Raw genomic sequence first — 118,511 nt, forward strand, 5'->3', positions numbered from 1 at the left:
AAATTACCTAATGATATAATTTAATATATACAATAATATTAGCATATAAACATCAAATTGCTATTTGGTCTCTATATCCTGCATTGGCAAAGGAGTGGACTTCAGCCCGAAACCTGCAACTGGCACCAAGTAAGACCCCTGCGCCCACACTGAGGCCCCCTGAAGTCAGTGGGACTCTGCATAGGCACAGGTGTCCACCACAAGGCCTCAGCGGCAATATCAGGACCTACTGTTTGTTCCATTTTCAGCTGTTTTGGTTTACAATCTTGGGCATCCTAAAAGATTGAAACAGGAAATATAAATTCAAATGACAACACTAGCTAAATACAATACCAGCTAGACTTCAGCTGACGAGAACTGTTCAGTACACATGCTGCATTTGGTCTTCAGGGGGTACAATATACTACAATAATTATAATCAGAAAGAGTGAAGAATCAAGTCTGATACTTATAAGACTTTGCACTAACCTCAGAGTCATAAATCGAAACAAATTATTTACACAAGGAGTAAAAAAAACATTAGAAACACACTTCACATAAATGGTAATTATGTAAAATTACTTACTGGAAAGCACTTCTGAATTAAGAGGCATCCATGAGTTGTTTATGAGAGCAATGAAATTGGTTCCAATTAATATTATGTTAATATTAATCATATTAATTTTTGCTTCCTTTGTATTGCTGGTTTTAGCATAATTAGGTAAATGGACTTTGTGCCGCCCAATACCTTTTTAATTGCAAAATAAGTAACATGCACAATAAAGCTTAACAATCTTATTTAAGAGAAACCACATGTTCAACAGTTAAAATTGTAGTCTTTAAATTTTGTTTTCCAACACATTGTCTAATGTTATAAAAAGACTCAAAGCCAACATTCATAACCTCTAGATACTGTATTCTTTCTTGAATTTGTATTATTAAATATAATTATAGAAACACATCTAATTGTTATGGGCAATTAAGCACTATACAGAGCTATTCCCAGAAGAACAGGGGTTGTCTCATTAGCTAATTCATCATTTTGCTGTACAATTCCTCTTGCCAGTAGAGCACTTTTTAAAGCAGCATAACTTTTATTTATATTACCATTCAAATATACTTTCAGTGCAATGTCCATGGCATTGAGCTATCTCAGTAGCTAGTCTTGCGCACAGCACTGTAGTAAAAGCTTTTGGGCTATAAAGAACTAACTGGGGGGAGGGTATTTTTCTTTTGCAAAACCATCAACTTTATAGTAATAATAAGGTGATGTGTAACTAGAGGGCTCATGCCTGAGAATATCTGTAGCCTAATACTGCAGTGCCCAATAACTGTAGCTAGCTATTACTTCACAAGCCTGAAATGAACAGAAGGAGCACACGCCCATAGGCTCTGCCTTGGGAAACAATGGGAGAGACCAGCCTTATCTTGCTAGCCATCATCCCTGTATAAGGAACGTCAGACAGCCCAGGATTATTGTATAGCCACAGACATACCCCCACCCACTCTGCTTTCTCCTGGGAGCAGGATGAGCCAGTCGGAGCCCTACGTGTAAAGACGGGTTTTACTTACCAAACAAGGTTAGGGCCATTGTAAAGGTGCGCCAAGTCGCAGGATCAAGTCAAGGCTGGTCAGACAGCACGGAATGGGCATTGGCCCAGGAGCTCTCCCATCAGCTGGGCGCAGAGGGGCAGGCAGAAAACCCTGCAATAAAAGTTAGACACAGTGTTGTCAGAAGCCCAGCAGGGAAAGCCACTTGCGGCTGCGATGCGCACAGGAGACAGTGGGGAGTTACAACCCAAGGGGGGCTGCTGAGCTAGTTCTCCCTGGCTCAGAAGCCAGCAGTGCAGCGCAGAGAAAGGGGCAGCGAGCAGCAGCAGCAGCAGCTGTTGCCTCAGTGATGAATGCATGGCTATGATAGACAGTGCCAGCCCGTACTCACTCTCCGCCCCCCCACCCACTCACTCACACTGCAGCCTTCAGGCTCCGGGAGCCATCTTGCTTCACCACATGACCGGCTTCTCCTTCTCCTGCCTCCCAGACCAGTCTGCGGATGACTGCGTGAGTTCCCATAGCAACAGGGAATTCATGTGCCACCCCATCCCCAGCCTCCAAGCAGGCCCTGCTAGCCTGAGCTCAGGGACGGGGGGCATACAGCACCGACCCAGTTGTGGCTGGGCCCTGGGGAGGGAGGCAGGCAGGCACTGATTGATTTTGGGGGGCAGGAAACAAACCTGGAAAATCTCCCCTCTCCCAAACTCTGCCCTTTGGCTCTGAGCATGCAGCAGCTGCAGGCAGGGAATACATCTCTCACCTCCCCCAGCTGTGCATCGCTCAGCTCCCTGTGGCTCCAAAGCTTGTCTCTCTCGCCAACGGAAGTTGGTCCAATAAAAGGGATTCTCTCACCCACCTTTTCTTTCTCAACTTTGCAGTGTCAAACAGAGCTAGGGCGACTAAACTGCCAGTATGAAAACAGGGGACAACTGAGGCACCAGCAGGGGCAGGGAGCAGCAGAGGATGGTTACTGTGTTAGGGAGGTATGCACAGGGTGTGAGCAGCTGTGGGGGAAGAGGAAGACTCAGGCTAGGGGCCTGGGAAGGGCAGGGGGGTGACAAGTCCCAGGGTCTGGTTCAGGGTGGTTTTTAAGGTGCATATATATACTCAGCCAGCCTGTTTCAGTTTTACTGGCTCAAGTGGACAGAGGCTGCAGGTTTCTAGAAACCCTGGGAGAAAACACCTGTTTGGGTAATATTGAAAGGCACACTAGATCAGGTCTCAAAACCTGGGATATTCCTAGCTCTCTGGGATATTGCAGCCCTGATATAATGCAATTTACCTCAGCCCCTTTCACGCCACAAAATTTTTGCAACAAAATCTGTGAGGAAGGAAAACAATTAGATAATAGCCATATTCCATTTTAACTTGGTTTTATTTTAATTTTAAGAGTAAAGGAGAAAAAACCGCCATGTGGAATGACAGTGAGTTTGCCTCCCATGAAGTACTGGCACAAAAGTGATCAAGTGTAAATAAAGTGACCTAGGATCCAGCTAGGGAGACTGGTAAGAGCATACAGGGTGTAGGACTATGGGGGTTTGCAGAGAACATGCTGCTCTGGTCATTTTGGATTGCTGTTCTGGTAAGTATGGGAGTCCTTGTGAACTACAGAAGTGCTTGATCCAGAGGGATAGCTTAGTGGTTTGAGCATTGGCCTACTAAACCCAGTCATGGAGAGAGCCATTTAGGGAACTAGGGTAAAAATCTGTCTGGGGATTGGTCTTGCTTTGAGCAGGGGGTTGGACTAGATGACCTCCTGAGGTCCCTTCCAACCCTGATATTCTATGATTCCAGCCTTAGGCCTGATCCTGATCCTGCAGGGAGTTACACCTGAAGCATTCACTTATTTCAGCAGGAGTTACACAGACTTCAGAATCATTCACCTGTGCATAACACTTTACAGAACTGGAGTCTGGGAACAGCAGCATCACATTTACCCTATAATTAAATTTATTCTTTCTTGATATAGTTACAATAATATAGTAATATGCTATTGATATACACATACATTAATGTCCTGAAAGAGCAGCTTTGCACTGGAGTAAATCTTAGGGGAAAAACAGATCATTTATACCCAAGGAAATGTAGTTATTTACTACTTCATGTACCCTCCTTACAGTTACATCACAGATTCATGCTCGGAGGCCTTTGGTAACTTCTCAGTCTCCATCTGTAAAATGGGGTTAATCCTTCCTTGCCTCACAGTGATATTGTATGAGGATTAGTTAATTAATGCTAGTACAATGTTCTGAGACTGTAAGGAACTATGGGCCAAATTTTCTAACGCATCTATATGATTTAGGAGCCTAAATCCCATTTTCAACAGTGAGGTATTTATGAGTCTAAATCTCACTGAAAGTCATAATTCATTGGCACATAGTTCAGCCCTTACAGTGCCACATAAAGCTGGTAGAAGAAACAGGGAACACGCAAGATTAAAAAAAAATTACTTAAAAATTGAAATTATTGAAATTTATCATTAAAATTTCAACCAGCCCTATAGTTAGATGAAAAATGAAGGGAAAAATGGATTTTTAATCAAAATTTAGAAATATGAAATGTTAGAAATATATGGTCCTATTGCCACATGTTTAGACATTTCAGGGCCACACTTTTAAAAGTGAAACCAAGGCTATATATAAGGCAGCAAATGGCTGACATATCAGAAGAATAATATATTCTGCTTACATATAGAAACAAGAAAATTTGAAATGCACTATTACCCTGAAAAGCAGGTACATAAAAATGGCAACTTCTTCTTAAGTAGATTTCCCCTCCCCCCGCCTCGCACCATGTGCATTGAGACAGATTTGCTTATTAGTGACAGAAATAACTTTCTGTTGCTTTTTATTTTTGTTAGCCGCGCTGAGCCAACTCAGCTGAAATTGAATGAGTGGAGAATTCCAATCCATCCTGAATATCAACCCAATTGTTTATAATTATAATAGGTTACACCTTTGCAAAAGCACTGAAGGCAATGGGGGCTGCAGAGGCACCACTGAAGACAATGAAATTGCACAGGTGTCACTGTGTACCTAATGTAGCCTGCAAGACCTTTATTTGTAACAATATGTAAGATGAAAAGAACCCAAGCTTGACTCTCAGAGTTTCCAGGAGAAACCCTTCACTTTTACCTATGAATTGAGCACATTTGATACAGATATCACTGAAACTATAAATAGAGGCCCACAATGCCATTTTTCAGCCTAGAACTGCACTTTAAGTGTTGTAAAGCTCAAAGAAGGCATATAGGCAATGTGATGGTCTGACGGGTTCAGTCACAGAGACTCCCCTTGATACTGTCACTCGATGAGCTGGGATACCACTGAGCACAACCCTCCTGCCAGAACAAGCACCCCTCCACTCCTGTCTTGCTGAGTTAGACACTCCAGTCAGCTCCAGCACAGACCCAGAGATTGGGCCATGCCTCTCTGCAGTTCACTGAAAGATTCATTCAGCCCAGGGGCTTCTCGGTTAACAGGGACTTTTCCAGCACCCAGTGTTTAGCCTTTCTGGGAGCCTGAACCCCAAATAAATCCATTTTACTCTGTATTAAGCTTATAAAGGGTAAATTCATAAATTGTCTGCCCTCTAAAACACTGACAGAGAGATATATACAGCTGTTTGCTCTGGATTTACTGATAAACAGAAGTGATTTTATTAAGTATAAAAAGTAGGATTGAAGTGGTTTCAAGTAATAACAGACAGAACAAAGTAAGTCACCAAACACAATAAAGCAAACACACACAAGTCTAAGCCTAATACCTAAGAAACTGATTACAGGTAATATCTCACCCTCAGAGATTTTCCAATAAGCTTCTTTCACAGACTAGACTCCTTCCTAGTCAGGGCCCAATCCTTTCTCCGATACAATCCTTGTTAGTTCCAGCAGACATCTCAGGTGGTAAGCAGGGGTTTTCTCATTACTGGCAGCCTCCTTTGTCCTGCTGTATCCCCTTTTATAGCTTTGGCACAAAGCAGGAATCTTTTGTCTCCCTGGGTCCCCACTCTTCCTTCTAAATGAAAAAGTACCAGATTTAAGATGGATTTAATCGTCAGGTGACATGGTCACATGTCACTGTAAGACCCCTAGTCTCCATTCCCCATGGGCTGGCCCACATGTATGCAGGAAAGCTTTCAAGTAAATAAGGCGATTTACAACTGGTTGTTTCTGGGGCACCCTTAATGGCCTCCAATTCGTATGTTTATAGCAGTGATACAAGTTTATATCTTATTCTCCTAACTCCAAATATAGAAGTAATACATGCAAACAAATATGATGAACACACTTAGTAGATTACAAGCGTTCTAATGACATTATATAAGGGGTATTTAGCATAAAGCATATTCCAGTTATGTCATATTCATAAGCATATTTCCATAAAGCATATGGATTGCATCATCACAGATTTTTTTTTCCTGTTTATCAACTAGAGCTGTCCAGAGAACAACAATTCTGTTTTGAAAAAACTTTCAAAATTTGAGTTTGTTACAAAAACAGAACTGTGGCTGAAGGTTTTTTGGGGTCAAGGGCTCTCTGCGGTGGAACAGGAAAGAAAGAAAGATTGCAAAGTGTGGTGGCTAGGGCACTATCTTGTGATGTGCATTCCTGTTCTGCCTGATTCAGAGCAGAGTTTTTTCATTCCACATCACTATAAATTAAGTGGTGCAGGGACTTGAATCTGTGTCTACAACTAATCTCACTGCAATGAATGGAGCCAACTTTTGTGCATAAAGACTGTTCACATGGCCAAAGGTTGCAGTATTAGGCCCAACAGGTGTATAAAAGTAGTGCAATCTTTCAGCAAAGCAGTTACAAACTTAGGTCCGCAGCATTCACTTCCTCCATCAAAATTTGAACTTTTTTACCCAGTGAATTCACTTGCTTGCACATAACAGTTCAGACTATCATATTATTTAGCTAACTTCTGTTCCTTAAAATATCCCCCACACATGCAATTTTGCAGTCAGTTTTCAAACCAGTGCCCCTACTCCAACACGCTAATGAGTAGAGCTGTGTAGAGGATGGAAGTTCCATTTTGTGAAAGATTTTGAGATTTCAAAATCTGGTTTTGTTCAGAATAGGAACAAAAAACTGAAATTTTTGAAGGAAAATTGAAAAAAAATATTTGTTGTGTATCAAAACATTTTGTTTAGACAAAAATGAAACACTTCAATTTTGACTTATTTTGTATTATACAATACAAATTTTTAAAAATTGAAATGAAAAGTCCTTTCAAAACAAAAAGTCAAAACATTTCATTCCAAAACTATTGAAATGGGATGTTTTGACATTATCGGAACTTTTTCTTCCCTATTTTTTTCTGAAATGAAAATCTAGTAAAACTGACCCAATTTTGCAAAGCATTTTTATATCAATGGAATATGGTTCCATCATAGCTTCTCTGACCAGCTCTGCTAGTGAGAAATGATGCTTTCTTTGGAGAAGAAAAAAGGGATAGCGAAATAGAAAACTAAGATTTGTGAAGACAATGTACAACACAAAACTGCCTTTTCCACTCTGCTTAAAGAATGCGTAAATTTTCTCTCCCCTCCCCCCCTTTTTTTTTTTAAAAAGGTGTTGGATCTTTAAACTGTTTTTCTTATATTTCCTGGAATTAAACAGCCAGCTTTTACTCCAATTTCCTTGAATTAAATAACCAACTTTTACTTTTCTGCTAAATGAAAGTGTTTCCTGTTATTTAATGAACTTCTTGTTTACACCAGCAATATGCTTCCTATTCAGAGAAAGTAACACTTTTGTTATAAGTATTATCAATGCTAGAATTGTTAGGATCAGTGAGATTAATCTGATCACTTCTTTTCACTCAGTCTGATGTTATCTCTACTGCTATTTCTATTACAGCTTAAGTCTAAGGAAGCGTATCAGTCATTTCACAATTACTTATGATGATGATGTCTTTGCCAAAAAGTATTCGGAGACTGACCTGAGTTTTCAAATCAATATGACATGCTTAAACAATAACTCAGATGACTTATTGGTGCAGACCATTATTCTGGCTCCTATCCTAGCAGCCTGCAGAAAACAAAGGAACCACAACAGCCCCTGGAAAAATTTGCTCAGTGTAGGGCTAACATTCACAGCCTGGTGCTGCCCATCTCCCCTGCTTCCCCTGGCAGAGTGACTTGCTGAGGATGCAAGGGGGAGTGGCCATAGTCATGCCAGCCTTAAGTCAGTGCTTTGCCCAGAAGCTGCTCTAATTTACCCAAAGGGCATAGCAGCCCCTGGAGCAGGCAAAAGTGTGAAGGTGATGTAAATCTATCTCAACCCCCTGTCCTCTTGGGGGAGGTGCAGCTCAGAAAGACTAACCCCAACGTTAACAAAACAAACATTGTTCCTTCCCCCACACCCAGTGGTTTGAATGAAACTGAAATTAACATGGCTCTTTGTTTAACAATAACATTATCTTAAAATTACATAACACCTTATCATGCCAATACATCTTAGTACACCAACAATAACAATGATTTAAGCACAACTCGGTGAAGTATACTCCCAGCTAACTCCTAAAAAGTACTAAGCAACCACAATTCCCACTGGACACAGTGGGCACCTAAGATCCTCAGCAGCAATTGGGATCAGGCCCTTTTGGGCGCAGACCAGGTTGTAAATTTGCTCTTTATAACAGAGAACACTAAACCTGGGGCCCAATCTAAGGCAGTGGGAATTTTGATTTTTAAATTGATTCAAATCTGGACCCCCATCCCTTTTTAAAGTTTTACAAAATGATTTGCTTTCTTATACATTTATTTCTTATAAAAAAACAAAACCGGGTGCTAAATATTTATAATCTTGAGAATTTTATTCCACTGGTAACAATTTGAAGAAAGGGAACATTGAGTCTAAAACATACCTTGAAATATTTGTTTGTGACTAATATTTAACACTTTATTTGCTACTGAGAGCAACTAGTAAAGGTTAATAATTAATATACTCTGTGTGTGGGGTCAATCTGCTTTGGAAGGGGAATGGATTAGCAGTAGTTCTCAAACTTTTTTTTTCCCTGCAGACCACTTGAAAATTACTGCGGGTCTCGGCGGACCACTTAGTGATCTTTCCAAATGTTGTTTGTACCGTTAGCTAACTCTTGCAAAGCGCTTTGGATAAAAGCACTCTATAAAAAAAAAAAACCCTTAATAATAAACAACTTTTTTTGTTCTACAAACAAAAGCACACACCTCTGCTCCACCTCCGCCCTCTACACCAGGTTCCAGCCCAGGGCTCTGTAGATTGCAACTGTCTACAACATCTCCTGTATCAGCTGCGTGACAGCTACAACTCCCTGGGCTACTTCCCCATGGCCTCCCTCCAACACCTTCTTTATCATCACCACAGGCCCTTCCTCCTGAAGCCTGATAACACTTGTACTCCTCAGTCCTCCAGCAGCACGCCTTCTCACTCCCTGCTCCTTGCGCGTCCAGGGCCGGTGCTACCATTAAGGCAAACTAGGCAGTTGCCTAGGGCGCCAAGATTTGGGGGCGCCAAAAAGTGGTGCCCCCAATTTGTTTTTTACAGTGTTCCTGGGCTGGGCTGCCGGTGGCACGCTGACTCCCTCTCCCAGTGCAGCGGCCGCTCCACTTCTCCCACCTCTCAGGCTTGTGGTGCCAATCAGCTGTGGTGCCAATCAGCTGGGAGGGGAGGAGAATTAGAGTGGGGGCGGCGTGCTCGGGGAGGAGGTGGAGCAGAGGTGAGCTGGGGTGGGGAGCTGCCACATGGCTCCCTGGGGAGGGGGGACACCTCAGAGCAGAGGGAGGGGGTGGGGAGCTGTCGCAGGGCTGCAGGGGGGGGGGGTGTGTGCGCAAGGTGGAAGTTTCGCCTAGGGCGCAAAACTTCCTTGCACCGGCCCGGTGCGCGCCCCACACTAACTGATGGGAGGTCCTTTTAAACCAGGTATCCTGATTAGCCTGCCATAATTGATTCTAGTAAGTTCTTAATTGGCTCCAGGTGTCTTAATTAGCTTGCCTGTCTTAATTGGTTCTAGCAGGTTCCTGATTGCTTGAGGGCAGCCCCTCCTCTGGTCACTCAGAGAACAGAAAGCTATTCATCCAGTGGCCAGTATATTTGCCTTCTACCAGACTCCTTCACTCAACTGGTCTGAGTCTTTCACATTCACATTCAAGCTCACCATTTTCTGTAACTCAACTGCTAATGTACTTGAACTGGTTAGCCTGGTTTAGTCTTACTCCATTAACATACATGTCCAATTTCCCTGTGGCACCTCTACTGGTCCACAGGACCTCGGCCTTAATCATGCTCATTTTACATAAGAAAATAAGAATGGCCATACTGGGTCAGACCAATGGACCATCTGGCTCAGTATCCTGTCTTCCAACAGTGGCCAATGGCAGATGCTTCAGAGGGAACAAACAGAACAGGGCAATTATTGCATGATTCATTCCCTGTCGTCCAGTCCCAGCATCTGGCAGTCAGAGGCTTAGGTACACCCAGAGCACGGGGTTGCATCCCTGACCATCTTGGCTAATAAGTTAATTGAGGATAGGTCAATCAATGGCTATCTAATTTTTTTCATCCCATGTCACCTTAGCTGGGCATACCACTGGTTTACTATTTCTTCTAAGTCTTCTTTTGAGGATACCTTTTGAAGATGTCATCTGCATATAGCTGCTTCTCACCTTTTGCTATTGGATCTTCCTGCTAACATAGTCCATCAATATGACAAACAGCAGGGGACTAAAAGCTGACCCCAATGCAGTCTGACTTTCACTTCAAAGGGGCTTGTTATTCCAAAACATTCAGATCACTGTATTCACCAGAGTTATTAAATCCTGAGACACTCCATGTATTGTCAGCACTGGTGTGAACATCCTTTTGTCCAATACCTTACAATACTCCTTCCCTTTGCATCTAGTTTACGAAATGCTATAAATCTTTTTGCTAGCCTGCTATGGGTCATTTTCAAGCTCAGTATACAAACTCTCTTTGGCCTTCTTCACTGCCCACTTGGCAGCTTGCTTTGCTTCTCTGTATTTGTTTTTGTTTACGCTCAATGGATTCATCTCTTTTTATTTACGCACCATTTTCTTGTTTCCACTCACTACTTGCACTTTGTTAGTCCACCTCCCTTTCCTTTGGTTTTCTCTTTCTGCATCATTCACAAACCTAGCTTGTAAATGTAATATTGTTTGAAGAAAACAAACAGATAAATTAAAGCTGTCCAGTATTAATGGGAAATAGTATAAATAAGGATATTGTGAAATGTTACCTGATGAATAGCTTTGGCATCTTACCATAGATACAGCTCCTATATGACAAGATCTCTTAACAGCAGGAAAACAGCTCTGTAGATACCTTGTCATGTGTAGAATTTAATTTAGCTTCCAATGTGTAATCTCTGAGAGTCTACTGCAGCAGGGAGAGGGAACAAACAACAACAAAGGCTGCATCATCAAATATGTTCAGGGTTCACGTTATCTGTAATGGAACATTCATTTGCTGGAAAACAATTTGGCAGTTTTCATACCACTTGTTCAGTGCATTATCTTTGAGATTATATAGCACAATTGAATTTGTTTAAAAATCATAAATAAAAGTTAGATGATTATACCAATCATGCTTTCTATTTAAATAAATGTTTACATAAATTATATTTTAGTGATTTCAGTGCAACATCAGGCCCACTGTCCTACAGATTTATGAATGTACGTAACATTTTGACCAATCTTTCAATGACAGGGACAGCAGACCTCCTGCCAGAATCAGTGTTGAATTTGTATGGATTTTGTACTCATCACAATAATCATCAATTACATGCAGTAGCATCATAAGTTTACAAGGCACTTTACAAACATAGTTGCAGAGATGTTCCCCACCTCAAAGAGCATGCTTGGACCTGGACTGTAAGCGGAATTTTCATGACAAACATTGCCAGTGTTTTACCGAGATCTGTGCCAATTTGTAGTTTTCTACAGTAATCAAATCTATTTTAGCTACCAGGCTTTCCAACTGGTTTTTGCAAGGGGTGGACTAGCAAACTATGACTGGGCAGAACAAAGTTGACTAAAATAACAGCTTAATGAATAGAGTAAATTTTCAATTAATGCAATATATGCATAATATATTGTCCCCATTCCTCATGTTCTAAGTTATAACTATCAGTCTCACTGAAAGCACATACAACATAACATCTGATCAATGTGAATTGCAATATTTCACATGATGAGCTGAAGCAGTTCAAGATGCAATCAGTGGCATGTGGGTCTACCAGACAATGGGTCTACCAGCCCAGATTTTGGGCTCTATCATAGAAAGTAAAAAAACACTATGTTTATGAATCAGCACAACAGATTCACTTAAGTCACCAACCCGTATACTATCCTTTAGGGCTAGATTTTTGCACTTTTAACTACCCTTGGTGGAATTCTCTTCCTAAAGTAAACAAAGTCAGACTCAATCTTCACTTTTAAACCTAAATTAAAGCTGTTTACTTAATGTTTGTAACTTTTTGCTGTATTTGTTTGTTTTAATTTTATTAACCACTATTGCTTTTGAATTGCACCATGTCAAGTTAACCAATTGGGGGGGGAGGGGGAAGCTCCCTTTTGGTTACACTTTTGAAGAAAGTTCTTCCTTCCTTAGTAGTTTGTCATTTATGCTTACTAGGAGACTTATATTGTCTCCTATCCATGGTGGCATTCCATGGAGTCCATTGAGAACTGAATCATGAATTTCTATTACAGAGGAAAGGCAATATATGACCCCCAATTCAGGGGAATAATGTATGAACTCAGTGGAGACTCCCCTGGATTGAAGGACACACCTGGGCCTGAATTTCTTCCATAGCCCCCTTTTTTGTCCCCACACAACAGAGTTAAAACCACCTCAGAATTTTCCAAAACCACTTTCGGCCATCTTTCAACTGTCCCATCACAAATATGGAGAATGTATCTGGAGATCTACACTTTTGAGGTCGGCAGAACAATGACCAACTGAAACTGTACCATAATAATTCCCTCGTTGTGTGCACGCAACTGCTGTTGCCATGTGTGGAAGCTACATCCATGGATTCAAGGCAGGATGTAGCCCTTTGCATGGAGGCTGCTATCTCATCACACAGATTCAGAGGTCAGCTATGATGACAGAAAGGAGACTTAAGGGGGAGAACAAGGAGACAGGAAGTACGCTTGCTTATACAGTCTTTGCTTAACAACATATTTAAGCAGTTTTATTTGGGTCTCCTCTTTAAATGTAAGGGCCTGATCCTAGAAACCCTTACTTATACCAATAAAGCTTATTGGAGATGGTTAAAATGTTTCAAACTCAACGCAGTGCACAAAGGAGAGGGGGGGAAAGGGGATGTTTGAAAAATGGCCTCCCCCACAAAATGAATTGTTTCACATTTTTTGACTTTTTAATCAACTTTTTTATTGCAAACATTCTCAAAATGGTTACCAGAAATTTTCATTTACTGGAAACTGGGCTTTCTGGTGTACAAAAACTTATTGATAAAAATTTTAGGGGGGAAATGTGGAAATGGGCGCATCTAGAACCCTGTGAAATGGAAACTTCACAAATTTTCACAATTTTTTTTTCTCGTTTTCACCCAACTCTAATCCTTATACATGGGAAGCCCCATCCATTCGATAGGAGTGCTCATGAGAACGAAAACAATTACCCTAAAAGTTTATAAAATTGGCCCATAAGATTTCAGAAATAATGTTAGACCTAGTTACTTGACACACATGGTTTAATCTGAGATCCTATAATTTACTGAAACAAGTTCCCTTCAATCACGCCAGTTACAAAGGAAAAATATTGTTCTTTTCCCTGCTTCTCTTGCTCCTATTGTTTAAGGATGGAAGCTGGAAAAGGATAACCACCTGACAGAATGAAACTGGGTGCTAGACTTAAAAATTCTCAAGCCATTCACTTTCATTATAGTCATTAACATGCAGCTAGATAGTCATAGGAGACAAAAGAATCGAGTGAGAAAAGTATCAAATGGAAAGCAGTCACCACCATGACATGGTGGCAGCCCTACAGAGTGCTATAGGCTTGATCCTGCAAAGTGATAATCACCCTCAATAATCACTGATATCAATCTGAGTTGAGGGTGCTCAGTTCCTCATTGGTTTGAGTCCTGAATCAGCAACATTTTCTAAGTGTTACTTTCTCATAGAAACGGGTTCCAGGCTTTACCCAATGCAAGCGCCATCAAAATGGGCTCTTCACAGCAAATGATAGGAGGATATGCAATATAGTATGATTAAGGATACTAGATTAATTATAGCTGCAGAACAAGGGTTTTATTTATGACTGGGCTGTGCACTTAACAACATGGACTACCACGAGCATGTCAGACCTGTCGTCGGCTCACTAAACTGGTTTCCCATAGAATACGGAGTCAAGTTCAAGGTCTGGATGTCCTGATCTTCAAAGCACTCCATGACCTGGGCCCCGCATACCTAAAAAGATCTCCTAAAACCCCAGGATGAGGACTGTAGTTGACAGCTGTGCTCCTCAGGCACAATGGAACATACATTGTAAGTATACATTGTAAGTAGTCAAGTGTGCACATGCCTGAGCAATATACGGACGTTGGCAGTTGTATGCCAACATAACTTGCATCTACCAATGCTTGTAGTGTAGACATGACCTAAGTGGGTCTAAAAACAGATGTCATTAAATTGATGGAAGCTGGGTTTTGTGTCTAGACAAGACTTTAGAAAGTGATCATTTTTCCATGTGTTGCAACTCATGTCTGTAAATTATCTTAACAAACAATTTAAGTAAGTTTCCTTCTTTAATTAGTGCCTTTCATAGGGACGTTTCTCAGTAAAAGAAAACATGAGTTGCTGTAAAATGTGGTAGAATATCTGAAATATATATATAACGTCATGAAACTTAGTACAGAGAAATGTTCTAAATATTTTTCATTTACCACTAGATGGCATTTTTTCCATGGAAATCAATGGTAGAAATCCTTGGTTTGGATTTACATGTAATAATAGGGAGCAGGAAATAATGGGAAATGAAAATACTTAGCTGATTCAGTTAGTAATTTAGTCTTGATTTTCTTTTGCAAGTAAGAGGCCATTAATGAAAGCGCAATTGAACTAGCAAATTTATGAGGTCTTCCTTCCATTCCATTCTGTTTCTCTTTGGATTGTGAGCTCTCTCATGGGAAAGCATATTTATTTTTCAGAGTAGCAGCCATGTTAGTCTGTATCCGCAAAAAGAACAGGAGTACTTGTGGCACCTTAGAGACTAACAAATTTATTTGAGCATAAGCTTTCGTGGGCTACAGCCCACTTCATCGGATGCATAGAATGGAACATACAGCAAGAAGATATTTATATATACAGAGAACATGAAAAGGTGGAAGTAGCCATACCAACTGTAAGAGGCCAATCAATTGAGATGAGCTATCAGTAGGAGAAAAAAAGCATTTGAAGTGATAACCCCGATATATGTGGACAGAGTTGGCAACGGGCTTTGTTGCAAGGATAGGTTCCTGGGTTAGTGTTTATGTTGTATGGTGTGCAGTTGCTGGTGAGTATTTGCTTCAGGTTGGGGGACTGTCTGTAAGCGAGGACTGGTCTGTCTCTCAAGATCTGTGAGAGTGAGGGATCATCTTTCAGGATAGATTGTAGATCTTTGATGACGACTTCTGGGTATTCTTCTGGCTCTGTCAATCTCAAAAACAGATCGACAGAGCCAGAAGAGTACCCAGAAGTCACCTACTACAGGACAGGCCCAACAAAGAAAATTACAGAACGCCACTAGCCGTCACCTTCAGCCCCCAACTAAAACCTCTCCAGCACATCATCAAAGATCTACAACCTATCCTGAAAGATGATCCCTCACTCTTACTTCCACCTTTTCATGTTCTCTGTATGTATAAATATCTTCTTGCTGTATGTTCCATTCTATGCATCCGATGAAGTGGGCTGTAGCCCACGAAAGCTTATGCTCAAATAAATGTGTTAGTCTCTAAGGTGCCACAAGTACTCCTCATCTTCATTTTATGTCATGTACAGTGATGAACACATTGTCAGTGCTTAATAATCCACTGCTGGGGGGAAGCTCCTTATTTTTAAATGAAAGACAATTCTAAGCCCTTTCCTGGCTACTGAATATACCCAGAATATTTGGCAAATATACACTGCTCCAGAGATTGTTACATTTCCTGAGGTTACCTTAATGTCAGTTAAACATTCAATGCAAAGAGCAGCATAGAAGAGGCATTTCTATCCAGCAGCAAAGGAGTTAAATGTTCTGCTTGTAATTTATTATACCTTATATTGGAACATTTTAAATTGTAACTCTCACTGATTTGTGAAATGGTGACATGAAAATTATTCACATGCGGAGCCAGATTTTGAACAGAAGTGGAGCTGGAGGGTGCCCACGGTGATAAGGCATTCGTGGTGGCACCTTCAGTTACCCTTATTGGCTTGAAAAGGCCCCACTGATATACTTAAAACAAGGTGATGCCTGAGAGAGGTAAGAAGGGTCACATGCCCCTCCCCAGATACCTGGGGGGGCACTTTCAGCAGGGAACCGCAGCAGCAAAAGGAGCAGAACATGGGGCCGGACAGCCCCACGCTGGCAGCTCCTCCGGCACGGCTCTACCACCCCCAGCCCTTCCATGCACCTGTGTCTCTGGGGTCTGTACAGCCCTGACGGAGGATGGGGCTGGGGACAATACGGGAAGAGTGGCCAGTGTGTGGCCGCCCAGCGGCCCCACGTTCTGTTTCTTTCACCACTGCAGTTCCCAGGAGAATCCTGAGGTTCAGAACTCTCAGGGTTCTCCTAGAAACCGCAGCAGTGAAAGAAGCAGAACGTGGGGCCGCTGCTCCCAGGAGTTAGCACCCCACACCGGCAGCTCGTCCGGTGCAGCTGTACTGGTACTGCCCCCAGCCCTGTCCTCCGGCGGGGCTGCACAGACCCCCACCCCAGACAGGAGACGCAGCTGTGTGGAAGGGCTGGGGGCGGTACAGCCGCGCCTCCCTTTGTGTCCTTCCCATGAGTCGCCCTCTCCGCCCCATTAGCTCCACACCACTGCATGCAACTCCCAAATCTTTACATGGTGCTGTAAGTTCTAATAGATCCCCACGTTGGGGGCAGGGAGTATTACAGGTCTCCTTTGCACACCTCAAAATCATGTGCATTTCAACCACCTTGCCAGCAGGAAGCTTGCCCTTGCCTGGAAACTCCAAATGGCCAGTAACCGATGCTTCAGTGCCTCTTGGTATAATCAAATATTAATCAAAACAAGAATTTCCCCAACTCTGAGGGGAACTGGGAGAAGGAGGAGTGAACTATAAGGAGAAGGAGAATTACATGCAGGTAGTTTTAGTCACTGAAGAGTCACTAAAAGCCTCCAGGGATGTGTCTGCACACAATTTTATAGCAATGTGGATAAATTAAATTGTTAAATAAGAACCAGCCTCAGCAAAATTCACCAAGTAATCAGAGCATCAATACACCATCCAAGGAAACAGTAACAAGAAAGTGTGTAATAAGCAGTCACTTACCACAGACAAGTGTCCATTAACACATTTGCTACCACTGCCCTTTGTAAATAGGATTGCATGGCAGGAGAGACGGGGCTTCCACACTATTGCTGAGATGAGCACTAGCATGTTTGCAAGGAGGATCAGGGCCTGTGCTACTTGTTCCCCAAAACACTACAAATTATGGGCTTGTCTACGTTGGAAAGCTTTGCTAATACACGTTTTTCTTCTATAATTACACAGGTACAACTATACTGAAACAGTGCATCCACACCACTTTGTTTAAGCTACATAAGTCATCGTGTCCATGTGTGCTTTTTTGAAATAGCCACACAGCATTCTGGGCAGATGGCCCATGGTGCAATGTTCCAGTGATAGACTCAATGCATTCTGGGATTTTTCTTGCAGCACATTGTGAGATACCTACTGGAATTCCAGAACTTGATGACAAACTCCCATGATTCCTTTCCTGGTATCCCATAATTTGTCTGGTTTTAGGAGGCCAGCACCATTTTCAAACTGCTGTCATGTAGCATTGAGGAAGCACGGCTGAGCACTGATATCCTGAAAGTCGTTAATACAAACAGGGTGCTCTAGATGTACTGGGAATAATGAAAATGGGTGGCTTTGGATGAGCAGTTAGCCAACCACCAGCATACCACTAAGCAGATACTGCAAAAGGACGAAGAAACTAGCTAGTGACCCTTAACAGAGACACTCATGCAGACATAAAGCAGTGCATAAAAACGTCCATACTGGGTCAGACCAAAGGTCCACCTAGCCCAGTATCCTGTCTTCCAATAAGTGGCCACTGCCAGGTGCCCCAGAGGGAATGAACAGAACAGGTAATCATCATGTGATCCACCTTTTGTTGCCCATTCCCACCTTCTGGTAAACAGGCTAGGGACACCATCCCTACCTATCCTGGCTAGTAGCCATTGATGAACCTATCCTCCCATCCCTACCTATCCTGGCTAGTAGCCATTGATGAACCTATCCTCCATGAACGTATCTAGTTCTTTTTTGAACCCTGTTATGGCCTTCACAACATAGAGTTCCACACATTGACAGTGCGTTCTGTTTTAAACCTGCTGCCTATTAATTTCATTTAGTTCTTGTGTTATGAGTAAATAACACTTCCTTATTTACTTTCTCAACACCAGTCATGATTTTATAGACCTCTATCATATCCCCCCTTAATTGCCTCTTTTCCAAGCTGAAAAGTCCCAGTCTTATTAATCTCTCCTCATATGGAAGCCATTCCATTCCCCTAATAATTTTTGTTGCCCTTTTCTGAACTTTCCAATTCCAATACATCTTTTTTGAGATGAGGTGACCACATCTGCATGCAGTGTTCAAGATGTGGGCGTACCATGGCTTTATATAGAGGCAATATGGTATTTTCTGTCTTATATCTATCCCTTTCTTAATGATTCCCAACATTGTTAGCTTTTTTGATTGCCTCTGCACATTGAGTGGATGTTTTCAGATAACTATCCACAATGACTCCAAGATCTCTTTCCTGAGTGGAAACAGCTAATTTAGACCCCATCATTTTTTATGTATAGTTGGGATTATGTTTTTCACTGTGCATTACATTGCATTTATCAACATTGAATTTCAACTGCCATTTTGTTGCCCAGTAACCCAGTTTTGAGAGATCTTTTTGTAGCTCTTCGCAGTCTGCCTGGGACTTAACTATCTTGAGTAGTTTTGTATCATCTGCAAATTTTGCCACCTCACTGTTTACCCCTTTTTCCAGATCATTTATGAATATATTGAATAGGACTGGTCCCAGTACAGATCCCTGGGGGACACCGCTATTTACCTCTCTCCATTCTGAAAACAGACCGTTTATTCCTACACTTTGTTTCCAATCTTTTAATCAGTTACCAATCCATGAGAGGACCTTCCCTCTTATCCCGACAGGTTACTTTGCTTCAGAGCTTTTGATGAGGGACCTTGTCAAAGGCTTTCTGAAAATCTAAGTACACTATACCCACTGTATCCCCCTTGTCCACATGCTTTTTGACCCCCCACCTCCAAGAATTCTAGTAGATTGGTGAGGCATGATTTCCCTTTCCAAATCCATGTTGACTTTTCCCCAATGCAGTATAGCATAGCAGCAGGAAGACTGCCTGAAGTGTTACAGTTAGTAAAACTAGTGAAAAATCTTGTCTCACATTATGGTTTAAGATTTTTTTTTCCTTTTCAGTTTAGCTTAACCCTGTACCCAATTGACATGATGATTGCCCTGTTCTGTTCATTCTCTTTGAAGCACCTAACATTGGCCACTGTCAGAAGACAGGATACTTGGCTAGATGGACCATTGGTCTGACCTAGGATGGTTGTTCTTATGTTCTTTACTCAGAGCCAAATTACAGCAGCAGGTAAAGATAACAGTGTATCTTGCTGTTGCTCAGGGCACAAACAAGGAAGGGGGTCACAATTTATAGCAACTTGCTGCAAAAAATGGCTGCCCAGTCAGCTAAAAGGGGGAAGCAATGGGGAAGCATCCACTGCATAAAACATGTTTCCCTCTCAGTGCACTGTAATCTATGCTGCAGTATGCAGGATAGGACAAAACTACATGGGTGCAGCCAGGGTGACACCACAGCAATAGAACTAGCAGCTGTGATGATTGGCCTGGGGGAATGGTAACAGTTTTGCAGACCAATGGATGCTTCTTGCTTACTGTTTATGCTGTCTCCAAGCACTTTACAGAAGAAATTAAAAAAACAAGGTCCCTGTCTAGTGGCCAGAGATCTAAAATGTTTGGATTCATTGTTAGGAATATTATAAGGAAATATTTTATATACTCACACATATGTGACAGTCACAGAAGTTGTAAATCTGCCCGTTTAAAATTCATTACACGCGCAACAAAATGATCAACAGAATTAACAAATGTTTCTATCATACAATGACAGATATACAGCATCTGTTCTTAATTTACCCGGATTATCTATGTTTTCAGCAAAAATCATTAGTCCTTTAATACAATTCTGCTGAAAGGCTTTATTTGTCTGAATGCAGAAGACAAAGCTATTACAAGAAAATTAAAATATTAGTCTCTTTTCTTATGAAATCATAAACATGTAGAATATAAAGTTTATACTTCATAAATATAAGATTTATACTTTATACTGGTATTTTACAGAGTAGGAAATGTAGAAGGACTAAAGCCCGGTCTACACTACAGAGTTAGGTCAATGCAAGGCAGTTTATGTCCACCTAACTCCATAAGTGTCTACACTAAAATGTTGTTCCCGCCACTGTAACTTGCTCGCTACGCCGACTTAATAACTCTACCTCTGCAAGAGGTGTAACATTTAGGTCAATGTAGTTAGGGCAACATACATCCACTTTAGTGGCCTCCAATAGGTGTTCCACAATGCCCCATCATGACTGCTCTGGTCACTGTTTTGAACTCCACTGCCCGGCAGCCAGGTACATAGGTACATGCCCCTCCCCTTTTAAAGCTCTGTGAATTTTTGAAATTTAATTTCCTGTTTGCTCAGGGTGGAGAGCTCACCTAGCAACTCTCGAGCAAGTCTAGCAACTGCCCAGCTGACCACGCCAGCTCCACGATGCAGACATGCTCCTGCCTGAAGTACACAGAAGGTGGTGGATCTCCTGGGTCTGAGAGGAGAAGAGGCTGTGCAGGTATAACTCCAATCCAGCTATAGAAACACTGACATCTATGAGCAGATCGCTCGTGGCATGGAAGAGAAGGGCTACAAGAGGGACACGCAGCAGTGCCACTTGAAAGTCAAGGAGCTGCGGCAGGCGCACCAGAAGGTAACAGAAGCTAACAGTCACTCTGGTATGGAGCCGCAGACATGTTGCTTTTAAAAAGAGCTGCATGCCATCCTTGGCGGAGACCCCATGACCACCACCAACAGTTGCATGAATGCTCTGGGGGAGCTGGAGTCACAGGCCCCCAAAGTGAACAATGAGGAGGTGGTGGTGAATGAGGAGGAGGAGGAGTATGCAGGACAAGCAACTGGGGGATCCAGTGGCGAAGCGAGCCAGGATCTGTTCTTGACTCCAGAGCAGTCGAACCAGTTCCTACTCTCCAGCATGGGCAAGCCTGATGCAGGGGAAGGAACCTCTGGTAGATGTGCAGGTTACTTTGATATTGCAGGGACATCTGTTCATTTACTCTTTTTTAATCATTTCGTCTTTTTAATCGTGATGAGGTAGTAAAATAACCAAGCGAGGTAGAGTCGCTATCTGCATCTCATTCCCATGTACAGTTAGGCAGAGGGGGCCCTGCAGAACAGTTTGTTTATGTGCACCAGTATGTCCCGTGAATCCTCCATAGAGATCTCAAGAAAAGTTTCATGAAGGTTGTCTACAATCTTCTCCTGAAGGTTTCTGGGGAAGACTGCCTTAGGACACTTTCCCACATCACTGAGCAATTACTTCAGCAAGCACTATTGCAGCATACAAGCTAGCAGCATATGGACCCGGTCTGCAGCCGTATGAATGTAGGAGCTGGTCCCTTTCAGCCTGTTATCCTCAGAAGTGAGATATCACCTAAAATCACACTGCCTGTGGAAAACGGTGCCAGTATTTAGTTCAATGGCTCTATCCACATGTACTTATGCCCATGAGCTATCTCCCTCCCCCCCCCATTATTGTCCCAACTTGCCACCTCCCCCCAGGTCATATTCACCTGCTGTGCTCACTCAAGGAATCCCAAGGAGAAGTGAGAATGTACTGCTTGCAACTTGTGTTGATCAAGGAGAGTGAGTTTAGTATACCAAGTTTCCATTTATCCTGTGAAGACACTCTCAATACTACCTCTGTTCATTGTATCTTTTGCAGCTGAAAATATGGCCTTGAGAGTCTCTCCATCCACACCAGCAGAGCAGTTCAGCCAAATGAGGAGTAGAAGGAAGAAAATGGGGGATGACATGTTCCAAGAGACCCTGCAAGCCTCTGGCTCTTCAGATACTAAACACAGGGCTTGGAGGATCACCATCTCGGATGCAATGGACAGATCGGAGAGGAGAAAAGCTCAGGACAAGGAGCGAAACAGGCAGCAGGACATGCTAGTGCTTCTCAAGAGAGAAACAAATGCTGGAGACTCTTGTTGACCTTCAGGTTCAACAGACCCATGCTCAACTCCCTCTGCGGCCCATAGAGAACTGTACCTCTCTACGCTCCCCCCTCCCATTCCACGTGGTGTCCAGGACTCCTGCACTATCCCTACCAATTTACCCTGGAGAACAGTACAGATAATCACAGCTGCACATACAGTAATCATGTCTCTCACAGATCAGTGTATGTGTTGGTGAAATGAAAATGACTGTTCTTTCCCCTTCAAGTTTCTTTTCCTTGTATTTGTAACATTTCATTCAGTTATAAATATATCTGTTTGCATGGGTTTGGAATAGAAGTCTAGTTAGGGAAACTTATTTCTTTATTAGTTCACAGCATATGCTGGCTGGGTCTCATCATTCAGAGATAATAGCAATAGGTGCTTGTGAAATTTTATGTTACCACACACATACACACACACACCAACCATTCATTACAAGATTCACATCAGGGTTCAAAAAACCCCACACCAAACCAAAAAAAGGCCAGGAAGAGCACAGGATGGCAATTCACATTATTGTGGCTATTAAAATGGTCTTTCAAAGCCTCCCTGAGCCATTTAGCTCCCTATTGAGCTCTTCTTATAGCCTTGGTATCTATCTGCTCAAAATCAGCAGACAGCTATTCCACCTCTGCCCTCCACCCCAGAAGAAACTTTCTCTCAGTTGCTTCACAGATATTATGAAGCACATTGACAGCTATAAACCATTGGAATATTTTTTTCACTGAAGTCTAATCTCATGAGTAGACCATAGCAGTGGCTTTTCAAATGGCCAAAGGCACATTCAACTGTCATTCTGCACCGGCTCAGCCGGTAATTGAAATGCTCCTTGCTGCTGTTGAGGTGCCCAGTGTATGGCTTCATGAGCCATAGGAGTAAGGGGTAGGCTGGGTCTCTCAGGATCACTATTGGCATTTTAACATCCCCAGTGACGATCCTCTGGTCTGGAAGAAAGTCCCTGCTTACAGCTTTCTGAACAGGCCTGTGTTCTTAACCATGCATGAGGTGTGCATCTTTTTGTTGGTAAAATGTCTCCAGTGACCCACCAGCACTTGCAAACCATAGAAAAGCAGTCCTTTCTTTTGATGTACTCTGTGGCAATGTGGACTGGTGCCAAAATGGGGATATGCGTGCCACCTATCGCCCCCCCTGCAGTTTAGTAACCCCATTGCTGCAAAACTATCCATGTCCCGCACATTGCCCAGAGTCACAGTCCTTCGTAGCAGAACGTGATTAATGGCCCTGCACACTTGCATCAGAGCAACCCCCACAGTGAATTTCCCAGCTCTAAATTGATTCCCAATCGACGGTAGCAATCTGGCATTGCAAGCTTCCACACGGTGATCACCACTGGCAGTGGAGCTCTCATGTTGGTGTCGCTGCGCCGGAAGGCTGGGGCGAGCTCCGCATGCTCTTCCAGGAATGTGGCCTTCCATATCTGAAAGTTCTGCTCGCCATCCCAAGGCTGCATAATAATGTGATTCCACCAGTCAGTGCTTGTTTCTCTGGCCCAGAACCAGTGCTCCACCATTTGCAGCTTCTCTGTGAAAGCCAACAACCATGAATTGTTTTTATGTCCAACAGCAAGGTAGCCTCCAAGGAATCATCATGTTCCCCGCGGCTCCTCTGGCGGTTCTGCAAATACTGCAGGATCAGGTGCATTGTACTTGCAGCGCTCATCACAATAGTGCATGGATCCTGCACAGCTCTGCTTCTCACAGAGATGGCGGATGCATGGGTTTGCAGGGCTTTTGAAAAGAGGCACAAAACATTATGGGATGCAGATAAAATTATGGGATGGAGAAAACTGCATCATAGGATGTTTAAACCATGCTCCCAGTCACCCCTGCATGACTCATTTGTCCCCATGAGGCACTGCAAGCCCTTCCCAAAACACCCTGCACTAGATGGTCATGAGTTGCACTGTGGGATAGCCACCCACGGGGCACTGCTCTCTCCATCACTACAAGTGCTGGTAGTGAGGACACACGCCGCGAACACAAGGAATGTAGCGTGGACATGGAAAAGCGATTTAATTACTGAGGGAGCGGTATGTTGCATAACTTAGGTTGACTTAATTTTGTAGTGTTGACTTGCCCTAACATGCATTTAAAATTCCTTAAGCATATCCTTCACAATACAAAATATGTATCCATGGCTATTTTATAATACTTACCCGAAGTGTGATCAAAACAATTTTATAACTTTTGATTATAAATACTATATATTGAAGAAATTTAAATTCATTATTATTGTCCCTAGGATACATTTGACTGTCTAATATGGTATCAGTAATAACTACATCTACCTTAAGTCTTTTTCTGCTGTTTAAATTTCCTATATATACACACACATATATCTATCTATATCTATATATATACACACACACACACACACGTATATATACCCCACACACACACACACATTATTTAGCTGTAATTTTTCATTTTATTTAAAATATCATGGAAGCCAAAAATAAGCTGCTTTTTTAAACAATTCAATTTTCAATTGATCAGACCAGTTTATCTAGGGTAGTATTTTGTCTCCAGTAGTGACCTAATACTAGTAATTCAGAAAGAGTCAGACCTTAATGTCTCTTATACTCCTAGCCAATATAGCTGCTGGAAACAGGTGGAAGAATTCCTTCCTTGACTATTGACAGACCAGTTTATTCTGTAAAATTTAAGATTTAAATGCTGTCATTCAAATTTGTTCAACAAGATTTAGGGCTCTATTTCCTGAAAACATACATGCATATAAGGGAAAATTTGCCTGCAATTCTGCTCCCCTGAAGATCTCTTTCTGACAGGATTCCCCCTCTTGGAGCTCATCTTCCAGGGTGAGACTAACAGAACTCCCAAAGCTGTAAAAACTTTGACCCTAAAGGACAATAGTGGCCAGGCTGAATGTCACCCACATTTTTAGGCCACCACTTGCCACCACCTATAGATTATAAATACCATTGCGCCTCTCCCCCTGCAGCCACTTTCCTCCTGTTCGCAATTGGTGAAGGCATTCTGGGAATCATGACTTTCTTTCATTGCTTCATGCTTTTCTGTATCCTTTGTATTTATTACTCCATTTTCAGTCAGCCTGTATGTTGTCTAAATTACTGGCACTTTGTTTAGGCATGCTATAACAATGACTGCTCTTGCATACTCATTTCACTGCATTTTTCCGATTAAATCTTCATTCTGAGATAAAAATTAACTATGTCGCTTTATTGAGTAACTGAAGAATGTATAAACCTCTCCTTCCCCTACCCCACCTCCTCCCCAAAAAAAGTTAACAGAAAAGAATTATGTGCAGGTACAGCAAATAAAATATGGAATGCCATTACAAAAATGGCAAAAGATGATGGGGAGATGTTTTACAGCAAATGAAATAAATTAAAAACTATCAAGTCGTTAATATATAAACTGTAATTCTATTAAGTGATCGACCTATACTAGCCGTACACTTGGGAGATTAACAAGCCTCTCAAAGGCACAGTCATGCTTTATTTTTTTATAACTTGGAGGCAGGGCCCTGTGTGGTGCACACAAGCCAAATTCAGTTGCAAAGGCTCCTGGATTTCTGCATCACTGCTAAATTTCATGCCACACTGAAAATTCTGTAATAGTGTGATGTATTTGCAAAGTAATTCCAGAACATATTTTAATTAAATCTAAAAATGCAGTACGTAATCCATATGTGACAAGTTTGTTCTAGGGATATATAAAGCTTATACTTTCATAAACTTTTTGGTTTGCATTGTGATGCGGAGTATCTTGCAGCATATATAGGCTTCAAAAAGCTGACACGTCAAATCAGACTCCAGGTATACAGGCTGCAGAAAAAGCTCCATTTGACTGCTCATTGCTGTAACTAACCAGAGACAGTTATTTTGGTGAAGTGAAGACAGCCTCTGACTGGCAATTTTTTGGGGGCAAATAGTAAATTTGCCAATAAATTGGGGGAAACTATTCACAAACTCAGATCAAATTCAGCAAACAGCTTAACAGATTTATAGACTCCAAGACTAGAAGGGACCATTGTGATCATCTAGTCTCCTGTGTAATACAGCCCAAAGAAATTTCCCCAATGTAATTCCGACAGTATATCTTTTAGAAAATATCCCATCTTGATTCAAAAATGCTAGTGATAGTGAATTCACCATGACCCTTGGTAAACTGTTCCAATGGTTAATTATTCTCAGTTAAAAATTTACACCATATTTCCAGTCTGAATTTTTCTAGCTTCAACTTCCAGCCATTGGCTTGTGTTATACCTTTCTCTGCTAGATTTAAGAGACCATTATTAAATATTGGTTCCCCATGTAAGTACTTATAGACTGTACTCAAGTACTTCCTTTATCTTCTCTCTGTTAAACTGAATAGATTGAACTCTCTGATTCTATCATTGTAAGGTAGGTTTTCTAATCCTTTAATCATTCTTGTGGCTCTTCTCTGAACCCTCTCCAATTGATCCACACCCTTCTGGAATTGTGGACACAAAACTGGACACAGTATTTCAGCAGCAGTTGCACCAGTGCAAAATACAGAGATAAAATTACCTCTCCACTCCTAGAGATTAACATTTATCCATCCAGGGACTGCATTAGCTCCTTTGAACACAGCATTGCACTGGAAGGGAATGTTCAGCTCATTATTGATTATGACCCCCAAATCTTTTTCAGACTAACTGCTTCTCAGGATAGTCTCCTATCCTGTAAGTATGGCCTATGTTCTTTGTTCCTAGAAGTATAATTTATAGTTAGCCATATATCCAGCGACCCAGATCTCTCTGTGTATTGGTGACCTGTCCTCTTCATTATTTACCACTCCTAAATGCAAACTTTATCAATGGTCTGGAAGAAAACAATGTTAAATAGCATAGAACCACAAACTGATCCCTGTGGGACCTCACGGGAAACAACCATTCGATAATTCTCCATTTACAATTACATTTCAAAAGCTATCAGTTAGCCAACTTTTAATCTATTTAACATGTGCCATGTTAATTTTATATTATTCTCATCAGTGCCTTACAGAAATCTAAGTATATTACATCAACACTATTCCCTTGTCAGCCAAACTTGTAATCTCATTAAAAAAAATATATCAAGTTAGTTTGACATAAACCCATGTATATTGGCATTAATTATATTACCCTTTTTTAATTCTTTATCAATCAAGTCTTGTATCAGCTGCTCCATCATCTTGCATGGGACTGATATCAGGCTGACAGGCCTATAATTACCTGGGTTCATCCTGCTCACCCTTTTTAAATATTGGCACATTAACTTTCTTCCTGTCTTCTAGAGCTTCCCTGGGGTACCAAGACTTACTGAAAATCAACAGCTGAAAAAGAAACGGAAAATAATTTTTAAAATATCTAAACTCTTTCAGCCATTTTAACACAATGTTAAAACTGTGTTTGAACCATTTTGAAATGAAACATTTTAAAATCCATTTTGTAAAGAAATTTAGCTAATTACAAAACGATTTTGGGTTGAAGGTAATGTTTTCAAGTTTTTTGTTCCTGCAAGAAAAAACAAATCCAGTTTCAGTTCAAACCAAACTGTTTTTTTCCCTCCCCACAGTTTGTCCCCAGAACAAAAAAAAAACAAAAAAAAAAAAATCAATTATTTACTTAGGTCTGACCCTACACTCAATATCTGAACAATGGGGGTGACGTGATTTGTCACATAAAAGTGATGGTATTGTTTCTCTTTCCTGAGGTGGTGAACGTAATTCATATAATCAGGAAGGGAGTTTGATGAAGCAAAAGGGTATCTGAATGTCTCCAGGAGAAAAGCAAGAATAGAAAAATGTTACATTTCTCTTTCTTTATCATGAAGGCCTCGTTTGAAGCAATTTTCCTATATTAAACTTCTGTAAGAATGAATGACTACGTGAAGAATTTCAATTGAATTTTCTCATCACATTTAAACAAAATAATTGCGTGTGCAAATCTAGCTGCAAAGGATGCATGCAGTCAGGTTCTTGTCGGTCTTGTTTTACTGCCTCTGTATCAGAACTCTGTGGAGAGATTTTGGGAATCATATCTCTATACTTTAAGGGGTGACCCATACAGAATGCACCACTTTCAGGGTGAGCATGTAAACTTGTAATATGCTTTCCACAAACATTTATGAGAATAAAAGTTAACCAACCCAAATGTTCTGAAAAAGCAAAAAAAGAGGAACATTTTATTTTTAAGTTTGATTGAATGCCCATAATTTTTGTAGTATTTGCCCACCTCTATTTTCTACATAGCTACTGTGTTTATTAAGGGATTATAAGAGTTAGTTGTAGATTTATTTTACTTTTGTAACTTTACATATTATTAGCTGAGACACAAAAGAAGAAAAATAAAAAAACATTAAACTCTGCACTGCAACTCACTGCCAACAGAAACCAGTTGAATCACATCAGTGACCTATGGGCCATCTTGGACTCCTTTCTGATGCCCATCTTCTGCTCCTGGAACTAATGATTTAAGAATAATTCCTCTAAACAAAGTGGTTTCAATCCAAGGGTAGAGGAATGGAATTTGACTCCTTCTCTAGAAGACAGGGATGTTCTTCTACATTTATCTAATGTTACATTGACATTCAGGTAATGAATTCCACATAAATGCTAACAACCATTGGAGAAAAAAACCCGTAGAGAAAGAAGTCTGAGTACACCACTACCTTTTTAGAACAGTTGTAATTTCATTAAAATAGGAACATAATTTAAAGATTATTCTCTGATGATTTACTCATGCAAACTGCACATAAAGAAAACAGTACAGTTTGTGAAACATGTTCAAATGTAAAGACTCGAAATGATAAGTACAGAAGTAGTGCGACATATGTCTCAAAACGGAATTCATGGTTGTACAACTAATAACTGTTTTCTCTATTTGATGAACACAGACATGTTTATTATGGTTCTTTTCCCAACCCCATTCGTTAAATGCTTACATGTCTCCTCACACTTATGTAGACTTATTTTACAGGCACAACAGTTTTATTAAAAAAATTCACTTGCATAAATAAGATAAAAAATGCCTAGTGTTTAGGAGAGAGAATGAAAATGTAACCAATGAGGTTTTACCTAGTTCACCAAAATTACAATGAAAAGTAGTAACTGTATAGCTTTCCTGCATAATTCACATTTTGTGCCTTTGAGATAAATTCCTTTCTCACAAGACTTATGGTATATTTTACCATTGTGGAATTTTTCAGTAACTAACTTTTCCCCCCATGAAACTGGTAAAAGTATTTAAACATATGGGTTTATCAACTCAAAAATTACTTCCTTGTTTTTAAAATACAAAATATTTAGAATTCCTATTATTTTCACACTTACAGCACTGAAATGATATACACACAATTCAGATATGTCTTTGTCCAGTTTTGATTATAGTATGGTTGTATATTATACAAATTATGTTCTTCCTCTGTATTACCAATTACATTTCATAGATTTAAAAATGAATCTCATAAGGAATTTGATAGCACTGAGATTTAAAACAGTGTAGCATGGAGAAGGAAGGGAAAATGAACTACACAACCCATTATAAATGCATTAAATCTTTGTTATATACATAATGAAATCCTGACTGACTGCCAAAATTTGCTACTCTTTAGCTATTGTACAAAGTTTTCTGACCTGAAAGCACACATTTACTTTTTCCCCCAACGTAATCTATTGTAAAATATTGTACTGTATTTTGAACATGAGTACAGAATCCAAATAGGTAATGGCACATTTAAAAAACTCAATATCCTACAGATGATTGGATAATGAGAAAAAGTGTACCTACAATCATCTCATCAGAAACAAACGTACATCATGGAATGTTAGTTATCCAAGTTCGCACAGTAAATAACATTTTTAAACTGCAATCTATCAGCCAGCATCACATTGAAGGCATCTTTAAACATTCAAGCAAAGATTGCTGGCATAAACTACTGAACCATTCTCACACACATACACGCACATACACACCACATTATAATTACATTGTTTCCAAGATATGGTAGATACTGATTTTTCCACAAGAAAGGTATCAAAATTTTGCTACTAAAAGATGACAGTGCTTACACAAGAATTAAGTACAAGTTAGCTTGCAAATACAAGACAATGACAAAGAAGAAGGGAAAAAGTGTTGTTTAACAAAGGTTTTTTAGGCTTTTCTGGCATCCATACTTGTGTATGAGTAAACTCCTTAGTCTGTGATTCAAAAATCCACAAAGTATCAAGCTAGCTATGAAAATTATTCCATATTTGATAACCCTGTATTGTACGATATCTTTTTACTGTTTTGTACTAGCCTAGCCACAAAGGGTATTTGCAGACCATTGTTTTGACAGCAGAAATAAAGCTCCCCTTTTAAAATTAAAGTGTTGAAAAAATTGGCATTAGTTTTTAAAGAAAGTCTAGTTAGGAATGACCCTCATCTAGTTTAGGTATGTGCATAAAGGTACTGTATGTCCCTACACCATACTGGCCCTGTTAAACAATTTAAAAAACAACCAACCAAAACAGCTAATAAGCCAAACAAAATGCTACACATGATATAAAGCAAACATTTTCTCCCAATGTTCTTTCTCTCATAATGTGCAAAACAATAAAAAGGCAAAAAGACTAAAAGCAAATGTACTGTTACTGTCTTTTTCTCTTGCCTAGTGCTTTATGACCTTGCTAACAATTACAAAGTCAATAGGGACTATGCAGAACTTTGGTATAAAATGTCACATAATATTACTATCACAATCTTGGGGATGCACATTAATAATTCACCCCAATGTTGATTGAAATAATACCAAATTAAAAGTGAAAAAAACCACATTGTACTTTACACACACTTTACACATTGAGCACAGAAAATAACTAGTAAATCAACTTTAAAAAAAAATCCATCTTCTGCAAGGAGACTAGAAACTGCTGTTCAGTCTCCTCTTCATCTGCCCATCTGACAATCTTTAAAGCCAAATTTAAATTTGAATTTTAAAAATGAATAATTTTAAGCTACATATCTTTTTAGATGGAGACTGGTCTTGATTTCCCTTTAAAGTCACAAATGTATATCTAAGAAACTGTTGCAATGCAAGTTTTTAATCAACTTCCTGAAGGCTGTGACTGGGAAGGTGGAGCCATAACAATCTGTGAAAGCACTGGCTCTGTACTCTGGTCCGCCATCTGGGTGAGAACTGACGTAGCTACGGCTTCTGCCTTGGAGGTTGAACTTACTCCATTGGAAGTGCTGACAGAACTATGCTGAATAGCTTCTGTATGTGGACTATTTGGCACTGAAATGTCTTCAGAACTGTCATCTTTATCTGCAGCTAAAGAAAAAAAATTCACTTGCTTTTTTTTTTTCTAAAATATGCATAAAAAATTTTCAGATAACAATAAGAGTCCTATAAATAATCACAATTAATAGCACATAGAAAAAGACATTTGTCAAACATTTATTTTTAGTAGAATTGCTTTATATATATAAAGATGAACAGGTAACTTGTTTGTATTTTTCTATAAACAAAAACCAGGATAGAATGTTAGAATATTTATGGACACAGGTACATTTTCAAATGATTATTCCCATTTAAAACCACAGTTAATTTTGGTTGATTTTCCATCTAGTGCAGCAACTGATGACTACAACACCTGATTCTAATGATGCACGTATATGAGAATAACAATAGTCTACAGTTTATAGTCTAAATGCCACCAGCTGTTCTATAGTTATGTAAATTAATTAGATTCAGATTTTTTAAAAACCACAAGATATTGCATTTGACTAGTAATTCAGCCAGAGAATCATTCTCAGTTTGATAATTAATAATGTTTATGAAAATCACTCTCTGTAATACAGTAAATTACTATTGCTCAGTTGGACAATAAAGTTTTCAATATGCAAAATCTTCATTCTTTCAACAGGGTGAAATTCAATTAGTTTTGTTTAGCACTTAAATATCTGCCAGTAAGAGTTAATTAATGCATGACATAAGTCTTTAAAAATCAGAAGACATCCAAGAACTTCTTCTGTTTGACTTGCTCTGAATCAATTACTCATAATTTTTTATGATCACAAAACCCAAGTATTGAAAAAACAAAACTTCTTGCTGTGCAAATTTAGTGTGTAGTTTTTTGTTTTTTTTAAAATACAGAGGCACGATTTAACAGGAATTATTCTTTCACTAAATGCATCAGTTATATTTTACAACACACACCTTTCATTTAAAGCAGAGAAAGTTCATATATACAAGGCATTTTAGGAGAAAAGGAAGCCAATATGAGAAGTGAAATCCACTTAATAGATTATCTGATAAACATATATATTTAGATGAGAACATTGTTTAGACATGAAACTTATTTTATTTTTACAGGTGATAATTGGTAAATTAATTAGTATATTAATTAAATCTCTTCTCTATTTTTGATTAGTCAGATTGTTGAACAGACATTATCAAATGATAAGAAATTGTGGAAGTCAAATTTTTACCTGTAAGTGGTATCTTTCAGATAAAATAATCTCCGTTCACAACAGGTTTTTGCTCATATAAAAATGGAAGGTGTGAATGATAAATTTAACTGCAAGATTTTTTGGTACCATCCTAAGCTTCCTAGAATGTTGCTTGAGTCTTCCATGGCAACTCCCAAAGCATTTACTTTTGCACTTAACTAAAATGGAGACAGTTACCTGGCTAGAAGTTACGGAGGAAAAGAGCTCCATTCTAAAATGGTGCAATCAAAATAAAGATTTTTACTGAATAGGGTATGCATAGAAAAAACTGAATCCAAAACTAAAAAGGATGACAAAGACACAAAGTGTCCAAGGAAGGATACACCAAAGTTTATAATAACAACTAAGAATGAACACTGAGCACGGATAACAAAAATACCTTGAAGGTAAATTATTGTGGGCTGAGGTTTTTTCAGTGCAGGAATACCAGTTGCAAGAATGAAAATTCACTGATGAGCAAGTTAATTCCACAATATAATGAGATCTTTATTGCAGTCCTTTATTCATACTAAGAAGAGATTATGTTCAGAGACAGAAAGTAACCCTTTACATAGTATTGTTTGAATAGAAGCAAAGTCATACAAACATGCAAGTAAGCAGCCTTGCAAATGTATTCCAAAGAAATGTTAACTAGTATAACAGCATAAGAATGGCCATACTGGGCTCACCAATGGTCTATCTAGCCCAATATCTTGTCTCTGACATCAGCCAGTGCCAAATGCTTCAGAGGGAATGAACAGAACAGGGCAATTTTGAGTGACCCATCTCTGTCATCCAGTCCCAGCTTCTGGGAGGTGGAGGTTTAGATACACTCAGAGAATAGGCCTGGCTTATAGCCATTGATGGACCAATCCTCAATGAATTTAGCTAATTTTTAACCTTGTTATCCTTTTGGCCTTCACAACATCTCCTGGCAATGAGTTTCAGAGATTGATTGTACATTGTGTGCAGAAGTACTTCCTTTTGTTTTAGTTTTAAACCTGTTGCCTATATGACCCATAGTTCTTGTGTTATGTGTACAGCTAAATAATACTTCCCTATTCACATTCTCCATATCACTCATGATTTTTTAGACCTTTGTCATATCCCCCGGTAGTCGTCTCTTTTCTAGGATGAACAGCCCTAGTCTTCTTAATTTTTTCTTGCATGGAAGCTGTACCATGTACCCCTAATAATTTTTGTTGTCCTTCTCTGCATCTTTTCAAATTCTAATACATCTTTTTGAGATGGGCCAAATGGAACTGCATGCAGTAATTCAAGGTGTGGGCATACCATGGATTTTTAAAGTGGCATTATAATATTTTCTGTTTTATCATCATTTTGCTAATGGTTCCTAACATTGTTAGTTTTGGGGTTTTTTTGTTGCTACTGTACAGATGTTTTTAGGAAACTATCCACAATGACTCCTAGATAGCTTTCTTGAGTAATTAAAGCTTGTGTAGACCCCATCAATTTGAATGTACAATTGGGATTATTTTTTCCAAAGTGCATTACTTTGAATTTAATCTGCCATTTTCTCGCCCAGTCACCCAGTTTAGTGAGATCCTTCTAACTCTTCATAGTCAGCTTTGGAGTTCTATTATTATTTGTATTATTTGCAAATGTTGCCACCTCATGTTCACCCCTTTTTCCAGATCATTTATGAAAATGTTGAACAGCACAGGTCCCAGTACAGATCCATGGGGGACACCACTATTAACCTTTCTCCATCGAGAAAGCTGACTGTTCATTTCTAACCCTTTCTCCCTATCTCCCTACTGACCCATGATGGGGCCTACCCGGGACCCCAACCCCTATCCAATCCCCCCTGTTCCCCATCCCCGAACCCCTGCCCCATCCAACCGCCTCCTGATCCCTGTCCCCTGACTGCCCCCCAGGACCCCTTTCCCCATATCCAAGGCCTCAGCTCCCTTAGCATGCCGCTCAGAGCAGCATGTCTGGAGCTGCGCCTCCTGGCTGGAGCCACACACACTGCCACGCTGCCCTGTGTGAGCATGCAGCCCTGCCGCCCAGTGCTGCCTGTGTGGCGGTGTGGCTGCAGGGGAGGGGGAACAGCAGGGGAGGATCTGGGGGCTAGCTGCCCGGCCAGGAGCTCAGGGGCCGGGGAGGATAGTCTCGTTGCCGGATGTGGCCCGAGGGCCATAGTTTGCCCACCTCTGCACTAGTCAGTCATCCAAATGGGAAAAAATTGCAAACATTTTCTTCCAAAGGTGTGGTATGACTAGAGCTGGTTGAAGTTTATTGACCAAAACTGAAAATTTGGGTCAATCAAAATATTTAGAGAATGTGTGAATTTTGCTATACTGTTTTAGTTGAAAAATTCTATTAAAAAAACCCAAACAAACACAACCCTGAAAAAATAAAACAACATTTTCATATTTTCTAAATGAAAATTGGGATTTTTCTATTTGAAATGACTTTGTATTAGATTTCCTTCAATTTTATTTTAACAAGATAAAGCTCAAAAGTGAAATGACATGTTTGGGTCAAATGAAACATTTCACTCTTTCCAATTCCCCCCCCCCAAATTTTTCATTTGCTGTTCTTTTTTCTCTTCTGAAAATGCCCGCAAACCGAAAAAGTCAGTTATTCATACAGTTGTGACAGCTTGTATAAAGTTGGTGCAAATGCACAGAACGGACAGATACTTCAGACAATACTGGAGATGAAGTCTCCAGAGATAAAACCAGATACTGCTGGCGCATGGGGACTATGGGAATGTTTAGGTCAACATCTAGACAAGTCTACGGTAGCCAGAAAATTCTCTAGAGTGGTGGCTAAATCACTGAAGGGGTTGACTTATCCTGAATAATTTGTAGGCAAAGGATTGACATAATTATTATAATGGCTAGACCCCAATTGTTTCTTTACAATTAACTAGAGCAGGAATCAAAAATTTTTGATTCAATCGTTAATGGATTATAGCCCCTATTTTTATTAAGCTTTACTCAAATGGAATCATCTAGTGTTCGGGAAGCTTCCTGAATCTTTGCAAACAAACAGAAGTAATATCCTCACACCTACAACTCTCCAACTACCCTCTGCCCCTTCACGACTATTCATCCTTCCTCATTTCTCCCCATCCTCCACACTAAGAGGAGACTATATAGGCTTATATAAGAGAGACTATATAGGCTTTGCAGCAGCGTATTCCTGAAACTGCGTCTCAGATGGGACTATGGATAGAAAACGTAGGGTTTAGGTTTCTCTTGTAGATTACACATACAATTTTAAAATTTTGTTTAAGTCCTTAAGGGCTTGTTCAAGAAATTTCCCAAACAATTGACCAGTAGCATATCTGCTTGGGAAGGCCATAAATTTATACTTGGCTGACAACTCTTGCATTGCACCAAGGTTTCCTCCAAACAGCCTCATGAAATGTAATCACTTCTCTTTTTGTCTTTTCTGGTTTCTCAGTCATCACCACCTCTTGGAAGCAGGTGAAAGGTACTTAAAGTAACTGAAAATGCTAGCAAGAAAGAGGGACCTTAGTACTTGTGCTTTTCACTCTATGTGAAGCAGAAGTTGTTCAAAAGATCTTTTAAAGATACCTAAATAAGTGTCAAAAAATTCTGCAATGCCATTGTTTGCTTGTGCCTGTTGAAGTGCATTTTAAGTGAAATCCCATTAAATTGTGTATCGAATTGTTAAAGCCACGTCCACAGGGTATAAATTAACTGTGTCTCAGCAGCACATGATACCTTGCACGGCAGGAGCATTCTAATTCTGCCTCTTTGCCTCTTCTATACCACACATGATAAGAAACTATTTAACACTTTTTAAAAAGTAACATGGTCATGCTGCTGATGTAGATAGGGCATATCTTTTTAAATTTGTTTTTTAAAGATTTGAAGTTATTTTCTATTCACGCCACAACCACAAACATTAACTAAAACCATTTTAATTGATTCTTTCTATGATTCATCATATAGTCTTGCACAAGTCACTTTATCTATGTGTGTGTTGCCCCAATATCTGTAAAATTAAGATATTATTTAATTCTCTCAGAGCTACTGTGAAGTGCTTTGGACATAACACTTATACACAGTGAGACAAGAGTTCAGTGTTTATGCGCATTCTTTATCCACTTACATACCTAGCTCATCCCCATGCCATATTACTCATGACACTAATCCTGTAGATCATTATTTTGTGTGGCACTGTGCCAAAGGCTTTACAAAAATATTAAATGAACTATGCCTGCACGTTCCCTTCTGAACATCTTTTGATACTTCTTTTAAAATGTAGTTCCTTTTTTCAAATGATAGATATTTTAGCAACTTTACATTCTCTGTTCTGGTTAGTAGTGAGTTAGTTTTACTTTGACTTTTATAATGAAGACAACCCTAAGAACTTCAAAATCTGCAGCGACTTATAAATACTATAGCATTTTTTCAACAATATTACTAAACATTTAGTTTTTAGTATTTTAATGAAAAAATCCTTAATTTGTAATTATCTGCCAGTCTATTTCAAAAATGCATACGTTTAATAATTGTTCATGTAAATCTAGAGAAATACATGTATCTTCAAGCTATCAAAATTCAAGAAACCTAGCTTGTTTAGGAAAACCATGCATGCATAATGGTATCCCCTAGTAGCTTCTATATGAAATTATGTTGTTCTGTCAGATGGGAGCCATAATGGCCTCATCCCTGCAGCAATCATTGTTAATATAAATCCCGAACATATTTCTATATGGTTCCAATTTACTCCAAGATGCTATTTTCCATCCTGTCAAAATGACTGGAGATCAAAGGACTAAGATTTATAAGCTCAAAACTGACAAAATCAGTGTTCTAAATATATATATGGCAACAGAGAGTTGCTAAAATCTCCTGAATCTTTTAAATTAAAAAATATTGCCCATTCTGATGAAACTGCTTACAATGACTACAAGTAAAGATGGTGGCCATTAAGTTTTATCGCAAGCACCTGAGGAACTGTTTGCATGCAATACAAAATGTTCCTTTATTCTCTCGAATTACTGACACTGGCAAATTAAAATGAAGTGGCTACATATGGCAGAAACAATCTTCACATTTACAAATATCCTGAAATACCACTAAATCATAAAAACGAAAGCTGTGGGTTATATATTATGAATGTTGCCTAATGCATTCCCCGCTCAGTTATTTGTTACGAATTTGTGTACAATGGACAAAATTGGCCATTTATTCTACAGCAGCAGCTGGTTCTAGCTCTGTGCATCATATCCAAAAAAAGAAGTTAGAAGAAAAGCACAATTAACCTTTAAAATGCCTAAAAAGTGAAAAATTAAGTGAACAAATTTCATTTCCTTAAAATTTAACAGTTTTACTGATTTCAGTTTAACTTGAGAATTCTAAGTCCTTCACTATTAGAATCCTATTTTAAAAATTCAAACATTTTAAATTCTTATGACTAACAGTTATTTTAAGTCAAAACAATCTCAGGGACAGCATACAGTAAGAGCCAGGAACCTGCATCTGATTATTTTAATGGGCTGACTGATCCTGGATGTGCTAGTAAATAAGGACAGCTGTTACCCTCCCCTCCATGGAAATCTCATTATGAAATGGAAGAAACAAGGACCTTTCATCTTATTTAAGATAATGCATTACAGAGATTGTTCACCATGTACTGTCAATACTTTAATTGTATATACTAGAAGCAGGTATTGCAGCTTACAGTCCTTTAGTAGTAATTATGGGTATACACTTAGTTTTGGTTGGTTTTTCTATAATGTCTTTAAACTTCAGATAATCTACAACATTTTTTAAACTGAAAGCATTTAGAAAAATAGCTTCAAAATATCATACATTCATTCCTGTCTTGTAATAAGCTTGCAGAATTTTATATATTTATTGTTAAATATTATAACTGCACTTCTCATTTTTAATGGTTGCTCAGTTCACTTTGGCTGTATTTCACTGATGCAGCCTAAGGCTATAGGTAATGGAACATTACTCACTCTGATAGCCAGATTTCTTCTGCATGGCAGTTACAGGGCAATCTTTATGAGCCAGAAGAAGCTGTTTCAGCTGTGCCACTTCATTTCTCAGCAGGGTGACTTCATTCTAAAGGAGAAGAAAGTTATGCACTTTACCAGGCTCAGACTACATGCATTTTAGAGGTAAGTTTTAACAGTCTTAAATTTTACAAGATCTTTGGATGTTCATTTAGGGGTAAACAAAACACAGTACACATTTCCATGACTTTAGAACACTTTAATATTAAACTATAGATATAACTTGTAAAAAGATTTTTTTTATATAATAAATGCCAATACATTTATTGTATTACATTTTGTAGTTGGTAGACTGCAGGTTCTACACACAGTCCAATTCACACGATCAGACTGTTGTAAGTCTCTTCTGGATGATTTTGTAGGTTCTTTCAAGCAAGTAAACCTAATTTTAACCACCCACATTATAACATACGTTATAACCCCAAATATGCTCAGTGAGTGTGGAATGAATTTTTTTATAAACAAATTTAGACTCTATAAAAGAGAACCTCCCTACAAAATGTAACAGGAATGATAATAAGACAGTGATCTATCAATTTTCAGATTTTATTTTTCATAGCCATTAACAGGAAACAATCAGTATGCAAGAATCAAGTAATGGGAATGAGAACAAAACCATTGTAGGAGAGAAGAATTAATAATGATACACTTAGATGCAGTGTAACCCAGTACAGCACTAGACTGGGACTCAGAATAACTGGATTCTATTCCTGGCACTGTTACTAGCCTGCTGGGTGACCTTGGGCAAGTCATTTCACCTCTTCATGCCTACATTTCCCTATCTGTAAAAAAGGGATAATGACACTGGCCCTTCTTTGTAAAGCACCTTGAACTCTACTGATGAAGAGCCTGATAAGAGCTGGTATTATTATATTAGACAAGAATCAAAATTAAGAACAGCATGACATTTTAGATGTAACCATTTTTATTTAAAAATAGTTACAAACTGTCTTAAGCAACATTAAGTTGTCTACAAAACATTAAGTTACCTGTCAATATTTACTGCTCCCGTATCTTTTCAAAATGTATCTTCAATGCAAGTTTTGATGGGTTAATTTTTGCATCAAACAAAAATCCTTCATAGAAATATGCATATTAAAGAGGAGTATGTTCTCACAGTAGCTTACGAAACTTGACATAGCACAAAATTGTTCAATTTATCAATGTGTTACTATATTCAGTAAAAGAGGGAATAAAGGAAAGAACAGAAAAAATTAGGTCTGAAAGAGGTCCTTGAAAATAAAACTATGTCAAATATGTTATATATTAGCTTGGAGGTTAGAAATAAAACACTATGGATTTGAAAAAATTGAAAAGAACAAAAGCTAAAGAAATAAAATTTATTTGAGAACAGACTTTGATAGTTTACTTTACCTTGCACTAAACAAATGCAATTCTACAAATGAACATTATTATTATTAAAAACGTGCTCTTATTTCAAAGGATAATGTTTTCCTTTAAAACTCCCAAGCTCCTACATTCTCATACTTGCAATCCTTATATATATATATATATAACTTAGCAGGTATTTCTTTTCTATTTGGTCCGCAAACCTTGCTTGAACAGATACACTGCAAGTAAACACAGCTAGGCAGAGAATGATCATTCTGTTTCACAGAGGATTTCAAGATTTCTAAATTGTGTTTTGTTCCGATTTGTGAAAATCCCCCAAAATTTCCAATATTTAGGGAAACAGAATTACTATTTTCTGCCCAGATCTATAAAGGTCCTGCCTCCTGCAGGTTGCCCTGGAACCCGGGGCCCTGGAAGCTGAGACTCAGGTTCTCTGCCAGCCAGCCAGGCTGCTGAGCAAGCAAGTTGGTAGGAAACAAGGCAAGTTTTGAAACTTGTTTAGCTCACAGAGTTTCATCAGAAACCTACCTAGTTTTCAGTGGAATTTCATCAAAATTGATATTGTCCTGTGGAATGCTCCAATTTCAATACATGTAGTCAGAAATTCAGACAAAAAATGTTCATGAAATTTTTCTTGACTAGCTCTAGTAAATAGGTTTTTGTCTACTGAATTGGCACAAAAGATACCTGAATAGTTCTGAGAATAGGGTACACCTCTACCCCGATATAACGCTGTCCTCGGGAGCCAAAAAATCTTACCGTGTTATAGGTGAAACCGCATTATATCGAACTTGTTTTGATCTGTCAGCGTGCGCAGCCCCACTCCCCCGGAGCGCTGCTTTACCGTGTTATATCCAAATTAGTGTTATATCGGGGTCGCATTATATTGAGGTAGAGGTGTATGTGAATGTTAATGTTGCTGCAGAAGGAGCAGAGAGAGCTCAAGATTGTAAACTTACTTTCACTCCTCAGGGTACATCCTATGTAAATAGTAGGGTTTGTTTGCTTTTAAACTTATCTTTATATCTTAATAGTTTGGTCTCCTTTTAGGAGAGGGACATTTTGACTCCAGAGAATATTCTCAACAAGATGTAGCAATTTTAAAGGGGTGTTGACTTTTCAGCCTACATTAGATTGAGTCCTTTTGCTTTTTTCCTGTCCGTGCATCTAATTTTTGTGAAAATTAAATCTGAACAATTCCATACACTAATGGCAGACAGAAGATGAGGTAGGTAATTATCAGCATAACTCCGGAATGCTTTTAAAAGATAATGGTTGAAAAAGTATTTTATAGCCCAATCCCACATAGTTTTTAAACATTTTTATTTTTTCTAATAAAAATATGGAAAGTAACTCAAATTCTTTATACTTAAGCAGACTTGAATGTGAAAGATGAAATATCAGATTCTTACATATAAAATGTAAAAAGCTGTGGCGGTATCTAACTCAAACTAACATCATCATTAACAAGTGAGATGACGCAAAAACAGCACCAGCTAATGGCATATACTATATATTTATCAGTGTTTAGTGCTAGCAGATACCACGCATTTGAAGTTGGTCTTACATGATTTTGATGAAAGTATGAAATTAATCATTCTTAAGTGTACCATAGTGTATACGTAAGTACTTACACTGTATACAGCATGAGGAAAAATGACACACAAGTTCAAGTAAGGGTAGTCATCTGAATACTAATATTAGAAAGCAGTTTTGGAAGGTAATGAAATCAGAATTGAGTGTACTAAGGCTAGACCCAACCTCTATATTCCCTAGTATAGTTTTGCTCTGTACATGACAGTTTGAGGTTTCTTCCCCTAAGTGTTCATATATAGTATTCTTTACAGAAAACAGGAAAATGGAAGGAAAACAAAGGAGGAAAACTTAAACTGATGTAATAAAAAAATGAAAATTTAGATTCATGGCTCTGGGCTAGTGAGCTGTCACTAATTACTAATGTATTCAGATACCATGACAAGTACATGAACAAATATTTGGGTAGATGAAAATAAATATGAAATACATCTTGAGCAAAGTAACAGCGAGAAAATACAAATTTTCTAAATTCAGAGATTTCAAAATATACTATCAGAAAGAAAATTTGTGCAGAAAAACCTGGAGTCTCTATTAGATTCCTCATAGCTTGTTTCAACATATCTGTATTCCCCCAGCCAAAAAATACTCTCTTTCTGCCTCCAATCCTCATGAGATTCAGCGTGAGAAGTTCTCTGGCCTGGTGTGTGTTGGAGCCAAAGGTAACAGGTCCAGACTACATGTATTTGTATATAGTCTATGGAATGGATTAAGCATTTTTGTTGCACAAGGGATTGGGGGGGTTGTGTGGATAGGCAGCACCTGTGATGTGTCTGCCCAAGTCACCATAAAGAGGGAGCCATTCAGAAGAGACTACATTATAGGGAAAGTGGATGGATTATCCTAAAGGAAACCCCATACAAAAAATGGGTAAGTGAGCGTAGCAAGCTCTTCACAGGCCACGCCCCCCCTCCCGCAGGAGCAGCAGCATCTGCAGGACCCTGGGCCGCCTCCCACCCCCAAGGAGCAGCAGCCTCCACTGGAGCACAAACCCCCAACACCTAAGGCTTAGTTAGGAGTATTTTTAGTAAAAGTCATTGACAGATCACTGGCCAGGACTTTTTAGTTATTGCCCGGGACCTGTCCGAGACTTTTACTAAAAATACCCATGACTAAATCATAGCCTTACCTATAGTAAAAAAGACAACATGGTATGTTTTATTGTTACAGGAATACAGTATTCTTCAATATGTCTGTAAGGCACAGAGGCAATACTTAAAATTATATATAGTGTTTGAGATCTTTTACCAAGGAAACATATTGGCTGAGAAAGCCATCCAGAAAAGCAAATAGAATACAGATTTTAAAAGATTGTACGTGTGGGGCAACTGATTTAGAAGAGCTTGTAGTAAAGAGAAGACTTTGCCCGTCTAACTGAAAATACTGAATGTTATTGAGGTGATGCAATTAATAGACATTTGCACTACATATATAATAAAATAGAATAGTATCATTTAAAACCAAGAAAATGAAGGATAGCAATGGGAATTATACACAACCATTTAACTTAAGAAGCAGGTAGAATACTGGACTGTACCAAGAAAAGGTTAAAGTAGACCTTATTTGTATAGAAATGTGTTTATTGGAAGCTAACAGAGAACATGCAGTAAAATATATATCATGTAGAAATTACATCAGAAAGAATATCCTCATCTTCCTATTTCTATATGTATTGTTTAGTGTCTTCATTCTAAAAACCCTGTTAAATTTACATAACACAAACTGTATGATACTTAAATTTAGGACATCTACTTATTAACATTGGTGAAAGACCATTGTTTTTGTTCAATAGCTCAACCACAACTTTCAGTCTTTATGAAATCAGTCTATTTTTAGAAATACTGTAGCTTAATGATGTCAACAGTAAAATTCAGCTGAGCAGGGCATTTAGGTATTAAACAAAATATGAACTATTAAACCCTAGCATGCAGTCTGTAAAACTACGCTAAGGCAAAGCTCCAAACTTATTACATTTACTATTAAATAGAACATAAGTAATCATGGGTCATTACTGCCCACTATGCTGATCAGCTGTGCCAGGCTGTCAAGTGAAGAACTATTATGGAAATGCAGGATTGATTAATGTTTTCACATAAAGTACAGTTTAATTATTTCTTTGACATTCAATTTTCTTTACAAGTCATTCTGTTCTTCACAGTTAACGGTTTTGGTATTGGCAGACGGAAAGAAATTTCTTTCCCCTGAATTCACTATTACTGGGTTAACTCTTGACAATCTGGAAGCCAAAAGCTTCCTTGTATTTTTTTTTTTTTTAAATGAAGAAAATCTGTTTGTGTAGCTATGGGCTTAACAATGCTAACAGATAAAAGTTAGAGAACTCATGGACTTGCTGACTGCAAAATAGCTCGATGGAATCAGGCATTGTCCCTAGACTGCTGAGTGATGGTGTAATGAGCAAAGAACGTAAGCACTGACAACCAAGTTGCTGCTTTGCAAATGTCCTGAATAGGGAACTGTGCTAGGAATACCGCTGATGACGCTTGCAGTCTCATGGAGTAGGCAGTCAGGATAGCTAGTGGCAGAATACTCACCTGCTTGTAACACGTGCGAATACACAAAGTGATCCATGACCAAATGAGCCTCCTTGAAGTCGCTGGCACAAACACTCCCAGGGACGTAAGGGTCGCCCTGGAGTCCTTCAGTCCATGAAGCTTCACACCACTCTGCCCCGAAAAGAGTGAAGCTTCCTTGAAGGGGAGATCTTGAGGGTTTGCTGAACTCCTACGCATGGCCACTACAGAAGCCATGGACCTGGCTGCTGAAACTGCTGCATCCAGGGCAGCTTGCACAGAAACCATCGCTAAGGATTTCTCCTTATCCATGAACGAGGAGAACTCGAGCCTCGGCTCTTGCGATACCAAGTCTTTGAACTTCAACATGGAGTCCCACATGTTCAACAAGTCATATCAGCTGAGCAGCACCTGCTGGTTAGCAATCTTGAGCTGCAGACACCTGGTAGAGTAGACCTTTATACTGAATAAGTCCAGCTTTTCTGAGTCCTTTGCTTTAGGTACCACACTTTGCAGACCCTGCCTTTCCCTTTCATTGGCAGCAGAAAACACTTGGGATTCCGGGGAGGGGTGAATATACAGAAACTCATAATCCTGGGCAGGAACAAAGTATTTCCTCTTGGCTCTCTTTGAAGTGTGGGGAAGGGAAGTGGGGATTTGCCAGAAGGTTTTCACAGGGTCTATGATGGCCTCATTGAGAGGCAGGGCTACTTTTGATGGGCTTGTCATGGCCAGAATGTCGCCCAGACTATGGGAGGACTCTCTTACTACTTCCACCTGCGTGCCCAAATTTTGGGACACTCTATTCAGCAACTCCTGGTGGCCCTTATACTCATCTATGGGAGGTAACACACCTGCTCCTGACCAGCCTAATCAGCACTTGAGGGTACTTCTCTTCCCTTTCTGTGCCAACTGGATCCCGTGGAGTTGGTTCCTTGGAGTTGGTATCAGGCTGGGTACTGGAGTGTGTTGCCTGATGGGGAGGTGGAGCCCTTCTCTTAGGGGCCACCGAACAGGAGTGCCTCAAGTGGGGCCCTGAGATTGGTAGAAACCCCCACAGGCTCCAAAAGGGCCATTGCATCAGCATAGGCGCTTCAGTGACCACTAGGCCAAGCACTTAATGGCACTCCTGTGCCCCAATCCAGGGCAGGGTAGGGATGACTGGAGGAGTGGCGGGGTTGACTCCTTGGATGAGAGGAGTATGACCCAACCTCCAACTCCAAAGACGAGGAGTCTCCATCTGGTGATCGGTGCTGAGGCAGGGAAGGCTGCGTTGGGGTCAGGATAGTCGGTTTTTCCTTGGACAGTACCACAGGGACCGGTACCGGATGGTAACTGGGCCCACATGCTCTCTCCTGCCTACCGGCACCAATACCACCAACGCCTGTACTGCCAGTGACACCAGTACTGACAGCAATAGCAGATCCCTGGCAGCTGCAAACAACTTCAGCGTGGACAGCGCCACAATAGCGCTGGTACCACACTGTCCCTTGAATGCCGATGCTTCATCCAGAACCAGATGCAATGGTGCTGACTGCTGCAATGCTGAGGCAGAGGAGTGGCTTGACTCTGCTCTGCTCCGCTCCTCATGCCTGGCTTTCTTTGTTGTTGGGGAATGTCTCCTCACAGCCGGTTGCTTTTTATGCCTCTTCTTTGGCACCAAGGATGGCAAACAGTGCTGGGACTCTCACAAGGTTGGAGGAGCCCTCCTCATGGATGCCGAGATGCTCTGAGCTGAGTCCAACTGGCTTGGCTGGGAGGAAGGTCTCAGCGTTGCCTCCATAAGTAGGAACTTGAACCTGGCCTCCTACTCCTTCTTCATATGGCATTTAACATCCCTGCAAAACTGACAGCAATCCCTGATGTGAGCCTCACCCAGGCACTTCAAGCAACTGGAGTGCAGCTTGCTCAGGGGCAGAGCTTTGTTCCAGGAGGCACAGGGCTCGAAGCCCGGTGACTGAGATATGCCTTGGCACTGAGTACAGACAAAATTCTGCTAACAGAAGAGAAAAACAAACTAACTATTAATTATACACAACCATCAGAAAAATAAAGACCATCGAGAAAGCTTACCGTAGCAAAGAAAACAGTTTCAGAGACCATTTCAGGTGGTAAGAAGGAATTGAGGAGTCAACTGGGCCCTTTATACTGACGCTATGACTGTGCAGCACCAGAAAGCACCTGAGCCTCCCAGACAGGTACCACTGAGGGAAAAATGGCCAGTGACTGATCAAGGCGAGCACATACCTACAGTGGAATGGACATGTGCAAGCGCTCGAAGAAGAAAAGACGGTTACTCACCGTTGTAACTGTTGTTCTTCGAGATGTGTTGCTCATATCCATTCCATTAGGGGTGTGTGCGCGCCGCGTGCACGATCGTCGGAAGATTTTCTACCCTAGCAACACCGGCGGGTCGGCTGTGGAGCCCCCTAGAGTGGCGCCTTCATGGCGCTGAATATATACCCCAGCCGACCCGGCGCCCCCTCAGTTCCTTCTTGCCGGCTACTCCGACAGTGGGGACGGGGGGCGGGTTTGGAATGGATATGAGCAACACATCTCGAAGAACAACAGTTACAACGGTGAGTAACCGTCTTTTCTTCTTCGAGTGCTTGCTCATATCCATTCCATTAGGTGACTCCCAAGCCCAACTTAGGTGGTGGGGTCGGAGTGAGACATTGCTGTGTGCAAAACCGCTGACCCGAATGCAGCATCGTCCCTGGACTGCTGCACTAGTGCATAGTGAGCTGTAAACGTGTGGACTGATGACCAAACCGCCGCTCTACAGATGTCCTGTATCGGAACATGTGCCAGGAAAGCAGTCGAGGAAGCTTGGGCCCTCGTGGAGTGAGCGGTGAGGTGCGGTGCTGAGACACCTGCCAGGTCATAGCAAGTCCGGATGCAAGACGTAATCCAGGAGGATAGGCGTTGTGAGGAGACCGGTGAGCCTTTCATTCGGTCGGCTACTGCAACGAAGAGTTGCGTCGTCTTTCTAAAGTGCTTTGTGCGGTCAATATAGAAGGCCAGGGCCCTTCGTACGTCCAGGGAATGCAAACGTTGATCCTGGCGAGTGGCATGTGGTTTGGGGTAAAAGACCGGGAGAAAGATGTCCTGGTTAATATGAAATGTAGAAACCACCTTAGGGAGAAAGGCAGGATGTGGGCGAAGCTGCACTTTATCCTTATGGAAGACTGTGTAAGGGGGCTCAGATGTAAGCGCCCTGAGCTCAGAAACGCGCCTTGCTGAGGTGATGGCTACGAGGAAGGCTGTCTTCCAGGATAGGTACAAAAGTGAGCAGGTGGCTAGTGGTTCGAATGGAGGACCTGTGAGTTTGGAGAGAACCAGATTGAGATCCCACGTCGGGACGGGATGACGCTGTTGCGGGTACGTCCGGTCTAAGCCCTTGAGGAATCTAACAACCATCGGGTTAGAGAATACCGAGGACGCGAGTTCCCCTGGGTGAAAGGCCGATATAGCGGCCAGGTGAACTCTAATTGAAGATATCGCCAACCCTTGTTGTTTTAGGGAGAGGAGATATTCCAATATGAGAGGAATGGGTGCCTGCAACGGGGACGTGGCTCGTTGTTCGCACCAACAGGAGAACCGTTTCCACTTGGCCAGGTACGTGGTCCGTGTTGAGGGTTTCCTACTGCTCAGCAGGATCTGTTGGACAGAGTGTGAGCATTGCTGCTCTGCCTGGGTAAACCATGGAGCAGCCACGCCGTGAGGTGGAGTGATTGCAGGTCGGGGTGACGCAGCCGACCGTGGTCCTGAGATATGAGATCCGGACATAATGGAAGTGTGATCGGTGTCTGAACCGAGAGCTCCAACAGTGTGGTGTACCAATGTTGTCTCGGCCACGCTGGAGCGATCAGAATTACCTGTGCCTGGTCTCTGCGTAATTTGAGCAGTACCTTGTGGACCAGAGGAAACGGAGGGAAGGCATAAAACAGGTGATCTTTCCAGGGAAGGAGAAACGCATCCGAGAGGGAGCCCGGAGCTCGACCTTGTAGGGAGCAGAACATGTGGCACTTCCTGTTGTCTCGGGATGCAAACAGGTCTATCTGGGGAAACCCCCACTTCTGGAAGACGGAATGTATGATGTCCGGACGGATAGACCACTCGTGCGTTTGGAAGGACCTGCTGAGTCGGTCCGCTAGAGTGTTCTGGACTCCAGGGAGGAACGATGCCGTGAGATGGATCGAGTGGGCGATGCAGAAGTCCCACAGGCGAATGGCCTCTTGGCATAGAATTGACGAACGTGCTCCTCCTTGCTTGTTGATGTAAAACATGGCCGTGGTGTTGTCGATGAGAACCAGCACACAGCGGCCACGTAGGAGATTGAGGAATGCCTGGCACGCCAGGCGTACCGCCATCAGTTCCCGAACATTGATATGCAGGGCTAGCTGGGGTGTAGTCCACAGGCCCTGGGTATGGTGTTCGTTGAGATGGGCGCCCCAACCCAGAGATGACGCGTCTGTGACCAGGTGCAGAGAGGGTTGTGGGGCGTGAAATGGCATCCCCTCGCAGACCACATTGTGATCTAGCCACCAGGTGAGGGAGGCCAGGACCGAGTTCGGGACCGTGACTACCATGTTCAGGCTGTCCCGATGTGGACGGTATATTGATGACACCCAGGTTTGAAGTGGGCGAAGCCGAAGTCTGGCATGCCTGGTTACGTACGTGCAGGAAGCCATGTGACCCAGCAGGGTAAGGCACGACCTCACCGTGGTAGTTGGGAAGGCCTTGAGCCCTTGAATGAGGTTCGTGATGGTGCCAAAGCGGTTGTCTGGCAGGATGGCTTGTGCACGTCTGGAGTCTAGAACTGCGCCGATGAATTCTATTCTCTGGGTAGGTTCTAGAGTGGATTTGTCCTTGTTGAGTAGGATGCCCAACTCGTGGAATGTGTGCACTATTCTGTGGACGTGAGCTTGAACTTGCTCCTTGGTGCGACCGCGCACCAGCCAGTCGTCTAGGTACGGGAACACCTGTATCCCTTGCCGACGAAGGTACGCTGCCACGACCGCCATACATTTCGTGAACACCCTTGGGGCCGAGGATAGGCCGAAGGGAAGGACTGCAAATTGGTAGTGCACCGTGTTTACCACGAATCGCAGGAAGCGTCTGTGAGGCGGGTAGATTGCAACGTGAAAGTATGCGTCTTTCATGTCGAGGGCGGCGAACCAGTCTCCAGGATCGAGGGAAGGGATAATGGCCCCCAAAGAGACCATGCGGAACTTCAACTTTACTACGAATTTGTTGAGTCCGCGCAAGTCCAAGATGGGTCGCAGACCTCCTTTGGACTTGGGGATCAGGAAGTAACGGGAATAAAATCCCCTGCCCCTTAACTCTATCGGAACCTCCTCTATGGCCCCCATGGCCAGGAGCGTAGAAACCTCCTGTATAAGAAGTTGCTCGTGAGAAGGGTCCCTGAAGAGGGACGGGGAAGGGGGGGAGGAGGGGGGGATAGAAGAAAACTGGATAGCGTATCCCCTCCCCACCGTGCGGAGGGCCCAACGGTCCGAAGTTATAAGGGACCAAGCACGGTGGAAGTGGGAGAGACGATCCCGAAAGGAGGGGGTTGGATCCTGGGGAATGACTGGGGCGCCGTCCTCGACCGCACCTTCAAAAGTTCTGTCTAGGACCTGAAGGTGGTCTTGGTGGCCCTTGGTTCTGACCAGGTTGAGGGCCGGTCCACCTTCTCCTACCACCTCGTCCTCGCCTCCGGGCCGAGTCTTGTCTCTGTCGAGGCGGGGGGGGGTAGAAGCGCTGAGGCTGCGGCCTAAATGGCCTGCGCTGAGGGCCCACAACATGCATCCCGAGGGAGCGCATGATTGTTCTCGAGTCCTTGAGGCTCTGTAGGCGAGAGTCCGTCTTGTCCGAGAACAATCCATGCCCTTCGAAGGGGAGATCCTGTAGGGTTTGCTGCAGCTCCGGAGGCAAACCCGAAACCTGAAGCCAGGAGATCCTCCGCATAGCGATACCCGAGGCCATGGTCCTCGCAGCCGAGTCCGCTATGTCCAAGGAGGCCTGTAGGGAGGTCCGAGCCACCTTCTTACCCTCCTCTACCATGGCCCCAAACTCTTCCCTGGACTCTTGGGGAATCAACTCCTTGAACTTCCCCATAGAGTTCCAGGAGTTAAAATTGTAACGGCTCAGGAGCGCCTGTTGATTTGCCGCTCTGAGTTGCAGCCCACCGGCTGAGTAAATCTTACGGCCAAACAAATCAAGGCGCTTGGCCTCTTTTGATTTAGGCGCTGCCGCCTGCTGTCCGTGGCGCTCCCGTGCGTTCACCGATGCTACCACCAGTGAACACGGTTGTGGGTGGGTGTACAAGTACCCGTAGTCCTTTGACGGGACAAAGTACTTTCTTTCCACCCCTCTCGCTGTGGGTGGAATAGAGGCAGGGGTTTGCCATATCGTATCCGCATTTGATTGTATCGTGCGGATCAGGGGTAACGCTACCCTCGATGGGGCATCCGCTCCAAGGATGTTCACGATCGGGTCGTGTACCTCCACTACCTCCTCCGCTTGCAGGTCCATATTACGGGCCATCCTGCGCAGAAGATCCTGGTGAGCCCGAAGATCTATCGGAGGAGGGCCTGTGCAGGATGTGCCCGCCACTGCCTCGTCTGGCGAAGAAGAGGAAGATGCCTCCGGTGGAACCGGATCCAAGGGCCGGTCCTGGTCTCCCTGTTCCCGGGCTGGAGCATCACCCGCGTCTGGGTCCAGGGCGTCAGGTGCGACGGACACGGAAGCCTCCGTGTCCCCTGGCGGAGGCCGAGAGATGGTGGACTCCGGGGCCCTTCTCACGGAGTGACCCGAGCGAGAGGTCGAGGGAATTGGAGCCCCTTGCTCCTGGTGGTACGCCCACGGGGTCCAAAACGACCAGTGAGATGGGCCATGGGAATGGTCCTCCGGCATCCCCTGCCAATGGCCCAAGTCCTGTTCCTCGGCTTGCCCCTGAGGAGGGTATGCCGATCTCGACAGGTCCTCTGATGAGCGAGACACCGATCTCGATGGCCATGGCGGTGCCGAGAGAGTCGGGACCAATCCCGTGGGCTGCGGTGCCGCACGGTGCCGGTCCGGAGATCTTCTATCTCCACGCGGTGCCGGCGACCGGTGCCGGGACCGTGACCGGTGCCGATGACCTCGTCGGTGCCGGGAGTCGGATCTGGACCTCGACGAGGACCTGGAGTATGCCCGGTGCCGGGAGCGGCCTCTCGACGTCGAACGTCGACCGTAGCGGTGCCGAGAACTGCGTCTCGACGTTGATCGGTGCCGACGATCATACCGGTGCCGAGACGTCGAGCGGTGCCGCGAAGATGATCTTGGCCGCGAGTACGACCGGTGCCGAGGTGATATTCGGCGCCGGGACTGCGAGCGGCGTGGGGACCTGCTTCGGGACCTGGATCGGTGCCGAGGTTCCAGCCCTTGCGATGGAGGGCGCAACAAGGCAGGTTTCCCCCTCGACTGGATCGGGCAGGTCAACGGTGCCGTCGGTGCCGTCGGTGCCGGTGGTTGGGGCGGTGCCGGCTCCGTGAGAGCTATCAAGTCTCTCGCCGCCTCGAAGGCCTCAGGAGTCGACGGGAGGCACTGAATCACCGCCGGTCTCGGTGGAGACGTTGTCCGTACCGGACTCAACGGCTTCGGCGCCGGAGTCGACGGTGCTGGAGGCACCTGTTTCCGGTGCTCCACCGGCGGACGCGGCTCTACCCCCGGCACTGGGGGAGCCGGCGTCTTCGGCACGGTGGTCCCCGTTTTATGGGCTTTTTTATGCCCTGGGGATAACGAACGGCGCCGAGGCACTTGCTGTACCTGCGGTGCCGACGAGGTCCGGTGCCGGGGAGGCTTGTCCGACGCCTCTCGCGTGGTCGTCGCTGCCGGCGCCGCCGGGGCACTGCGCACCGAGGCGCTAGGTGCCGGGGCCTGAGTAGTGGATGGACTCAGTGCCGCCTCCATTAAGAGTTGCCGGAGCCGAAAGTCCCGCTCCTTCTTGGTCCTAGGTCTGAAGGCCTTACAGATCTTACACTTATCTGTTTGATGGGACTCTCCCAGGCACTTCAGACAGGAGTCGTGCGGGTCACTCGTGGGCATAGGCTTTGCGCAGGAGGCGCACTGCTTGAAGCCGGGAGCGTTGGGCATGAGCCCGGTCCCGGTGCCGGGGGAGAAAAAGGGGGGAGAGACCCCCTTAATCCCCTGAACTAATATAACAACTTTACAACTATTAACTATTTAACTATTAACTATTTAACTATAAACACTAAAACTATCTAACTGCTATAACAAATGAAGCTAGGGAGAGTGGAGATCAGCTATGCCGCGCTCCACAGTTCCAACGACCGTCAGGGGCGGTAAGAAGGAACTGAGGGGGCGCCGGGTCGGCTGGGGTATATATTCAGCGCCATGAAGGCGCCACTCTAGGGGGCTCCACAGCCGACCCGCCGGTGTTGCTAGGGTAGAAAATCTTCCGACGATCGTGCACGCGGCGCGCACACACCCCTAATGGAATGGATATGAGCAAGCACTCGAAGAAGAAATTGAATTTTGGCCAGTAATTATAGCATACATTCTGATTTCTTCAGTAATCTTCAAAAAGTTTCATTTAGTATGTCTGATAATTGGTGGGATATGCACAACTTATTTGCACAACTCCTTTCAATGTTAATACAATCATGGTTGCAGACAATAGATGGCACTGAAGCTTATGTATTTTTAAAATCTATCATTACCACCATTTATAAGCCCACCCCCATCTATTTTTAGGTTAATTAACTTTGGTGCTGTACATGTTCCTCGCATCATTGTATTAGAATACTCTGAAGTCAGAACTGTTACTCCACTATTAGAAAAACATTTACTGAGCAGTGATAGAGTTTGGGGAGACACTATGTATTGTATTTGAAAGTAATTCCACCAATATTGAGGTATAATGCACCTTTTCTTGAATTTGGGTGATAGCTTTGTGTCCTTTACGCAGATTTAAGTCTCATTTGCATAATGGGACAGGATCCTTGGACATGCTGAAGAGACCTGCAGATGAGGAGCTAAGGGTGTTCAACATGCTGCAGCATTATGCTCAACATGCCTGCCCACTCCTCAGGACAAATAATAAAGAATGGATGTTTGAAAATGTATTCTTTCCTGCTCTTTGTTATTCTTCCTCTCATTTTGCATTCAACTGTTTTTAGGACAAAATGGAAGGACAGTATGGCATAAGTAATTTATGCCATATACATCTTACTATATATTGCTTCTAAGTTTCATTTAAAAATGGGGATGTCAAGAGATTTAGAACCAGATCCTCTGTTGATGTAAGTCATGGAAGCTCCACTGACTTCAGTCAACCCACACTGATTTATACCAGCGAGGATCTGACAACCCAAAGTTTTTTGTATATTCATATTTTGGTTCCTAAATATTAATGTTATTGTGTTTCTTTGCTTTATTCTCTATCCTATTATATTTCTGATAATCTTCAATAAAAATAAAAAAGATTGCTTTTTTTTTTTTTTTTAATTTACCTTAGTATCTTACAAGGAGACATTGTCTATTGTGTTAATTCTTATACACGTCTAAGTGGGTGTTTGTTTTTTGTTTTGTTTTTGTTTAATTGCCTATTAAAGAGGCCTAGCTGGCTCAAGTTGACTGATACAGACCTTAGGCCCAGACTGGTAGCAAAATACCAGTACCACCAGTTGCCTGCTTTATTGTCTAAATGAAATGAATTGGACATTTCAGTTCACTGGACTTGGGTGGGGGTCAACATCACAACTTGGCATTAATTGGCACATTCTTGGCAGTCTCAGCAAAGGCACCAAAGGCTGACTTGGAATAGATACTGGACAACCCTCATATACTATATGGTCCCACAAAAATAGGGTTGAGGCACACTGGTAGGGCAGTGTGGTGAAATGTGCACTGCCACTGCCTGTGCAGTACCTGTTCTGTGGACAAATAGAGGCCTTCAGTTTCCAGTGCTGTCAATCTGGCACCTTTCACGAGCACTATATTCACTTTAAAGAAAAAAAACTATGGTTAAAAAATACAAAGGAAATTAAAACAAAAATTTGAATTTAAGTAACTCAGGCAGTGACACAAATTGATATAAACAAGGCATTTCTAAATTAAGGCTAACATTTTGCCAATGAGACTTGACTTCAAAATCGACTTGCTCTTGTTGGTTTGTGTCACAACCCCAAAGTTACTTAAAATGGAACAAAGGCCAAGTAGGCGAGATCCCAGATTTCACATATCTTTGAAGCTGCATAGTCTCGTTCTCATTATACCTATGATACGGGCATTTTAATACGGATTATGTCTGTTCTGAATTCAACTGAATTTTAGAAAGCTATTCATATTGTAGCTCCCATACCAAGTTTGCGCTCCATGACCCCAGGATTGCTAACTGAAAATTCAGATAACTCTTTACTTCTTGCTCGTAATCAAAAAAAGAAAATACCTGTAATTGACCATTTAATGAGCTCAAGTCTTCTGCTTTCTTCTCCAATGACTGCACCCACACTTTTCTTTTTTGTCGACATCTTGAAGCAGCAGCACGGTTTCGCTCTAGAAACTTTCTTCTTTTCTCATCAGGGTCTTCATTTGCTGCTCTTCTTCGACGACCTCCTGTATTTTGGGTTTGTGGTGTGGGCTGAGCTGGGGAAGCCTGAAGGAAACAGGAACATCATAGTTCAGTGTAACTCAACATGTAAGGATTTGACTTACATGTATAAATGTCACACATTTAAATAGGAAAAAATCAATGATATTTCTGTTCTAATATTTAAAATATAATTTTTGACTAAAGGAAACATTAAATAAACATCTTAATTCTAGGAATACTGTCTAGTGGTTTTCGTTGTGGTTTTGCTCACTAGTGAACTACATTTAATGTTCTGTCAGTATTTTAATCATGACCCACTGGTTTCCAGATTTGTAATCTTGCTGCAAAAATTCACTCCATTCTGATACTTGGCATACAAGTAAACCTGAAAGAAATAACTTTTTAGAATTTTTTTTTTAACATTCTTTTACCCATTTTAAAGTTACAGGAAGACAAAATATTTACAGGTTTTAACTTTTAAAAAACGCTTTAACTAAAAATGACTTTGTAAAATGAAATTTATCAGGCAATAACTTCATATAGTTTCTGTTTCTGGTGTTTTCCAAACACCTATCATCCTAAAACTTAGCTATACTTTGGTGGTGGTGATGTAATATTTGCCCAATATATAACAACTGCTCGTCACAAGGATCTGGACAAAGCATTGGTATTTACTAATCCCTAGAAGAGTAATTTCTTACCTGTTACTTCTGGCTTTTCCAAGTCCCTCTATGCCAGCCCAGACATGGATAGGATCAAAGTAGTTAGAAATGAAAATATCCTATTAGATCATACAGTCCACCCTCTACATGGGCAGAATATAGTCCTCAATAAAAGGACTGTTGCGTTACAGCTATACAACCTTGGATCTTCAAGTCTTATCAGCTGATAAAGAGGATAAAACTGTACCTTGAATTAACTCTCCTCATAAAGGGACCTGGCTGACTCTGCATGCTTAATACTTGTTATCCAATAAATAATAATAAACTATTAAATAAAAACAGAAATCAAAGTACCAATCCTAACTTCCACAGCTCATAATATGAAATCTAGACTGGTATAAAGGGACTTTGAGAAGTTAAATTAACAGTTAAGAATTGACCATTTGCAAATATTTCTTACTGATTAGATACTGTGAACTTTCACACTAGTTCTCATTAACCAGATTATACACAGAGTATGTATACCTAGAAGAAAAATTGGGACCGACTTTAAATAAAATCAATCAATCAATCTACCTTCTCAGGGCAGCATCTGCAGAGATTGTCACATCCAGATTAACAACATAAAAAGTACAGAAGGACACTGAGGTGACGACATTACACAGTCTCAATCCAAGAGTAGACATTGCTCTTGTGGATGGATTCAGTAAGAAGAGCCTCTATATCCTGGGTAGCATACACTTGCTTAACCTAGCCTCAAAACCAGAAGGGGACAAGATTTTTTAAAAGGGACGCCTGATGTTCGGTGTTTGAATGGCCTGATTTTCAAATATGCTGAGCACCCAGGCCCTCCCATTGCCTTTAATGGATGCTCAGCACTTTTGAAAATCAGACTACATCTTTAGGTACCTAAATATCATAGAATATCAGGGTTGGAAGGGACCTCAGGAGGTCATCTAGTCCAACCCCCTGCTCAAAGCAGGACCAATCTTCAACTAAATTACCCCAGCCAGGGCTTTGTCAAGCCTGACCTTAAAAACCTCTAAAGAAGGAGATTCCACCACCTCCCTAGGTAACCCATTCCATTGCTTCACCACCCTCCTAGTGAAAAAGTTTTTCCTAATATCCAACCTAAACCTCCCCCACTGCAACTTGAAACCATTACTCCTTTTTCAGTCATCTGCTACCACTGAGAACAGGGTAGATCCATCCTCTTTGGAATCCCCTTTCAGGTAGCTGAAAGCAGCTATCAAATCCCCCCTCATTCTTCTCTTCTGCAGACTAAACAATCCCAGTTCCCTCAGTCTTTCCTCATAAGTCATGTGCTCCAGCCCTCTAATCATTTTTCAGAGGGGTAGCCGTGTTAGTCTGAATCTGTAAAAAGCAACAGAGGGTCCTGTGGCACCTTTAAGACTAACAGAAGTATTGGAGCATAAGCTTTCATGGGTGAATGCCCAGTTCATCAGATGAAGTGGGCATTCACCCACGAAAGCTTATGCTCCAATACTTCTGTTAGTCTTAAAGGTGCCACAGGACCCTCTGTTNCCTGTGGCACCTTTAAGACTAACAGAAGTATTGGAGCATAAGCTTTCATGGGTGAATGCCCAGTTCATCAGATGAAGTGGGCATTCACCCACGAAAGCTTATGCTCCAATACTTCTGTTAGTCTTAAAGGTGCCACAGGACCCTCTGTTGCTAATCATTTTTGTTGCCCTCCACTAGACTCTTTCCAACTTTTCCACATCGTTCTTATAGTGTGGGGCCCAAAACCGGACAGTACTCCAGATGAGGCCTCACCAATGTTGAATAAAGGGGAATGATCATGTCCCTCGATCTGCTGGCAATGCCCCTACTTATACAGCCCAAAATGCCATTAGCCTTCTTGGCAACAAGGGCACTCATATCCAGCTTCGGTCACCCTGCTTGATACTGTGAACATACACATCCATTTTTGAAGTCTTGGCCAAGATACCTAAACTTTAAACGCTGTTTTGCCTTTTTTGGTACTTCACAAAAGAACAAACAGGGGATCTGTTTTTCTAATTTTCAAAATTCTCTTCAGATAGGAAATGCAAAGCTTGTTATATAGTATGTATGAAAGTATGTTCCTTACTCAGTTTCACCAGGCCTGACAGAACAAGGGAAGAACAACTTCCTGACCAAACACACAAATTATTTTAAACTGTCTCCTTTTGCACCAAACAATTGTGACCAAAAATTGTAACATTCAGATCTTACTGCTTGATTGCATTGACAGCATTTACACCTCCTATTAAGGAGCCGGCTACTGGTTATAGAGAAGGTTAAGAATCCTTCACAATTTTGACCCTTCGTTACTATCTTGTTCTGATGAAAAAACTGGTAAGGCTAGAGGGAGCTTCATCCTCAATTTTCTGGACAAGCAGATGACCATTATTAATACAACCTTATGGTCAGAAATCTTCCTAAAGCACTCCACAGAAGCTCTTTTCAAATCCCTGAAAAGATTTTCATGATAAAGTTGAAATCCCATGCAACTATGACAAAGTCTTTGCTTTTGTTTTTCAGCTGCCCTAAAAACCGAACATCACCTCACCTCTAAAAGGAAAACCCCAGATAAACTGCCTTGATTCTTAAGGCCCTACCAATTGCTTTATAAATCCTGAAGGGAGTTGATCTTCGGGTCTTTATTTTGAACATCCTTATAAAGACTAGCATGTGATGTTACTGTTCAAGAGATCCACTACCATGTGAGAGGATTCCAGCCTGGTACTACAGATCCAACGTAGTATCCCCAGGTAACAGAGAAGAGACACGCTATACATCTTTTCTTTGAAGGTCTAACTCTAAAAACTAGAGCTTATCAACACAGGAGCAATGATATTTGAGAATAGGTATTTCATACCAGCTTTTTCACTGGCAGAAATTCTACAGCTGGAAAAACAGACAGGAGAGAGATACAGGTCATCTGATTTTGAGGACACTGGCTAGGGGAAAGAAAACTCCTGAACAGACACAGTGACCAATTGCTGACAACCTCGGTCTATAAAATGTCATTTTCCTAGTGTACATTAATCTACAAAAGGAAGTTACCATCTGAAATACACTCAATATAGCGATGCTTCCTTCATGTTTGTGTCTTTCTCCCCCACAAAAGGGATGTGTGGTTCTGTTTTCACTGTGCTACTTAGTAAGCCTGAATTTTCTTGAGAAAGCTTTCCAGACAGGCTTCTCTGACCAGATGAAATTAGGTCAACAGCACACCTCTGAGGTAAAAACTGTAGCTTCTGAACCCTTCTCCTAGAATCAAGGGGACCAGACCTCTCCCCAACTCCCAATTGCATACCTATACCCCCTTCTCCAACTTGGCTCATTGTTCCCACCCATTTTCATCCTATTCCTAGTCATCATCTAGAATAGCTCTCCCAACATCACCATTTTCACAACACCCAAGAGAGCACAGTAAACTAACTAAATTATGCAGCTGAGTCCCTCATTTTTATATCAGTCAATAACGGCTCTTTCAAGCAAATGGTACCTTAAGCAGGAACCTGAAATGATTGGAAAAATATTTTAAAAGGTGCTTATGATCTTTAAGATTAAACTAATACAATACCATGGTAACACTTGTTTTGTTGATATTTTCCAGATGTATCTTAACTTGCTGCACAATTTTCAGTTTACCCCAGAATTCAATGCCAGTATGCTACAGAAATCAGGAGGCCTTAGCTTTCTTACCAAGTAGGTAAGACAACCTCCATTTTTTCCAGTATTGGTTCATAAACATACCTCAATCTTATTCTCAATATATAAAATAAATGAATGAGGATCAGAGATTTTTGCATAACAGTAAAAAGAGTTAGAAGTACATCTTGGCTTTGTTGTCATACCGGTGTTTCTGTAGTTGATGTAGCAGGCTGTTGTAATGACTGTGGTCGGGCTTCCTCTGACTGAGTCCTAATCAATCCACTAGCATGCCCCTTGGCAGTATCTCCATTTGTGACCTGAGGATGCTGCTGGGTCAAAGCAGCTTTCAATCTCTGAAAGTTGAGTAAGAAAATATTCTGTCACATTTTTCATAATGGAAGATACTGTGATAACGTACATTAAATAATAGCTATTTATATAGCAGTAGCACCCATATACTGCCAGCTACTTTCCAAACATACACAATGAGCTCACATTTTAAGATAAGAAACACACAAAGGGTGCAGGAGGATGAAACATAAAAAAAAAAAATTGTTTTAACAGTCTAATTGGCCTTCTACTAGTTGAAAATTGCTTGCAACCATCACTGTAGAAGTGAGTATTGAAGAGGATGAAGCAGAAGTTAAAAGGGTAACAGTGTTATGAACAAGTTAAGGAAGGGCATTCCTTCCACACAGCATAACATGGAAGAAAATGCACAGAACAGTGTCGGAGAAGTGAACTAATACCATTGATGGAGTGGAGTGGACAGTGTACTGTACAATGCGATAGAAAGACAAGAATGGATAAATACACAGACAGTAAACCCAGACACAGGAAATTTCTTTCAAAACCGAATTAAAAAACTTCTGGTGGGTTTATAGTTTGTTTTAAATCATATTCTTTGTTCTAAGATGATATCTTGATAATGCATTAAATAATTGACATCTTTTAACTCAGATGTGGGAATTAACTAATGTTTACATAGTGCACGGGCTAAATATTTTCAACAATGGTTTACAAAAGCTTTTATGAGCTGATTTATTAAGCAACACAATTACAAAAAAATAGTCATTACAAACTGTATCTGTATACAATATATTTCAAGAGCCACATTATATATTAACCATGTGCTATATTCTAAAGCAGATCTTATTGACTGTACTAGTCTATTTGAAATTAAGTTTCAACCGCTTGAAAATAAAAGTTATGCTTTCACTATAAATGTGAATTAGAATTACTGCAAATTTTCAACAAAAGGTAATGTATTCTGTTTACAAGAAGCTTATATGCCTGTGGTATAATGACATAAGAACGGCCATACCGGGTCTGACCAAAGGTCCATCTAGCCCAGTATCCTGTCTTCTGACAGTGGCCAATACCAGGTGCCCCCAAGGGAATGAACATAACAGGTAGTTATCAAGTGATCCATTCCCTGTTGCTCATTCCCAGCTTCTAGCAAATGGATGCTAGGAACACCTTCCATGCCCATCCTGGCTAATAGCCATTGATGGACCTATCTTCCATGAATTTATCTAGTTCTTTTTTGAACCATGTTATAGTCTTGGCCTTTACAACCTCCTCAGGCAAAGAGTTCCACAGGTTGACTGTGCGTTGTGTGAAAAAAATACTTCTGTTTGTTTTAAACCTGCTGCCTATTAATTTCATTTGGTGACCCCTAGTTCTTGTGTGATGAGGAGTAAATAACACTTCCTTATTTACTTTCTCCACACCAGTCATGATTTTATAGACCTCAATCATATCCCTCCTTAGTCATCTCTTTTCCAAGCTGAAAAGTCCCAGTCTTATTAATCTCTCCTCGTATGGAAGCCGTTCCATACCTCTAATAATTTTTGTTGCCCTTTTCTGAACCTTTTCCAATTCCAATACATCTTTTTTGAGATGGGGCGACCACATCTGCGCGTACCATGGATTTATATAGAGGCAATAGGATATTTTCTGTCTTATTATCTATCTCTTTCTTAATAAAAGACAGACTTAGGTATCCTCAATGGCTATATTAATAGGTTTGTTTTTATTTTCAAATTTTGCACTCTCACAGTAAGAGTTTATTCAGTGTTATTAAACAATTCCCTGCAAGATAAACTGTGTATGAGGATGCATCTTTCCAGTGAGCAGTTCTGTACTTAAAACCATCAACTTCATTAAAAACTACATTATACTTCTTCAACAAATTAACAAAGATTTTTAATTATATGACAGTCTAAAATACATAAAAATGCACAACTCTCTCGAATAATCTTTATTATTGCAGATTGAGACCTTCTGCACAAACATAAGAAAAAACATCAATATTTATCATCCTCTTTTGAATGCCACCAGGCTTACAGTGTAAATTCACCTCTCCAGTGTACCGTAGACAAAAGTGCACAAGAAAGGAGGTCATTAATTCAATAAAGGCAAAAAGGGGATATATTGATGAGTAAGGCAGAAGCATTCCCTGCTCCTCACCCTGAGAAGCCCCTGAAGATACCAGATACCATAGGGGAAAATAGGCCTGCCACCTTTCTCTGAATACAAGACTCCCCACTACCCACAGGAGGATGACCACAGCTTGATTCCCAGCAGGGCTTTACCTAAGGGAAGCTGTGGGGACAGATGGGGACTCATATGGATGCCTCCACAGGTTTGGAGAAGCATCCGAACTTGTAGATGCTCAGCTAAAATCCAAATCTTACAAGGTGCTGAATTGAGATATTTGTGTTTAAATAGCCTAAAATTCACATTCAGCCCTACACCACCTTGAGACTACTTGGAGTATGATAATATATTACAAGCATAACTGGTTGCAATGCCCATTGTTAAGGTTACTTAGCACCTTCCATTATACGTTCCTGCTTTCAGTTGCTTATAAATTTTGTCTAACTTTAATCATTTGGACTGGAATTTTCCATGCTCTCTTTCTTCATCTCAGACTGAAGTTTTTTGGAAAGTTTTATCAAGAGGCTCTGCTAAATCTGAGACTGAAGAGTGACAAACTATTTTTTTCCGATGATAAATTTCTCTTTCCAGGAATTTCTTTGAAGAGCTCTAGCACCTCCATACATTGGAGCATAAACTTGAAATTTAGCAAAGGGGATAGTCCTGATATCAAAGAGGTGCCTTTTGCTGTTTTCATAAAAGTCCATCCAGATCTACACATGCTCAGCAGAGGTTGTTGGAGGCTTATTACTAAAAAGTCTCCAAATACTCCATTCTGAACTGATATGTCCCAGAGCAACAGAACTCACTATATACCAACTGCATTAAGCATGCCCTCAGAACTGACAGAGTCTGCTACACAGTAGGCACAGAGCTAGATATATGAAGACAGGAGGCAATGGAAGGCATCCAAACTCTTGACCCGTGAGAAGGTGTACTGGGGGCTGGAAGTCAAGAGGAGATGAAGTTCCAGTCTCAGCTCTTCAGCTGACCAGTGTTAATTCTGTGAACTTCCAAGCCATTATTGTTAAGCAAGGACTCATACCCTCCCCTACTTTAGGAGGCAGGAAAGGATCTTAATCCATTTTACAATTAAAGTAACAGCTTGAACAAAACCAATTCTGTCAGAGCTGAGAATAGAACCCAAAGCTTTAAAATGGCAAGTCACATAAGTGCTTTTCACAACAAATTACATCAAATCTATGTGCTTAGCTGTGGTGCTTGGGTAGTTACACTCGCCTTCAGAATTAGGAATAGAATCCAGAACTCCTAACTCCCAACATTCCTCTGCTGTTCTGCAAGTAGTTGTGCAAGCCACTGACATTGTATCTGTAGTATCTTCAGTGACTGGTTGACAGACAATATGAGCTTACTATCACAATTAGTTATTGCTTTAATTCAAGTGTATTCTTACATAAAATGTCAGGGGCACCTAGAATATTGTATTGGTACTCTTATTACAGTGTGCATAAATCTTAACTAAGTGGTCGAAGTCTAGGCTATCCCTCTAGAAGTCTTGGGTTCCTGGTGATAACCCATGCAGTGGATCAATAAGGGTTCACCTGATAGAATTTTTTTCCAGTTGGTTTTTTAAAGAAGCTATGACACTTCTCACCAGAATGTTAAGAGTTCAAAAGTCACTCACTCATAATTTAAGAAATTATGGAGAAAGTGAATAAGGAAAAGTTATTTACTTGTTCCCATAATATAAGAACTAGGGGTCACCAAATGAAATTAATGGGCAGCAGGTTTAAAACAAATAAAAGGAAGTTCTTCTTCACACAGCGCACAGTCAACTTGTGGAACTCCTTGCCTGAGGAGGTTGTGAAGGCTAGGACTATAACAGGGTTTAAAAGAGAACGGGATAAATTCATGGAGGTTAAGTCCATTAATGGCTATTAGGTACGGAATGGTGTCCTTAGCCTCTGTTTGTCAGAGAGTGGAGATGGATGGCAGGAGAGAGATCACTTGATCATTATCTGTAAGGTTCACTCCCTCTGGGGCACCTGGCATTGGCCACGGTCGGTAGACAGGATAACTGGGCTGGATGGCCCTTTGGTCTGACCCAATACAGCCATTCTTATGTTCTTAGAATACAACCTTAATGCACCCCCCTTGTGAATGTTTTATTAGAGTTGGCCAGGAATTTTGGAAGCAGGCTTTTGCTGGAAAATGCCAAATCATCTAATCTGAAATGTTTTGCAGAAACATGTTCTATGAACTTCTGACAACCACATGCTGGGTTCCCTCGGAGCTGTAACTTCTGGCTCTAGCTGCGGTTCAGCTCCTGATTCAGGACTTCCAGCTTCCCTGCTGTGGAGCTGGGAGCCTTGCAACTTGGGTTCAACTTTTCCCAAATGAAAATTTAGATTATTCTGGAACAAGTTTTGGGGAAATTTTCCCTTTTGCGGGACATTTCAGATTCGAATTTTCCCTCCAGAATTTTGGAATTTTCCACAAAACAGAAATTCTGACTTTTGACTAGTTGTGTGTGTTATGGTTACAGAGAGCCGGAAGGATGTTCTCTTGTGTTTATGGTACTAGACGAAGACTCCAGTGAGTTCAAGTTTGCCCCTGGCTCTGTTAGGACCTTATGTAAGGCTAGCCAAGCTCATAATGAATACATATAAGAGGATCAAATTAAGGTTGCATGGGGAACCTTTATCATAGCATTTCCTAACTTTTGAGTGTTTGACTTTGCAAAATTAACATTATTTTAATTTTGTTTTTTGTACATAATAGTTAAAAAGCGGTGCCAGTGAAGCTTTGCACATTTTTTTTTTTTTTTTAAACACTGCACATTTTCCCAGCTTTGCCTGACCAATCAGGCTGGGACACAGGAGGTTGCTGGAACAATTTGCCTGAGGAAGAAAGGGAGTAACTTGCCCCAACCGCCTACAAAACTAAAAAGTCAATTCTAATACCAAACACAGAGGAAAAATGCAGTCCTGTTCCGGCAATTTTTACTTAATTCTATATTTTGCAAATTCTAAACTCTCATTGAAGTTCATTTTCTTACTACTGTAAACACAGCTTTGAAAAAAAACTCCAAGCCCTGCCACCAACTGTCTCCAGTCAAACAAGAGCAAAGGTTCATCCTTTGTTCACTCAATTCTCCTTACTAAAATGTAATGTCCAATTAGAACCATTCCCTCCTCCCCCCCTCATTCTGAGAGTACAGCTGGAGTACTAGTAGTTTAATGGTATAGTTTCCAAAACTGTCAGGGCAATGGACGGGATAATCTAACAAGTCTTTTCTATTTCTAGAGCTGGGCAAATATTTAATAGTTATATGACAAATTTCAGCTCATTTTCTCTTCACAAATTTTCTGCAAAGACTGATTTTTCTCAAATGTATTATTTTCAATTATCAGCTGAATAACTTCAAATATTTCTTTAACTACAGCTTGTTGATAAGCAGTTCATTGCAAGTACTAAATAGTTACAATTGGAACTGTATTAATTAAATACAAGTTAGATGTTATGTTTCTATTCCAGTTTTTAAATCAGGTTTCTGATGCAAATGCTAACCATTACAAAATAAAAATTAATTCTGTGCAAATATGCTGTAATATTTGGTTAAAGTTGGTAGGTTCAATGAACCTGCTAACACAGCCATTTGCTAGAACAGTAACAAAGAAAATGCAAAGGGATGAGAAGATAGGCAAAGTCTTTTTAAAATATTAATATTTGCAGGAAAACTTTTTGCAGTATACACCCAGCTCCATTTTTTTAAAACTCCTAACTGCCATGATTCTATTGAACTGAACACAAAAATCTCTCATACTAAGTTTGCAAAGTTAAAATCAAAGGAAATTCAAATGTAAGGTTCCAATAACAACGTTAACTCTGCCAGAGTGCACATGCATATTGCCTACTGAAATTTTTCCAATTAAATGTGTAACATAATATTACTGTCTATGCTGTGAAATGTATACCATCAGACACACACGACTTGCAAATGGCCACACTAATATTGTTTTGGAAACTTGACTTTTGTATATAATGCTAAGGTTACACAGTTAAAAATACATTTTTTGCATTTAAAAGTAAATAAATCCCATTTGAAAATTTGTTATATAGTTTAAACAAAATAGATATTTACCACAGAAATAGGAATACAAAACAATTCCCTGTTTTAGGCACAGCAGAGATTGAGGGATGTATATAAGAAACCCCAATACCTGATAAGTATTCTTGCATGTGGCATATGGGTCGACATTGTATTTCAACTGAACAGTGGGGTAGTCACCCAAAATATTATGAATTTTAGTTTTAAAAATCTGATACATTTCCACATATATTAAAGATTTATTCTTTATATAGTTATAGTATTATATGTGAAGAAATAATAATGGCTAATCATAATCTAGATGCTTATTCAAGTGAGGTTAAATTATCACAGAATAAAAATCTGATTTTAAAATATTTTAACATTTAAATCTTTACTAGTGAAATTTTAATGTGCATGTGTACCCTTGAAAACAAATCCTTTTCACATCTGTCAAAATTTGGTAGGAATAGATCACTCCATCAACAGCTCACAGAAACTAGATAATATTCTCTAGAAACAATTTATGAAAAAGTCAGATCCATATTTCATATCTGCCACAAAAGCTCATCAGAGTAATAACCCTCCTTCTCCTGGGTGTTATCCTACCATCTGCTGCTCTATTACTTATCTTTATTTTGCAACTAATTAACAGCATAATCTTCTAAATTCAGCAAGTTAATTATCATTATTGTGGTCTTTGCAGCATCATCAGTCCTCATGAAGTCTTGTCTCTCCACCCCCAGAGAACGTATGAAAATGAACTAGGTTGGGAGAGGGTCTGTTTCTTTAGAGTAGGCTCATTAGGTGTTTGCTGATTAGCTCGGCATGCAGAGAGGCAGGTCAGAAGAATTCTGCTGAACACAAGGTCCCATGCCGGGCTCAACCAAGCTAATATAGGTTTCTGAACATTTGCCAAGCTGCCCTCTGTCAACTCTCAGTAGAAACCCCCTGCAGAAAGCCTACTGGCTACCCACTGTGTTCAAGATATTTCTCATTTTGTCAAAGAAGGCTTTGTATGAAGGGTTCTCCAGAGTAGAACTTTGTTTAAACAAAGATTTTTAATTTACTTTCTTAGGAAACTTCATGATTCACTCAGAATGTTTTCCCCAATGTTTTTTTGTCTGCATCCTCAAACTGCATGTTAATGACAAACATGCTACACAGCTTGAAGTAAACCATCCTTTTTTTTTATATACACTGATATCTGGAATTTCAGATTTTCCTCTCAAACAGATCAAAGACCCAATTCTGAAATAACTTAGCCCTCCCTTACAATACAGTAGAATATATTTTTCCACATCGCCTGCTGTACCTGCATGTGTTCTGGGCACCTCAAAAACACCACCCAAAAAAAAAAAAAAAAATCAACCTGCATGTGTGGTTTTACTTTTGTGTGTGATCTTAAGAGAGTTCTGTATAACAATGTACACTGAGCCTGTGTGTGTGAAAATCCACAATTTGTGCATATGGCACACTTCATACATGATCTGTAAAGCTGATCTTCATACAAGACTCCTAGAATCAGCTGCACATGAGCTCCCAATGTGATGCTGTGACAAAAAGAGTGAATATGATGCTGGGATGCATAAACAAAAATCTCAAGTAGGATAGAGATTTTATTTTACCTCTATATTTGGCACTTGTGCAATCGCTGATGAAATACTGTGTCCAATTCTGGTACCCACAATTCAAGAAGGATGCAGATAAGTTGGAGAGGGTTCAGAGAAGAGCCACAAGGAAAATTAAAGGATGAGCAAACATGCCTTCTAGTGACAGAATTAAGGAGTTCAATCTATTTAGCTTAACAGATGGAATGTGAAGGGGTGACTTGATTACAGTGTGTAAGTATCTACATTGGAACAAATATTTAATAATGGATTCTTCAATATAGCAGAGAAAGGTATAACATGAACCAGTGGCTGGATCACTGGAAGTTGAACCATTGGAATAATTTACCAAGGGTCATGGTGGATTCACCATCACCGACAATTTTTAAATCAAGATGGGATGTTTTTCTAAAATATATGCTCCAGGAATTACATTAGGGAAGTTCTATGGGCTGTGTTACACAGGAGATCAGACTAGATTATCACCATGGTCCCTTCTGGCCTTGGAATCTATGAATCATCATTCCTATTAAAAGCGAATACAAAATATTTTCAAAGGAATAAGAGCAACTGACACCTCGTGCCTGACAACACTAGCATAGAGTAATTCAAGCTAACACTGTGTACGTGAACATCTAACTCAAAAGAACTACATTAGAATGCCTGTTTCACCTACCTAAATTTAATATTGTATGCAGGTGCTTAAATGCAATACATCTTACTGTCTAACTTCATATCATTATGCTTCAGCATTTAAGCATACACTCAATTGTTCCTTAAACGGTATATTTTTAACACAGTCTTACTGGAGAGTGCATCGCAACAAAACGATCAGAGCTAGGTAACCATTTTGCTATTTTCTGTCTCTCCGGGAATCTTTTATCCCTGTTCTTTTTTCTTCTATATATATTTTTTCTGGTTTATTTTCATTCTTTATCTTATTTTCTTGCTCCTGTGTTTTTTCTTTCTCCCCACCCAAGGCAATTGTGTTCATAGTGTACTGTCCCCCTACAGGCTGCTTACAGCCTATAAGGTGACAGGCAGTGATAGCACAGATTAGAGGAGAGAAAACAGCAGCAAAGGAGACTGAACAGGGCACTGGCAGTAACAGCCTTACAGCTCCCTTCACATGAGAAGCCAAGACTGTGCCACCCTGAAGGAGTCTAACATTCCCAGGTTGGGATTCCATCAAAACAACAGCCATATCAAATAAAAAACAAAACAAAAATCCAACTATTTAAATTATGTATTTACAAAGTTAATATGCAGTTGTGCTTGCACATTTGTTTTGTCAAATTTATACTGGTATGAAATTTGATTGCACAGGGGAAAAACATCAGAAGAAAACTATCCTGTAAGGTTAAACTTTTTTCCAGAATGTTAGCACCAGACATCTCAATGATACATCTTCAAAGACCAGATACACATTCTTTCAAGTCAAATCAAAAGAAGGCTGTAACTAAGAAAATATTTACAGATGTGCAATCCAGGCACTGAAGGGAGACTCAAACACTTGTGTGGAAGTGGAATACAGCTCAACCAACCAAATGACAGGCAAACCTGAATATTAAATTGGGCAACTTCAGGCTGGTAAGACTTTGAAATGTCACTAGAGAGCAGATTTAGAAATTGAACTGAGACTTCAGGAGCTACTCATACTTAAAAGGTAAAGAATGGGCAGAAGGACATTCTTTAGATGAATGCATGACTGAAGGCTATATTTGGCATATGAGACAGATTAGGTGCCCTATCTCCAACAACTGTGGGATTTTTGTCTTCTAGGAAAGCGAAGATGAAATTTTAACCATGACTTATATCTATTATTGAAGAGCATCTTTGCTGACACATTATTTTTAACAACTGAAGTTTAAAACAAAATTTCCATTTATTTCAGTAAAGCTCACTCTTACGATTACCACAACAAATGGTGCTATATATGATTTTGAGCGTGAAGCTTTGCTACATACAAGCCATAAGGAAATAAATAGTTATTTATCAAAATATGCAGTGGTTCTATATGCTCTGGCTCACTTCAAAAAAATATGCCAAACTAGAGTCAAATGGTAATAAATTATGCGTCCAACACCCATCTAAGGTTCTATTTCCCCCCTGTACAGATGGGAAAACAGAGTAAGGGTGGGATTTTCAGAAGCATCTGAGAGAGTTAGGTGCCTAACACACATTGAAAGTTGACTCCAACTCTAACTTAGCCACGTCGTCCTTCCCCATGAAGGATATTAGGAAAGTCAAGGGAGCTTGTAACAAATGGATGTAATTTCTGTTAACCACAGAAATGTAGAGCTGGAAGGGACCTCAAAAGGTCATCTAGTCACAAATGTGTGTTAGAAATTACGAATAATTGGTGGACAAAATAAGGAGATTGGCTATTCTGCCCATCACTCCCTTTCGGAGTCCTCAAAGAGACTTGTGGAGGGAAAAAGCTGGCTAATGTGACAATGGCTGACTGAAAGATCAGAGACTGGGAAGGAGCGAGCTTCACCATCATGAATGCCACTCTTACTATCTCCTGGCACTGCAGGATCTACTGTACCATCATTGGACCTTTGTCAACCTGATTCCAAGATGTCCTGACCAGACCTGGGCAACAGAGGGACTTAGATGACATTGCCACCTCTTCCAACTCCAGCTGAATCCCAAATACCACCTGGAATTTGAGACTATCACACCACCCACCACTCCCTTTCCTATCTCTCATCTTTTGCCTTCTGTTTAAAGAGAATCTGGCTTAGCTGGCCAAGACTGTATACTCTACAACACTTCTGTAAGTCTGTAACTGAAAAGAGGCAGCTAAAAGCAATGCCCTAAACAGCCCAACGCTGCTACAAGTTTGCCATGCCTTAGAGTGACTAATAAAACAGTTTGCTGTTCCTTTGTTTTTCCAGCAGTGAGGATGCAAGTGAAAGTCAACACTAGAGACAGAAGCTGCATTTTCCATCTGCTGTTCTTTTCGTTCCCCTTCTGTGAGAGTGTTTTGTTTTGTCTTTTAAGAAATGGGATTGGACTTTCACAGCAATGAGAACTCTAGCCCTTCTCAACTAACTTCTCTTTTCCCCATAGATGGGTTATTACCATCTTTAATACCATCTAATAGACTGTCAAGTAAGTGGGTTTTCTTTCTAAAAACTCGCTCTCCAGCTAAAGGGAAAAGAACAAGGGATGTTAAAATAAAAGCCTTCCCCAATACTTTACATTTCAAATGCTTTACCAGTTTTTCCTTCCTTCTCTCTCTCTGTATCTTTAATAAAAGGTGAAAATGATTTTTTAAGAGTGTGTTTGCCATGGCACTAAGTAGGCTGTGGTATCTGTATACCAGACCCCAAACCTTCTTTAACACTCTTTAATGTTGGATACTGTCATATTAACATCATTGACTCTTTGGGCCCATTTATTCCATCTAAATCCATAAAAAAGACACCACTAGATACATCTTCCCAGTTTGATAGCGAACCATTGATAACTACTCTGAGTATGGTCTTTCTACTGGTTGTGCACTAACCTTATAGCAATTTCACGTAGGCCACATCCCTAGTTTGCTTATGAGAATATCATATGCAACTGTGTCAAAAATCTTACTAAAAATCACAATATCTCACATCTACTGCTTCTCCCCATCCACTAGGCCAGTAACCCCATCAAAGAAGGAAATTATGTTGGTCTAGGATGATTTGTTCTTGGCAAATCCATGTTGGCTATTCGTATCACCCTATTATCTGCTAAGGGCTTTACAAAAAGATTAATAATTTGTTCCAGTATTTTTCCAGGTATCAAAGTTGGGCTGACTGGTCTACAATTTCCCAGACCCTCTTTGTTCCCTTTTTTAAAGGTATGTACTATGCTTGCCCTTCTCTAGTCCTCTGGAACCTCACCCATCTTCCATGAGTTCTCAAAGATGACTGCTAATAGTTCTGAGATTGCTTCAGTTAGGCCTTGTCTACACTACTGCAGCAAGTCTATCTAAGTTATGGTACTCCAGCTACATGAATAATGTAGCTGGGGTTGACATAGCTTAGGTCGACTTACTGCGATATGTACACTGCACTGCATCGATGGGAGATGCACTCCTGTCGATTTACCTTAATGTTCTCATTCCAGTGGAGTACTGGAGTTGACTGGAGAGTGCTATGTGGTCGATTTAGCGGGTCTTCATTAGACCCGCTAAATCGACCTCCGTTGCATCGATCACAGCAATGTTGATCCCTAGTAAGTATAGACATGACCTTAGTTTCTTAAGTACGCTAGGGTGAATTTCATCAGGCCCTGCAGACTTGAAAACATACAGCTTACCTAAATATTTTTTAAACTGTTCTTTCCCTATTCTGGTTTGTGACCCTTCCCATTTCTTGTAAATATTAATTGTGTTGAGTATCTGGTCACAATTCACCTTTTTAGGTAAAACTGAAGCAAAATAGGCATTAAATGTTTCAGAATTCCTTGATGTTACCATCTGTCCCTCACTAAATAGTGGATTTACACTTTCCTTCATCATTCTCTTGCTCTTAATGTATTTATAAAACCTCCTTTTATTGCCTTTTATGTCTCTTGCTAGGTGCCACTCATTTTGAGCCTTTGCTTCATTTTGTCCCTACATGCTTATGCTATTCTTTTATACTCATCCTTAGCAATCTGTCCACGTTGCCACTTTTTGTAGGATTCCTTTTAGTTCCGGATCACTAAAGAACTCCTGATGCAACCGTATTGGCCACTCACTAATCTTTCCTTCACATCAGGGTAGTTTGCTGTTGTGTCATAAATGTTACAATGTTCATTATGCTCCCTGGTCTACTGAGGATGGCAGATGTTGTTTCTCTGGTCGGAATGATAGTACTAATTTTGCCCAGGGGCAAAAAGTTAGGTCATCCCTGCAGGAACCTATAAACATGGTTGCCTCCTCTTGGGCAAGTTGTCATGTGTCTTTTCAAAGAAGAGGTTAGGGCCTCACCACCACATCACTTCATCCTGAATTTCTGGAATAGTCAGAATGTCTCAACTGAGAGTACCTTACAATAATATTTTTTTCTATATAACTTACAGTAAAAGATGCAAGATACTGTATTAGAGATTAGAAATTTCAGTTTTTGCATTACAGAAGACAAAAAAGTTTAACCAATGACAGCTAAAGGCAAACAATAGGTAACAGCCCTCCAAGACATTTACCAACTTTCAAGGCATCATCCCTAGTTCAACAGCCTATTTATTGTCACACTGAATGTCATGTATTCAGCAGACTGTTTTGACGTTAGGTAGCCAGTTGTTTTAGCAAGTTGGGCAACCAGTTGTCTTAGCAATTACATATAGTATATATTTATGTTACATTCCCCTAGTGTAATATGAGAAAAATCCACAGCAATGAAATATGTCTACACATGACTAAGCTGTCGCTTACAATATCAATAAGGAAGTTCCAAATGAATTCAAAAATTCTGCTTCCTTGTCTTCTAGCTAGTAACCATAGTGATATACTAAGAGAAATATGTAATAAGCCTAGAAATAGTATTTAACCGATATTAATAATATCTAGCTAATCCTGCTTATTAAGTTTTATTGACAACCGGAGCATAGCATTTTTTAAAAAGGTATTTTCATCAACTTTGTTTATCAAGGAAATATTAATCAAATATAATTAAATATTCTAAGCCCTCTGTTGGTTTAACAGAGACCACCACCAATGATAGAAGTAAATTTAATTACTCTGACATTTGCAGAATTTCAAATGTATTGCAGGTTACATTGCAGCAGTTTCATGTTTAACATATTTTTACATGCAAGAAATATACCAGAAAGACACAGAATTTGGTATTGCAAATAAAGATTTACATTCTGAAAATCAAATGGGAATTTTAAAAATTGGTAACCCATGTTGCCTGTTCATAATACTTTATATCGTTCTTAGCAATTAGCCTATGTAATTTTTTGTTGGAGAAATTTTTCTGTGAATATTAGGTTTCTTCTTTACACTTTAAAAAAAATATTATTTCTATTATTTTTGTGAATATACACTATATAGAGTGCAACTAATATACACAATTCTGATATATTCTGCCCATTCCTTATTCACAGAGACAAGAAAGAAAAGAAGAAATATGGTGAGTATGCTTTTACCATCCCATTTAAAGAAGATAAGCAAACACTGAAGTGCAAATATTAGCTACATTCTAATGAGACAATGAGACTTAAATTTTAAGTCTCACAATCTTTGTTTTTCTTTATGCTATTTTTGTGCCTTCTCTATAAGTGATTGCTTTTTCCTATGTGAAATCAAAAGCTTTTACCACTTGTATTTTTTCATAAATAAAGCTTCATAAAGCATATTACTGCATGATTTACTCTTACTCTTAAGAATTTAATTTCTTGCCCAACTAAACAAAAATAATTTGGACCTCTAGTTTTGAAGTTCTAATAGATTCCACATAGTGAAATTCTGTCAATAGGAGTCTTGATCCTATGGAATACGTCAGGTGAGGAAATAGAATTCTTGTTCTTATCTGATCCCCATTTTTTATATTAATCTTTTCCCAGAATTAAGATAAATATATTTTCTCAGAAGGCAGTTACAATTATTTTTTTCCTGACTCTGAAAATGAAGGACTCCTTTTTCAATCCCTCTGAACGATGAGTGGGGACTGAGGAGAAAAAGCCCTTAGTACTGTCCTCCCATCTCCTGCAGCACTTCAAAAGCCAACTCACCAAAGGGAGCAGAGATGGGAGAGTAGGTCTGACTGTAGCACGCAGCTCTACTCAGAGTTCACTGGTGGCCAATGCACTCCTGAGAGCGGTTGTATCATTTTGGGAAAAGGGTTTCTATGTGTCCAACAGCCTCACCTCACACAGACAGATATTTGATGTGGAAAGGGTCCTTGCCCATCTCTGGGGAACGCCTGCACCCTTCCTCACTACTGAATACACTAGGGTTTGGAGCGGAGGCCAAAAAGGAAGTTCACTGACTGAACTTCCCAGCCTTCTCCCCACATTAATAAAGGATTTTAAGGGCTTCATCCCTCTATACGGTCCATCATCCCCCCCTGCCAGCTATATATACAGTCTCAAAGTGGCTTCTGCAGCTATAGCAACTGGGCTGCCTGCTCCTGCTGCTGCCATGAAAGTGCCCTAGCAGGGTGCTATTGTCCCTAAACCCCCCTACTGCTTCACATTTAAAACTAATATTTTTATCTACTTACTGCTCCTGATTCTCCTCTTAATTTTTTAAATACAAGTAAATGAGTGTCAGGGATAATGTAATACTATTCTAAGTTAAATGCACGTAATCTACAAGACAGATTCAGTCTGTGGAGCTCTTCTATGGATGCACACGGGGGGACATTTATTTAATTTTTCTTTCACATATTTCCCATTCCATTTTACAAAAACAGATGGAATGAAGAAAAGTTAGATAAAAAAGCATTGAAGCAACTAGCTAACAAATTGGAGAAGATACACATTTTTATTGGAAGTGATTAATTAAAGTTTAAACTATAATTATTATGATCCTGCTAATGTACATTTATAGAACTGATTCTTTTCTTTACCCTTTTTGGTTATCTTAACAAACCAGCTTTTTATTTACATCATACCAATGTCTCTTTAGTGACATTGGTCACTAAACCCTATCAGGTTACATGCCTGGAAGAAGAGACCATAAGCAGCTGGGAATATTAAGACGTGTGTTGTTAGGTAAAGCCTGGTTTTTATTCCTATAGTCTTTTCTGCTAAGAAGCTTCACACCATTTTGGTATGGGCTTACCTCTGCAGTTCTTCAATTTTGCTTCTATTAGCAGGCAAGGTTCACTGCTGAAGTGATATTAAGCTTGTGTCTCCTCCCTCTCCTAAAGCCACATATACGCCTCCCTTCACCATGAGGAGCGAGACTGAGCTTACAGTTAAAATACTGGTCTTCTTCTGAGTACATTTCACTGGTGCTGCTAAATTCATAAATGTGTTTTAGTCCTGGTGCTAACAATCATACAAGAATCTGAAATTACCATAAAACCAAAACACATTGATAGCTCTCATTTTCTAGCATTGAGATTCCAGCACAGAGCTTGCCTTCTGTAAGATCAAGGTCCGTAGAAAATAAAATTTATACTGCACGGTAACAATTACTAAGTCAAACAACTACATCTGTAGTAAGATCTAATTATTAATGACATAACATTTTTTTTCCAGATTAACCTTCTTGAAGATCAATGGAATTCTAACTTACCAATTTTGCCTCTGACTGTACTGGCTGTGGGGAGGAGGGCCCTGGGATTCCTGGGATACTAGGCACCATGGTGACAGGTCTAACAAGCTGACCAGGAAAGTCATAAAAATGAAAAACAATCTTTGAGTATTCTAGCATAATACAAATTATATGATTGCATTGCCCACTAGAATCAAAACAGCTACCAAAATCTGTAAAACTAAGTTCTAAGGCTTAAGGTATATCAGTAGCTTTTTACCCTTTCAGAGTAATTAAAGTATTTCTAACCATTTAAGCAATATTTGGAATGATAAAGATATACTATTCTAATAAGTATTCAGAGCACAAATTACAATAGTTGCCAAAAATATGTATCACACCATAGTAAATCAAGTCCAAAAATCTTTTTTTAAATGTCAGTGTTTGAAATTAAAAAAAAAAAAAAGCAGCATTTATGCAAGTCTGTCTTATTTTAAAATTAAGAATGTATAATAGGTCATGTGTAAACTTACTGGAACTGCAGCAGGGACATGAACATTAGAATTTGTGATTGAGGCAGGAATAGCAACAGGCATAGTTTGTCCATTAGGAAGATGTAACAGCAGAGGGAAAGGACCTGGTACTGGTCTAAGAAAAAAAAAGAGGAGGAAATATTTTAAAAGGACACAAATACACAGCAGAATTGAAAGATATTGACGTTTCTTATTACAAAGTTTGATACATTAGTAATTTGGTGTAACCCTGTCCAAGCTTAATACAGCTTAAACTATTTGCCATTTTAACAAGGTATCAATAATATCCACATTCTGTACATTTAACAGTAATTCTGTTTGACATAACTGTCTCACATAGTTATAATGTAAACTCACTGTACTGTTGGAGAATATGGAGCTGGAGGCCGCATTGTTTATTAAACTGCAGAAAAAAGTGATCAAAAGTACTTTGTAAACTAGACAAAATCTTTTTAGAAATCTGTAATAAAATATTTTACTATCACATGACTTACACTATTGGCCGGTTGGAGGATGGAGCCTGGGTAATGACAGTGCTAGAAGTTGGTGAAGGTATTGCCTGCTGAATAATAACACTTGAGTCAGAACTTGTTAGCAATACATTAGGAACCTGCAGTGATGCTGGACGAACTATTGTTGATGTAGGCTGTGCAGTCTGCTGAAGTGACACTTCCTATGGGAAAAATGAAAATTAACCATTGAAATTACAGACCATCAATAAAGATTGTGCAGTGAACATAGATTAAAGAGAAAAAAAAATCAGCAATCTTTGTAACATTTAACCAACTTACAGACTGCTGGAGTGGAATGAATTATGCCGTTTTAAAAAACTGAATAAGTTCACCAAAAATATAGGCTCAATAATTAAGGCTGTGACAAACAAAATCAAGAAATGTATCTGTTCATCACAATTTTAGGACAAATTCAAAACCAGTATGCTGAGCTATGAGACATACTGCTCCAATATGCTGTCAGGGTTTATATTAGTAAGTCCAATAGATACAGGGTAAAGGAATTGACAATCAGAATTATGCTACCGGTTGCATCAGTTCTTGGTAAACAGAGCTTTTCAGTATGCCCTGACATACAGCAAAGAGAAATATAAATGAATATTTCTTTTAGGTTTATATAACAGCTGAAACAAAAGGGCCATTGGAATCCGTAAGAACCAAAAAACTACGTACATTTGTTACTCCTTTTAAAAAGTAATTTCTCTTATTTAACTAGGACCCTCTCTTGTGAAAAATACTCACAGGATTCTACAGTTCTTTCAGTCATTCAAGATGCTTAGAAATACCCTCGCCTACCTCTTGACTGAATCTTAAAGAAAGATTTGAGCACAGAAGATAGATCACTGTGCTTGTAAACCAGGCAAGTAACAGAACTGACTGAGGATGTGAGTGTCATAATCCTGAGAATGGCAATCAATTAGGATTCAACGAAAATATTAAACAAGCATTTAGCATGTCATAGACTCAGACTCATAGACTTTAAGGTCAGAAGGGACCATTATGATCATCTGGTCTGACCCCCTGCATGCTGCAGGCCACAAAGCCGTCCCTACCCCTTCCCTTGACTCTGCTGTTGAAGTCCCCAAATCCTGTGGCTTAGTGACTTCAATTGGCAGAGAACCCTCCGGCTAGCGATCCCCGCCCCATGCTGCGGAGGAAGGCGAAAAACCTCCAGGGCCTCTGCCAATCTACCCTGGAGGAAAATTCCTTCCCGACCCCAAATATGGCGCTCGGGATTTTACTGATCATGTAGGCAAGAGTCTCCAGCCTGACCCTTGTTAGCCATTATACTATTTACCTGCCATGGCTCGGTATTCCTTTGGCTAAAATCATGTTTTTCCATTAAACCATTCCCTCCATAAACTTATCTAACTTATTCTTAAAAACAGACAGGTCCTTCGCCCCCACCGTTTCCCTCGGAAGGCTGTTCCAATATTTCACCCCTCTGACGGTCAGAAACCTTCGTCTAATTTCAAGCCTAAACTTCCCCACGGCCAGTTTATATCCATTCGTTCTCGTGTCCACATTAGTACTGAGCTGGAATAATTCCTCTCCCTCCCTGGTATTTATCCCTCTGATATATTTAAAGAGAGCAATCATATCCCCCCTCAGCCTTCGTTTGGTCAGACTAAACAACCCGAGCTCCTCTAGTCTCCTTTCATACGACAGGTTTTCCATTCCTCTGATCATCCTAGTGGCCCTTCTCTGTACCCGTTCCAGTTTGAGTTCATCTTTTTTAAACATGGGAGACCAGAACTGCACACAGTACTCCAAATGAGGTCTCACCGGCGCCTTATACAACGGAAGCAGGACCTCCCTATCCCTACTAGATATACCTCGCCTAATGCATCCCAAGACCGCATTGGCTTTTTTCACCGCCACGTCACATTGTCGACTCAGTCATCCTGCAGTCTACCATGACCCCGAGGTCTTTCTCCTCCTCCGTTACTTCTAACTGATGCGTCCCCAGTTTGTAACTAAAATTGTTGTTAGTCATCCCTAAATGCATCACCTTACACTTTTCACTATTAAATTTCATCCTATTTCTGATACTCCAATTCACAAGCTCATTCAAGTCTCCCTGCAGAATATCCCTATCCTCCTCAGAATTGGCAATGCCTCCCAGCTTTGTGTCATCCGCAAACTTTATCAGCCCATTCCTACAATCGGTTCCGAGGTCAGTAATAAATAGATTAAATAAAATGGGTCCCAAAACTGAACCTTGAGGAACTCCACTGGTGACCTCCCTCCAACCTGACAGTTCACCCTTCAATACAACCCGCTGCTTTCTCCCCATTAACCAATTCCTTATCCACCTCTGGATTTTCATATCGATCCCCATCTTTTCAAGTTTAGCCAATAATTCCTCATGTGGTACAGTATCAAACGCTTTACTGAAATCAAGGTATAGTAGGTCCACCGCATTTCCCTTATCTAATAAGTCCGTTACTTTCTCGAAGAAGGAGATCAGATTGGTTTGGCACGATCTGCCCTTCGTAAAACCATGTTGTAATTTGTCACAATTGCCATTAACCTCAAGGTCCTCAACTACTTTCTCTTTCAGAATTTTCTCCAGCACCTTGCACACTACAGATGTTAAACTATACATACCTTCCATCTGAAGATCCCAAAGCATGTCACAGAAGTTAATGAAACAAGCCATTACCTTTAACATGGGACCCTGTATACTGTGCTATAAACTTTACCTACTGTACACGGCAACTAGCCCCCAACCAAAATTAATGAGAGAGCACTGCATGATACAGCAAACTGGAAATTATATGGTAATGCTTGTTATTACTAAATTCAATAACCTTTAATTGTACTGAAATAGACTATAAATACTCCATAAAATGAAAACACATAATAAATGCATTCTCTGGACAGGGCAGCTGAGCAGTTAACCAAACCAGGACAGGGCTAAGATGAAAACCCGTTAGCTGCGACTCAAATCAAGATCAGATAAAAGTGATATTTGTGGGTTGGAGAAAGATTATTATCTCCACCGATCGAGGAAGCATGCCCACTGTTTGTTCCTTATTAGATCCTCTATTGCTCTTGGAGGTACATACAGGTAGCAGCAGCAGAGCACTTTATCTGGACTTGGCTTTTATCTTTCCTTTTGGATGCAGGCCTTTCCAATTACTTATGCCTTTGTCAGATTTGATTGCTGCTGTACTCAGGACTACACTTTAAAACTATGAAAAAAAACCTTCCCTTAGTACAGATTTCAGCTGTCCACTTATTAAATGGTATTTCACTTAGGGAACATATTACACCTGTGCCCTATAGGCTGCACTGGCTTCCATTTGATTTCTGAATGAAGCTTATGTTGTAGATTTGGACTGATAATGCCCTGAATAGTTAGGGACCTAGCTGCCTAAAGACTGCTTCTCTTTCTATGGTGCCTTTTGAATTCAGAAGTGGTCAAACTGGGAGCATTTCTAGTTTAAATCAGAGTGGATTGGCAGCAGGGCTTTTTCAATAAAGAGACATTTAGCTTTGAAACTTGCTCCTCACCAAAGAACCAAACACAACCTACATTATTTGCATGGCTCATCAGTTCTCCCAGATTTTGAACAAAGGCATGAAGCATTTCATTGTGGGAAACCAGGGGAGGACTGCAGCGGAAGAAATCTGCTGTGTAGATCTACTAAAGGGCAACCTTGCGCAGATTAAGTTTAGGAGCTGTGCAGAAGGAGAATGTGGCTGCCATGAAGAGCTCATAAGTGCTGCAAGAGTGGAGCTGTGATCCTGGGCAGTTTACAAGCACCAGATGGCAGCAAATTCCTCCTGTAAGTCTTCTTTACCCAAGATAATGCAACTGCTTCGGCTGCTTTGCCCATTCGGCTGCAAGAAAAGGTCTGGTGGCTCAGGTCACACTCTCATCCTTGATGCACTGAATCATGAAAGATATCCCTTTCCCCTGCCTCCCATTCTGTCCTTTTAAATACCAGAAGTATAATAGCCAGCAAAGAAACACATTTGTTTCCCCTTTGGGAAAGAGGGGACTAAAAAGCAAGCAGAACCTAAGAAGGCAGGCAAAATGTCAGGCTGATAGCAGGAAAATGGACATTTTGTGAATTTATATGGTATCCTGGCAAAAAAAGGTAAACTACGTGGTCATCTGTACAGTCACAATCACATTATCTAGGCCAGGATCAGGGTTGTGGTGCTGGGACCATGCTGGTGCAGGTGATCAGTGCCCCCTCATTTGTCAAGGCATTTATCAACAACAACAAAAATCACAAAGCAGTCCCTAAACCTGTGACTTTTACTAACTTTACCAATATCGCACCATGATTTTTTGATAAAAAAAAAGATGTGACAAATCTGCAGCCCTATTTATGATGTATAAAGATGCTCTTTTTTAAAAAAGTTGTTTTTCTTATAAACAGAAAAGGAAAGTCATGGACTAAATGAAGAAAAGTGAGTGAAGTGATCTGTATAAAAGAACACCTATCAAACTGAAAAGTAAGATCTACAAGATGGTAATTGGGCCAGCACTTTTGTATGATTCTGAGAGCTGGACCCTGAGGAAGAGCTAGGAGCAGTTCTTGAATACAGTGGAAATTAGTGTTAAGATGAATGCTTGGAGTTATAAGGCTGGAATGGAGAAGGACTCAAAGAGCCGAACCCATGTAGATGAGACTAAGACAAGAAGAAGAAATATCAGGAAAAATCTGTTCTCTCCTAAATTTGTTGGAGGACCAATGGGAAGAATAAAGAATGTTTATTTTAAGCAAAATTTACCCGAAGGGTTGAAGGTTTTGAATCTTTTACAATCTGACTGCCATCACTGTACAATCAACAATTAGGTTACCAAAGTAGTTCTAGTAAATATATACAAAACCAAATTCACAGCAATGTATGTTCTTTATAAAAATGTTTTAAATCCAGAAAAATAAGTTCCTGACCTTTTCATCACTGGTAGTGGACTCTGGATGAGGTAAAGGACTATCCTGATGAGTTGTCTCCACAACTGAAGGCTCTTCAGTTTTATTTCTTATGATTGGTGTTGCAAGAGGAGATAGATCTAGAGGCATCTAAAAGAGTAAACATGCAAATAAACCTGTTAGCCACTCAAATTATAATATGTAAAAACAAAATAAACAGCTGGGGAAAGTATCAGCCCTATGGAGTAGAGGCTCTGTTCTCAAGGAGCACAGGCCATCTAAAGCAGAGCCAGCTCATTAAGCTACCCCTCATTCCCACTTCTACATGACCTTCAGTCCCTTGGGCAGATGTCTGGTTCCTCTCCTTTCAAGTCCTCAGGCCAGCCAAAGTACAGGCCAATCCCTGTAAGTTCTGTAGGAAAAGTGTTAACTTCCTAAGGTTTTCAGGAAAGGAACAGCTGGGAATGGAGCCTAAGGTATTCTGCTTCACAAGATAGCCATATTCTGCAGAAAGCCCCTTGTCCCTGCCTTGTATTATCTTCAGTCCTTTGGGCTTCTGAATGGCCTACTCTCTTCTATACTCTGAATGCTACAGCTGGCCATAATGATTCTAACAACTTGAGAATAAGGACAATTATGTGACCATATATGTGACCATGTAATCACACTGTATCGGGCTCTTGTCTGTAACTGATTACACTTTCAATTCAATCATAAGTAGCTTGTAATGGAGAACTCTCAAAATCTCAAATACCACTTTACCACATACCATACTAAAATTTTAAATTATATTGCTAAGAATAAAGTTTAAACTTTGAAAGCACTTTAAGCCTCAAAATATATGGAAGCCTAAGGAGGAAATCTCAACCTAGGGCAAAACTTAAAAAAACAAACAAAACCAAAAAACACACAAGACTCATTTTTCTTTCCCAGTAATTTTCTGTCTTTTTTAGTGTGATTGCAGATTTGTTCTGAATAACTGCCCTCCATCACAACCTAACTTCTACTTTATTTTGAACTCACATCATGAAGTTACATTGCAATGCTTATTAAATTTGATTGTTACCAAGCAAATGATTAGAAACATTACAAACAAATATATTGAATAATTATTGAAAGAGATAAAATTGTTTAAAAAGAGAATGGGAAAATATATTTAATTGCTCAAACGGCTTCATATTGTTAAAATCTGACAGAACAACTTTTAAAGGTATGAGGACTACATCTGGAATTCCTTTAAGAAAAATATCTTTTAACCAGTATCACTGATACTGGTTAAAGAAAAAGAAAGTCCAAAGTATTTAGCCACTGACTCATATTGCAAACTAGCCCATCTGCCAAAATACCTTAGAGGAAAATAATTCTCTCGAGAAAGAGTATAATGAAAGGTAAAAATCTATCTGGTTCTTTTAAGAGACAACCAAACTTCATCGAAGAGAAAGAAAATTGTTTAGGAGTGCCCCTTCTCCCTATACTTTTCCAGAACATGGAAGTTAAAAGCCAGAAACTAAAACCTCTGAAAACCAGAAAATGCAGTCAGATAACTCCTCCCACATGATACTCCCTATTAACCCCATTCTCCTTTGATCATTGCCCTTAGGAGTCACTCAGGGAGATCACAGTACAATATCCCTCCCTAAGACATGAAGGTCAGCTGGGAGGATGAAGAGCAGTGTTGAAGAAACTGCAAAGAAGTTTTAAAAAATTCTTTGATCCTTGTAGCCTCTTGAGATGGCAGTGAGCGCTCTGGAAACCTCCTGCAAGTACTCACAGGCTCAATAGTGCTACGTATAATGGTGCAAGAAATCTATTAGGGGGAGCCATCATTTGGAGCTGTGTTGGGCTCACAGAAAATGGAAGGTGACAGATTTTTTTAGGGCTCAGTAAGGTTCTATCTCCACAGAGACAAAAAACTAAAGATGTGATCCTGCATACCTTTGTACATTTGAATAACTATATTTATATGAGTAAAGTTTTTCACATTGACAAGTGCTTGCAGGTTTGGGCCCTAAGCATTTATAAATGGGAAGGAATTAAAATGAAAGACATCACATCTAAATGTATTTAAATAAAGTTCACTAGGAATGGATTCAATTCAAGTTTACGCAAAAATTCAATTTGTACAATAAGAACAAGTGTGGTGGTTTTGGTTGTTATCAACATTTGTCTTTCACGTGGGATTTGTCTGTCAAAGAAATTTAAATGTCAGTTTAACTGAAGTTAAAATAGTAAAATCTGTTCTCAAACCATACTTCACTTTTAGTTGCTGAATTTGATTACCACTGTTTAACTTATTATTTTAACAACTGAATATTAGTAATGTGTACATTGTTAAAGTGTTGTCTAATCTGTATACCTGCAAAACAATTGAAGTATAAGAGTTATTCCTTCCACCTGATTTTTATTTATATATTTTTTCCCCTTTTAAGAACTGGGTTCTTTTTAGAACCATTTACTCATTTAGGGCCTCATAAAAAGCCCACTGGAGTCAATGGAAAGGTGCCCATTCACTTTAATAAACTGTGGATCGGGCCTTTAAATAATTAAAAGACAATAGTAAAGCCAATTAAAGCCACATTGTATAAAATGAAACAAACAGGTATGTTAGTCTTTGCAGGACTGGGGCCTAAATTTGTATTTTCTCCATACAACATATACCTACACTTCTATGTTGATGACTGATGCATTTCAAAGTTGAAAAACAAAATAATGAGAACATTGATTTTTTTAAAGCATACATTCCAGTATAACACGGTTCCTCTGCTTTATCAAAACAAATCTCTCAGTACACTAAATACTTCCAGACCAAAACAAAAATATTGTATACAGTAACTTCTAAGCGCAATACTGCCAACATACTTTTTTAATGTCATCTTCTGAAGCCTTTTTGAATTCATTTTCAAAAGGACTTGCTAGCTCATTGAACAAACCCACTTCTTCACAGTTCTTCAAGAATCTAGTTGGTGTTGGTGTCTGATCTGAAATGAAATGAAACATTTTTTTCCAAAATACCATTTAGTAAGAACATGTTCTTACGATCTTCAAAATAAAAATATGAAAATACCTCCAATGCCCAAGTTTTAATTACTTTGGTTATTTATCCTAAAGTTAACACTAAAGCAAACAACCACCTAGTTAAAATAAAGTTTGTGCTACAGTTTAAGGGCTCTTCTTTAATATCATTTAAAAACAAATTTAAGATGTAACTTTCCCCTTTAATTATAAAGACTTGCAGCCCATTCTACCTAAAACCACTATTGCTAAGGTTAGAAAAACTCATTTGTTTTAAATAATTTTTCAGTTAAAGCAGGCATATAACTCTTCAAAACTTTCTGGCAATTTAATTCAAAATACTTTATATATTTTTACTGTGTGTGTAAAAATAATATTTTGGGCATTTTGGAATATTTCTGCGCTAGCTTTTCTTAAAATTGTTTTATTAAACAACTTAGCTATCAGTTATTTCATAATGTGGGTTTTGCTTCCATTTATTTTGGAGAGAGTAGTTAGATCTGAAAATATTTAAATGATTAAAAATAGACACATCAGATACATGGGCCAATTTTCTTAGATTTTTAATGTTATTTTTATAATACACTATAAATAAACAATATGGACGAATGCCAGTTCCCACTTTGATGAGGGCACACTTTGCTATGCCCTGGTACAAATTAATAGGTGTAAAACCCAACAATGCACACCAGTGGGTCAGCAGAGATTGCTATCAGAGGGAAGCCTTTAATTAGACTTCTCTTCTGTTGAGTGGAGTTCCCTCTTACCTTGTCACTTTCCACTTTCAAACACACACTTATAAGTAGCAGGCTACAATGGAGGCTTGAATGGTTACATACATAAAGAAAATCAGATAAAAATATGGTATTTACATTAATAACTGTTAACTTTTGGAAGGTGGCATTCACTTGTAGTTTTGGTAATTAGGAAGACTCTCTCATTCAAAACCCCAGGGATAAGATTGGAAAGGGAGATATGGCATGTGGCCAAAAAGTTTCCTAGGCCTCCAAGGCACGCTTCTTTTCCTCTTTCATTCAGGCCAGCCAGAAGTGGTACTGTTGCTCCACCTGCTGGAGAGACACAACTGAGGTTTGTAGACCAGTCCCTCATGGTATAGATACAGGGGAAGATGTAATCAAAAGTCTGAGTTCTGTCTCCATCTGTTGGCTGAAGGAACAACTCTTAAGTGCCTGGATTAGCAGAGAGGATCATTTTAAGAAAGAAGCTTTATTTTCAAACAGCAATGAGAGTTGCTGTTATGTGAGGGCCCCCCACAATTCAAACCCAAAGGAAAGTGGCATTGATGGACTCGTGGACCTGTTTTGTATTTCTTCTTTTACTGTGAACAACAATAGGGACTACTGCTTTTGTTATTCATATGCTGTGTCATTTATAAGTTACATGCAAAGTGTGGTGAAGATAGTATCCCAAACTTTTTTGATTTAAAAGATGTTTGCATAGTAAAACTAAAATCACAGTACTTCCATTGACTATTGTGTGAATGACTTCTGTACTCATTTTAAATTTATATTTTGGATAGTTTGGAAACTCCCATTTATTTCACTTAGAATTTATGCACTGTCAGGTGAAAGTAAGCTGTTATACTGTACAGTATGTATTATAAATATAGGAAATAACATTACACAAGGTTTCACTAATTTCAAGGGGAGTTCATGTATGATAGTGGGGAAAGATCATGGAAGTACTGTAGCACGCTTGGGAAGGCAGATAAAGAACTCTCCTATTGTTTCACTGCCACTCACCTGACTGCCTGATAGATCTCCCCCGCAAACTGCACACACTGCAGAGAGCATTTATGGTATTTAAAAGTCTGCCAGTTTTTTTAACTGTAGAATTCCATTTGTCTGCCTCTCCTAATAAATTAGCAACTTGGAATAACGGAAGGTTGGAAAGAGGGGCTAGTGCATTTGTACAATTAAATTAGACTGCTCCACCATTGGAAAATGTTTTGACTATATCCATGGTGTAGTATATACACTATCCGCAAGAAGTTCAAGAGGAGCTTACTTAACAATATTTACAGTCTAATGGTCCATTCATGATTGGTCTATAAGAGCCATAGACTTTAAAAAAAAAATTCCTCTCTAAATTTATTAAGAAATAAAACAATAATAAGAAAAATAAGATTCTGACTGACCAAGAAAGGCAAAGGGATTCAGGGATTAAAGTTTGATTTCAGATATTGCAAATAAGTAGTTTTGACTTAGACAAAATTAAAAGACTTTTCTTTATAACAACTTATTTATTTTAAAATATTTACAATATTATTGATTGATTTTCTTGAGACAACTGAAGTCTGTAAAATGTGTAGTATTTTTAGGGGAAAAAAACTATTTCAACATACGTGTAAACTATAAGGGCAACCAAGACCTTGGGGAAGCGTTTAAGTCAGATGAAGTTAGACATAAAAGGTTATACAGCATGTGCTTTTTTATATATGAATGCTTACATAGGTTAGTCAACTACTGCAATATTGACAATCATGTATTTATTATATACCATGTGAAGAGAGGTGATTTAGATAGAAATGTAATGGATAATGAATACATGTTGCAAACCTTCACCATACAGGAATTCTTTGGTATTTTCTTTCACCAGTCTACAGAAGTTATATCATGTACAAAGCCCCACAAAATTTGTGCACATTCCAGGAGAAAGATGGATAACTTAATAAAAGTATATACTAACCAGCCACAATGACACTGTCATTACGAGCTGGACCAAATTTCAGTGTCATCTCATGTTTATGTTTATGGACAGCCAAATGATCCTCGTTGGTAAAACGCTGTGGCAAAAAGTTTTAAAGTACAGTTAAAACTTTGAATTTGACTGAAGTGAATTATATGGAAAGTCATTTTCACAGCATGTAAAACCATCATTATCACTAAAATATCAGTTGATTTTTTTTTTTTTAAACAGATACACATCTGTTCTTGTTAATGCTGGATATAATATTCTACCATCAAGTGGTCAGAAAAAGTTAACTAAAAATACATATACACACTACTGCTAAAGAATGTCCGCAATAATTAAGTAACAACACTATGAGTCAGTAAAAGTGAAGATACTGTGAAGAACCCTACAGTCATCAAAAAGTCAAGATACACTTTTGACACAAAAGGAGTATTATAAACATTTATTGTCTGAGCACAGTAACCTCTGTGGTTTTGCAATTACAGAAGAGTTGGTTTTCTGCCATAGCTAAGGTTGAAATATGGTTAAGGTTGAACATGGCTTTTTGTTTAAGGGTTGACCATTGTGAATGCTCTAAAATCCACATTCCTACTTGGATTGTCTTTGCTGTGCCACGTGGGCCTGTAGAGTAGGGTTAATAATCCATAAAGGGATCATTTAAGCAAGGTGAGTCCTCCCCAAGATACAGTCCCTCAGCTTTTTACAAAATCTTATTTTTTTGCACACACCTGGAACTCAGATTATGGCTCCAACAGTCCCAAAACTGATCTCATTCACTCAACATTTAATTTAGCTAGCACATGACACCCACTCAATACAATACTGAAAAAGTTATTGACAGAGTTTATATCTCCAGAATGGCTTTTGCCAAAATTGATGAGCCAAAGAGATGGAAATGCACGTGTGCAGCAAGGGTGCGAGGCAGGTTGTTGTCACAATAACTAGATGGCTTCAGGAAACATGTTGTGTTCATTGTACTCATCCATTTTGAGTTCTATCCCCACCCTTGGCAGCTTTCAGAGAAGGTGCGTTGTGCACATCCTTGCTCTTTGCCTGCATTCTGCAGGGCTGCTTTTGGAAGTTTTACCAAGACCAATGTTTCTGGTTTAAGAGCAATATTTTAAATTGCTCTAAAATCAGAATCTGCATGTGGATTTTACTTTAGAAGTATTGTCCAGGAAATTACCATTAATTAAATAGAGAGAAGATGAGAGACCACTAGACAGAGTAACTAAATCACAAGTCAGTCTTTGTCTGTTTCCTGACCAATGTAACTGAGTGTGATCAAAAAGATAGCAAGTCTATGTGTCATTGGTCAAGAGGTACCTACTGCACAACTCATTCTCAGGAGCTTTTCACAATTTTTTCAAATTCTTATTACTTTGTTGAGACACAGCTGGGGAGTGTGTGTGTGTGTGGGTGTGGTGTCAGAGCAGTGAAGGAATATGGGGGGTGGGATGGGAGCTTTTCAGCTTAGGGCTGTATTCTGGCACAGCTACTGAGGGACCAAACACACCAAGGATAATTCAAATACTGGTTTTCCCCACATTCTCCCCTCCCCTAGCCTGCCCGGGTCAGGTAGTGTCAGCAGAAAGGTGGGGATGGGGGAGATGCCTCCCATTCACAGCCCCACAGCTGGGGGCTAGAAGGTGAGCTCAAGGAGCCGGGGGCTCCTGCCTCTCATGGGGGGGTCTTAGCCCCTGTCCCTCCCACTTTGCATGTAAGCCAGGATCTGGGGAGTTCCTGCCCTTCACGGGGAAGTCTGAGTCCTTGCCTCACCATGTGTGAGACACGATCTGGATCCTCTGCTGAAGATGGATGTCTAGAGCCTCTTCCCCATACACTAGGGCGAGATTTGGGCTAGGGACTTTTTCTCCACCACCTGCCTCTTCCTGGTTTCAGCCGATACATGGAATCCTCATAGCCCCATCACCTTCCCACTTACCTATAGCCCCTCCAAGATCACCAGGGGCATGGAGTGCCAAGGAGAAGGGTGCAGCTGATAAATGTGTGGAAAGGGCTCAAAGCAGCAGGCATATGGAGGGAATGTTGGAGGAGACAGAGCAGTGTCAGAGCAGTAATAGGAGAGTTTGAGCAGCTTGGAGGAATATGGGGGTTGGAGTAGTGCAGGAAAGAGTGGAGTGAAAGGGGGGTCAGAGGTGTGCAGCAGGTGATACTGGAGTGGCTTCTGCTTTGCCCCTCCCCGCCCCCAACCATCAATATTAACATAAATTATAGGTACTTACATGGCCCCTATCGCTGTAGTATCCGAGTGCCTCAATCTTTAACGTATTTACATTCACAACACCTCTGTGAAGTAAGGAAGTGCTATCATTCCCATTTTACAGTTAGGAAACTGAGATTCAGAGACACTAAGTGACTTGACAAAGGTCACACAGGAAGTCTATGGCGAAGAAGGGAATTGAAGCACCTAACCACTGGATCATCCTTCCTCTGATGACCTCACCCCTCCCTTCAAAAAAACGCCCCCCGCCCGACTCGACATTAGTCCTTGCACCGTTGCTGCATCTCTTTCCCAGTTTCTCAAACTGCAGGTCCCATGCTAATGCCTGCTTCTCCTGGACAGGAGGGCTGAGGAGAGAGAACCAAGCTGTGCCAGGCAGGCAGAGAGATGGGGAGATGATGTAGGGGCACTGAAGACACTAACATGCGGACAGTGTATTCTGCGGCTGGGGTAATCACTGCCAAGGAGACAGAGGCAATGGAGGTGGAGAGCTGGGCTGTGGTACATAAGCACACTGAGAAATTATTATTATTATTTTTTTAAACTCAAAAGGAAATTAATTTTGCCAAAACTTCATTAAGGCAGAGTTAATGTTACCCAGTCATGCTTTGTGCCCTTCCAAAATGTGGAGAATGGCTAAACTTAAACCTCTGAAAACCTGGGAAGTTAAGGTACATGCAACCCCTGCAATGCAATCTTAACTCTGCTCTTTTAGAGCAATTCCTCAGCATACCAATTACATACATTCACAACATAGATGCTACAGCATACGAGCACAGTAGGATAAAGTCTAGTACCTTCTCTTTTCCAAGGCAAACCTTGGGTTTACGTCAGGTATAGGAAACTACCTACCTCCCCTTGGTCTACACTCAAACACTGAGTTTACTCCACACAAACCACCCCAGATTTGCAAAAATGTTACCACACTTTCATCCTTGGCCTGAGGATTTGTTCTGAGACATTACCTTCACTTATCCCTCACAAAGCCCCGGACACCACTGTCATGTATGCCATTACACCGCTGATAATCTTCATGACAAGGTAACTGGCGCAACTCTACTGACAATCTACAAAACTCAATGCTGAAATGAAGCATACTTGATCCCTCAAGGTACACCTGCACCGCTCTTTATATCACAGTCACAGCTCTACCAAGTTGTTCCAATTAATCCCTCCATCATTCAAAACAAGTACACCTAACACAGTGAATATAGCTGGAGTCCATGCAGATAAATGTCAGAAGTCAAATCTGTGGAACTTAACACAAATAATAAGACATGCTTAGTCCTTTCTCAGATCTACTTACTCTAGATTCAGAGATTTTAAGGCCAGAAAGGACCATTAGAACATAAATTCTGACTTCCAGTATGAGACAGGCCAGAGAATTTCATCCAGTTACTGCTGCATTGAGTCTAATGCCTTGTATTTGACTAAACCATATTCCAGAAAATAATCCAGGCTTGATTTGAAGACATCAAAAGATGGAGAATCCTCCACTTCCATTGACAGTTTATTAACCTTTGCATTACCCTACTGCCAGCTCCAGTGAAAGTACAGTTAAGGTTGTATTGTTGGGATGGAATATATCCTTATCCCTGCACTCTGGGTTTTCAGATGTTTAAGTTAGCCACACTCCACATTCTGAAAGGGCACAAGACAAGTGAAGGTAAACAACTCCGGGCCAATGAAGTTTTGAGCATTTAGTTTATTTTTTTCAGTTAATATGGATTTTTTAAATCATTGCATTTTTAAAAATTAAATTCTTGAAGAGATGCTATCAACTTGAGTGCTAGTCAGTTTTTTTTTAAATTAGCTAAAAGTACTTTCAGGTATTATTGTCTACCTGCCCCTGAGCCCCACTCTACATGTTACTTCTTTAAAAAAATGTAAAATAGCCTAACAAACCAAAGTGGAAACTGATCAACTTTACAGGGAAAATTGTTAAACAATGTAACTATTTTGTCAAATGCACAAAACCTATTTTCGTCTACTCCCTTTCAATCACATCAATCCTCAATGATTCTTGTAACAAGTAAAATATTCAGAAAGAAATTACATTTTTAAATTGATGATGTCCCTTAAATCTATTTTTATTTAAGCTTGGTGAATATTTCAGTGCTCATGAAAATGAGGGACCTGTGGCACTGCTAGAGCAAGGCATAGTGCAGGTTGGTTTTCCCTTTATTGTAATGCAGTAACGAGCACATATTTTACCTGCTCACTGTGCATACATGCAGCAACAGCATTTACCATGATGACAAAAAGCCACAATTCTCATTGATTTCTACTACTTTATACTTAAAAAAAAATGTTTGCCATTTTTTAATATAATTCACATCACATAAGTTACTTCTGAAACCTGCCACACAATCGAGTTTTTTCAGTCTAACTCCATGGTATAGAGCCCGAAAAGCTAAGCAGAAATTACTTGAAAGAACAATGTTTCAGATTAGGATTACTCTTGATTTCTTTTAAATATAAGCTACTAGAGCCTCCCTGGGATAGTTCTTGGGGTTTGCTATAGACCGCCGGGATCCAATTTGGATATGGATAAAGACCTCTTTAATGTTTTTAAAGAAGTAAATACTAATGGGAATTGTGTGATCATGGGAGACTTTAACTTCCCAGATATAGACTGGGAGGACAAGTGCTAGTAGTAATAATAGGGCTCAGATTTTCCTGGATGCGATAGCTGATGGATTCCTTCACTAAGTAGTTGCTGAACCAACAAGAGGGGATGCCATTTTAGATTTGGTTTTGGTGAGTAGTGAGTACCTCATAGAAGAAATGGTTGTAGGGGACAATCTTGGTTCGAGCGATCATGAGCTAATTCAGTTCAAACTAAATGGAAGGATAAACAAAAATAGATCTGTGACTAGGGTTTTTGAATTCAAAAGGGCTAACTTTAAAAAATTAAGGAAATTAGTTAGGGAAGTGGATTGGACTGAAGAACTTGTAGATCTAAAGGCAGAGGAGGCCTGGATTTACTTCAAGTCAAGGTTGCTGAAACTATCAGAAGCCTGCATCGCACGAAAGGGGAAAAAAGTCCTAGGCAGGAGTTGTAGACGAAGCTGGAAGAGCAAGCATCTCAGAGAGGTGATTAAGAAAAAGCAGAAAGCTTACGAGGAGTGGAAGATGGGAGGGATCAGCAAGGAAAGCTACTTTATTGAGGTCAGAACATGTAGGGATAAAGTGAGAAAGGCCAAAAGCCATGTAGAGTTGGGACCTTGCAAAGGGAATTCAAACCAATAGTAAAAGGTTCTACAGCCATATAAAGAAGAAGAAAACAAAGAAATAAGAAGTGAGACCATTAAACACTGAGGATAGAGTGGAGGTTAAGGATAATTTAGGTATGGCCCAATATCTAAACAAATACTTTGCCTCAGTCTTTAATGAGGAGCTTAGGGATAATGGTAGGATGACAAATGGGAATGAGGATATGGAGATACATATTACCACATCCGAGGGAGAAGCCAAACTCAACCAACTCAATGGGACTAAATTAGGGGGCCCAGATAATCTTCATCCAAGAATATTAAAGGAACTGGCACATGAAATTGCAAGCCCATTAACAAGAATTTTTAATGAATCTGTAAACTTAGGGGTTGTATCGTATGACTGGAGAATTGCTAACATAGTTCCTATTTTTAAGAAAGGGAAAAAAAGTGATCTGGGTAACTACAGGCCTGTTAGTTTGACATCTGTAGTATGTAAGGTCTTTGAAAAAATTTTGAAGGAGAAAGTAGTTAAGGACATTGAGGCCAATGGTAATTGGGACAAAATACAACATGGTTTTACAAAAGGTAGATCGTGCCAAACCAACCTGATCTCCTTCTTTGAGAAGGTAACAGATTTTTTAGACAAAGGAAACGTAGTAGATCTAATTTACCTCAATTACAGTAAAGCATCTGATACGGTTCCATGTGGGGAATTGTTAACTAAATTGGAAAAGATGGGGATCAATATGAAAATTGAAAGGTGGATAAGGAACTGGTTAAAGGGGAGACTACAACGGGTCATACTGGAAGGAGGTTACTAGTGGAGTTCCTCAGGGATTGGTTTTGGGACCAATCTTATTTAATCTTTTTTATTACTGACCTTGGCACAAAAAGTGGGAATGCGCTAATAAAGTTTGCGAATGACACGAAGCTGGGAGGTACTGCCAATACAGAGAGGGACCGGGATATCCTACAGGAAGATCTGGATGACCTTGTAAACTGGAGTAATAGTAATAGGATGAAATTTAATAGTGAAAAGTGCAAGGTCATGCATTTAGGGATTAATAAGAATTTTTTGTTATAAACTGGGGACACATCACTTGGAAGTAACAGAGGAGGAGAAGGACCTTGAAGTATTGGTTGATCACAGGAGCCACCAATATGATATGGCTGTGAAAAAAGCTAATGCGGTCTTGGGATGTATCAGGCGAGGTATTTCCAGTAGAGATAAGGAGGTGTTAGTACCGTTATACCAGGCATTGGTGAGACCTCATCTGGAATACTGTATGCAGTTCTGGTCTCCCATGTTTAAGAAGGATGAATTCAAACTTGAACAGGTTCAGAGAAGGGCTATAGGATGATCAGAGGAATGGAAAACCTATCTTATGAAAGGAGATTCAAAGAGCTTGGCTTGTTTAGCTTAACCAAAAGAAGGCTGAGGGGAGATATGACTGCTCTCTATAAATATATCAGAGGGATAAATACCAGGGAGGGACAGGAATTATTTAAGCTCAGTACCAATGTGGACACAAGAACAAATGGATATAAACTGGCCATCAGGAAGTTTAGACTTGAAATTAGACAAAGGTTTCTAACCATCAGAGGAGTGAAGTTCTGGAATACCCTTCCAAGGGGAGCAGTGGAGGCAAAAGCCATATCTGGCTTCAAGACTAAGCTTGATAAGTTTATGGAAGGGATGGTATGATGGGATAGCCTAATTTTGGCAATTAATTGGTCTTTGACTATTAGCAGTAAATATGCCCAATGGCCTGTGATGGGACACTAGATAGGGTGGGATCTGAGTTACTACAGAGAATTCTTTCCTGAGTGTCTGGCTGGTGAGTCTTGCCCACATGCTCAGGGTTTAGCTGATGCCATATTTGGGGTCGGGAAGGAATTTTCTTCCAGGGCAGATTGGCAGAGGCCCTGGGGGGTTTTCACCTTCCTCTGCAGCATGGGGCACGGGTCACTTGCTGGAGGATTCTCTGCACCTTGAAGTCTTTAAACCACAAGTTGAGGACTTCAATAGCTCAGACATAGTTCAGGGGCTGTTACAAGAGTGGGTGGGTGAGATTCTGTGGCCTGCGTTGTGCAGGAAATCAGACTAGAAGATCATAATGGTCCCTTCTGACCTTAAAGTCTATGAGTCTATAAGCCATAACATTCTTTCAAAAATAAAAGTATGCTGAACTCTTGAATGTAATACTTTAAAATTTCCTTTAAAAAAAAAAATCAAAGAACATTCACCTCCTTGAATCTTTCAATTATAAACATTACAATCAGAAATTAAATACACAATTCGATGTTAAAATGATGATCAAAGTCTCACTTAAACTGACAAGAAATCAAATTCAGAGTCAATGTTACCACTCAGGACTTAGACACTGCCAGACAAATGGTACTGAATAAGACTAAGAACAAATCCTAGAGTTGTATTAAAATAAATCTTGTTGCTTCTGTAAAGCAACATTGTGCAAAAAACAAAACACCCACATAAACCAAACCCCACTATCTGCAAGAACGCAATGACTTTTCCTTACAGAATAAGTATAAATTGAGCAGTCATTAGTACATGATAAGAAACACAGAAGACAAGCCTAAAGGAAAATGGCTTATTAGCTTCAATATTATTTAATACACTGGAAAATTATACTCATCTACATGTGGAATACCCCGACAGCTATGGGCAGCTACATTTTCAGACCATAGATTACATACCTATTCTTATGATGATTATGTAGGTAACAATTAAAAGGTCTTCAGTCTGCTCAGGGGGACCTAACCACAGGCTGCCCAGATGTGATGTGTAATATTAACTTTCACTCTATTATGAGAGTTGTGTCCATCTAACTATCAAGCCCTAGTTCCTTAAAGTTAGTGTGCGCTTCATTACGTGATATAGGCTACCACTCCCACTACAAACTGAACCAGGCTGAGAGATTCACATCCTGGCACTTCCCCCTGAAGTCTACATATGTCTTCCTCACTACACCCTGCAGGAAGGACCACTTGCAAGTTTGCAGTGGATATTGACAAAATTGTGAGCAGATAAAATAAAAGTGAATATCTGATCACTGTTTGCATCAAGAAAACCTCAAGTATTACCTAAAACCACAGAAGCTGGGCCATACCAGTACGGAAGGAAAGAAAAACAAGATTAATAACCTAGAACAAAATATAGTACCCCTTTTCCAATCCTGATGTGAGTTGAGAAGGCGTGAAAGCCTCACATTATGAGAGCATAAGAATGGCCATACTGGTCAGAACAATGGTACACGTAGCCCACCATCCTGTCCTCTGACAGTGGACGGTGCCAGATGCTTCAGAAGGGATGAACAGAACAGGGCAATTATCAAGAGGTTCATCTTCTGTCATCCATTCCCAGCTTCTGGCAGTCAGAACCTTAGGGACACCCACAGCATGGGTGTGCATCCCTGACCATCTTGGCTAATAGTCATTGATGAATCCATCCATCATGAACTTGTCTAATTCTCTTTTGAACCCACTTATCCTTTTGGCCTTCACATCCGCAGGCAATGACTTCCACAGGTTGATTGGGCATTGTGTGAAGATGACTTACTTCTTTATGTTTGTTTTAAACCTGCTGCCTACTAATTTCATTGAGTGATCCCCAGTTTTCGTGATATGTGAAGGGATAAATAACACTTCCTTATTCGCTTTCTCCACCATATCCCCCTTTAGTCGTCTCTTTTCTAAGCTGAACAGTCACAGTCTTTTTTAATCTTTTCTCATATGAAAGCTGTTTCATAACCTGATCATTTTTGTTGCCCTTCTCTGCACTTTTTCCAATGCTAATACAGCTTTTTTCGGATGGGGTGACCAAAACTACACACAGTATTCAAGGTGTGGGCGTACGATGGATTTATATGGGGACATTATGATATTTTCTGTCTTATTATCTATCACTTTCCTAATAGTTACTAACATTCTGTTAGCTTTTTTGACTGCCACTGCACACTGAGCAGATGTTCTCAGAGATCTATCCTCGGAAAATTACAAGATCTTTCTCGAGTGGTAATAGCTAATTTTGAACTCATCATTATATATGTGTAGGTGGGATGATGTTTTACAAGATACACTTTACTTTGCATTTATCAACATTGAATTTCATTTGCTCTTTCCTGGCCCAATAACACGGTTTTGAGAGCCCCTTTTGTAAGTCCAAAGCAGGCTGCTTTGGACTTAACTATCTTGAGTAATTTTTGTATTGTCTGCAAATTTTGCAACCTCACTGTTCACCCCTTTTTCCAGATCATTTATGAGTTATATTGAACAGCACTGGTTCCAGCACTTAGCCTTGCGGGACCTCACTATTTACCTCTCTCCACTGTGAAAACTGACCATTTATTCTTACCTTTGTTTCCTATCTTTTTACCAGTTACTCATCCTGGAGAGGACCTTCCCTCTTGTCCCATGACTGTTTACTTAGCTTAAGAGCCTTTGGTGAGGGAACTTGTCAAAGGCTTTCTGAAAGTCCAAGTACACTATATTGAGCAGATCACTCTTGTCCACATGTTTGGTGACACCCTCAAAGAATTCTAATAGGGTTAGTGAGATGTTATTTCCCTTTTACAAAAGCCGTGTTGACCCTTCAACAAAATATTGTTTTCATCTATGTGTCTGATAATTCTATTCTTTACTATAGTTTCAACCAGTTTGCCTGGTACTGAAGCTAGGTTACTGTCCGTAATTGCAAGTATTGCCTCTGGGCCTTTTTAAAAAAGTTACGCTTCAGCTCAAAATGGGAGGGAAATTTGGAAATGCACAAGACCAGAATGGGATTTCAGTTCCCTGTACAGCCCATTTGTAAGGGATTTTCTCTGAAGCTGACCAATCAATGGGAAGGCCTCCTTCCTGAAGGATGACAGAACCAGTAGGCTAGTACTGGATTATAACAATGCATTGGGGAAAATTGAGATGTTTACCGAAACTTAAAGTATGCCCCCAGGCTTCACTATACAAGGGCCCTGCTATCATTTAACCTCTACAGATATCATGAATACTGGAGCTGTATTACACTTTGTATTGCACTTGTTTTTCTGCTAATTCCTTCTAGAGAGTTAAGAATGTGATCACTATTATGCAAATTAATGCATTATTTGTTTCCATTTAGAAAATTACAAATGCAGAATTAAAACAAAGTGTTTTTTCTGACAGAGATATAACAATTGTGGGGTTTTTCTTTTGTTTTTCTTTTTTAAAGAATCTATCCTCTGGATAGCATATTTGAAATTTTTTAAAAATTACTGAAAATTCTTGCTGTCACCTGCTTTACAAAATAATTACAGCATGCAGTTACTTTCCAACATCTGTCATTAAGAAATATTTCTACTCTTCAATCTAACATAAAATACATTTACCTGTGTTTGTCTACTTGACCAACATTAATAGATTCAAAGCATCCTATTACCTGGCCACATCCAGGGGCAGTGCATAAAAAGGGTTTGTCATCACTCATATTCCACAGGTCTTTGTATTACCTAGGTTGAAATGATAAAAACAGGAAAAACAAAAACAAAAAAGACATCTCAAAATATTTAAAAGTAATTGCAACAAGTTACCAATACATCAACCTCCAAAGCCCAGGCTGGAAGAATTACTAAAGATTTTAGTATTCCACTAGCAAGAACCACCCTGCCTCTCTTCTGATTGCAGTGAGCTAAGTATTTGATAATACAGTTGCACAGATACAAAATGGGAAATGACTGCTTAGGAAGAAGTACTGTGGAAAGGGATCTTGGGGTCATAGTGGATTACAAACTAAATATGAGTCAACAGCATATAACATCCAAAGAGCCAAGCACACAGCACCAATAAGCCAGGGAAAACAACACATTCCCTGAATTTCTCATGATCAACCTTTAAAGCCAAGTCGGTGTATTAGGGATGCCTATGTACATCTCCACAGCAGAAATTATTTTTATAAATATTATTTTTTAAAAAGGCTACATTTCAATACCACTTCAGAAATACTACAATAAAAATAAATAATAATAATGATATATAAAGTCTTTAGGTAAATATTATGTACAAGAAGTCAGCAGAAGATCAAAATGTTACTTTACTTAGCAATGCTCTAAACAGACAGAGAGAGAGACACACACACGTCTATACCTGGCAGATTCACATGTAAGCCAAATTTCATAAGGTGAGCAGTTTAATCACATTCTCCTTTTCATGGCAATGAACTGTAATTAAAGAAAACAATTATTGTGCATGCTAAACAAACAAAATGCAGTTATTCCCTTGTAATGTGTCTGGATAAATTATATAATATCATTCATTACCCTGGATCAGGTTCAGATTGCACTGAATTCTTGCTATTTATGAATAAATAGTATTTGAGTTTCTCTCTCCATAAATACAGTCTTCCTTCTCATAACTACTATTTTTCAATTTAATACACAGTTTTATGCAAGCATGAGTCACAGAGTTATACTGACCTAACTCCTGGTGTAGACAGCACTATGTTGATGGGAGGGCTTCTCCCTTCGACCTAGCTTCCCCCTTTTGGGGAAATGGAGAACCTATGTCAACAGGAGACGCTCTCCTGTCAGCGTAGGTAGCTTCTTCACTAAGTGCTATAGCTGCTACAGTTCTGTAAGTTTAGACAAGCCCCCAGTTTCCTTAAGAACCTTTGGTGAGGGACCTTGTCAAAGGCTTTCTGATATTCCAAGCATACCATATCCATAGGATCACCCTTATCCACATGCTTGTTGACTCCTGAAAATAATTCTGATAGATTGGCAAGGCATGACTTCCTTTTGCAAAAGCCATTGCAACTCTTCTCCAACAAATCATGTTTATCTGTATCTGACAATTCCATTATTTACTATAGTTTCTACCAATTTGCCCAGTACCAAAGTTAGGCTTACCAGCCTGTAATTGCCAGGATCTCCTCTAAAGCCCGTTTTAAAAACTGTTAACATTAGTTACCTTCCTCTGGTACAGAGGCTGATTTCAGTGATAGGCTACATACCACAGTTAATAGTTCTGCAATTTCCTATTTAAGTTCCTTCAGAATTCTTGAGTGAATACCATCTGGTCCTGGTGACCTATTATTGTTTAATTTATCAATTTATTCTAAAATCTCTTCTACTGACATCAATTTGGGACAGTGCTTCAGAGCTGTCATCCAAAAAGAACAACACTGATGTGGGTATCTTGTACATCCTCTGTACCGAAGACCAATGCAAATAATTCATTTAGCTTCTTTGCCATTGCCTTGTCTTACTTGAGTGCTCTTCTAACACACGAGTTTCACTACTGTCTATATTTACATGAAGGCAGTGTATAAAAAAGAGAAACCACAATTCTTTAATTAATCTAAAATCTCAGAGAGGTGGGAAAAAAATCCAGAACAAAAATACAGGAACACTACTGAGAAGAAAAACAAAAACAAAATTCAGACTGTTTCTAATGAAATTTCTCTTATCTGGATCCCTGCAAGTATCATGATACCATAGAAGAATAAGATCTACTTATAAAGATAAGTCTGATTTGGTTCATCTGAGATACAGAGACAGATTTAAAAAAAAAATAAAACATGTAATGAGGAAGACAGAAGCAAAGAGAGGGATGGTGAAAGAAAATGCAATTGTATTTCTTCAGACCAGCGGATTCAAAAAAAACCAAAACAAAACCAAAAACATCCATAGACCTCCTTCTCTACGTAACCAAGAACAGGATAGGTAGTGGATAGTATTTGTGGATTCAAGAGATCATTACAAGGCCACTCCATTTTAACATTCGGAGATAGATGATAATGAAATGAAGCAACCAAACTGCTTGATGACCTGAGAAATGACACATACTCCCAGCCCGTAAGTTTATTTAACCCCCATAAGAAATAGATTCAGAAGTTTAAGAAAATATCATTGAAAAAAAGTATCTTTAGGCAGCTCCAATGAATGGTGGTTTCAACTACTGCTTTGCTAGATGAAGCAAGCAATGGCAGCTTTATTAACAGAATGTGCTATGCACAGATCAAATCTGCTTCTCCTTCAACAGTTTGGACGCTGAAGGTCATGAGACCTTTGGAAATGCCTAAATTTTCACTGGATGTATATTCTCTCTAGTACATCACTAACCTTTAGACATGAGACAGCTCAACTGTTTTCAGATAGATCCATTAAACTGGCCTTCATCACTGATGTATGTCACGGATATCCACTGCTGACAGACTTGTTCCAAAAGGGTAGAGATCCCACTCCCCTTTACTAAATTTGTCTCACAACCACTGGATAGATCTTTTGGCTACTACACACATAATAAAGGAGAGCTAGTGATACTAGCCATAAGCACTTAACTGCAGAAGCAGCAAAGATATAGTGCAAGAGGTTCCAAGGTATTGATTCTGTTACATACATGTTCAACAGTAAAGGACTTTGACTACCTCAGATCAGGAGCAAAGAAGAGATTATTCCAAGAAGAAACACTTAAGAATCTCTGACTTTGGCTGCTGAGGGACAGGTTGACATATCAGAGTGTGAATACCAAGACAAACCATGGACTGAAATTGTTCTGCTATTCCCTTCAAAGAGTTCATGACCTGTCCCAGGTTTCCGAAGGCATTCAGTATTTGTTGAACTGTTAAGCAGGCTGTTGATATGTACTATCATCATCATTTTTGTAAAGATTTACAGGAACACAGGCAAGTGCCATGGCACAAAAAAGAATTTGTCTAAACTCCAGGCTACACTATAGATAGCATTGTTAAGAGGATACTGGAATATGTAGTCCTCTTGAATTTTTCAATGGATGCTTGAAAGTCTTCCCAGAGAGAACGTCATCCCAGTTCTGCTGTACTCCATTCCGAATTTTTTTTTCTTGGTTCAGTTTCAAATCTAACATGGGCTAGTCTCAGTTAGGCCTTGACATTAATTAACTAAACGTTGCTGGATCTCTCTCCAAGGGGCACTGGTGGACAACTCCTATATTGGAGATGGTTGAAGCAGCTTTGTAGCCTTTAGGATTTCCAAAAGTCTGAAGACAATCATGATAAAGAATTAGAAAGGGCACAACTGCCTCTATCTGTCCACCATGACAGTATACCTTGTTGCTGATCTTCAAAGGGGCAAGCTAACTCCATACCAGACGAAATAGTACAGTATCAGAGTGCCTCTAGCAGATCTAGCTTGTTCCAAATACAGTTGAACCTGAGAGTTACGGACACCTCAGGAATGGAGATTGTCCGTAACTCTGAAATTTTCGTAACTCTTAACAAAGCGCAGTTTGGGCTCCAGAACCAGCAGCTGAGTTTGCAAGCTTGTCCCCATCCCTACAGGGGTTTGTGTGGGTGTGTACAGCATGTCCCCCTCCCAGCCGTGGAGGGAGGGTAAAAACAGTACATCCCCATACTGGTGGGGGAGGGGTGGAGGAGTGAAAGAGGTGCAGACCCCAGCCTATTCTCCCTTTTAGTACAGGATTAGGACAATATAAAATAGCATATAGAGTGATTATCTGATTTAAATCTATTGGGTTGAGAGGGAAATGATCCTTTATTTTTTATATTTAATTTCTGATCAAAAGTCAATCCCTTTGAAACAAGTTGAACTGAAATCAAAAACCGATTTAGAAAAGTTTTTATGAGTGAACTAGAACTGACCCCAGACTGAAAACCTCTGACTCATATTGATCCCAAATGGGAATCAAACCCAAAAAAACAAAAACCAGTAACCAGTTCAAAGTAACAGGTTCAATCATCAGGCGGTAGGGAGTGTCTTCTCAGGATGCGCCAACCTTACAGAGAGAGAGAAGCACAGATTACACTTCCCAAGAAGCAACCGGAAATGAGAGGAGGAGGAGGGGGGATAAAAGTATTCTGGGATTGGTAGTTCTCAATTAATTATGCCCGGGTAGAGGACTCCCCATGGAAGAGAACACTTCCCTCCCCTCACCATCTCCTCCTGCTTGCTGGTGAGTGCTAGAGGCCAATAACTCAGGCTTCAGACATGGTGGGTAAGGCAGAAGGAGTGTGGAACACAGGACCTTTGTTTTGACTTGAGAATGTAAGGCTTCACTGTTCTTCCAGGCTGTTCATGGCTTTGTTTCCCTGGCACTGAAGTTCCTTCCTGCTGCCACTCCAATAGTCACCCTGCACAGGTTCAGTTATTGTGTTATGCTATGGGAGGCTACTTGAAGGAGGGACGGAGGGACTCTGAGGGGCCTGAAAGGAGGAAGGAAGTGAAGGGAGTTCTAGCTGAAAGGGGAGAGGTGCTGTATCAGTTCTTTTCTGACTAATAAAAACCCCATTATCACCTCACCTCCCTGACTGGGCCTAGAACGTCTCCCCTCTGTCCACTACGTCAAGGAGGTTTGTTTGTTTTTCATAACAGAATTATTTCATATTGCTTGATTGTAATGTTTGCAGTTCCCTGGTGGTGAATTTTTTACTGTTTAATAGGCCTGCTGCTTTCCTTTGCTACCTTTTTTTTGCATTACTGATTTCAAAAATTACTTCATAACTTCATCTTTCTTTTTTAATCTTACAAGAATTTTGGAATGTTTTGAGTTGCATTAAGTCTTTGAGGTAATTGGCTTAAACACATAGAGCCAACTAAATACAGTACATTGCTCTGGCCATACTGCTGGCCCAATTGCTAATCACTCCCAGCCCCAACTGAGGCTGCCCCTACCTAGTCCCTCAGGTATGTCCTTGATAACATGGGATATTGGTATTATGCAACTTGTGATTTATCCTAATCCAACAACCCAGATCACAGTTTGAAAATGTGATACATTTCTGCATACAAAATATTTTGAATGAAATTCCACTGAGAAGTTCCTGAAGAATACAAGAATAAATATTCCTTTTCTAAGAGTTACAATGCAAGCCTAAGAGTGTGTGACAATCTGCAGGAAATGTATCTGAACCAGTTCAAACAGTTCAAAGTTTTCTAAGTTAGTGTCTGAACCAGAGAGTTAGGAAACATTGCTAAACCCCAACGGAACCAAAATTTAAATGGTTCGACTCTCTGCTTTGAAAGGAAAAGAAATAAGTTTTATTGAAGTGAACTATTCACTGGACAAAAGTCAAAGCTAATCTGGCCTCTGTTAACATTATTTTATTGCAGGACACAGCATAAGGTAGTTTTATGAGTGATAGACATCTGAAAAATTGTATTTTGACAAGCTTTGCAATCTTTAGGCTTAAAGATAAAGAAGCTTCTGAAAAAAATCACCATTTGCACATGTGCCATAGAAGCTTGCTAGAGCTTGGCAGCTAAATTCTCCAAATAGTCCATCTGTACTAAGCAAACTCCACCCCTACACAGCTCCTGTTTTTAACTGCACTGAACATGCTCTAGCCCAGGGGGCTGAGTAGGCCATTCTCTGCAATTGCTTTTCCCAACTGCCAGGGGCCGGAACACAATCTCAATGGTTCCCTGCTGTTGCCCAGCACAGGCACCATGGAGAAGGAGAAAGCAACAAGACTCAAATGCAAGAGTCAGAAATAAGAGTGTCATGTAAAGAAAATCATAAGAACATATACCCATCCTGACCCTGGAATAAAATGCAGGATTATTGAATCTCAACATTCCTCTGTTAGCCAGGAAAAATCTTTGAAACCCACTCAAAGTGTGTCTCAATCCCACCAAGTGGCTGCTCCACAAAGAGAATCACAGCATACTACTATGATTGCTACCAGTTACTTTGTTAGCTCTAGTGGTAGTGGTCTCTGATGTGGAGGTAAAGTTTCCAATCCTTCAGACCACCCATCTAGCTCAACAATTAAATCTCTGTGTTTTCAATTTTCCTTTAAATAAAATAAAATAAAATATTTGCAAATCAAGCCCCTAATGTTAAGTTAGACACCAAACAATGAGGAACAAACAAGTAATGACCACCTGTGAAAAATCTGGCTTATGAGAGTTGCTGCACATGACACAGGAATCCTGTGGCAGTAGCAGAGATAGAATCCAATCCCAGAGTAGCATTCAGCTGCCTTAATCACAAATTCATTCTCTCTCTTCCTGCAGTTCCCTGCTTCATTCACTACACTCTTTCCAACTTATGCAACAAATGAGGAAGGGATCCTACAAACAATAGCCTCATTCACGCCACAACCTTGGCTCATCTCCAGAGGACCAGTCATCCTGTACTTTGAATAAGGCTGAGGGTCTGTGGGGAAAAAAAAAATGTGATCATACAGTTGAAGACTATTATAATCTGCTTAGCATATGATCAATATGCTTCAGGATTCATCAAATTTGGTCCACTGGTGGTATTATAATGAATATGCACAAGGGGGCTGAATTAAGGTTGCACAACTAATCTTAGTTCTGGCATTTCCTAAACTTCCGAGTGTTTGATAGTACAACCTTAAAGTTCTCTGAATGTAATTTTTAAAAATGTGATTGAACATTCATATAATAGTAGTGCCCAAAGGCCTCTACTAGGATTTTGTCCCCTAATGCTAGCAGGGCAAAAACACATAGTAATACTCCCTGCTCCAAGGAGTTCATAATCTAAGATTACAAGTGGGATATGATGGGTAAAGGGAGAGGGATACAGAAATCAAATATATACAATTTTGATGTACATACATATATTTGCAGATTTTTTATTGTATAGTAAGTGCCAATGATTCTCATCTGCCATTCAACTGAGTCATAATTAATAACTGATTTAAGTGTCAGGGCAGAGTTGGGACTTGATGAGAAATCTGTGGCCTTATGGGATCAGCTCAAAGAATAAATTCCACATGTAAGAGGCAGCATGGAAGGAGGTGCAGAGGCATATATCCATATATAAGAAGGTGACAAATGGCTAACCAAGACTAGCATAGTTCTAAACAGAACAGAGAAGCTGCGTTTAATGTTATGAGAGAGAAGCAAAAGCACATAGCTAGGGTAGAATTCTGAAGGTTCTGGAAGGTGAGGACAAGAAGCTTGACTTTGATGCAGTGAAACAGGAGGAGGATAATGGACCCAGGAAGATGATCTTAGAAGCTGCATTTTGTATCCTTTGGAATCATATGCCTCATTCAGCCATGTTACCCTAAGGCATTTGGCTTATGTAGTTCTACCTGTCTGTCTACTGGTATGTTGTATTGCCTCATCCCTGGCCTTCATGTGTATGCTTTGATGTTAGTCCTACATGGGGAGAGATGTATGGAAGCAACATAGTAGGCCTTCAGATACCAAAATAATCTGTTTAAGATACAGCAAATGGAAACGGGAAAAAGGAAGTTGTTTCCTTGATAGGTACTTGTGAGACAGCCCTGCGGTCCTTGTATTATTTATACACATGATACAAGTAAACTAAAGAACCCAGTCAATGTTAGGCAGCCAGAGCAGGTGACCTTGATCAAGACCACTTGCATAATGATTTCCCAAAAATTAGACTGGCTCTTTGTTAGATATTGATTGGGCTTGTAAGAAAAATATTTCCACACTTGTCTTCCTGTTTCTCTGACCATAGCCACATATTTAAATAAGTGTACAGTAAACTAAGAAAATAAGAGTTTAAAAGTAGTATTTACCCATCTGTCAATTACTGTACCCATACAGAATGCCTCCCTACAGAATTCAACATAATTTAGCATGAGACTCAAGCCCTATCCACAATGGCAGTTCAGAATAACATGGCTTGTCTGATTGGTATGGAAAGGCATAATAGTGTAAGCATTTAAAAACCATTTCTCTAGATTTTTTCACTTTTGAATCTAGAATTTTTTTTTTTTTTTAAAGCTTATACAGAATCCACACTGGCCAAGCAAACTGTTTTAAACTTGTTTCTCTGACAGGTTTTCATTACCAATATAGGTGACACTTTAAACACAGTCTGAAGGGCAACAGTGCATCTCACCTACGAGAAATGCTGAAATGATTAATGATTTACAACATACAGAACTTATAGCAATGATTGTTGATCTAGTGCGTGTCTTCTTGGGCCTTTTAACTACAGGGCAAATTTCACTGTATCAAATGAACAAGCTCCATACACCTGTCCTGCAAGCAAAAGGCTAATACTTTATAAACATTAATTCATCAAGATTAAGTTATTTTGACATAACTAGGGTTCCTAGGCACTACAGTAATACAAATAATAAATAATATAATGACATTCTATGTGAATGCAAAGCATAATCATCAAGCCCAAAGCATCTCACTTAAAACTTCTTAAAAAGAAAAGAGTGCAAATGGAAGTGGAGTGGACATTAGCTAGAGTACTTGCTATACTGTATTTGAAGTTTTAACATTTTAAATTTTTAATTATTTTGTTTTTTGCAGATTACATCAAAATCCATTCATCTCTCTTGTTCTCTTCTTTTCCACCACTAAGGGTGGATGAGTGGTGGCCCATAACTGAGAATCATGATACACTGAAAATGTAAAAGCAAACACTATTTTTAAATGCAGAAACTGAACATTTCTTTGAGCTATTAGGCTACCTAAACAGTAGTGAAACATACTATATGCGCTGTGACTGCTTGTAGCCCACTTGGTCTGCACTGCTGTTATTAATTCATGACTTTGTTTAAATACACAGAAAAATTACCCTAGATTCTTTTAATAAAAAATGTTTAATGCAGACCTCTTGGATTTGAAGGGGCATTAAACTGTATCCTTAAATGTTTATTGTACTACAATTAAAATAAATACTGGACAGGTAAGCCAGAGCAGGCAAGGAAGAATGGTCACTTAAAAATAAAAAAAGGCATGTTTGTTTTATTTAATTCCTGATTTTTCTTTTCATACAATGTCTTTTTCAGATAAGAATACAAATGTAACAAAAGGTCCGTTTAGGTGATTGACAATAAAATAAGCAGTGGTGCAGACTATAAGAATAAAAAACTGAACACAGGAAAGTATGTTTATTTAAAATATTTACTTTAAGTGTAGGTATTAATTTTCGAACCTTACCATGGGGAATGTTAGCTTGAATGGGGTAAAGGGGCAAAAGAGGAAGAGGAGAGGGGTTCCATTTTTTTTGTTTACTGGATTAAAATTATCTAATGTTAAAAGCAGTATCTTCTTCTAGAGCCAAAAAGAAACAATGCAACTCAAAATAGGTAACAGGGTTCTAAATGCTAGCTCGGTTGCTACACTTTTATACTTTCTGGGTGAGACTTTAAAAAGCATTCCAATTTAGCCTAATTTCAGTTCCCACTGAAGTTAATGGGAATTATACCATTATTTCTAGGGGAGGAGAATTCGGATGATTTTAAGCATCTTTGAAAGTCACACCTTTCACTTAAGTATAGAAGTTGGTAGATGGAAAGTCTCCCAAATTAAACTACTTAATAAATAATGAAAAATAAAACAAATTAAAATTTTTAGTTTAAAAAAAAAAAAAAAAAAGTCACAGCTGCACTGACCTGGAGGGGCTGGAACAGCTTCTCTCAGATTCCTAGAACACAAGCGGAAAGCTGAAACAAAATGAAATATATTTACTGCTTCACATTTACAGGAAAATCCACCCTCCACAAAGAAGTGGGTAAATGCCTCATTTTAATAGACCTATTGTATACCACCACCATAGGATCTGAAACAAAAGTGAAAAGGAAGGGTTCAGGTGTTTAAAACACAAATGAGATTTTCCCTACTATAAGTCAACCTTCTGAGACAACGTATTTGAAAGTCTGGACCAATGGGTTTTCATCTGATGTTCAAACTTACTAGGCAGAGAAATTATTACTGGCTTCCAAGAATTGTTCTACCACCCAGCTATACTCTTTCCAAGCCAGCTCCCGTGCATTCCTTAGCACAGGATGTGCTCCAGTGTACTGCCATGAGGCTTTCGTATAGGGTGGAGGGATGCTTAAATGACAATTTCTGTGGCGTGTCAGAGTCCCTGCACAAGTGGATCTTCTGAGCAATGTTCTGTCCCTGCAAAGGAGAGTGGGGGCTTGGTCACTGAAGCCTGTAGGACTGCAAATGAGCAGGGTGGGCTCCATTTTGAAGAACCACTTGTCATAAAAAGACAGTGCTAAAGGAAGTGAGGCCCTCAGAATGTAGTTCAGGAGAATTTGCAGTACACACTGTCTCATTTGAGATGGGAGTGGAACCTAAGGAGCCTAAGCTCCTAACACTGACTAACGAGACAGGAGCTGTGCAGAGGGTGGAGGACTCACTACCTAAAGGCAAGGAGAGCCAGAGCCTCCTATTTTGCTGCTGCCACTATTTGCCTTGCTGTAAGAGGCCATTCTGTTTGCCCTGGGAAGAAAATTTAAAGTTGGGCTTGCTCCAGTGGATCTTGAGGAAGAGCAAGAGGGGATGTAACAAGTGCAGCATCATGAAGAGATCTAAGCACAAACAGCCACAGCATTTTCTGCCCGTCTGAATGGCTAACTGCCCCGTGAGGTTCCAAGAAGAAAGCAGCGGAGAGACCATGCAGAAGGAGCAGCTGGACAGAAAGAAAAAAAAAAAGTTTGAAGCTGGTGATTGGTCACATTTGCCTACCAAATCGAAAAAGCAGAAGGAAACCCATTTGTCCAGATTGTCAAATGACCTGATGCAGAAAGATCCAGTACACAGACCAACAGAATCAGCAGACCTAATTATGGAATGGGGTGTGTGCAGAGGAACAAGGAGAGTATGACTTTGGTGAGACAAAGACAGAGCTGGAATAAAGGCGAAATTTCTGTGTGAAAGGCAAGTGGAAGGGTAAACACTGCAGGCAATATGCAAGGGATAATTTTTTATTTGTTGGGGTTTTTTGATAGGATTATCAAAAAGTCAAATTACTAATACTGATACAAATATAGGGAAGGATCAAATAAGCAAGCAAATGCGAGTTTGGGTGACAGGATATAAAAATAAGTTTAAATACATTCATATTCTCTACTAAAGTGCATTTTATGTCCTTAAAAACATTACCGTTCAACATTTCTGTTTCTACTGTTACTGAAGCTGCTACAACATCTTATGATACACTACATAATTAGCTGAATCTGGAAACAAAGGTTACTTACAGTTTGGCAAAAATAAAATTTTAGTTCTCTCAGACATTCCCAGAATAATATTCTTTTCTAAGTTAATTATGATTTATCTTCTGAATTCACCTGTCTGGGTTCTTAAATCTCAAAATTTCTCACGGAAATTCAATTAATCAAAAATGAAAACTCTTCTCTTCTGTCACTACAATAATGCTAGGTCATTTTTACTGTTTCAACTTTATTAATAAAGCCAAAAAATTGGTTCACTTCTACATTGTTTCACACTATCATATAGCTATTAATTTGATACAAATAATCATTTTTGAGTTTTTGTCATGAAGAACTGTTTCACTGGTAAGATTTCTGTTATACAAAACAGTAGACTTTAGAAGTGTCTTTACCCAAATAATAGAATTGACCACTTTGAGCACTCTTTTGTGAATCTTGTCTGCATTTACCTACAGATAGAGGTGTTCTACACTTCTTGGACTCAGTCAAAGCCAAAACTTCCTAACTGTAAGAACAATGGGACAATGGAACAGACTGCATAGGGAGGTCATGGAAGCTCCTTCACTGGAGGTTTTCAAAAGGAGGCTGGATAGCCATCTGTCTTGGGTGGTTTAGACATGCCAAATCTTGCATCTTGGCAGGGGGTTAAACTAGATGACCCTTCCAGTCCCTTCGACCCTATGGTTCTTTGATTCTACATCTAAAATTTATGTTGACCAAGCTACATTGCAGAAAGATGTGATTAAGCCTTGGCATAAACACCACTATTCTTCCATCCACCTAGCTACTGTCTGTTGATGGGGTGGATTTACTACAGCAATGGAAAAACCCCTTCTGTCGCTGTAGCAAGTGTCTATGGGCTGGTCTGCAATGGAAAGCTACATCAGCTTAGCTACGTCTCTCAGAGGTGTGAAAAATCCACATCCCTGAGCGTTGCATGTAAGCAGTGCTAGGTCGATGGAAGAATTCTTCAGTCAACTTAGTTACCACCCTTAGTTACCCTCCCAGTGATGCGAGAATCCCTCCAGATGCTGCAATAAGTGCTACAGCAATGCAGCTGTGCCACTGTAGAATTTAAATGTAGACTTAACCTACACTATAGTGGCATAGCTGCAGCTGTGCCCTAAGTCACTGAGTATGAATCTTGTCCCTACTCAAGTCAATGGCAAAACTCATTGACACTGATAGGGCCAGCATTTCATAGGTATTTCTTGTAACACCAGTAAAGCTATTTCACATAGAAGTGTGATTGGTAGGTTATCAGTGTCCCATTAACACCAGGAGAATCTACATTTGGTGTTATAAAAAGTTGTTTTTATTTATTATATGTACTGCAGTAACATCCTACAACTCCAAGAAGGAGCAGGGACCCTTTGTACTAGGTGGACATATGTGTAGGAAAGCAGTACCTGCTCATAACAGCATACAGTCTAATTTAAGACAAGATGTAACAAGTGAGAGTAACAAGCAACTAGGGATGGTTGAAGAGCGGACGGGGCAAACAGTAATAAGATCATGGAGTTAAATAAGCTAGCGAATGCATGCCACTTGATGACTTCAGTAAGTATTACTATATAATACTGAACCATACTATGCTTGTTACTGTGAACGTCTTCACTGGGTTCTTTTTAAGTGGGAATTTGATAAACATTTTTTAAAACTGGAGGCACGCCAGGTTGAGATCAGATAAAATTTCAGAAAAGCAACGTGTGTCAGCTAAGAGTTAAAGATTGGCACATAGCTTTTATTTTTGGTCTTAAATATCTACAGACAAGAAGCTTAAACAAAGAAAAAAATACCAAAGAAACTAGAATGGATAAAAATGGAAGAAGACCATGATGTAATAGGCACATTGGAAACACGGCTGAATGTCAAAAGTTAAGGGAATACAGTATTATCTGGGTATATCCTATACAAAACCAAACAGATTAGGTTATACAGGTGTGGGAGCAGCAGTGAACCCAAAAGATTTAATGCAATCAAATAAGACAAAATTTCTGAGTAGAAAGAAGGATATATGGCAGAATCTGTATGGCTACAAAAATTCCTAGTAAGAAGAATACAGATATACCAACAAAATTAGGCTTACTAACCTCCAAATCAGGATTATGATATTGAATGTGCAACTTTAACTACCCAAATATAAAATGATAATAAACAAGTAAGTTGCCCACCCATCCCTCCAAAAAATGCATTTATATTATTATTCATTTAAATTTCTGTCAATAACCTTTAATGTAACAAGGAACCCCAGTAAAGTTTAGTGTATTTTTTTTTTTTAAACTTCACACATTGCAATGAGGCCCTTTGAATCTGTAATATGCTATATAAATGCTAAATGTTATTTTCACAATGGTGTTTTAATAGATGTTATAACTACCAGATCAGAGCAGTGTTCTACCTAATCCAACATCCTCACTCTAGCCCAGTTCTGCAAACATTTGTTTTAAACCAATGGGGCTATTACTAGTTGTAAAGTTAAACATATGCAAAAGTGTTGGCCATATTGGGGCCTCTGATAATAGCCACTACCAATACTTCAGAGAAAGGTTCAAGAAATCTTGCATTTAACAATTATGGAATAACCTGCCCATAGGAGATTTTTTTCCTCAGCCCATCTGCTAGTGGCTGTCTTATACTCTAAGGCAGTAGTTTTCACCATTTTTTTTCATTTGCAGACCCCTAAAAACTTTCAAATGGAGGTGCAGATCCCTTCGGAAATTTTAGACATAGTCTGCGCCCCCCCCCCCCCCCCCCAGGGGACCACAGGCTTGAAAACCACTGCTCTAAAGCATGATAATTTATATCTAATGTAAGTGAGGATATTCTCAGTAGCCACATAAGAGGCTATTTTTGTTTGTTTTAGCCCTATTAAACTCCTGCACTCAAAGACAGCTTGGGGTAATAGAGGGAATGAAATCCAAATTCACTGACTTGGATATAAGGGAGATTTTAACAAAGATTTTGCTAAAGGGGGTGGAGGGTGGAAGGTAGAAAACAAAATGCCCAGATTTCTTTTATTTGGAGAAGCGGACAGCCTAGAATTTACTAGTTAAGGGGGGGGACCCCAAAACCCATTAATTGTGGGGTCAAAGAAAAAGATCAAAATGTATTTATTTTTGGAAAGAACAAACAATTTAGTTGGGGGATGAATGGAGGGGGGAGAAGAAAAGGCAACTAGAATACATGTGAGATAGGAGTATCCCAACTGATTTTATTTGCAAGACCAGAATTATTTTATAAGTGGGGGAAAATCAAGAGGTTGCAATGTAAATTAAATAGGTGGCGGGAGGTGGCAGCACATGAAGTCCCTACCTCCAATTAGCAAACTTAATCCTGAGGCAAGAGAGGATCGCATCAGGGAAGATTTTCAAGCCCTAGAATATAACCATCATGCTTTGAATGTCTGGACACCAGTGCTGCCTCACATAAAACGTCTTCTTGGTGGGCCACAAGTAGGTCAGAGGTTTAGCTATTGAGAGGACCCTAGAGGAAAAACACACAATTGGCAACAGAGTGTCCAGCTCCCACTCACCACAGACACAATGGTGATGGGCCCATGCAGACCACCACAACCCAGGCCAGGCCGGAAACAGACACAGGCCACGCAGCCCCCTCTAGGCAGGACAGCTCTGCCCTCTCCTCTTGGCAGCTGCTGAGGGGCACCTGGGGTCTTCTGTCTCCCTCCGCCCTACCAAGGGCAGACACAGGCGAAGAGAGGCTGTGGCAGCAGCAGGGGGAGGGGCAGGCCTCGCTGCCCCCCTCAGCCTCCCCGCCCCGAGGGACGGGGTGAGAACCTGCTGTACCTGTCAGGGCAACCCGCTTCCGGGAAAGGAGCCTCGCCCTGCTCTGGAGCCTCTCCCTGGGGCAGGCGCGGGCACTACCCTACCTCGGGGGCGGGTAACGGTCTCCTCCGCGCTGGCTCCGGCCCGAACCCCGCGGCTCTACGGGCAGCGGGGGCCACAGGCCGGGGTGGGGGCGGGGGTCTCTGTGGAGAGCGGCGACGCCATGTTAATGCCTCCCGGGCACCCCTACCTAGCCCAGGCCGCGCCGCCCCCTTCACCCGCCCGCTACGGCTGCGGCGCCGCCGCGCGCCAACCCCACTACAACGCCACGGAGGCGCTGCCGGGCTCCCCTCGCCGCGCTCTGTTTACAAACTCACCCCGGGCAGACGGGTCGAACCGCACATTAAAGGCCAGGTCCCCAACAGGCTTCCGTCCCTTCTCGCGATAACTTACTGACATTCCCCCCAAGGCCGAGGCAAAGGGGTCACGTGATCCACGGGGGTGCTGCTGGAGGCACAGAGCAGGGCGCTGATTGGCTTGGAAGATAGGGCCCGGCGTGTTTGTGTGGCCGGAAGTGGTAAGTAACAAGTTACCGGCAATGGAAGGGGAAGGACGCTGGTAGGTGGTGTAAGCTAAGCAGAGCCCGCGAAGTCAAGCGGGTGGAAAGGGGACCTTCCGCGCTGTCACTAGTTTAGTTAACGATTGTCGAATGGTTAGTACTGAAAATAATGGGGGGAATGGTTGAAGAAAGTGCACCTTAGATTAAATTTAAAACTGACATCCTGACCCTTTTGTGGTAATTTAATTTACATTGTCTCTGGGGCAGGGACCATCATTTTGTTCTGTGTGCAATGCCCAGCAGCACAATGGGGTCCAGGTCCATGACGGGCTCTCTGGTAATACAAATTAATGATAATTAAAGATCCAATTATACACCTGCAAAAGTAGCTTGAGTGTCACAACCAAACTGCATCCTCAGTAATTGTACTTTGTCTTGCTAAATTTCTCCTTAATTTTCAATTAAATGTAGCATTCTTCACTTACTCTCGAGAACCATGTTGCTGGGCTGTACACAGTGGCTGGTGAAGTGACATCTTTGTAAACTCAAAAACTTTGTCTCTCTCACCAACAGAAGTTGGTCCGGTAAAAAATATTACCTCACTGACTTTGTTTCTCTCTAATATCCTGGGCCTAACACAACACTGCAAACAACCTTTGTACTTTGTAAAGTTCTTTGAGATCATGTGGGATAAAGGTTAGAATATATATGTAGGAGCTTTATAAAAATGTAAAATAATTCTTGATTGCACATGGGGCTTGAAAGGCTTAAGAGTAGGGGACAATGGGGATTTTATACTTTCCAACTAATAGGTGCTGGGGGTGCTGCCACACCCACTGGCTGGAATTGGTTTCTATCATATACAGGGTTTACAGTTTGGTTCAATGGCTCTCAGAACCTTCATTATACAAATTATTCCAGCACGCCTGTTCCAGCGATACCATTCTCACCTTTTCTCACATAGCACCAGTTTCTGAGGTGCTACATTTTAAAATGTACCAGCTACTGGCTGCTAGCACCACGTGGCTTGCAGCACTGGTTGCCTAAATGTGATCAGAGAACTGTGGGCTACAAGGCTTGTCATGCAGTTCCCTACCTTTCCTTACTTTCAAATTGGCCCAGAAACCTTTGGGGGGGACTGGAGGCAAGAACAGACAAAACAGAGCGGCAAGGACAAGATGAGGAGCAAGAACTGCCAGTGCTAAACCCCAATATATCCCACACCACCATATGCTATATAGCCATTATAGTGGCTTAGATCTGGATGGGGAGAAAGCAGAGCAATCTCTGAGTAAAAGCAATGAAGGTCTCTATTAACTGCCTCTGTGTCAGATACCAAATGAGAGCGAGAGAGAGATTATAGCTAGGACTAGAACAATCGACATAGCAGGTTTTCTGAGTTCATAGTGTTCAGAGTGCCACCAGATTTTCTCCTGTTGTGGTCCATACCAGAAGAGCAGGTGATGCAGTTTTCAGTAAAGTCAGTATAGTGAAGATTCTATCACTATCTATAGTATTGTCCCACCAGACTGGCATTTCATTTTGTGCCTGTCTGTTTCCGCAACCTGTGTAAGAGTTTTCAGGTATTCAAGCTCCTAGAGGGATGAACATTATCAAAGCCCGTTGGATAAACCTTTGCTGTCCAATCACAGTTGAGATGGTGTGGCCCTTGCTGTCTGCTCTTCAGAATATTTGAGCTAATGATTCTGAATATAATCAGTTTTTAAATCATCACTTATGACTGCATTTTTTGTGTTCAGGTAAAGTCACCTCTTTTGGTGCTTCTGGGGCCAGTCAAGTTGGGTTCCACCAGCTAGGATCCTTAAGTGGGCATATAGGACTGTGATTCTCTCTGGTTTTCCAGGAGACATTAAATGGATCAGGGAGACAAGACTGTGCCACAGAAGTGTGCAAATAGGAAAATCCATACAGTAAATATCCTTCATTCATCCAGGTCGCCTAATCACCCTTTTTCTCTATGAGGATAGTTGTTTCTTGGCTATCAATTTGTTGCCATTTTAAAAAAAGTTATTTCTTTCATTGGCCTTGGTTTTGGAGTGCGTTAGCACTTGTTTGTTGACAAGGTATTTATGTTTTTTGCATCCAGCTGATGCCAACAGTGTATTTCCTTGTGACCGGGCTGGGCCTTTCTCATAGATGTCTTTCATTTAGGCAAGACTGGTCTGTTGCAAAGGAATAGAGTAGGTCTTGTTAAGATGAAGGCTATTCAGAGTGGATAAGAGATCCAAAGTCAGAAATTATCTCGTATTGAGAGCTGATTTGAGTAATTCAGGATTACTTGGCAGGTGGTCGATTGAAATTATAGTGCATAATCCTGCCCAGATGCTATCCTAAGCTCCTGTACAGAGGCAGGAGTGAGGCCATGTTATGTGGTGAGCATTTGGATGAGGAGATGTACTTTAACATTGAGCAGAGAGGTAGGCATACCCCTGGACAAATCAGATTTGAGAATTTTAGTCTGTACCAAATCCCAATGTTATCTGGAAGAGTAACTTGTATCCAATTTGGTTCTGAGCCTGTTGTGGCTAGAGAGCAAAAGGGTTGCATTGTTCAACTTTTACTGATGGATAAAAAGAAGGGCATGCTTTTGGTTATATTAATATTCTTATTGCAGGTTTTTGAATAAACTAATAAAAGTTGCAGTCATTTGTTAAACCATAAAACAATGTGCAGAGCCTTTATTTCCAATGTTGCATGGTTGTTACAATTAGTTATGACACACATGATTACTGAATGACTAAATAAAACGAATGTATAGATTATATCCTAACATATGACAATGATGTAAAAAAAATACACTTCAAAACTGGTAGGGATCTACAGTACCAAATTAAGAAAATTCAGACAAGGCTTTACATTCCTTCATGTGCAGGCCTAATCCTCATATTAATCTTAACTATTCAAAGGCAAGGAGATTTCCTGAATTATAACTAGAAGAACTTGAATTTTAATTTATATTTTCCATGCTTTCTTGACTGGCTGTGTAAATGATTACAGCTAAGCTTTAGTCATTAAATGTATGATGTGATCACTCAGCATTGCTCCAAGTTTTTTCACTCGTTGGCCAAAAGGTAGTGGTCATGCTCCACATTGTAACCTGGGCTTTGTCTTCTCTAGAGAATTAACTTGTTGTGAACCACAAGTTTTCTTATTAACACACTCCATAGTCAGACACCAACACCCTCCAGTTATATCATAATCTTGCCATACGGTTTTGACAATGTTTTGAGGTATGGGCTAAGCCACATGTTAGCTTGCTGCTTTTTGCTAACTTTAAATGTCTGCAGTGAAAATGTGCAGCTACGACCAGTCACAACAATCGATAATGGTCCACCAATCCCTTGCCAGAAATCCCCAGAGCACCTAATCCTATGCTCTATCTTGCCATCTACCGTTGCTCTGTCCCCTTGCTCTGGAAGTTGGCTACTTTCCTATAGTTCTGCTCAACATCTTTGGACCCACACTGTTTGAAGTACCTTCAACTTTGTCATCTCTGGTCTCCAACACAGCAGTGAGTTGGTTGACCTTTGCCCTGGAGTGAGAACTGCCCACCTGTAAGATGCCATAGCCCCTAAACTGTTGGCCAATCATGGGATCAACTGGACCAGACAATGGAGCAGGGAGAAGATGAATGAGCTCAAGGTTGGAGGGCCAAGAATAACAGTTCCAAACCCCATTCCATCTGAGAGCTGCCCATTTTATGAGGCACTGGATGGTGTTCTAAGCATTGTCCTGTGCGCAGTTCTCATTTCAGCCTAAGCTCATCTTTGAAGTCAGGATGGGTGCAAGCTTGCAACGTGGATGTCTGTAAAGACACAGAAGCCACCCCCTTGGTTGTGAACAGCCAGCCCGGAGAAGACCTCGGTCCCAAATCACAGGATCTCTTTGGTAAACCAAACTCCAGTGAACACAGTAGAGTAGAGGAGCCTTTCATGGAAGAACCAGTGGAGGATATAGCACCTCAGCCAGGAAATGTGGGCACAACCATTATTGGTATTGTAAAGTCAGAGTTCCACTATACCTGTGGTCTATACCTGTGCAAGGCAGGCCTCCCTTTGCCTCCCCCGTAGCTCACAAATCCCCTCTGGCCATTTTGAAGTTCAGCTACTACAAGACACAAAAAGATTTCCCTTGCACAATCAGAAGGTCTCCAGTCCGAGCCCTGGAATATCTGCTCTCCCCTTCTAGACTGGGATCTCCAACTGGACCACATCACCTAACACCACAGCAGCTTAGACTATGCCTGAAATAATCACCAATGCTGCTGCTTCATCAGGACTGATCTCCCCACCCACCTCTCAAGTAAAATCTCCTCTATTACAGCGAAAATTTTGCTTAATGGGAAGGTTGTGGTACTCACCATTTTTTTTCCCTAGGAATGTGCTTTAACCAAGGTTGGAATCTGGCAGAAGCTAGCAATCACAGCAAGGCAGTGAATGGAATGGCATGAGATAAATGTTACAGTTTCTTTTACCAAATTACACAGGAAGGATGTAAAACTACGTTGGGACTCAGACTTTTTGTTTGTTAGGAGCTTTCAAGAGAGGCTCGGATGTAGTGAGGGAGGAGAGGACACCTAAGAGCCTGCTCTCTGTGAGCTAACAGCTATACAGCCTAAGGGCTTGTCTATACTTACGCGCTGGTTCGGCAGCAGGCAATCGAACTTCTGGGTTCGATTTATCGCGTCTTGTCTGGACGTGATAAATCGAACCCAGAAGTGCTCCCCGTCGACTCCGGTAATCCTGCTCGGCGTGAGGAGT

General features: G+C 40.4%; 2 protein-coding genes across 9 annotated transcripts in view; both read right to left on the bottom strand.

Moving 5' to 3' along the window:
* CHN1 (chimerin 1) overlaps nucleotides 1-2,035 on the bottom strand; it is a 156,040-nt gene extending 154,005 nt beyond the window's left edge. For 2 of the 3 annotated variants that reach the window (XM_034785637.1, XM_034785634.1), the window contains exons 1-2: nucleotides 1,949-2,035; nucleotides 1,552-1,683 (exon numbers count right to left, since the gene is read on the bottom strand). The gene's annotated coding sequence lies outside the window, so the exon portion shown is untranslated. Of the gene's footprint in view, nucleotides 1-1,551; nucleotides 1,807-1,948 lie in introns of those variants that run through there. The other variant, XM_034785635.1, reaches the window with a different exon arrangement.
* A 26,784-nt stretch (nucleotides 2,036-28,819) lies between these two features.
* Nucleotides 28,820-113,665, bottom strand: ATF2 (activating transcription factor 2). 6 transcript variants are annotated; one of them, XR_004647658.1, is made up of 15 exons: nucleotides 113,549-113,665; nucleotides 107,818-107,868; nucleotides 98,607-98,680; nucleotides 97,903-97,972; nucleotides 87,003-87,099; nucleotides 84,141-84,259; nucleotides 81,303-81,431; nucleotides 76,369-76,547; nucleotides 75,875-75,989; nucleotides 75,384-75,470; nucleotides 59,266-59,415; nucleotides 54,591-54,797; nucleotides 54,071-54,144; nucleotides 39,644-39,825; nucleotides 38,598-38,703 (listed from the first exon to the last, which is right to left on the bottom strand). XR_004647658.1 is itself a non-coding variant. In XM_034785533.1 (14 exons), exons 4-14 carry the CDS (start codon nucleotides 97,948-97,950, stop codon nucleotides 31,237-31,239), a joined length of 1,464 nt encoding a protein of 487 aa, XP_034641424.1. In that variant the 5' UTR covers nucleotides 97,951-97,972; nucleotides 98,607-98,680; nucleotides 107,818-107,868; nucleotides 113,549-113,665; the 3' UTR covers nucleotides 28,820-31,236. The 6 variants fall into 6 exon arrangements, 3 of the variants coding, with proteins under 3 accessions (XP_034641424.1, XP_034641426.1, XP_034641425.1); XM_034785533.1 differs by lacking the exons at nucleotides 39,644-39,825; nucleotides 54,071-54,144 and adding an exon at nucleotides 28,820-31,463; XR_004647660.1 differs by lacking the exon at nucleotides 54,071-54,144.
* Nucleotides 113,666-118,511: the final 4,846 nt, after the last annotated feature.

The sequence above is a fragment of the Trachemys scripta genome, chromosome 11 (genome assembly GCF_013100865.1).
Source record: "Trachemys scripta elegans isolate TJP31775 chromosome 11, CAS_Tse_1.0, whole genome shotgun sequence".
Taxonomy (NCBI): domain Eukaryota; kingdom Metazoa; phylum Chordata; order Testudines; family Emydidae; genus Trachemys; species Trachemys scripta.

Excerpts from the sequence above, each read along its gene's own strand:
- ATF2 (XM_034785533.1), bottom strand. The coding sequence starts at position 97,950 with ATGAGTGATGACAAACCCTTTTTATGCACTGCCCCTGGATGTGGCCAG. Across the intron at positions 54,798-59,265 it reads CATCAACTACAGAAACACCG|GCTTCCCCAGCTCAGCCCAC; the intron begins GTATGACAACAA and ends TGTTTCCTTCAG. Across the intron at positions 31,464-38,597 it reads GAAGAAATCTGGCTATCAGA|CTGCAGATAAAGATGACAGT; the intron begins GTGAGTAATGTT and ends TTTTTTCTTTAG.